Below are 126730 nucleotides of genomic sequence, written 5' to 3'. Positions count from 1 at the left end.
CATAGCCTTGGTGTGTAGTAGGCTATACCATCTAGGTTTGTGTAAGTACACTCTATGATTAGAGTGTTTTTTTGTTAGGCAACAAAATTGCCTAACAATGCCTTTCTCAGAACGTAGTCCAAAAACTCATCAATTCGTGGTTGCAAATGCCTACCTTGCCTTGGCTCCTACCCCTCTTTATGTGAACGCTCTATCAGGTCCAGCTGGCACACTGATGTCCTGCTGACTGGCTTTGTTCTTCCCACCTCCACACATTTTTGCATCTCATTCCCTCCGCCTCACATGCTCTTCGAGAACAACTATCCAGATCCGATCTAAACAACACTTCCTACTTCACCTCCTACCTGTTCTGAAAAAGTTTTGCTGACCACTCTGCTTTTTTTTTGTATTAATCAAGATAATTTTATCTCATAAATGTATATAGTCAGTCATCACTTAAGCTGGAACAACTCTATCCTGAAAGTATAATCATTCACTCCCATTAAGTAGAGTTAAAACAGGGTACAAATCACTAAGACAGATAAGAACTAATTGTTCAAGTTCTTATTTTGATACATAGTGTGAGAAATGAACTTTTAAATCAACTGAATTTTATGGAAAATGAAAGAGCAAATAAATTAGACCCATGTTAAAATAGAAAGTCGATTAAATCTCCAAACTTAAGGATATAACAGCCACAGATAAACTTTGCTTCCACAGTGTTCTTTAAGAGGGCGAAGTCTTTCAAACACGACTTTGCTATGAACTGGTCCAGTGCTCAACAGCGTGTGGAACTGCTTAACAGGGGTGGTGATCAGGGGCGCACTTTCTTAGTGCTGCTTTGCTAACGTTGTCTGCGTTAGAATCACCTCTGCTGCTTCAGCTGCACTCAGAAGTTGTCTCTTCACCTGGAAGCTTTCTGTTCTCTCCAGTACTCCCCTATCTGCAATGGTCCCTTCCTTCGTATCCAGGCCAGCAGCTGTATTGCTTTCCTGCCTCAGTATGTGGGAGTTTATTCTCTTTGTGTCATCTTACTCCAGCTCTTTGCACAGGGTAAATGTTAAAAAGTACTTGTTGATCTAAATATTTCTATCTATACAAGGGTAAAACAAAAAACAAATGGCAGATTTAAATGACCTTATAATCCCTCTTCTGACTCGAGATGCCCTGATTCTATGAGCTTTACAGTGAATGAAAACACATTGCATGGAGGCGTCCCAGTGCTGAACAATAACACTCTTACAGTAGCTGCTGCATTGCCCACATTTCTGTCATTGTCCAGAAGAAGGCTTGATAAGCCCGCTAAATGATTTGGAATTCTTCCAGGCCTTGTGAGCCCATTGTTTGCAGTTTTCTAATTGGCATTTCACAGTCATTGGGCCCAAAGGAGACAGGCTGAAAACTTGTTGGAAGTGATGGAATTTTCCAGTTGTGGAGATGAATGCTAATAATTCAGATATCTCCCTCCCGTCCATGTCCCAACAAAAGGTTAACGTGAATGTAATTGCCTGTCAAAATTTTCTAAGTATAGTTACCTTTTCTTGAAGATAGCTGAAAGCTGTTGTATACAGACTCAAATTAATGTTTAATTTGGATGATCTTTACCAAAAAATGAAGCCCCAAAGTATCAGCTCCCTCGATTTAAATTTGAATGTTCTACCCCTTTGGAGTCTCATTTCCATATATTGGTGTCGTGCATGGGAAATTAATGGCTTTGTGGGACAGTGAAATGGAGAGGTGTCCATGTTGGCAGCACTGGCATGCACAAAGGCTGAGTGACTTCGGGGACACCAAAATCCCTGTTGCTTCCAAATACAACTTCTTCTGGTCTTCACTCAGCCTGAAGTTTCTACTTTCGGAATCATATTTATGGAAAAATCAGTTTTGTATAGTGGTAAAAAGCATGCACACACACATGCACATATACACATGCACACACGCACACACAGGAGTGAAATGCAAAATTTTAAAAAGATACAGAGGTAAAAAAGGTCTATAATGTAGTCCTGAAAAGAGAGAAGAGAGTAAAATTTTACAACCATCTTTGAAAATTTCATTTGGTGTGGCCCCATGTAAAAGCCAAAATGTTTCATGCCCAAAATCTTAAAAGCCAAAAGCATGTATCTATGTTTCAATATGCTTGGGGTTATATTAATAGCTGTAGTTCTTGTGAGCAATTCAGCCCTCACAAACACTCTCCATTCTCTCCTCTGCACTCCTATGCCTGGTGTCTTGGTTCAGCCCAGCATCCCTTGTCAGTATTTTAAAAACAGCTTTCTGATCTCCCAGCCTCTACTTTCTCTCTGTTTCCATCCAGAGCAAAACCAGATACTCTGCTCTGCTTCGCAACCCCCAAAGCTCTGTGTTGCTGCAGTAGGAAGTCTCAGCTCCTTTGAGTGGCCTTCAGGGCCCTTGTGTGGGGTCCTTGCAGACTCACCCTCTGCTCTTCTCCCCAATCACATTGTCCTCCAACCACACCCTTAGTCTTCCCGTTCCCTAAAAACTCCCGAATTCTTAAGCCTTCTGCAAACATGTTTGTGATTCTTCACCTGCTGCCTGAATGTCCTTCCTTTTTATCTGCCTGACCAAACAATCCCAATCCATCCTGACCTCATTCAGCTGCCACACAAACACTATAGGCAGAATCAGGTTGTAACCTACACACGTATGATTTCCGAGTCCCAAGTTCTTCCTCCCGCGATGGTACACTAACTGGATTGTGAAATGCAAATTGGGACTCGGAGGCAAGGGGCAAATAGAAGCCATGTCCCACATGGCTTGCGTTTCTCCTCACCCCACCTCGCCCAGCTAGCACAACAAACTCTGGCCACGAAGTGCCCCTGCTCGTCCCCACCACCTCTGGTATCATCTGTCTAAGTTTCTCAGAAGGACCCAAGGTTGGGAGGTCAGATTCAAATTTTAAATTCTCACATTTCTTGATGTCCACAAAAAAATTTTAAGGAGCCACCCCCCTTCTCCTCCTACACTGGTTCCGTCCAGTACTATTAGGGGCCTCAGGCACAGGTACATGGATATCCCAGCCTGCACGGCCAGACTCCTTCTACATCCGCCCCCAAGTGCCATTGCTTGGAAGATGGGGCTATTTGGACAAAGAATTCCAGGGTCATAGATACCTAGAATAGACCAAAGTCCAATTTCTTAGCATTAAATATCATTCTTGATCTGGAGCCTACCCTATCAATTTCATCTTTCTGTATTCTCTTATGTATCCCAAAGCCTATGTCTATTTTAGAATGCCATGACAAATATTTTAGAATGCCATGTGGCCCTCTGTCATATTTTCCCCATCAATCTTTGGCTCACTCAAACTCATATCCAGTAGTGAATTACGTCCCCAGCTGGGCCTTCTAATGTAAAATGTTCACAAGTCAGAAACAGTCTATACTTAAGCAGAACTACCCAACAGCATGCATCAAGTCTGTTCCAATAACATAATAATGACTAACTCTTAGGGTTGGGAAGATTAAAAAATGATACCATGTATCAATCACTATGAAGACGTTACCATTATGATGTCCCTAGCACATAATAGGTGCTCAAATAAACAGTCCCTGTCTCCCCCTATAATGGAAGAAGCATTCCAGGTAAGAAAATAGCTTTTGCAAATAAATTAGTTAAGGTAAGGCTAATTTGATGTAACAAGAAAAAAGAAAAGAAAAGAAACTTAATGACTTAGCATAATAGAAACTTATTTCTCACTTGTATAAAATCCAAAACAGTTGTTATTGTTCCTGGTTGGGTGACAGGAGTGGAAGGCAGGGTGTAGGAGTGGAGGAAGGTTCTGCTTCACACCATCATTCAGAGCCCTAAGCTGATGGAGTCTCCAGCACCTTCCACTTATGGCTTCCAACGTCATCCTGTTTTGTTAATATCCACTTGGCAGATGAGGAGAGAGAAAGCACATAGAAAGAACTCCCACTTCTTAATCATCTTGGCCAAGAAGTGACACATCATTTCTGCTCATATCCCACCAGCAAGAACTAGTTACATAGTCCTACCTGGATGTAAGGGAAGCTGGGGCCAGGAAATGTGGGCACAGACATGTCAGGGCTTCTCAGCAACAGCCCTAGACTATAGCAAGGGAGCTTGCCATATTTGCCATAGCAAAGCACGAGGGCTGAGAGGAGACGCAGCAGCACGCAGACCAGGGAGCAGGCCTGCCTGGCTAGAACATGAATTGGAGCTTCCTGGCAGATGAGACTAGCTAGGCAAGGGCCGAGAGCCAGAAAGTGTGGGCACTATGACCCCATCATTATGAATTTGATTTTATTATTTTTATTTTTATTATTTTTTTGTGAGGAAGATCAGCCCTGAGCTAACAGCCATGCCGATCCTACTCTGTTTTCCGAGAAAGGCTGGCCCTGAGCTAACATCCGTGCTGATCTTCCTCAACTTTATGTGGGACGGTGCCACAGCACGGCCTGACAAGCGGTGCCTCGGTGCACGCCTGGGATCCGAACCCCGGGCCGCCAGCAGCGGAGCGCGTGCACTTAACCGCTACACCATGGGGCCGGCCCGTGAATTTTATTTTGATTTAAGAGACAGCTGTAAATTAGACCTTGAAGAAGTGTTAATTGATAAACAACCATGTTTAAATCAAATACTGTAGCTTCAGAAAAATGCTGATTTCATTATGAAATGAACCTGGTTTTAATTCAGGCATACCTTCATAATTAAAAAAATGAATCATTGCATCACTAAGGATTCTTTTCACAGAATTTTCACATCCCTTCCAATTATCCATTTCAATCAATGTGCTTTCCCATTGCTTCAATTACTTCCATGGACTTGCAGATTCTGCTGCTGGATTTGTTCATTTGCTGTTCTGATTAATTGCTGCCTCTGCTGTGTTTGGTTGTCTGGGTGACTTTTAGTCACCCAGACTTTTAGTCTTTGGTGTAGTTAAAATGTCATTTATTTCTCTAGACTTGTATGATGTTGTGTCAAACATGAAATTAATCTTAACTATACAAGTTTTGACATTTCAATACCTTTATTAGAATGTTAAAATAGAATTTTCCTTGAAATATGTCAATATACAAGATTTGTTACTTTCCTATGTGATAATTTATTATATCTCCCACATTAACTTTCATTATCTGGAGAAAAACATTTTTGATTTTATAAGTGAAGTCAATGGGAAAAGGAAATTGATTGTATAGAAATTTATTGTCACAGTCAACTTGTTGACTTTTGCATTCATCCAATAACATAAAGTACCTATACCCATATAATCTGCTGTTTTAACTCTATAGATTTCCAAAATGTTATTTTGCCTGCCTGATGCATCAGCATCACTGCTATTAGTGTGCCATCTAGTGGCTTATGTTGCGACATTTTCTATTCTTTGTTGAGGTAGAAGATGCTTTAAATGACATATGGAAAGGTCCAGTGAGATTCTTCCTTTGGTACAATGGAGGGATAATACTGTTATATAAAATAGGCAATGGCAAATGTTGAGTCATCCAAAAATTTACAGGAGATCATGTGTAAATTCTTATTTAGCCAATATAATTAAGAAATGAAGCTTTCAGAATAATTGAATGTATTTATTAACTTATTGTATCATGATACACAAACCATATTCACATTGGCAATATACCAAAAACCAGAATGCTGTGAAATAAACTTGGCCTTAAACTTAAATTAGCATTTGTTTCACTCTTGTTATTCAGATGATACTTTAGGGTTCTATAGGTATGTACTTTGAGTATTAAAAAAATGCATATTTGAGCTTTCTGGTTGATTGAAGTTAAAGTTAAATGTGATTCTGTATCTATAAAGGATAAAACCTATAGGAGTCAATGTGAGTGGTGGCACGTCCACCATTTTGATTGATCTTTTGTAGAATTATAACCACATTATCTTGTATATTGCCTTATTCCTAATGAGTAGTAAATAAAGATTGAGAGATAATGTTAATGGTTTTTATCTTTTAATTATAGAAATGCTTTCAGATGCCTTGTTTTAGAACCGTCTCAAAGTGATAGAAGAGATTCCTTTAATTGCTACAGGCTTTTTCAAAGGTGAGTTATGAGAGAATGAGTGATTTCGCTGTTGAAGATAAAAGGACAGAAAGCAAAATCATATTCTCCAAACACATAAGATAGTATTGGAAAGAAGTATAAGAATTAGTTATTGCATGTTGGCCCTTGGAAACAGCAGTTATTAAAATAAAACACATATTATATTTTTTATTATTAAAGGGACAGTTATAAATAGAATCATTTTAGAAGAAATGTCTTTGAATCAGACACAGGAAACTATGAATCAGACACTTCCACTTATTAAATTCTTAATGTGTGCTAAGCACTTTACTTACTTTGTCTCATTTAATCCTAACAACAACCTAACAAAGTATCGTTTTACAAAGGAAGAAACTGAGTCATTAAGTAAATTTTCCCAAGTCAGGTTGCCAGTAAAGGGTCTTATCTGGATAGAACGGAAGTGTGCCAGATTCTCTGGGTCTTGTGCTTATAAATGTGATGAAAAGTATCTTATAACCATGTTGTGAAAGCCTGTGCTGTCCATGCTTCTCAACAAAGGCCAGCCAAGTGCAGAGCAGCCATGCATTCTCCTTGTTGCCATAAGCAAATCAGTGGGACAGCGAAGCATACACAGTAGTTAACTCAGACTAGTGTATTACTCGAGGTTACATGGCGGCCTACCTGCCATTATTGCAGAAGCAAGGTTACCAATCATTTGAGTAACATGATTTTTAAGTACCAAGGTAGGTAAATGCCACATCAGACTTTTTAAAGGATACATCATCACCACAGAAGAGTTTACTTCTTTTTTCCTGGCTTTCTCAAAATGACCAGCATTAGGCTTTTTATTCAGAAAACAATTATATTATAACATCTGTTGTCTTATATCATCTTCTTTCTCTCTGTTAGACCAAGGTGCCGGGCCACTGATTTTACCTTAAGTCAGGGTTCCTCTTAATCATTTTTTTGTTTAAATCTCACAGTTAAAAGCTGTAAACAAGTCGCTGTGCCACATATAGACCAAAGTATGAAGGCTGAGACTTCAGGAATGAATTTTAATATTGTGATCACATAAACCTTGCCAGACTGATTCCTATTTACTGCATAGTTTTTTGAGCTGCTAATTAGGTACAATGCTAAGCAATCACTGTGGAAGATTATATATCATAGTCTTTTACACATTTACATCCAGAAAAGGAAAATCTTGTCAGCGTTTGTTAAAAACCTGAAGATGTCTGGATTAATAACCAGAAGGAAACTGTGCTAGATACCATTTGTTGTCCTCCCTATATCCACCCCCTCTCTACTTTTCTCACCATTGGAACCTCAGTTTGCTCAGGCGGTGGCTGAGATCTCTTCCTCTCAGAGAGAGGAGGCCCCTACTTTGAGGCCAGGGAGCATGATGATTGGTCTAAATCTGTTTTAGTAATCTCATTCTCCTTTGTCTGGGTGTGACCGTGTGACAGGTTTTAGCCAATGAGATGTAAATAGAAGTTTTTGAATGGGGATCCAGGGAAAACTTTTGTCTTCCTGATTAACACAAATAAACTTGATGAGCATAGCCTTTTGCCTTTCTCTGCTCTTCTGCCTGGGATGCAGGCATGGTGCCTGGGGCCACAGCAGATATGTGTGACCATGAGATGACAAGCATGAGGACAAAAATCAACCTTCTAAGGATGGTAGGGCAGAAATATAGAAAGATCCTTGGTCTCTGAGAGCATCATTGAACAGCTATCTCATCCCAGGGCTACTTTGGATTTTTTGTTACATGAGACAAATTTTATATATCGAAGCCGCTGTTTGTTGTCTTTTTTGTTACTTGCAGCCATGTATACTAGGTTGAACCAGATGCGATGCCATTTTTGTAGGTCAAAATTGTTGAAAATCAGAAGTTTCATTTGATTCAACAAATATTATGAATTGATGTGGAATTCAAGATCATTTCACTTCTTTAGAAGTCAAAACCTCTCCTTTCCCTCTCTCTCAACCACACAGAGAGGGATACCACTCAGTATAGATCTTTAGAATACTTCTGATATTTAATCTGTGGTATGCTGGTAAACCAGTTCGCAGCGATGTGGGCATTAAAGCAGTTTATTATTCCTATTGTCATTTCTCTTTGTGGAGTTGAAACAAAGATAAGAGGGAAAGAATATAATCAGAACTTGAGGAAATTGGACAATGAAAATGTACTTCTTTACCCTTTGACTCATTTAGATCTTATGAGAAAGGTAAAGAAAATATGTAATAGCCACCAGGGAAATGAAAAAATAAACAAGTTTTTTACCAACTAGCACTTCTATTACCTAAGTCTATTAGTCGTCTCTAAAAGAATGGATAAGAAAGGAAAACAAGATATCCATCATTTGGTTATTCATTTTTTTAAAAGCAGTATTTTTGTTGCAGTGAAAGAAGATGAAACACTTGACTTCTATGTAGGGCAGTGACTTTTATAAACCCACAACAAAACTCATCTCCTCTAGCTGTTAAATGCCAAATAACTGTCTAGTTTTCAAACAGTGATTTTTTTCATTAGTTTTAAGTAACTGATCCAAGGAATGATTAACATTCTTCCCAGTTTAAGTGTGAGCACAGTTGAAGGTGGTTGAACAGACCAGCAGCATCAAATGCAAGGTCTCCACACTCCCTGTGCCTTCCTTCTAGACTGAGCGATTATCTCCAAACCACACACAGAATTATTTGTTCCTACTTTGGCCTTCCCTTTAGACTCAAGAAGCCCACCTTTGAGGAGTGGGAGAGCAGAAGCTTTGTTGCTATGTGGGTGCTTGAAACTGAAAAATGACACAACCAAAGATGTCCTCTCAGCTAATTCACACTGGCCCTTCAGATGCTGCAGGTTGAATATTCTACCTGGGCGGAAATCAACGTGCCTTACAGTCCTGAAAAATATTTTAAAAATATATTAACTAATGTTAAAGCGCAGCCCATTTGTGTTGTGTATCTACTTATTGTTTTCTTTAGAAAAATATCTGATACCGATTGATATGAGAAGACGTACTTATAAAAGAAGGAAGATAAATTACAGGAAAGTGAAATTAGCATGAGTTTGAGACAGGGAAGTCTTAGTAGGGAAGGAGGGATTTGCCCAGGGTTTTGAAGGATGGGGAGAAATTTAAAGACTGGTGAAGCAAAAGGGAGTGAGGAGAAGAGCAAAGAAGGTAACAGAGAGCTCACGTTTTCTCCCTAATGGCTTTCTATATCTTATGAGCATCATCGGTTTCAAGCAAGATAGACCAAAGCAACTTCTAAAACCCATCCGTCTTTCCTGTTATTTTTTAGCCGTGATGTAGGATTCTAATCTCTGAAACCAATTTGTTGTGCTGAAGTTCTTGAGAATAAGGAACCATTTGGGTGTGATAGCCTATTCCAGAAATGTCATGGGTATATGGGCCTGTCAGATGTCTTTCTCCAAACTGTCTTTCATATTTTGAGCATCCCCTTTTCTTCTGCTTAAATGCTGTTTAAAAACAGGAACAACCTTTGATTGTCTGTCTTTTAATTTGAGGTAATGTTCAAAGTGTAATAACGTATTTTCTGTTTCAAAAAGAGTTGGCAAAATTCCTAGCTTTTCCATGATGGTAATATCAAGCCTGTGAACCTTAGACAGAGATTGAAGTTCTGAAGTCACTTCCATCCAGACTGTTCTTTGGGCAAGAACATGGATACATCCCTCCCTAATTCTCTTGGGTCAGAGGGTCTCCAGTCCTGGTAAGGCAGTGAAAAAAGCAGAAAGTTATGTGCTCTTTAAGTATTGTTTCATTAAATCCCCACAATAATCCGTGTGTTGTTATTACTCCCATTTCACAGATGAGGAAACTGAGGCACAAAGAAGTTAAGCAGCCTGCCCAAAGTCATGCCACAGCGGCAGAGCCTGCAGAATTTGGCAGTCTGTCTCTAATGCTTACCATCTTTACCGCCACACTCTACCAGGTTGGCAGAATTACAATAGATTCTCTTGCTTAATTACCTCTCAAATACCTTTGTCCCTTCCTTGATATACTTAATGACTTCACACTAATTTAGATCATCATTAGTTCTTGCCTAGATTTACGGTGATAACCTCCTAAATGATCCCCCTGTCTCTGATCTTTTCCCCTCTCTCTTGTACACCCTATACCCAGCTGACAGAGTGCTTTTTCCAAACTGTCCATCTGATCAAGTTCCTCCCTGTTGCTTGCGGGAGAAAGCTAAAACTACATCTTAGTCACCTGGATCTGTGTGTTGTGAGCCCTGCCTTCCTCTGTCTCCACTCCCCTGCACACCCCAACGGTCTGGTCCTACTAAACCACCTGAATGTCCCCAAGCGCGTCATGCTTTTCCGTAGCAGCTCTTGCCCTTGAGCGTACTTTGCCTTGTGCCTGGAAAGGGCTGACTCTGTTCCAGGCGGCTAATTTCTGCTAGTCCTTCCAAACAATAGTCAAGGGGCCTCTCTCAGCCCTCTCTTATCCACTACAGTGTCCTGGCCATCGCCCACATCATAGCTGTCTTCAAGAGCTCCTGCTCAGTTCAGGAGGCAGACAACTAAACCAAGTCATGGCCAGTTCTTGTTCTCAAATCACAGATCTTAATTTCCCATAATGCATAGTCTTATAGGATTCACAAATATTCAAGTAGTCTTACAGAATTCACAAAGAAAAACACCGTTATTTGGATGGCTGTGTTTTAAATGTGAAAAATACTTTGATTAGTCAAGGAGTCTTAGCCATGACGTGTGTTTCCAGATGCACCTGTGTGACTCTCCTCATTTGTCAAGTCTACTGGGAGGAGAACTGTAAGGTGTTTTTACAACAGAACTAATTTTTTAGCTTTATTTCCCTCGGCAGTCATGGCTTTTGGTTTATTTCTTGGTGTTCTTTCTTTAATTTCCTAAAAGGCTGAAGATACAAAAATAACAAAACAAGGAAATAGCAGAAGATGGTTTCTTTTTGAAGTGAACTCAGTACTACCATTGCTCTACTTATAAGTTACTCAGCTTCTACCCTGCACATGAAATGGGGAGAGGGGGTTGGGTAACTGTAGGGGAGGCAAGCGCATTTCATGGGTTGGCAGTGCTGGCCTGAGATTAACCTATAATTAAATGAGGAGTAAGAGAGACCAGCCTGGAAACTGCGAGGTCAATCTATACTCTTGAGCTAGACTCTGGCAGATTACAAGCCTCCCTCCCTCAAATGCCCCCCACACTCTCTGCCCTCAATGGCCATTTTGGTATTTGATCTTTTGTGCAGCTGATCAATGAATGATTCGCTTGTGCAGGGGAGAGGCTGGGAGAAAGAGGTTGCACTATACTAATAACATAGCCTAGTTTGGAGGGCACCTAGATGTAGATTGTCCAAAACATTTTTACATAAAGTACACTAAGAGAGTGTGGAGTGAAAGACATTATAGATGATAAAGGTGCAGGAATTCTTTGGAAGCTAAGCAGTTGAACAAAAGCAGAGGGTAACAAACTGGTAAGAACCGTAGGCCTTCCCCTACTATAGGATGCCAGAAATACAAATATTTATGAAGTAATGTAGAAGTTGCAGTTTTTACAAAATGGTTGTCTTATAACCTTTTCCAAGACTTGCAACATTTTGAACACATTTGGGCTAGATATTAGCTAATCTTACTTGGAATCTGGTCCCACCTTCTTTCGTATGCCCTCTGTATATTAAGGGATAGAAGTCTAAAAACTACATTTTTCAGAATCTCTTGGAGCTAAAGTTTTAAATGTGATTTGTTTCCAGCCAGTGATATATACTCATATAGATACAGAAAGCGGAGTTGCGGGGAAGCCCACATTCGTGGTGTGTAAGCTGGCAAGCAAGTTCCCCCAAACATAAGTGTTTGTGGTAGCTGGACTCTGTGCTCTCGTGTCTAGTTCTCAGCTCCATGGATGTGAGCAGGAGTGGTGGCGGCAGCTGTGATAGCAATAGCCGTAGCAGCAGTGGTGGTTAGACTTTGAAACCAGCGGACTGATGGCAGCCCCATGACCTTCCAATGAGTCTGTAAGGGCCTAATTGCGTATATTAAATTCCCTCCTAATTGAAAAATCTAAACATTTCTATTTCATGCACTGAACTCTGATATAACATCTGAACAGCAACTTAAAGAAGCTTGATTTATTCAAGAAAACACATGTAATTCAACATCTATGAGTAACTCTGTCATACCCCCACTATACTGTGTCAGGAGATAGATCCCAAAACTGGGGTCACAGTTACTGTAGGTCTGTTTATGAGTGTAGTACTTCCATAAAGTATGTGAGGCAGAAACTGAGGAATTGATAGGTATAGGAGAAATCTGTGTCTGTGGAAGGAGTGGCCTCTGAATTAATGAAGGACAATTAATGAAACGGTATTATTACAATCGTTAGTAGTCCTCTCCCTCATCATCTCCTCTGCTGGATTCTCCTTTCCCAGAGCTCTGAATGTTTACCGTATCCCGGGGCTCACACTCTGGACTTCTCTCTGCACCTATGCTCACTCCTTGACTGATCTCATCTAGTCATATGGCTTTAAATGCCATCATTTTGATGATCACTCTAAGTGCAATCAGCCTCTTTGCAACTCTCCATGTGATTAGTTTCTTCATGGATGGGTTGGGGAGAGGACTGGGGGAAGGGGTGAGTAATTGACTAATACTCAGGTGTGTGGGTTCTTTGGAATACATGTGATTGATGAATAGAAATCATCCACAAAGGACCTCTCTGAGACTGGGAGGTACAGACTACTCACATGACGCTGAGGCTCCTGGTATGTTCAAAAACAGAAAAAAAGGACAAAACAATGTCACAAAATTGTGATATATTTTAAGTGTTTACGTTTAATAAATTAATGCCTTTAAAAGGCACACAAATACAATGGCTCTACTGACAACCTGATTTGGCATGGGCCTAATGGCCTCTTGCTCCTCCCGCCACTGGTCCTGCAACCATGCGAACTGCTGACACCAAGCAAGGCTTTGGGAAGGTGGTGGGGGTCGGGGGGCACTGAAGTCAGAGGCTCTCCTTCCTTTAAACAAGGGGAAATGGAGCTGGGTTCAACACATCTCGACTCCCTATGCTCATCCACTCACTCCAGTATTATTTTCTTCAAATATTCCCATCTTTGAAGAGGACTGTCTCCCTGAACAAACTTTAGTCAGGCTCTTCTGAGCACTCTTCTTGAGTAGGACTTGACCTTGGTCTCCCAGGCCAGTTTAACCATATGCCTTCCCCTACTATAGGATGCCAGAAATACAAACATTTATGAAGAGAATCCCCCCATCTTTGATATCTAATCATGTTCCTCTTCCTCCATCTTTGATATCAATCAAGTCTCTCATTAATTTTCCATCCACTGACCCGTTCACTCTGCCCCTTGGCTGTAAATCCCCAGCAGCCCTTGCTGTATCTGGACTTGAGCTCAGTTCTGTACTGAAGTCTCTCTCCTTTACTGCAGCAGCTCGAATAAAATCTGTCTTGTCATTTTTAACAAGTGTCCAGTGCAATTTCTCTTTGACATATTGCACCCTTCCTCTCTCAAAAACACAGCTACTTAAGACTGGAAAAAGCTTGTTAACTTCAGAAATGGGGCTGACAGACTAGAACGGAGTCATCATATGAGATGTCAGGTGGGAGTCCTGCTAGGTCTACCACCTTGTACCTAAGGGAGAGCCCTGAACTCTGGATCAGTGCGAGGAAGAAGGTTAACCCTAAGCAAAACTGGAGTCAATATGTTGTCTCCCAAGTACTGCATCTTTCATAATGTTCTTTAGTACACACAAGACACTGGGTTTGGGAGGCCGTTGTGTTCTGGATGGCAGCCTTATAAACTGAATTGTGGCATCCTAACTACCTGCAAATTTTCTATGCTTAAAATTTTCTCTCTACCTTCTACCATGATCAAAGCTTATCAAAACTGTGTCTGTTCCTTCAGAGAACTGTTTGCATTTAAATATCCTGTTGGGGAGCAATCCTCAAACATAGTCACTCTAAAGAGTTTGATGTGATGATCCTCTCAGTATTTGTACTTTTAACAGAGAATATTGTTTTGACATCATGAGAGTGTCTTAATTGTGGAAGGCCACTAAGAACTGCAAACTGTCTACCTTGATACTCAGCCTGGACACCCAGAGCCAAAACCACGCCTACCGTCTACGTTACTGTGACTTTCTACTCCTCTGTCCTGATCAGCATGGCTTTCTTTTTCCAGGTCTTCTGCCCAGGCAAATGGTTTGATTATTCATTACGGGAACTTCCCAAAAGACCCGTCACTTCTTCAATGGAAAACGTCAACAGAAAGTTTGCACCTAAGATTCTTTGAACCTCTTGCCTTGGTGTTTCCACCAATCCTGGACTGTTGTATCATGATCCTTACACAATTCTAAGCCCTATTTTCAAAGACCCACCTTAAATCATACTTCCAATTGTCAATAATTCTGTCCTTGCCTTCCCACGCTCCAAGACAATACCAAAACGTTGTGAGATGGTGTTCACTCTTATTGGAGTAAACAATAAACTCAGAGTTGTCTTATTAATAGTTCTTATTAATTGTCTAATTAATAGTTGGTGATATTTGGGGAGCCAGGTTTGACAGCTTGGGAATCTTGCATTGAGAGGAGAAGTCAACAGTTACACCTTTAAATCATCAACATCACTTAAATGTGAAGATGGCCCTAGGCTGATTTCTTTCAAATCGGATATTATAGAGAGGCACAAAGGTTGGTGCCAGAATATTGTCTTAGTTGTCAGGATAGATTAAAATTCCATAACCAGTCCACAAGATGCCAGAATTCCGTTATTCTTCAAAAATCCAAGAACTCACATGGGTCATTACCATGTCCACATTTGAATGAGCCTCATAAAAAAGGCAAGATAGTCTTACAAAGTGTTGTTGCACTAGTGGAGTACATTAACTCTAAATCTGAAAACATAGATCTCTATGTTGTAAGATAGTCTTAAGCAAGGAACTGTTTTCATATATAGCTATCATGGGAATGCAAATATGGTAACATATTTCATTTTGGAAGAACAGAAAAGATATATATGAGCTACCACAAGTTTTCCAATATCTGTCTTTAAAGCTTCTAAGAGCTGATGTGAGCAAATTAAAAGAAAATATTTGAGTTTGTTGTTTTTTTTCTTATTCAGCTTAACGATAATTTTTAGTATTTTGTATTCAAGATGCCACTAGAGGGCGCTAAAGCCCACCTTAAATCCAGAAGATAGTTTCAACACACACAGTTATATACAAGCTGCCGAGAAGCAGAAGAAAAAAATCTAGTCATGCGCTCATGAACATAAACTAGAAAAAGATAATTCATACAAAGGCATAAAATCTATCCTGTGTTTACTTAATTGTTTGAAAGAATCAAGTTTTATTCCTCTAACACAGTAGCATTTTTCTTCCTGGGAATGTATAGGTGCATACCATAACAGCCACTTGTCTTCAACGTGAGTGATTTTTGCAGGTACTAATGTGCAAGTAGTTTGTTTTCCCAATTATTAGAGCTTCTAAGCAGGAATTTTATAGTAAAGAAATGCAATTTATAAGAAATAGTGAATTTGAGTGAGGCTGCAACTCAGTTGCGTTGATCAGCATAAGAAACAACGTTGCACAGAATCTTTTACAAACGTGTGTCTGCAGAGTGTACGCAGAGCGTCCCTGGTTCTCTTGGCCCACGGTGTTTGACCACGGCAGCTCCACCCCTCATTGGTGTTCTCGCTGGCCTGGCTGCAGCCCGAGAGGGGCAGGGACTGTGGCTCTCTTGGCCATGGTTATCTCCCCATCACCTACTTTAGTGGGTCATTAAAGTGTCCCTGGCGTGACAGTGCCAGGGATAGAATAGATGCTCAACACGTATTCACGAAAGACGTTTTACTTAGGAGGAAGAAGTCACGTTTATTGCTATAAATTCGGCGGCTTATTCGAAACAGAAATACAAATTAAGTAAAAGTCCTGAGTTCCACAGTTGTCTCGATGCCAAAGTAGAGACAAGGAATTAGCACAAGTACAAGTGGAAAGCACCAATTCATCAGCGGCAGGAAGTAGAAGCCAGAGGCGTCCACAAGACCCGGGTGAGCCTCCAGGGAATTAGCAGCAATCCTGAAGAAGATATTAAACTTCCCACAGGGCAGGAAATGGGTATTCAAGCCGATCTGATTAAAATCTTCCAGGATCAAAAGACCCCAGCAGACTCAAAGTTGTTACATAAGCACTTTAAGGTAGAGACTAGGCAGAGAAGTGGGCAGCTGAAACACAACAAATGACAGACAGGCTCGGAGTGAGTTAGCTTAGGAGCCTCACGATGCTGAAGGAAAAGAAATCAGCCTCAGGCAAAGGAGAAAGCAGCCGGGGAAGATAGAGCCCCGAGAAATAAGCTTTGCAAGCACATCTGCCTCTCAGGCGGTCAGCTGAACGGTCCCTGAATGAGGCTGATAAGGTCGAGAGTGGGCGCTAATCGGTCGTGGCTCCAGAGTCTCTAAAATACAAATGCCTAGATTTTTCTGGCAAGATAAAGGTCCACTTCATGAGTGAGCAGCCATGTTAATAAGGAGAGAAAAATTATGCTGCCTTTTCTCTGTTTTGTTGTTTCTATCATCCAATCACTCCTCCTCCTGTTAAGGTTGATTCTATTTCTGAGGGCATTTGTTTTCATCATCTGGCAAAAATGTCTGAATTTTTACATTTATTAGCATACTTAGTTTTTGTCATAATACATCCAGAAATAAGTGAAACCCCACAAGTTCATGTGATGGCTCACGAGCCTTCATTTCTCTGGAGGTGCCCCTGGTTTCTTTATGGAAGCATCACCCTTCTTCTGGCTGGACCAGATCCCGGAGGAGATCTTTCCATAGCATCCATTCCCGATTTACAAGCTCACTAATCACAATACATCAAATGAAATAGATTCACTCATCAAATGTCTACTGAGTGTCTGCTATATGCTGCAGATAGAGAAATAAATAAGCCCAGAGCCCTATCCTCAAGGAACTCAGGTGTAGTAGAAGAGAAAGAAAACTGGTGATTACAGGATACCGTGGTAAGTATTGAAATTGACGTTCACATGGTCTAAAGCTTTGGGCTGCGCGCTATAATTATTAGTTACGAGTCCATTCAGAGGCAAGAAAACCCAACAAACACTCACCTGAACAAAAAGGAGTTTGTCTCAGACAAGGTAGAGGTGGGCACTCCAGGACTGGTGCAGGAGCTCCATGATGCCACCAGGGACCCAGGCGTTTCTATTTTTCCCTCTACCATCCTTACCTTGGAGGCATTTGCCTCCACGATCATTGCCTTATGGTGGCAAAATGGCTGCTACACTTCAAGACATCACATCTCTCCTTGTTCTAGGCGGGGAGAAGCAGGCAGAATGAAGGGCAAAATGAGTCATGCTAGCCCATTCTGTCTCTCTATCAAGAAAGCAAAAAACTTTTCCAGAGGCCCCAGCATGTATATGTTCTCTTATAGTGCATCCATCAGAGCCGAGTCACAAGTCCACCCTGTTTGGAAGGGGGCTGATGAGAAGAAGGCTTGGGATAGAAATTAGGCTTGCCAACCCGCAGTGTAGGACACACCAGTGCATTTCACAGCTCTGTATTTTCTCTGTCACCCACTCGAGCAGCCACTGTCCTCTCTAGGTAATCTGAACGCTGGCAGGAAAGGCTAGGGGACGATCCCTGGATGTGCCTATGAGTATTGCTCTTCCAAAACAGTCCCCTGGAACAAGATGATGAACAAGGAAGTTCATCTTTTAGAGAATTTCTCCCTGTTCACATTAAGTCTTTAAGTGTTGAACTGGAAATTTAAAGGAGAGTCACTGTGTCTCCCTAAGCAGGTTTACCTTCCCCTCTTTGGAGCTCAGTATCTTTTTTAGACTGCAGGGGACTCCGTAGCCCCAACTCCATTTTCAGGTGAGGTGGCTGAAACTTCACCCCTCACTGGTGTCCCCACCGCCGCTTCACAAGAGGACTGAATATTCCCTCACAAGAGGACCCTCTTCCTCAGCTCTCTGGGGATGCCAACTGTTCCCCTACTTACTGTCAAATAAGGGAATGGCATTCATTAGGCACTCACTGTGTGCCAGGCACTGTCTTAAGCTCTTTCAGTCTTTCAACAACCACCTTATGAGAGGTACTAAGATGCATAAAAATTAAGTCACTTGTCCAAGGCCGCACGGCCAGTAAGTAGTGGAGTGGGGATTCAGACCCAGGCAGCTGACCTCTCACTGGGCCCTGGGCAGGCGCTCTTGGTAGTAAATCACCTCTCTTCATCTAGCGGGAAATTATACTCTCAGAAACTCTTCAGGGTACAGACATGAGGCCCCTGAAGCTAGCTCTGTTGCCTTAGAAAGGTGCATGGTTAATAATAATTCAGGAATATAAGACAGTTTAAGATTTTAATTGCTCATTCGTTCATTCAATAAATATTTATTGAACTCCTATTATGTGCCAGGTTCTACTCCAGGGCCTGGGGATTCAACTGTGAGCAAGACAGCATGGTCCCTCCCATCAGGGTTTATAGTCTCTAGAGAAGACAAGCAAATAAATGAAATTTGATGAGATATAATAGGAAAAAATCAAGGTACTATAAAAGTACATTACAGGAAGCTGGTTCCTATTTTGGAGGAGGAGGTGGGGAGCTTGTCACTTCTGGGAGGAAGTGATATTTAAGCCCTCTGAAGCTTTGAAATTAGCCAGACAAAGAAGCTGTTGATGGGAAAGAGGGTTCCAAGCAGAGAGAGAGAGTGTGTGCGTGTGTGTGTGTGTGTGTGTGTGTTGGTGTACATATAGAGTCATGAAAACCTGGTTTATTGGAGAATTAGAATGAGTTGCAGGGGCCGGCCTGGTGGCGTAGTGGTTAAGTTCACGCGCCCTGCTTCGGTGGCCCAGGGTTTGCAGGTTTGGATCCCAGGCACCGACCGACACACTGCTTGTTGAGCCATGCTGTGGCTGCGTCCCATATAAAGTAGAGGAAAATGGGCACAGATGTTAGCCTAGGGCCAATCTTCCTCAGCAAAAATAAATAAATAAATAAAAAGGAGGAGGATTGGCATCAGATGTTAGCTGAGGGCTAATCTTCCTCACGAAAAAGAAAAAGAAAAAAGAAAAGAAAGAATGAGTTACAAAAGCCCTGGGGTTAAAGTTCAAGGAGAAAAATAGAAGAGTGAGCAGAAGAGTCATGAAGAGCTCTGTAAACTTCTAGGCCAGCTTAAGATCAAATATTTTATTTATGGATTTAGTGTTTTACCATTAGAATCACAATGGCAGCAGTAAAGAAACCATAATATAGCTCATGTCATTCCTGTTCCAAATTAGCTTGTTAACTTCATGGTACATTAATTATTTTAAAATGAGATGTTTTTCCTCATTAACTTTAAAATGTTTGGAAAATAATTGTGTAACATTTGTAAACCTTTCTTAGCTTTATGATGGGGGAATAGGTGAGCATCTATGTTACCTGACAACACTCTTTGGTCTTATTTCTCCTTGTTTCTTGATTCCCATGAAAGACATATGCCTCAGCTCTTCTACTCTATTCAGAGGCCACCTCCAAGGGTGACTTCCACAAACCAGATTAAAGTTCCTCCCAGAATATGGGATTCTAGGCATTATCTTCAGAGTGATACAAAGATTGCTGCACAGTCTCTCCACCTCCTCTCCTGGTCCCTTCTCTGGCCTCTAGGCATCTGTGCCAATTGTGTGAGCTGTGCTGGAGGCCAGTGAGCAAGCGACTCATTGCTCTGCTAAATCCTGGATATGGAATGTAGGGAGTCTCAACATGTAGGAGAGATGGGGAGACAGGTAAGGGGGCAGAGCTGCCTTGGGGAGAAACCAAGAGAGACGGAGGTACAATCCCTGAGTTGTGTGGATATATGCTCTCTAGAAAGTGGGGTGAATGTAGTGCCCAATCCTGGGGACATGAGACCCCTGTGTAGTCAGGAGAAACGGCCCCATCCTAGGTAACCAGGGCCTCAGGGCTGTCTATTCATAGGCAGAGTAGAGGATGTCACAATCCTGAGGGATTCATTCATTCAACAAATATGCCATGGGAACACAGCAGTGAACAAAATAGACAAAAATCCCTGCCTTCATGAAGCTTATATTCTGGTGCTGCTGATAGATTCCAGTAAAATGTGTAAAAAAGAATATTTCATGACCAAATTGGGTTTATTCCAAAATTATGATTTTGAATTTTGATCTTACATGGAAAAATCAGTCATTGTAATTCACTACATTAACAGAATTCAAGAGAAAAATCACATATCATCTCAATATTTACAGAAAAAACACTTGATAAAATTCAACATCCATTCACGATTTTAAAAAACAAACGCTCTGAGCAAACTTGGACTATAAGGAAACTTTCTTAACTCAATAAAGGATATTTACAAAACAACCTTTGATGAATGTCATAATTAACGGTAAAATGTTGAAAGTTTTCTTTTCAAGATCTATAACAAGACAAAGATTTTATTACCACTTTTATTCAACATACACCATTGAAGGATCTGAAGGTCCTAGCTGGTGCAGTATGAAAAGAAAAACAAATAAATTGCATAATTATAGGAAGTGAAGAAATAAACCATCATTATTCACAGATGACATAATTATGTAAGTGGAAAATTGGAAAGAAACTATACCCAAATTAAAAGAATTAATAAATGGGTTTAGCAAAGTTACTGAAAACAATATGTTAAAATCTATTTAAATTTTATATACTGGTAACAAAAAAATCAAATAAAAAGATACCATTTATAATAACTTCAAACATATCGAATATTGGGGCCAGCCCCATGTCATAGTGGTTAAGGTTCGGCGCACTTCACTTCGGCAGCCCAGGTTCGCCAGTTGGGATCCTGGGCGCAGACCTACACCACTCATCAGCCATGCTGTGGCAGCAACCCACATACAAAATAGAGGAAGATTGACACAGATGTTAGCTTAGAGCTAATCTTCCTCAAGCAAAAAAAAGGAGGATTGGCAGCAGATGTTAGCTCAGGGCGAATCTTTCTCAGGAAAAAAAAAATCAAGTATCAAAGAACAAATCTAACAAAGAATATGCAAGACCTCAATGCAAAAAACTATAAAACATTATTAAGACAAGTAAAATAACATCTAAATGACTGATGGGAAATAACATATTCATGGATTAGAGGAATCAAAATTGTGAGGAATAATTCTTCCCAGATGAATCTATATATTTAATGCAAACCCCCTTTGATGGTGCTTTTTTAATATTTTTTTTTTTGGTGAGGAAGATTGGCCCTGAGCTAATATCTGTTGCCAATTTTACTCTTTTTGCTTGAGAGAGATTGTCCCTGAGCTACCACCTGTGCCAGTCTTCCTCTATTTTGTATATGGGACACCGCCACAGCATGGCTTGATGGGCAGTGTGTAGGTCCGCACTCAGGATCCAAACCCATGAACTCCGGGCCACCAAAGCAGAACATGGGAACTTAACCACTGTGTCACCAGGCTGGCCCTCTTTTTTTTTGTAATGAAACTAAACAAGCCGATTCTAAATTTCATTAGAAATCCAAGGGCCAAGAATGGTCAAGAAGATTTTTTAAGAAGAAGAACAAAGCTGGATTTCTGATTATCAAGTCTGTGAAGCTGCAGAAGATAGGACATTGGCACAAGTTCAGACAATGGCACAAGGAGAGACAAATAGGCCAAGGAAATAGAAAGAGAGCCAAATAGACAGTCGCACATGGACACTAGATTTGTGATAAAGATGGTATTATAGAGCAGTGGTGAAAATGAGAATCTCATCGATAAATAATACTGGGACAATAAATATCCATAGAGAAAAAAAAGAAACTTGACCCCTACCTTACACCATAAACAGATATGAATTCCAGATTTTTTTCAGTCATAAAAGTGAAAGAAAAAATGAAAGAACTTCAAGAAGATATAATAGGGGAATATCTTCATGATTTTAGAGTAGGGAAAGGCTTTAAAACGTGGACATAAAAAATGCAAACTATAAAGAAACCATAAAAGCACAAATCACATATTTAATTACATTGAAATTAGTACCTTTTGTTCACCAAAAGACACCTTTAAGAGTGAAAAGGGGGGCTGGCCCAGTGGCATAGTGGTTAAGTTCATGTGCTCTGCTTTGGCAGCCCAGGATTCATAGGTTTGGATCCCAGGTGCAGACCTACACACTGTTCATCAAGCCACGCTGTGGCAGTATCCCATATACAAAACAGATGAAAATTGGCACAGGTGTTAGCTCAGGGACAATCTCCCCCAAGCAAAACAAAGACTGAAAAGGGAAGCCCAGAGTAGAAGAAAATATTTACAATACAAACAAGAGTTAAAAGGTTATCTCAAATATATAACATCTACAAATTAATAAGAAAGATAAACAATCCAGTAGAAAAATGAATAAGAGCAAATCACAAAAGAGGCTATTCCAATAGCCAATAAATTCTTCTATGATATTAAAATTTCTCAAAAACAAAAGCAAAAGACAAGAGAGAAAAGTGGAGGCCTTGTGGCAAACAGAGAGTGAGGGGGGAAAGGAGCAGGTTGGGCCAGCCCTTAGGCTAAAAGATCTTGGGTGATATGCATTGAGCTCCACTATTTTTAACTGAAATTCTTGGGACCAGCCCTCTTGATAGAAAGTTCATCAGTTTTCTGTGGGTCTGTGGATTTTCATTCCATCTTTCCCATTTCTGAACACCAACTCTGCCCTCAGCCATCGAGCCCAATTCCTCTCTGTTGGTTGCTAAGTGTGATCATCCTGAAGGAGGCTGAAGGCTGTTTTTTCCCCATTAGATGTGCCTTTTAGGGCTGAACAGAGATCCGCAGTTGATTTGTTAGCTGGTGGAAAGGAAGTGTGGAAAATGTAAATTGCAAATTGAATTTTTCCTGAAGGGACAGCTATTGGCTTGCATATTCGAGTAATCGGTTATGATGCTGTCAAATAAAATCACTCACATCAGTGGCCATCTAAAAATAGCAAATACACATGACCTCAGACACTCTTAACCTCTTAAAAACACTTGCTACTGGCTTCAGGTAGATCTCCAATGAGAAAAACTTGCAAAAAGATTTGACCTGAAATCAATGAGGAAATCTTCTGCCGCATTTTAAGAGTAACTCTGTAAGAAGAAAGCAATCAGTATAGTTATTCATTTAATCACTTCTCAGAAAGTGAGCTGAATTCTTCATTTGGGGTGAAAGAATCCATTTGAAAATTTTACTCTGCAATAGATTTTACCCCAAATGGCCCCAGAAGCACTATAGGTATGTGGTAGTCTGTACCTAAATATTTTAACTCCAGTTATAACTTTATATACAGGGTCTATCGATGAAGTGGAAGGAAGCATCATGTATATTATAATAATAAATAAGAATGCAACCCAGTGAGTCTTTGGAAGATTCATAATAATGTTGTGGAAGCTCCTACACATTTATATATTTCAAAATATCTTCTTTAAAGTAGATCGGATTTTTTTTTTAATTTATAAAGACTAATTTTGAGTATGGTTCAACTGTACTCCATTCTAGAAAATCAATTTTTATGCATTACCCATTATTCACATTAATATATCATAACCTCTATAACTTTGGATGCTGATTTATTCATTTTATTTGACAGTAAAAAATAAAGCAACCTAAAATAAAATCAGCATTGCCTTGGTGAAATGTTCTATTAATCTTTAAAGTTTGAAAATGAATGCCACAGGAAAATGCCAAATGATAGAAAATTTATTAGAGTAATGGAAGAAAATTTAAAGTACTCTCCTAAATGCTCAGAACTGGGCTATACCCGTGCAATCACCTTTGAGTGGAAACTTTAAATGAGGTATTGAGTTAAAAGTGTGTTTGAGTTAACATAACTGGAGAAAATGTAGAAAATTCTTTGGAGAAAATGTAGAAAATTCTTTGCCCTAATTCCAGAGAATATTGTATATAGTGGTAAGTGAAAACACTGACATGATAGCACTTTTTTCACATTAGTTGACACCCATGAAGTTGATAGCAATGTATATATGATTCATAATAGTCCATTACTCAGACCCCCCTCTGCAGAGAGACCTGTAGGACTGTTCCTTGGTAGGGCTGGCTTCACGGGCATGTGACACGTGCAGTCATGCAGGACCCTGAGCTGAAAAGGGTCTCGCACTTGGTTTAATGTTCCACTGTTGCCGTCTTGAAATTACCAGTAATTTTTGAAGGAGAGGTCCTGCAGTTTCATTTTGTAGTGGGCCCCACAAATTACGTAACTGAGCCTCTTCCTCGATGTGAAATCTGAACTGTGACGTGGGCCACACTTGTTGTCCCCCTATTCCTTAAATATTAAGGAAAATAGTTTGCACCTTGGTCAAACTTGTACAGAAACCAATAATTCTCTCTTTCAACCATTTTCTCTTCCTCTCTCCCTCTTCCTTAACATTGACTGTTGTCTACATATATGTAGGTCTATTATTACTGGGCTCTTTAGTCTGTCCCATTGATCTATCCTTGTGCCATAACACAATGTTTTAACTACTACAGCTGTATGATAAATCTTGATATATGACTGTGCAAGACCCCATCTTCAGAAGTGTCTTGGTCATTCTTGGTCATTTACTCTTCCATATAAATTTTAAAATCAGCTTGTTGTGTCGTTGAGATTTTAGGAGAATTAAAATCATGTGACAGATTTGATGATCTGAGGACAGATTAAAATCAGTCAAGGAGAGAAGCACATAGGGCAGAGTCCAGGATTTACCAAACACAGAGCTTCTGTTGTCCTCTCCCCATGGAGTCATGGATGCCTTACTTTCCCAGTTTCAACGTGTGACAATGTGCACAGAGTATTGTCAAGCAGAGAATCTCACCTGAGTCTGGTGTCCAGTTTTTCCTGGGGCTCCATTACATTGGCATACTGATTGCCTACATGGCTGATTTCAGTGTCCAGTCTCCAGTCCCTTCAGGCATGACCCAAAGCCCCCATCCGAAATCACATTGTTGGTCTTTCTGATGCAGCCAGCCTCCACCCTAAATCTATTGTTAGACTATCCGATCATCCAAAGCTCCCAGGCAAACAAAGACACTCTTACCAGGCATGACATTCCAAAGGCTTAGAGAAGCCAAGAAGCCAAGGATGAAGGCTAGACCTCTTTGAGGGCAAGTTTAAGATCTTTACTACATATGAAGTGAAAAATATAATTTTACTTTCTCATGTCAAATCAGCTTTGTATTCCTGGAATGAATTCAACTTGATCAAAAATTATTTACTTTTTTATAGATTATGGAATTTGGTTTTATAAAATTTTTTTAGGCTTTTTATACCAATGTTCATGAATGAGATTAGACTGTAAATTTTCTATTTAATATTGTTGTAGGGGAGGCAGAACTTTACCTCTACCCTCTTAGGGTTTCTGGCTGGGCCTGAGAATTAAATTGACATAAGACAGATTAACAGAAGAAAAGCATACAGATTTTTACATGTACATGGGAGCCCCCATAGAAAAATGAAGACCCAAAGAAGCGACTAGGCCTAAGTGTTTATATACTAGGTTGAACAAAGAGTAGCCATTGTGGAAAAGTAACTAAAATATATGGAGAGACTAAAGGAAGATGAGAGTTATTAACAAGGTCTATTTGTGCAGATTTCTTACTGCCTTGACTCCCCATCTCTGGTGATAAGAATGTTTCTTCCTCTTGGAACAGGGAGGGCACCTTTCACAAGGGAATTTTTGTCTCCTGCCTTTAGGGATAAAAAGGACAGTCAGAGTGTCTTTTTTGCATCTGCTGTTTTTTTAAGTGTCTTTAGCTCAAAATTATCCTTAAACCAAAGTGGCATGTTTTGCGGTGTTGTATTCTGCCACCTTTCACTGCCCTTGTCTAGTTTTGGTATCAAGATTATGCAAACCTCATAAAATGAATTGGGGAATGTTCCCTCTTTTTCTATAATCTAAAAGAGGTTTTGTAAAATTGGAATTATCATTTATTGGTAGAACTTGTCCTTTGATATTTGTTAGAATGTGTTAACATTTTTCTTAAAACTAAAAAGTGAGTGTTGAATTTCATCTAACACTTTTTTCTTACATCTATTAAGATTAGCATATGATTTTTCTCTTTATAATGTTAATGTTGTAATAGGTTTCTAATGTTGAACATTTATTATTTTTTGTTTTTGTATGTTCCTGGATTTGATTTGCAAACATTTTTTGAAATAACCTTCATAAGTATAATTGGCCTACAATTTTTATCTTGAATTTCTCTCATGTTATTATGAAGATTATACTAAATGTACAAAATAAGATAAAGAAATTTCCCTCTTTTTTTAATAACAGTTTATGTAAAATAAAGATTCTATGTTCCTTAAAGGTTTAGTAAAATTCATTTGAAAAAGCTTCTGGACCTGATACCTTTTTGGGAGGGAAAGGTTTGTCTACCAATCTATTATTAATAGATATTGGTATTTTTGCATTTAAAAACTATGTTTCTTGAGTCAGGTGTTAGTTATTTACATTTTTCTCAAAAAAACCTATTTCATCTGTGTTTTCAAAATTATTGTCATAACTTGCTTATTTTATTCTCCTATAATTTAAAAATCCCTAATAGAGCTTACTCTTGTTCATGCCTAATATTGTTTACTTATACCTTCCGTCTTTTTTCTTGATCAACACTGCCAGAACTTTTAGTCTTTTCAAATAACCCCTTTTGTGTTAATTATCTCTTTAGGTTTTTTAATTTCATTAATTTATTAATTTATCATTATTATTTCCTGTATTTTACCACCTTTGGGATTATTGGGGGTTTTGTTCTAGCTAATTGAGTTGTAATCTTAGGTCATTAATTTTTTATCTTCTTCTTTCTATTATAGATATGTTTAAATCTATTAATACCCAAATACTACTTTCACTATATTCCACAAATTTTGACACCTATTTATCAGCAACAAGTGCAAATCCCCTGACTCACAAACATATGTGTGTGTTTGAGTGTCAGCAAGGAGGGCAGTTGGACTGGACCCCATGCAAGGGAGTCAGGGAGGAAATGGGTCAGATCATGTAGAGCTTGTAGGCTGTTGTAAGGACTTTGGCTGCCATTCTGAGTGAGGTGGGAAAGCATGGAAGGATTTTGAGCAGTGAAAAGACATGATCTGACTCATTTTAACAGGACCATTCTGAACATATTAATTACATATATGAATTTTACAATAGAAACTAATAAAGATAGAAAAAAATTAGATCTGCTATTTTGTCAAATAGATTTATAACAGTGTTTTCAAAATCATGTACTCTATATATGCAATAAACATCTATTGATAGGATGACTATGTAGCTTTCCTTCCAAATGGGACACCTCTGAAAATGAAAAAAGACACTGTTAGTAATTAGGCCAGGAAACCAGGTGCACACAAGGACTGCCCCAGGCACATCTGGATATACGGTCACCCTATCTATTGAAAATTTACTGTCACCTACCATACGCCAGTCCCTCTGCTAGGACACAGAGCTTCATCTGAGAATAAGACAGTGTCCTGGGGGAAGACAAATCATTTCAATACAATGTGATCAGTGCCATGGAGAATAACAGAGAGAACAAGCCAAGCAGTCCTTTTGTCTTCACAGGACTATTTATGAAGAAGGATGTTTTTTAATTAAGGCAATACTAGCAGCAGCATATCTTCAGATCTAGTAACATCTTCCAGCCAACCTTTTCCTTTTTTCAATGTATCTTGTTTGATTAATGCCACATTTATTGATAAACACTTAGGCTTTTTCAGTTTTAAATTATTGTTATATTGCTGTATTGGTTTCCTAGGACTGCCATAACAAAGTACTACAAACTCGGTGGTTTAAAATAACTGAAATCTATTCTCTCGCGTTCTGGAGGCTATAAGTCTGAAATCAAGATGTTAGCAGGGTTGCTTCCTTCTGAAGGCTTTGAGGGAAAAATCATTCTATGCTTCTCTGCTAGCTTCTGGTGATTGCTGGCAATTCTTGGCAACCGTTGGATGTAGACACATACCTCCAATCTCTGCCTCTATCTTCACATCTTCTTCTCTGTGGGTCTCCCTGTGTCCTCTCTTCTTATAAGGACACCAGTCAAGGGATTCAAGGGCCAGTCTGAATCCAGGATGATATCATTCTGAGATCCTTAACCAATTACATCTATAAATTTCCAAAAGAGTCACATTCTGAGGTTCTAGATGGACATGAATTTTTAGGGGACACTATTCAATCCACTACAATTGCCTGAAATATGACAAAAAAATACCTTATATAATTCTAAGGTATAAAAGAAATAAATAGCTTTCCTCGATGAGACTTTTGAATTTCTTCATACTTTGTCCTGGATCTGAGGTAATAAAGTATATTTGAGGTGAAATTGCTTTAAAAAGCACTCAGTTGGAAAAAGAAGATGTGTCAGAGGCTAAAGCCACAGATAAGAGAATGTTACCAGCTGTAGATGGTGGCTTCTGGGGAGAACAATCGCTTAGCAGAGCATCCATCAAGCCTGCTGGATCGTTTAATGTGTAAATGTAAATAAGAATGACAATGTCTCCATAAAGCATTTAGAAATGCTTACTCAACATTTATTCAATCTTGGGTTTCTGCTGAAACTACTAATTTTAATAACTTTGCTAGAGGCATAATAGAAAATAGATTAGCACCAATAAGCATTTCACTAAAGTCGCCCCAAATCCTTTCGGCAGCAGATGATTTAGAGTGACTCATTGGCATGATTTCACCTTACCAGTACTTGAGAAGTGAGTAGCTGTAGTCTAATATTTAACGCTATATTTAAAGATATAACTATACAAACCTCTGATTTTTGCCCCTGGCTCAGCACACTTCTCTGGAAACATTTTTCTTGGATTCCATAAGAGGTCTTTCTAGAAGAAGAGGCAGACTTAAGAGCAGAGGTAGAAGAATGTGTGCCAATTACAAAATGATAGAATAGAGCAACATTTTTAAAACTTCTAATTTCAAGAGAGCTTCCAACAAAGGACGCACTGAAGCAGAAAACAGATGGGCATCTACTGGGGACACTTTAGAATGGAGACTCTTGGGATCATTTCCCCCTCTAAGATTCTGTGATGTTCCTGAGCTGTGGTGAAGTGAGCATTGCTGAGAAGCCAGCATGCACGTGGGAAGGTGACTTAGCAACATGGAGGGTAATGCATCTTGGAAAGCCATACCCCAGGCCAAGAGGTGGCCCAGATAACAATAAGTCAGTGTAGCGTAATAGAAATATACCAGCTTTCTGAGCATGTAGATCTGAATCCCGGATCCTCCTTCTCTAGCTGTGTCTGTCTCTGTTCCTTCACATACCTCAACTAAAATTCAAATGAGATAAAATATGCAAAGTACCTGAATGACATGACAAATAGTAGCTGGTGTTACTCATAACTAGGAAAGAGAAAAGAAATTGTCGCATAAAGACAAAAATTCTAGTCGTAAATTAAAACCATTTACATAGGATGTATAAACTTTTAATACTTATGATGGTATCTTTTCTTTTCTCATACAGAAGAATTGTATCAACATAAACAATTATCATAACATGGGAGTTAATTGCACATATCAGCATGGCAACACACCTCAGCTGTGTACTGTACATGACAATACACGTTGCTCATGCTGCTGCTGAGAAATTCGGTGATCACTGGCCCCTCCTCCTCCATTTCACTTCCCAAACAAGAAAATATTTCACGTGCACTTGTGTGTTAAAGAAAATATTCTTTCTTTCTTTGGAAGAATGAAATACTTGGAAAAAATGCATTCACATAATTTTAAAAAATTATCAGAATGCTCTCATTAGAATTCAGTTATTTTTGCCAGAGTGGGTCAAAAATCAACTTTCTTACTGCAAGGCTTTATTGAAACAATATGAAATTGATGTCTGATTATCAAGTAATTCAGTTACCTTAGGCACTTCAAAAATAGCATAACATTCAGTGACTTGAAAAGGACCAGTTTTCATAGATTGATGCTGTTGGGAGACAATTCTCCATGGATCTTGTCAAGGCTGCTAGATTGTCTCTCAATGACTCTGCACATCTTGCAGACAGAGGCACTGATTTCTTTTTGTTACAGACCATCTTTTCAAGGATGTTTGTATAGAGAACAACCTTGACACACAAAGATAGTGTTTTCCACTGGAGCAAAGGGCAAGCATGTCTGCTGTCCAATATAACAGATATAATGTCTCTCTTTGGAGCAAAGAACCGGACTGTTTACTGCCCATTATAAAAAAATTCAGGTCAGAGTTCCTCTCCAGTAACACAACCTGCTGCACGTGAAGGTGTCATCTAGCCTTTTCCTGTTGCCCTGTGGAAGCTGGGGCTTAGGGGACTGGTGCACAAATGCTAATATTCTGGCTACTACTGTTGCTGTGAATAAGAAACTGTCCTTTGTCTCTGACCCAGGAGACTTGTGTCTTCTCCAGCATCCATGAGACTGCAGCAGGTGAACTGGTTAGCTTGTAAGTGGGTAAAATCCCTTTGCTGTTCTTGACACATACCTGACACTTTCAGTTGATCACTAACAGAAGGAACTAAGGAAAGGCACATAGTCTAATAAAGTGAGTGGGGACCTTGGGAAGTTCTTTTATTCATTTTGCAAAGTTCACATTAACAGAAATGTCTCAATTATTTCTCTCTCTTTAGTAGTGAAGGCCTTGGAAAAGGGCTGAGAAGAAAGAGAAATTCATCGTAAAGGAGAAAAAGCGTTGTTATAAAGAGCTCTTGGAACTTGTGATTTCAGGTCCTTGGATTCAAATTCTAGGTTGGCTAGTGGAGTCTTAGACCAGTCACTGAGCCTCTCAGAGGTTGAGCAAGGTCATCTTTAAGGTCCCTCTTCAAGTTTTAAAGTCTGTGATCATCTGCTCTGAAAGATGTCATGGTTCCCTTAAAAGAAAGTTTGGCTAAGCAATTTCAGCTTTGTGGAAAGCTATGCCTCAATTGGTTGCAGTTATGGTGCCTAAGCTGTTAGAGCTCCTGTACTGCATATCAGACTTTGCAACTTACACATGCTAAGTACTAGGAACCCTTTTAGTGATTTGCAAATAATCCATGCTTTCAACATGAAGCCATGTACAGAGTTAGGTGCAAAACTGCCCCAGTAATCTAGTAATCTAGCAACTATGAGATTTGGAAAAGGCCTTTATTTCTGAAGAGTAGTCTAGTTTAGTGGTTAAGAGTACACACTCTGCAGCCAAACCATAGGGCTTCCTAACTTGGCTCAGCCACTTACTAGGTGGGCAATCTTGGGCAAATTACCTAACCTCTCTGTGCTTAAGTTTCCTGATGTGTAAAGGGGAGATAATTATCATACCTAACTCACATAAAGCAACAAGAACACGACATGGTACAAAGTAATTGCTGAATCAGTGTTATTTTCATAAGATCATGTCACGGGAGATAATTAGTCCTAAAATGTTAAGGGAAACAAAGGCACAAATCAATAATTTTACTATGGTAGACCATTGATCCACTGATTACCTTCTCAAAAGTTTAATAGCCTAAGGGGATGAGGAAATAAACATTTTCTACAGCCCCACCTGTAGCTGGGGGGATAGGGAGAGATGGGTGAGACACCCAAGTCTGACCTCTTCCCTTCCCACTTTCTCAGCCACCTTACCTAAGTAAGGCAAGGTTAAATCTGGGGTATCTTACAGACTATCAAGAACAAAACACTTTTAATGAGCTTTGGATGAGTCAAGAGATTCAGCAAGTGCCTTTCCTTTCTCCATCTAAAACTATCCAAGAGGTTTTCTAGAGCAACAGAGTGGGGTTGCTGCCCTCTCGTGGTTCTGTCGACCATTACACCCTAGGGTCACACAGGATACGGGGCCACCTCCCATACTCCACTATTGCGTGATAAAAATACTAGCGGTGATAACTAGCAGGGCAGTTTGCAAAGCTCTTTCACATGTTTCTCACATGAGCCTCACAACAACACTGTGAGGGCATGAGGGAGGAAGGACACGTGATTTAAAGTCAGAATTCACTTGTTTGGTAATTCACCAAAAATGTACTAAGTACCCACTATGTGTCAGACACTGCCCAGATCTCCCAGTGGCCTCAGCTCTTTGGCTCTGAGTTAAGCCTCATCATCAGCAAGCCCATTCTTGTTTCTAACCAGTTTTTGGCCAAATAGCTTTGACTGAGAGGGGAGTGAGGATTGGGTGTCTACAAGCATGGGTGGGACTGGGGGTTTCTGTAGCATTCTGAAGATGATGCTTTCCTGCTAGACTTTTCTACTAGCTATGTGAGTGGATAAGGATGCATGACTCAGTGACACATTCTAGCATGCTTAGAGCAGACCAGTAAAGAGTAAGTGTGACAATTTGTGAAGTCGTGTGTATGTGTATGTAAAATCAATTACTTATTAAAAAAAAACCAGAGGCGTGCTTAACACTTCCTAGAACGTGGAATTTTTCTAAAACAAGGTTATCAGGTAGGGTGACATTTCATATCAACTCTTATAAATTCAAAGACATCAAAACCGTAGTACATGATATTTAGTCTAACGATAACCAGAATGTTATACCTGAAAACACATGAGAGGCAATAATAGCTATCAGCAAATAAATAATGTGGAGGATTTGCTCTAAAATCAGCTCATAAAGTGAAAATCACCTATAGTAAAAATGTATCTTGAAAATACCTGCAATCACCCATACAGTATACTGATCATCCTGATTTTTTAAACAAAGAATGTATTTCATTTCTTTGTCAATGGTTGAGAAACTTTTAAAATCATTCACATGCTCTTTCCTGGGGTTTCGGAACTCCTGCAGATGGTTTTCTGACTTGACTTCATCCAAGTCATAAGTCCTAAGATGAGTAATAGTGAGGAATGTCCATTTAAGGGTGTTCATTTAATGTAACAAACTTTAAATGTATGCATGACATGATTTCATTGTACCTTTAAATACTTTCATTATTAAACAAGAGAAGATGAAAAATAAGCCAAGGCATGGAATTTAATAAACAGAGGTAAAATAAACTTAAGGAAAGGAGGAACAGAAAAGCAATAAGGCTAAAGAGAGATATTAATGAATTAGAAAACAGAAAATCAGTTGAATTAATAAATGCAAGAGGTGGTTTTTGAAATAATAGAAAAAAATGGAAAAATCCCTAGTGGTCACCAATCGGTAGAAGGTAAGCTCCACGAGAACCCCGTGCCTGGTACATAATGGGCACATAAGTGTTGTTTAAATGAATGATTGGATTAAGAAAGTAGGAGATTGGAAAACAATTTGGCTTTTTTTTCTTTTTTTTTTGTAATATTGACATTTGCTTATTCTTTGCACATTTAGGGGAGAGAAAGAATGGGAACCAGTGAGATATTTAAGGGCCAAGACTAATGGTGGCATGCACTGCTTCTCCCCATATCCCAGGAGCCAGAGCTGTTATTTAACTCTTCCTAGAAGCAGAGGGAGCTGGGAAAGGCAGTCATCCTGCACCCAGGAGGAAAAGGAAATGATTTGGTTTCTCTGCAACAGACCATGCCTGGAGATTATCTTCTCTCCCTCTCCTCTCTCAACATGGTCTGTCCCTCTATTTGGCCTTTACCACTTGATGTTGTGTGCATCCTTTCATGGCTTATCTTTTCCAACCAGACGGTAAGATCCAGGAGAAGAGAAATCACGTCTTTATACCCAGCATGGGGCTCTGCTTGCTCGTAAATTCCTCACTCCTACAGAGTGCATTTCAACGTACAGAGTGTCTTCACAGATTTATCTCATTGTTCATTGCTGATGTGGAGGACCAATATTTCTGACTTTATGATATACAAATGTTTGGATGAGCTGCAGAAGGTTGAGCAAAGTAAATGTTTCCATTCCATCCAGTTCGTTCAGGCCCACACAGACATAACATCTCTCTTTCCCTCCTAAAATAAACTCTACTGGGTCATGCTGTATTTTTTTTTTTTTTTTTGTTACTGCTGGCATTTTATTTAAATGTTTTTATCCATATTCATAAGTGAGATAGTGGTTTCCTTTTTTGTGCTTTCTTTTCTACGTTTTGTGTCAGGGTTAGACTAGTTGGAAACGAATGACCCCAGATGGCAGAGCCACACGTAAGAGTCCTAATGCCTAAGTCTCTGCTTGGAGGACAGCTGCCGAGAGAGCAGCCTGACCCAAATTGGACTGTGGCATGATGGAGAAACAGACTTTTATTTTGGTGAGCCACTGAAATTTTGGGGTTCTTGTTACAGCAGCAAGCATTGCGTTTCCTGACTCATACATCCTTTTCATTTCAGGTCCTGCCGTCATCCTAGGAGACTTCTCTGTCCACATGGATGACCCTTCCAAAGCCTTAGCCTCACAGTTCCCCTTAACTTCATTACCCTTCATAACCTCATTTCCTTTACTGACATTAATGACAATCCTAGAGCTTTTCATTCCCTAAAGCGTCTACTCCTCAACAGCTATAAATTCCAACAGCCACTCTCTTCCACAACCTCCTTTCCCTGCAATGCAGCCATTTCCTTGTTCTTCAACTCCCTTCAAACCCGCTTTTCTGTTATCTCCTTCCTGCCTTCACTTCCTTCCCTTCCCTTCCCATTTGTATTAGTCAACTCGGGCTGCCAAAACAACATACCACAGACTAGGTGGTTTAAACAACAGAATTTTATTTTCTCACACTTTCGAAGGATAGAAGTCAAAGATCAAAGTTTTGGCCAATGCAGTTTCTGGTGAGAGCCCTCTTTCTGGCTTGTGGACAGCCACCTTCTCGCTCTGTCCTCATGTGGCCTTTTCGTAGTGTGTATGCTGGGGAGAGGGAGAGCTCTCTAGATTCTCTTCCTATAAGAACACTAATCTTATCAGATCAGGGCCCCACCCTTATAAGCTCGTTAAACCTTGATTGCTTCCTTAGAGGCTCCATCTCCAAAGGCCACACTGGGGGTTAGGGGGACACAAACATTCAGTCCATAACACCTTCTTCTTCTCAATGATCTGTCAGCTCAGTCACTCTTGGGCTAACTAGAACCCTGACTCCTTTGACTATTTGTCTTTTCATCATACCAGTCTGGAGAAACTAAACTAAAGTGGATCAACCCTAGGATCTGCTTTCTCTGCTCCTACACCTACCCTGCTGGGTATTGCTGGGGGATAAAAATCACACCACTGCGTAGACATGTTGTTGTCTTCAACCTGAAAACCCTTTACATTTCCCTAGTCATCTCTTTCTCTTATTTCCCCTGAAGGGGTCCAGAATATGCCAGTGTGACATAAAAATTATTTTGAGCTGAAGGCATTTGAAAACAAACAGATGCAAAAAAAGAGTTTTTTCTGAACTCTCTTTATCTGCCTGAAAGCAGGGCCTTCCAGAAGAACTCAATTGTATAAATTCCCTTCCTGGGGATAGGACTGACTCGTATCACCAGAGATGGAAAGTCAGCACCAGGATAAGCAATCAGCTAAACAGACATGGTCACAAAGCTACCATATCTTCCATCTGCTCTCCTAAGGACCCATTTGTCTTTCCAAAAAGTCATTTGTTTTCCCATAAGTGCCCTTCTCCCTCTTCTCTTCTCCTATTAAGATGGTATATAAGCCTCCAATTCTAACCATCTCCTTGAGTCACATTTTTCTGTCAACTTTTGTGTGTATTTGTGAATAAAAATCTCTCTTTTCTCTTACTAATCTGTCTTTTTGTCAGTTTAATTCGCAGGACCCAATAGACAGAACCGGAGAGGGTAGAGGAAGTTTTCTCTCCCTGACACCCACAACAACTATTTCACATCTTCTCCACTTTCTTTAAGCTCCTCCCCAATCTATCACTTCCCCTCACTCTCATCAAATGACCTCCTTTTCTATTTACTGAGAACGTGAAATCTTCAGGTAAAGATTCCCTCAACTTCCCACCCAGTACTCCAAATCCTAATTGTGTCCACACCCATCCTTTTCTCCTTCTCTCTTCTCTGAATGGAAGAGATGTTCCTCCTGTCTCCCCCATGCACTCATTTCCTTCCTTCCTTCCTTCTCTCCTGCCTGCCTGCCTTCCTTCCTTCCTTCTTTCCTTCCTCCCTCCCTCCCTCCCTCCCCGCCTCCCTTCCATTGTCTCTTCCTCCTGTCTCATGACTTTGCTTCATTCTTTATGCCCTGACTTAGCTAGATTTTCCTTCTCTCCTCTGCTGGCTTTTCCTCCCCAGCATTTAAATATGCCCAAACCTTCTAAATTTCAACAGCCCTTTCTTGATTCTGCATTCCCCCTGCATAGCTCAGGCTCTGTCTTTTGTTTTCCTTCTCCCACATCCAAATTTCTTGAAAGAGATGTCTGCACTTCCTTATTTCTCATGCATTCCTCATCCCACTGCCATATGTCTTCCTCCTCCACTTAACTACTGTGCCAAGGTCACCTGTTTCTAAATCCAGTGAACCTTTCCAGGCATTCTCTTCCTTGATCTCTCTACCATATCCAGCCCTGCCGGACACTGTCTCCTCTCCCTCATTTGGCATCAGTGATTCTATTCTCCTCTGCTTTGGCTCTTCCCTCTTTTCTGGCTCCTGCTCTTCCAACTACTTAAATATTTGCTGTACCCACTGTTCCACCCTCTTCTCTTCTCTTGCTACATAGTCTCTGATTTCTTTTATTTACTCTCATGGCTTGAACTACTAACTAAATGCTGACTGACCACCAAAATCTAAATCTCTGGCTCAGCCCTTTTTCTGAGCTCAAGGCATCTTCATCCATCTTTGTATTGGACATTCTTCTTGGATGCCCTACAGGCTCCTCAAACTCAACATGTCCAAAACAAAACTCATTTTCTTCTCCATAGAACACATTCCCCATCTTGGAGAATGCACCACTCTTTACTGTACCACCCAAGCTATAAATCAGAAAGTAAGTCTTTTTTTAAATTTTTTGTTTATTGCAGTAACATTGGAGAAAGTAAGTCTTGATGTTCTCTTCTACCTTCCTCCATCTAATGGGGCACCACTCTTGTCAACCCTAGCACCTAACATGTCCCAACTAGATCCCCTTCTCCATCTCTATTACCATATCTCAGTTCTGGCCTTCATCATCCCTTCCTAGGATTACTTTTATAGTACCCTAACTAGTCTGCTACTCGCTTCTCACTGCAGTCAGAAAGCTCTTTCTAAATTATGTAGTGGAAGAAAAATTGTTTTCCCTCTACGCATTTTAGGTTCACTGCCTGGGGCCCTACAAATTAGAGCGACAAAAGACAGATTAACAAGAGAAAAACAAACAAAGGTGTGCATTAACATGTGCATCATGCATATACATGAGAAGACTCAGTGATGAGTAACTCAAAGGAGTGATTAGAATTTGGGATCATACAGCATCTTAACGAAAGAACCATACACTTCTGGAGAAGTAACAAGATAAAGGAAAAGGACTTTGAGTTTCTAGGGCAGCAAATTGTGGGAAGGTAAATATATGGGAGAAAAAATGGAAGATAAGGGCAATTAGTAAAATTTGTTATGTAGATTCCTCTAGTGCTGTCTCTGGGCTGAAAAGGGTTTAGAGTTGTCTCCAGTGACTAACTTCTGTCTTTCCCCATAGGGAGGCAAGAGAGGACACCTTTACAAATTTATGTCTTGCTTTTATACATATAGGAGGAGGGCAGATAGTTTTTCTGTATCTGCTGCTTCTCAATTGCCTTCAGCTTAAAATAATCCTTATGCCAAAGTGGCATTTTTGGGGTGATGTATCTGCTACCCTTCAATTACAGATCTGTTCAGATCACTCAAGACGCTAAAATCATTCACATACTTACTTTGTAGCTTTCAGAATAAGGTTGAAAAGACTTGGGGTGGCACCCAGGACCCTGCATAATCTCACTTCTGCCTACCTTCCAGCTTCCCCTCTGTTGAGTTCCTACCTCCACCCATCCTCAACTCTACTTCTGGCAAAACCAAACTACTTGCAATTTACTGGATGCCCCACATTCTCTCCAGTCTCTCAGCCTTTCCTCATGCTATTCCCTCCACTTGGACTGGAATCCCCTTCCTCCCACTCCGCTTCACCTTACAAACTCATTCCTTGAGGCTTGTCTTAGGGTATCATATCCTTAGGAAAGCTTTTCTGGACACTCAGCACCACCATCCTTCTTTGTTCTATAGTGTTTTGTGTATATCTTTGTTATTACTCTCATGTGAGCCTGAAATGATTTGTCTGTCTGATTGGAATCAATGAAGTCCTAAAAGTTGTGCCTTTTTAATATCTCTAAAAACTTGTCCTACTCTTATACTGGGCCACTGCTTCCATTCCTGCCTTATCTATACCCAACCCATCTCAACATCACCACCAGAAACATCTTTTGCAGATGCAAATTGAATTAATCTCCCTTCCCTGTTTCAAAATGGTCTTTTAGGGAGGGCTTGAATCAGAACTGGTTCAGAAAATGTTGCTTTAACCTATGAATAAATGAATGAGGTCAAAGATGGTTTCATAGAGTGAGATTTTTGCTAGGCCTTTTAGGATTAATAGACTATCAATCAATGGAAAATACTAGGGAGAACATTTTAGTAGCCTCTGAGTAAGCCAGATTGGAATGCATTGTTTAGATGGAAGAATTGTGGGAGCAAACACTGGAAAAATTGCCTGGAGCCAATCTAAGGAGAATTTTGAATGCCGTCCTAAAGAGTTGCACCATTAAATGTGTTTTGTGCAAGACAAAATTGAGTTCTGCATCTAATTTCCCTACTTCAGACTAACACAGTTCAGGAAACTTAGACGGAAAGTGAACAGAATTATTTTTAATTATTCTTATTAGTTGACAGGTCATACACAGGGTCCCAGAAGACTGCCTGAAAACTCAATGTCACAGCAATGCCAGAAGAGAAGCCAAGAGAGACGTTGGGAGGGAAAGAGCCAAAGAGGCAGAGAGAAATAATTTCAAGAGCTGCAATTTTAATATCCTGATATGAAAATTACTGAGATATAGACTGACTTAGGGAAAGTTTTTAGAAAGAGAACTATTCGTTACTCTAATATTTCACCAAAGCCAGTGCCTGTTTAAATGCTTAATGTTTAAATGTATATCAGTACTATGCTAAGATAATCATATTCTCAAAAAATAACTTAATCAATAAGAATAGGAAAACAAATTAGAAAAAAGAGTTCCGTTATTTAAAAAGGAAAAAAATATGCTACAAAAATTTTGTCTCCAGAGAAAGGGATAGGTTGTTTAAGAGGATGCTCTGTTGTATAAAGGCTTGGTTATCAAATTCAAATGCTGCAGAGAAAGACTCTTTTTTCTCTGTGCCACAAAATAAATAGTTCTGCATTAGGGAAATGTTCCTCTTAATGGGATGAATCATCTTTGATGCGCTAATAATTAAACCAGTAATTTTTAAGTTTTAAGGCTACTTGAAGAGTGAGAAGAGTTGAATTAGTGCAGTTTCTCTTATTATTATTAAAGGGTTTCTAAAACAATGGATTGAAAGTGGGAACACCTGGACTAAATTCCCAGGCCTCCAATGATTAAAGAGCTTCATGTCGCTGTACTATGTCAATCAACCAACAAATACGTCTTGCCATTAAAAAAAAAAATCTGAGGGGCCGGCCCGGTGGCGTAGTGGCTGAGTTTGAGCTTCTGTTTCGGCGGCCTGGGGTTTGCAGGTTCAAATCCTGAGTGTGGACTGATGCACCACTCATCAAGCCACGCTGTGGTGGCATCTGACGTACAAAATAGAAGAAGATGGGAATGGATGTTAGCTCAGAGCCAATCTTCCTCACCAAAAAATAAATAAATAAATAATGAGTAACAAGGTGCTAATGATCGACATATTTTGCAAACCTAGTTTAAGGTCATATAATTATTTCTCAGGAGCATATTAAATATTAGTGATCATGATTCTGAATGTGAATTGTGGCAATATTACGGGATATTTTATGACACCTAAAAGAACATTTAATGTTAGGTGAAACAGAGGTCCGGTGAATTGAACGCAATTATCTCCCTCCTCCCTTCCATTAGAATGACATTTACTGAAATGGCAGCAGCCTTAGGAGTAACACAGAAAGGTAATCTCTACTGGTTACATACCATTTAAGAAAGACTGGTGATAGCAATGATTTAAATTTAGTGTTAGAAATTGAGCTGAGTGATGAAACACAATGTGCTTTCAGACTATAGAGGACATATATTAACAGGCTCTAAACTGTGAGATTCTAAAGGATGTATTAATCTAGGAGAGTAGTACTAAAGCTTTTCTCAACTAGAACTAAAATTATTATGAAACAGGTACTGATTTAATAAAAAAGAAAAAAAAAGAAAGAGAGAAAAAAAAGAGACAGAGCGAGGGAGAGAGAGAAAGAAAGGAAGGAAGGAAAAAAGACCTGGAAAAGGGAGAAAGAAAATTAAAAACAACTTACTTAATACTTGGTGCCAGATTCGTGGAGTTTTTTTTCCCATGAGAACAAAACCAAATATAGGACCATAAACATGAATAATATGTATGAACACAAGTTCTGTAATTGCTGTCAAAATGATAACGCCATTCCTATTTTCAGAAATATTTTTATTGGACACATTCGGTTAATTTTATCCAGCTGTCAGTAAATACTTTCTGGAAGTTGCCAGAAAATGAATTGAATGTGAACAATTAAAATGACACATAAATAATCATAAGACATCTCTGAGCGTAAAGAAGAGCACGTGGGCCAAATGGCTTCGCTGTTTACTTTTTGGCATAGATATCAAGGTGCCACTAGACCTGGTATGTGTAAGCTATACTCTCAGAACTGTTTTTCCAACAGAAATGGTAGGTTTATGATGAATACCTTCATTCTTAAAGGGTCTTCCTAGTGGCCAATATAGCATCTTTTCCTGAGAAGGCTGGCCGGGGCCAGAGAACCAGTCTGCTGCCTGTGATAGATTGATTCAGACAAGCTCAGGTAGGACTTTGATCCTTGAGCTCACAATCAAAAGTTCCCCAGGCAGGGCCGGCCCCGTGGCATAGCGGTTAAGTGAGCACGCTCCACTGCTGATGGCCCAGGTTCAGATCCCAGGCGCGCACCGACCCACCGCTTGTCAGGCCATGCTGTGGCACCGTCCCACATAAAGTGGAGGAAGATGGGCATGGATGTTAGCCCAGGGCCAGTCTTCCTCAGCAAAAAAAAAAAAAAGGAGGATTGGCATGGATGTTAGCTCAGGGCTGATCTTTCTCACACACTCTCAAAAAAAGTTCCCCATGCAATGACAAGCATTCTTCATTCTATTACAAAAGAAAAAGAAATGCTGTGGCTCGGTTGTCTAGGTACCAGGAAGCACATGGCCTTTGCACTGACCACTGGGTAGAGAGAGGACTGTGGGCTGAGCACAGGCTTTGGTGTCAAGGGCTGTGGTTGACATCCCATCTCAGCTACCCACGAGCTGTGTTATGTAACCTCAGGCAATGTTTCCCCTTTGAAAATGGGTCTATTGATGCCTACCTCACAGGGATGGCATACCTCTTTGTAATTATCTAACAAGAGCCTGGCACAGTGCCAAGCACACAGACCACAGTCACCAGTGCCTACAGCCATCATTCTTTGCAACTCTAATGTGCTACTGCTCAGATTTTAATGATTGGCTTTTTTTTTTAATGAAGCTAAAAATTATAGGATCTTTTTTTTTTTTTTTGGTGAGGAAGATCAGCCCTGAGCTAACATCCGTGCTAATCCTCCTCTTTTTGCTGAGGAAGACCGGCTCTGAGCTAACATCTATTGCCAATCCTTCTCCTATTTTTTTTCCCCCCAAAGCCCCAGTAGATAGTTGTATGTCATAGTTGCACGTCCTTCCAGTTGCTGAATGTGGGACGCGGCCTCAGCATGGCCGGAGAAGCAGTGCATTGGTGCGCGCCCGGGATCCGAACCCGGGCCGCCAGTGGCGGAGAGCACGCACTTAACCGCTAAGCCACGGGCCGGCCCTAAAAATTATAGGATCTTTACGTAACACCTAATGATATCTGGATGCCTGCTTCCAGCAAAAGTTATGGTAACACCAAATTTAGGGTATTAAGAATGAATCAAAGAGTGGGCTTTGCACAAGAAGCCAATTAAAGCACAGCCAAGTGCTTTGAAACCAGACAAACTTGGGTTCTGATCTTAACTTCCTACTTGATAGCCATGTGGCCTTGGGTGAGTAATTCAATTTTCTCCTATGTAAAATGGAGCAACAGGACTGACTTCAGTGTGCTGTTGTCTAGATTAAATGAAAGTGTGTATGAATTCTGGCTCTGCCATTGACCAGCTGGGTCACCCTGGGCAAGTTTCTAAATCCCTCTGTGCTTCAGTTTGCCTGCAGGTCAGGTGGCTTTCATGGTAATCCCCAACTCAGAGGCTGGTAGGAGGATTACATGGGTTAGCTCATGGAAAGCACTTAAAACAGTGGCTGGCACATGGTACATGCCCAATAAATATTAGCTATCATTTTTTATTGTCACTTCTTATTCATCTTTGATATTGTTAACAGCCAGAAATTATGCTGATAAGATGACAACGGCACAGACCTGAAAAAAATGCTTTAACAATACAGAGTACAATATGGCAAGAGGAGTAACCAACTGAGAACAGTGTGCTGACCCTTGTTCTCTTGGGTTTAGTAACACGTGGACCCTCAATGGAACAGAAAGAGGGGTCCAGGCAGAGGAAAGGAGCAGTAGCTGTTCTGGAAGACATGGATGGAGGTGAGAGGGCCACTCAGCAGGTGTGACCCACCTGTGAGCCACTGAAACTGGCCCAGCTGCCATCTTTAATAACCCCTATCATCCTGCAGTTCACAGTTCACTAAGCACTTCACATCCACTATCACATACTTGACTCTCACTCGGAGTAGGTAGATGTTCTGAGTGGCCAACCCTCACGTGAGGCACCCCACCCCCTTCAGGTTTCTTCTTTTGCCTGGTTTTCTCTGTGGTAATGCAACTTTCTCCTTATACCAGGAACTAAGTCAGAAAATACGTTGCCATGGAAGTTGCTGGAAGTTTCCATGTTTTGACAAGGAGAACAGTTAATTGGCCTGTCAGACTAGGCAACCTCCACAGAGGTCATCTTTGACTGCACTCGGATGTCACTGAGTAAACACAGCATGTCTGCTGTGTATCCACTAGAGCAGTCAGAATTCCTCTTGACAGAACTGGATTCAAAAAAACCTGCTCCCAAGGTAGGACACAGCTTATTAAATTTGTGTCAGGCCTACTGCCTGATACCTTTTAAGCCCAGTCTGATTTCTTTCAGGCCCTTGACACATGCTAATTGGCATTACTCTGTCAGCAGATGCTGAGGGGAGACAGACATCGGCTCCCTGCTTCTCCTGTACTCAGCATGACATCTTTTCATAAATACCAAACAGGATGCCTTAAACAAGTGGGAAATGTATGCAAAATGGGCACTTAGAGGTATTTAGACAGTTTATTCATCACTGAATAAGGCCAAACCCTTCTTGTGCTCTTTTAGGGGATGAAGAAGAGTGTCACAAACTGTGGGTTAAAGTAGCAAATGTGCTGCATGGAAATCCATCATATTGTCAACTGTATGCGCTGGTTGTGGCATTTCCTCACCTCAGAATTTATTACAGTGCGCAGTCTTACAACTCCTTCCTAAGCGTTTCCTTCATTGGATAAATATTTATTTGTTGGGCCAGGTTCTGTTCTGGGCACTGGGAACACAACAGCAAACAAAACTGATCAAAATTCCTGCCCTCATGAAATTTGCATAGTAAGGAAAATACATAGGATGTCAGATGGTGATGAATGGGATGGAGGAAAAGCAAACAGGAAAGGGGGAGAGGGAGAGTGGGCTTGAGGTGGTGGAGGGGCATTCAACTTTAAATAACCTAGTCAAAGGCCTCGCTAAGATGACATTGAGCAAAGACCTGAAGGAGGCAAGGCCAGTCAGGCAGGAATCAGGAAGAGGAGGCAGAAGCACAAAGTGGGAGCATGCGTGTTGTACCCAGAGGTCAACAACGGGCGAGAGCAGTGGGAAGTGAGGCTGGAGAACCGGTAGGGGAGGTGGGAAAGGGCTTGCAGATCATCGTGAGGACTCGTCCATGGCTACACTTTAGAATCACCTGTGGAACTTTTAAAACCAAGTGAATCAAAATCTCCAAGGATGGAGTCCAGACCTAGGAATGCTTTTGAAATCTCCACATGTGCCTCCAGGGAGTGGTCAGGGCTTGAGAGACACTGAGTCCTAAGGTCTGAGCAGAGGAAGGACAGGAGGTGCCTCGCACTTCAGAAGGGTCATGGTGGCTGCAGTTTTAAGAACCTTTTAAGAAAGGTGGAAGCAGGGAGACCTGCGAGGTGACTGCAATAATCCAGTGAGGGATGCTGGTGGCTTGAACAGGCATGGGTTGGAGGTGGTGAGAAGAGGTCAGACTCCAGATATATTTTGAAGGTACAGCCCAGAGAACTTTCCCACAGATCAGATACAGGGTGAGAGCAAAAGAGAAGTCAAAGACGACACCAAGTTTTGGGCCTGAGCAATTGCATGAGTTGCCATTTCACAGAGATCAGAAAGACCATAGGAAGAACCACGTTTATGCAACAACCCAGCAGGCATTTCTAGATCAAATATAAACACATTGCATGGAAATGCCCACGGATAGTAAAGTGCTCAGCACCTGGCACTTACCAGGGGTTAATAATGCCTTTAAGAGAGAGAGTGTGGGGTGGGGCCGGAGGGCGTGTTTCTATAGCTACATATCTAAGGTGGTTTGATAGCAAATAATAAACGCATGTTCCAAGCATTTTCCAGAAATAAATAGAGGAGATGAAGATGTAGCCAAGAAAAACTTCACATAAATGCCTCTGCCTCCATCTCTTCTAAATCTTAGACCCTGTGGGAAGAGGCTTCAATGCCTGGCAGGAATCCTGGCAACCGCCCCTAAATTCAAGAGACGTATGGCATGCTTGACACTGGTAGATGATGCTCCCATCTCCCCACGTGTGCAGTACTTAAAACTGAAACAGAATTAGAGAATACGCTGAGTGACAAACAGCAGGGGCATTAGTCAGCCTCTTCATCATTATAAGTAGAAAAATCCCTAAAGAGCAACGCCTGAGTCCAGTCCTTCAGGAAAATCTCAGACCCTGTACAGGGCTGCATATAATTTCATTTTCAAAACTCTGCCAAATTGAACAAGAAAAAAATATATAATAACACTTTTCTCATTCAAATCACTAAATACTATAGAGCTAATGAAGATCCTTTTAAGGTCCTTATCACAAATAATATATAATAATTAATATATGATTTTTCAATCGAATTCTTATATGAATAAGATTTATTAACACAAATAGTTCCTGACAAACCTGGCCCAGAATCAAGAACTATATTTCCTCTGGGTTTTAGGAAAAAGTCAAAGTTATTATAAATGGTTGCTCAGGGGAGAGATTTGCTGTGTTCTCCACTGATTTGAAGTAGGTCAGGTGGAGAGCTGAAGGCTTCCCTTAGGATATAATTAAGGATGAATATTAAAAAATGGAGAACAAACAAAAAAATAAACAACTTCTTTTAGGTTTTCACACGATAGGTCTTTCATTATGTTTCCACTTCAGGTAAGATGCTTTTCTTTGGAAAAAAGAATACAGTTGAAAAAATAGAGTTTTTTTTTTTTTTTGAAAACTGCAATATCTCTCCAAGTCTAGACTTCAAGAAAGATTGCTCATTCCTGAATGCTTTGGAGAAGTATTTAACTAGGAAGAGCTGAGGCAAAAATGCACACAAATGCTCAATAAGCAGTCTGAACTGTTGTAATTTAATAATTCTGCAGATCAGTCTGATGTTTGTTTTTTCTTTTCCCTTAAAAATCACATCTTTCTGTCTCTTCCCACCCAAATCATTCACTCGTGTAAAACTGGCTTAGTCAAATCAATATCTAGGCTAGCAATGTAAATTTAATTACAGTGAGGCTTGGATAAACATTAGCTCTAAGACATTTCTTGGTCTATAGAGTGATAACTGAATTAAGCAGGATTATTTCATCATTACTGTATTAAGCCCACATCGTTACAGAAGAGAAGCTAACATTTCTAACTCTTTTTAGCCTAGCAAAATATGCTGTAAGCATTTACACGAGCCAGTTTAGTACGTTTCCTCCTTGAAGGGCTATGAAATAGGAATACGTGCAGCTATATGTTGAGTGCAGAGTCGAATGGGACATGAGGAAGGTTCACACTGACCCCATCCAACGGGTCTAGTGATCAAGCTACAGAAGGGCCCCATTATAAGATGGTTACCCAGGCACAGGTGCCCTTGTTCCCATCAGCCACTCTAGCTGAATCCCCACAGACCTAGGGTACAGTCACAATCTCACCTTCCATGTGTCTGCATGTCCAGCTGAGTAAAGCAAACCAGACCTCTAAACATATCAACCCCTTGAAGCCTCCGCTCAGGCATTATTTCTTCCAGGAACCTCTCCCTGACCTCCCTGTCTTTGGGCATGTCTACACCAGCACACTTGCGTCACGATAAAACTCTATTTCTGCCTCTCTTCAAAACCTGGGAGCAGCTGATCATCGTGGATCTCTGGGTAGAGCTTCAGGGACCGGCATATGTTGGGTATTCTATACTGTGTGTTGAACGAATGAATGAATGTAACAGAAGAGCTAAGACATGCAAACACCTACTAGGTGCGGGATAAAGAAATACAGGACATATCCTCTAGCAGCTGAGGATCTGATCAGGAACATGGGGAATATAAAGAGAAGCAGAACAATGAAAGCCAGCATTGGTCAAGGGCCAAAGCAGTGAGCTGCCAGGGTTAGCGGGAACTGCACAGGACAAGGGTACAGAGCAGAATCTTGAAAGCAGAGCCAGACGACGGAAAGAAAGGTCGCCTGAAGCCAGATAAAAGAAAGCAGGAGGGCAAAGGGGACATGAGGAGCAAAGCCCTCTTACGGAGCTGAAAAGTATTACAGTGTAGTATATTACAGTCAGACTTTAAGAGACGGTTCTGGATGGATCCAGACAAAACTAGATTCAAATCCTGACTCCTTTTCTATATGTCCTTTAGGCAAATCACTTAACATTCCTAAGCCTCAGTTCTCCCATCTGTAAAATGGACATAAAAATAATCACTTCCTCATAGGAATGAGAAAAAATATGTAAAGCCCTGAGCGTGGAGCTTACATATAAAAATGTTTTTTGTTATTATCATTATTCTGTTACTGTTATTATTCTCCTTCCTCATGACTCGGCCAGAACACATTCTGAAGCCTTCATCCCAACTGTGACAGAGGTGAGGTTTGGGGCTGTGAGTGTAGATAGAGGACCAGTGTGAAATTTTTAGGTCTCTTTCTCCTCCAGATTTGATCAAAAATGATAATAGATCGGCAATAGAATTTTAAATAGAATCCCTGACATTCATTTCAGAGCACTATTAACCAGCTCGCCCCACTTCCTTACGATACTGGCTTTCTGGAGGTAAGGATCCCTGCCAACATAAGATTCAGGGTATCTGTGGGATGCTATCTAGCGTGCAAGCCTGTGCCTCGTTAGCCCAGGTGGTGAAAACAAGGTCTTGCCAATTATCTTCCTTTCCTTACCTCCTTTTTGCCAGGATAGACACTAATAGACAAATCAACTCTTATTCTCAAATTATTTTAGGTTTATCTCTTTCTACCCTCAATTTTACTGTAATCTCCTTCAAAGGGAGAGAGTAGTTATTATGCATCAGTTATGGCCTCCACAGTATCTAGCAACGCTCAGTAATCTTCTCTCAGTTAGTACTGGCCATTCACCACCAAGGATTTGCCTCTTGATCCTATGATACTCGACTCTACGACACTAAGATCCTATAGAGGCTACAAAATTCTCTGAGACTATGATATTTGATACTCTGCTGACATATTACCTAATAGAGAAGTTTAATCAGGTAAGCTAGCGAGGCTACTTTGTGAAATAATTTTAAAATTATTTTGAGAAATCGAATTTTAAAATTAGCTGGAAAAATCCCCCCTGGGGTCTGAATTGTCCCTACTACTCTTTTAGAAATTTAAAACAAATTCACAGATACCCCCTCCAATATAACTATTTACCCTGTAGATTTGGGTCATTTTTAATTTAAAAAAATATGGAATTTAATCATGTATTCATTTAACTATCTTGAATATATCATTTATAACGATAAAGCAGACATTTGTTTTGCATATTAAGCAATTTCATGTGTGAAAACCAACCAGACTGAAAAGAGCCAGCAGACTAAAGGAGGCCTCATCTATTAAACGTGTATCTTCTTAGGTAGATTTCCAATTTTGCTACTTGTGTCACATGGTGTTTTACATGGAAAAAATAATAATTTCCACCTTTATTGTGTTTGAATGATTTATGGTCCCCTGATCTTCCAATCGTCTTCTCCCAGAGTTGCTGTGAGCACTAATTCATTCACACTCCTGTATTTATAGAAAGTTTACTTGATGACCCATGCTTTACAAAGTCATTATATTGGTAGAACACCTATAAGAGTTCTGTAAAGAGATATTTTTAAAATGACTCTTATGATAAAAATGGCTTATTAGCTGAGTCACCTGCGAAAATTATTTATCCCTTTGAGTGTATTTTTCCCATCTATAACTGGGGGTAGTATTTCCCATTTTTCAGGGCTGCTGTGATGAGGCATGATACTAAATAAACACCACACCTCTCACAGTGTGCCTGGCACTTAGTAGGTACTTAACAAATTAAAGCCAGTATAAATACCATATATATGACATTTTACATTTGCAAAGGGTCTGTTTTCCACACTTGTTTACTCAGGTCCTCGCCATAAAGGGCTCCCCTCCCTGGAATCCAGCCACAAGCAACAATGGTCCTGTAAGCAATCCTCTAAATTGTTCAAGAGGCTATTATAGAGTTTTTAGTTCTACTTTTTATATATTACCATCCAATAATAATTGCAAGGGCAAACTAGGACTAACTTTCATATTATAAAAAAATAAAAGACACGCTTGGATGGCTGGCTCTGGGGCAGGGAGGGGTGAGAAAGCCTTGAAGAGAATCTTAGTGCTCTCGTTAATAAATATTATTCTAATATAGTGAAAAAACACAGGAGTTTGATTCTCTGTAGATGAGATTTGCACTCAACATCCTTAGAACATGCCCTCCCTTTACTACGATCTAGTCAAATTTCAAAGCTCCAAGCTCATTGTTATGAACCAGATCTATTGTGACTGCTTTCAAAAAAAAAACAGTTCGAAAAATGAAAGAATCAGGGGCCAGACTGGTGGCACAAGCGGTTAGGTGCGTGCGTTGCGCTTCGGCGGCCCGGGGTTCGCCGGTTCGGATCCCGGCATGCACCGACGCACCGCTTGTCAAGCGATGCTATGGCGGTGTCCCATATAAAGTAGAGGAAGATGGGCACGGATGTTAGCCCAGGGCCAGTCTTCCTCAGCAAAAAAAAAAGAGGAGGATTGGCATTGGATGTTAGCTCAGGGCTGGTCCTCCTCACAAAAAAAAAAAAAAAGAAAGAATCAGAGATTTAGTAATTATTCTATATTTAACAAAAAAATTCTATATTTCATAATTTAGAAAAATAGAAATCATAACGTACAGCCACCAATTTACTCTAGAGTTCATTTAATATCAGAAAATCAAACTCTTTCGTTTTTCCAACAGTTAGAATTTTTTTAAGAGCACTAAAATTCTTCTTTTTATTAATAAATTTGTTAGCAAGTAATAATAAAGTATTTTGACCTAGCCTCGAACACAAAATTTGCTATGGTCCCATTTTTGGACATGTTTAAACAAAATAGGCAGAATCAGAATACCGTGGAAATTTTTAAAAAATATGATGGGAAGGCTTTACCTCAGACCTCCTGAGTCAGAATCTGTGGTTGGGGAGTGTGTAGAGGGTAGCTGCCAGAAACCCCTGTTTGTCTCACTTTCCCGCGATTCTATTGACCAGCATGATTTCAGACCTATTGCTAGATCACTTGGTTAACCAGAAGATACTAAAAGGTGACAATAATCCAGCAGCAGTTATGGCAAAGGAAAAGCCAGATGTTGGAGGATGTTTAGGCTGTATCCTGTTTCAACAGTGCTTAGAGGATGATCCAAATCAGATGTCTTTGTAGAATTTGGACTGACGGCCCATCTTCTTGTCCCTCTTCTGTTTCCACCCCCAGAAGTCTCACCTACTTCCCTTCTGATTAACATTTTAGAAAAATATTTAGAAAAAGAAAAAAATCATTTTTCTGGGAAAATAATTCAAGCAATTAAAGCTAAAAATAAATATATTCATCTCTCTCCAGGCCAAACAGTGAGGATTAATGCAGAAGTTGACTATACATAAGAAAATGTTTTAGGCCATTCTTTTTTCTTCTCTTTTTTTTTTTTTTTTGAGGCAGATTAGCCCTGAGCTAACATCCAAAGCCAGTCGTCCTCTTTTTTTTTTTTTTTTTTTTTGCTGAGGAAGATTGGCCCTGGGCTAACATCCATGCCCATCTTCCCTCTACTTTATATGGGGACGCTGCCACAGCATGGCTTGACAACCGGTGCGTCAGTGCATGCCTGGGATCCGAACCTGCAAACACCAGGCCGAGGAAGCGGAGCACGCACACTTAACCGTTGCGCCACAGGGCCAGCCCCCCTTAGGCCATTCTTTCAGATTATAAATCTTAAAAGTGTGTGTTTAAGAAATTTAACTCATGAGTAATTATAGAGTATATTATCATAAACTAGTATCTTCTAATTATAGTGAAAAAATACTCTAAGCCCAGGAAAATTTCATGTCTATGATCTTTGCTTGGTTTCTCCACTGAGTAACCACCTCTCTCACAACTGTGTAATAAAAAATAGTTTAAAAGAATAGCCCAGTTACATAAATCCAGATTATTACTTGGAAGGAAAATTATATAAAAGTTTTGAGTGACAGATTTATAAAGCACAAATTAGTTCTGTTCCTATATTTAAAATACATGTGATCAGGCTCCTATCAAAAAAAAAAAAAAAAGATAACACCTAAGAATTTAAAATTCCACATCATAACATTCAGTTCATGCTTTCTCATCACCATGCCTTTCTACTTTTGTTCAAAACGCAGCTTTGCTTTTCAGTATTCAGGATTTTTCTGTTTTCTTGTGTTTAGGTTATGTTAGTCTTGAGTTCAGCTTAGCTTGTCCTCTACCCAAAGCGTATTAGGACCAGCCAAGATCAGGCTCTGCAAACTCCCCACTCTACCACTGTCCACGTTCCCCTGACAAACGCAACACAGGTTTCCTAGGATCGAGGGTTTGAGGGCTGAAGTACTTCAGAGACCCGTCCAGAAAGGGTTCAATTCAGAGATCCTCTTTGCAACTTCCCTGCTCTCTCGCACTCCTAAAGTCAGGGCGATCATGGCCCCTGGAGGCAGCCCTTCCCATTGCTGGAGAGCCTCAGTGGTTCAGGAGTTTTTCCTTGCGTCCAGCCTAGCTTCGTGAGGCTGAACAGATCACAGAGTCTCTGAGTCTGAATTTCACCAAATATGAAGGAGAGACGATTTCAAAAGTCAAACAAATCACAGAATTTTTCTGAATTACTTAAAAGGCAGTAACTGGAAAAAAGTGTCTGCCTGTAACCTCTTTGGGTCTGAAGGATCTTATCTAACCGGTGAAGTCTGTGTTTACAAGACAGAGGCAGTAATTTTTTAACACCATGCAATAAGGAATTTTCGAAGCTACTGAGCAGTGGCTCTGCATCCTATTCCCTAAGGCACGATCCTGGCCACTCACTCACTTCTGAACAGCGTCTGCCACTGGGAGCCTGGCTTGGCACTTAACCATCTGTCACCAAGTGTCCACCATTCCCTCAAAACCACCATTGCCAAAGGCAGTCTTCCCTTCTCATCTACTTCTCTGCACTATTTGTCACTGTTGCCCACTTCCATCTTTTAAAAATTCTTATCTCTCTTTGCCCCAGTGACAACACATCCCTGATGTTCCTTTGCCATTTTCTGACCACTCTTCTATCTCATTCTTTAGCTCCTCCTCCATGCCCACTGTTAAAAACAACCATTCTTTGACTGCCTTATCTTTGCCAGGAAGAATCCAGAATTCAAGCTCTCCTATTCTTGTCACTAATTCACTGTGTGGCCTGAGACAACCCACAACCCTCTCTGGGCTTCGTTTGTCCCTGAGAAAGGGAAGGAGCTGGATTCAATGATCCAAAACATCCCTTTGAGCAATGCAGTGCTATGCTTCTCTATCCTAATCTCATTCCTGTATTCCATTGGTATGTGGTACAGTTTCAGAAAGCCAGTGCAAGTCTGTGATGGAGCTAAGACCACCGGGAAATCATCACTTCCAGTGTGGGAAGGAACCTTAAACATCACCTAGTCTGAAACTTTCACTTTATAGCTGAGGACACCTAGGTCCAGAGTGGGTACTCAATTACCGCTTAGCAGATATGGGGCTAAGAAAGAGGTCTCCTGGGCTCTCATGCGTTGCAAAATTGGAGCTTATGTGTCTTCCAAACCCAGTTGAAGTGCATAATGATATTAGAGTAAAACGTGTAAAACACTTTACAGCCTTTTTCCGCTTAAAAAAAATAAACTCTACACTGTAACTCAAAGAACTCTGGAGAGATGTTTGCCATAGAGGGTACTTTACACAAAATAGAACAATCTGATCACGTAAAACATCTCCAATTTATGTTTTTAAATAGTCAGATAAAACAGAACATCAAGTCACAGAATACATATATTTACATTAATTCAAATGTCTAAAGTACAATACAATGGGATCTATTTAATAGTTCATATAATTTAAGATTTACATACACACGAGCATATTAAACATACATTAGTGTGCTAGAACAAAGGCTTAAGAAGTTACTCAGACATTTTGGTGTTGACACCTACATATTTACGGCAAATAATGATGACTTGAAACTCTCAGTAAGAGCTTTTGTACAAGGATAAGAAATGTACAGAATGGAAAGAAGACAGTCAAACAAGTGTACCTTTATTGCACTATTTCTCCAACAGCATATGGGATGTGGCATTACCCAGTAAATGTTTTCAGTGTAGTCTGTCTGCTCTGGTCTGAAATGACGAAATTAGCTGAATTATCCCCAAATCTAACTTGACTTTGTGCTTTACAAATAATTGCTGCTTGGTTCTTCCTTTTACATCTTTTTAAAGTGAAATGGGACACTAATCCTTTTCTTTAACTCAACTTTGGTCCTAATAAATTAGTAGAGTCTCTTTTTAAAGTACACTAATACGTGAAATTTATTTTTTCTGTCAAGAATCCTGAATGGAAGGACACTGTCAGTCATATCAATCACCTCCAGGCCAGCTTTGAAATTGCCAGTGGTGCTAAAGACTAAGATATTGTTAACTAGAACTTAAACTTTGGAAAACAACTCCATCTTTCTCTGGCACGTTGAGCAACCTAAGTGCTGTTATCACATTTCCTATCAACCATTTAAAGAGACCATTTGGTTGTCTTTCAAAAAACAAAACACAATTTCTGTCCTGCTGTTTATTTTGCAGACCACACACACAGTTAAACATGGAGAGACTGAATTATTACACCATACAAATATAGGCACAAAATTAAGTGGACGCCACAAAGGGTGTGTCTGAAAACACTGAATTGACTGAATCCGAGTCGGATTTCACCCTGGTGGACTTTAAGATGCCCTCAGCTATAACCGTTTCACTGGCAAAGAGCCTGACTTTCCCGTTCTGCCCTGCTGCAGTATCCTTCAGTGGCTCCAAAAACACCACTCTTTTACTGGCACCTGCCTTCCGTTCATCAGCCAGGGCGTCGCTAGCGGGGCCGGGATTGAGTATAGATGAATGGGCACTGCTTTGGTTGAGCATATTTTTTTGCCTCTTGGGTCTACACTTGCAGGGACACGGCGTCAGATAGAGGTACAAAAGTACCAAAACAATACTGGCCACGCAGGCTGCAAGAGTGGTAAAAGCTGTGTTGAATGCCTCGTGGGCATGGGATCTGTTTACAGTGAAATTGCTCACATTAATTGTGACATCCACAGTTTCATTCAACAGGCGTTGCCTATTCATTGCAATACAGGAATACACTCCGGCGTCCTCAAAACGAGGACTTTCTATAACCAGACTTCCATTGGGAAACACGTGAAAGTTTTCCATCTCTCTATCCGGCTGCAGCAGGCTGTTATCTGGACCCACCCATATGAAATCTGTATTTGCATTACCGGTCTTGCTGTCACAGTGGACAATCAGCCTCTCCCCCACTTGAGCCTCATGAATAAGGCCAAGCGCACGGAAGGAACCATTGACGATACTGTCAGAGCAATTCAAAAAGCCATCTTGGAGCAGAAGCATTTGATGGGAGTGCCTAGAGTCAGACCACAGGCGACAGGTATAATCGTTCTTAAAATCCATCACCGAGCTAAAGCGTCTACGATACCAGAAGATCAGCAAGGAGTAAAGGGAACAGTCACAGACAAATGGGTTTCCATGAAGGTAGATGCCTCTCAGCTGTTTGCCTGGCACTAAATTTATATGATGCATTGGCAGGGAGGGGATCCTGTTATAAGAAACATCTAGAAACATCAGTTCTGGTAGCTTGAACCTTCCAACATACAAATCCATGGGAAACTGCGTGAGAAAGTTTCCACTTAAGTAGAGTTTTTGCAATTGGGAGAGCCCTCCAAACGCAGAAGGATCGAGATAGGAAATGCGATTGTTGAAAAGCAGGAGCACTTCCAGAACCTTCAACTCTTGGAATACTGCGCTCTTCACGGTCTTCAGCTTATTGGATGATAAGTCTAGACACTTCAAATTTGGAGTTGTGGAAAAACTGCCCGTGGAAATGCTGGTGATGTTGTTATGACGAATGATTAGGGTGTTCAGCTTGACGAACGACACTGGAATCCACTCAGAATCCAGAAGCCCGATTCTGTTATAACTCAGATCCAGTCTCTTAATCAGTCTGAAAAGATTCCCAGGCACCTTGGAGAGGTTTTTGTTGGTGCAGCTCACGATGTCAGTGGCACAGATGCACGCGGTGGGGCACAGCCCGGAGGCGCCGCGGCTCACAGTCACCGTGATCACCAACAAACACAGCAGTTCCCTGCAGCCCCGTCTGACAACTCCAGGCAGGGCGGGCAGTGTGTGTAAACGTAAAGACATTATGGTCGCCTCTAAGTCTCTTCCAGGCGCCTTTTCCACCAGCTCAGCCTCCCACCAGTGAACCTGGTAAACAATCAATATTTAAAGAGGGGTAAAAAAGCAAAGTTAACTACCACCAGCTAACCCTTAAAGTCATACCTTGCTTTCTTTCCAATAACTTTTGAAATGGAGGTTTTATTTCACACTGGGGAGCCTATGTTGCCTTTTTACTGTTAAACGCAATATTTCCTGGGTTATTCCTGCTTACAGGCATTTACAGTCACATTCTATCAATACAACCGTCTCAACATCAGAAACTCAATATATTTTTGTAAGGTGCATCCTGCGTTGTTTTTTTTAAACTCCCTCCAACAGACACAAAAATACACAAAAGCATCCTATAAACAATTAAACGGAAATACTTAGCAAGCCACTCGTCCAGAAAGCAACTCACTGAGCTGGGAAGCCTCACAGGCTCCGGGAATAGGCCGCCGACGGTGGTGTCTTCTGAAGGTCTGTGCGTCTGTCTGTCTCCGTCTGTCACTCTTGCATCTGCCGAGTTCCTTTCCCTCTTGCTCCCGGCGGGCGGCAGCCTCTCGCTGGCTCTCAACTTCGGAGAGTTTCAAGAAGCCGCGGCGGCAGCAGTAACCCCGGGCGCAGGGAACGTCTCCGCCGGCTCCAGCTGGTTCTCCCGGGCTCTCTTCATTGCCCGGCTGAAGGTACCGCCTCGGCGCTCTGGCCGTCGTGCGCTCGCGCGCGGGGCGCCCCGCTCCCGGAGCCGGGTCCGAGGGGCGGGGGCGCGGGCAGCCGGCCAGCCCCGGCCCCGCCTCTCCGCGCTCCGGAGGCTACAGGACCCGGGGTTCCCGCGCGCCGCCGGCCGGGTTTTATCCCCGCGCGCCCGGGGTCGGCAGCGGGGCCGGGAGACCGGTCCCGCCCCTGCGCGTCCTCCCTGCGGCGGGAACCAGCTCCGAGGCTGCGGGCGGGAGCGGGCTGGGCGCGTGGCGGGGGGCGCGCGGTGCACGGAGCGGGCGGCGGCGCAGCCAATTGGAGCGGCGGCCGGCGCCCCCCTCACTCCCACCCGCGGCGCCGCCGCTGCCTCCCGCCTTCCTCCTCCAGCTCCTCTCGGAACCCGGGAGATCGGTGTTGCGGGCGGGGCGGGGGTCCACACCGAGGCCGGGGCTGGCAGCCCCCGGGATGACGACGCACTCAGAACAGGGGCATGGTGGGGTGGGGGGAGGTTAAAGGGGACACGCCCAGCCGCGGACGCAGAGGTCGCACTCTTGAAGACCCACTTCGTCACGGCCGCTCAGGTCGCGTCTCTCTCCCACCCAGTCCACTGAGCTCCCCGACCTCTTTCAGCTTTCTTTGAGTGAGATCCGAGGGGGCTTCCACGGCGCTAAGTGCACTTGGTTTTAAAGGTTTACAAAATAAACAGAAGCAGCCTTCCGTCTCCGCCTACATTTGGGGGCCGGAGGTCAGGGGAAGGGGAATCGGCCACGTTCCCTCCGCGGCAACAGGCATCTCTCCTGGGGGAAGGAACCGGGAAGGCGCAGCGAGGACACTCCGCACCCCTCTGGGAAAGTTCTATCTCCTTCCTAACTCTGGAGGCGGCATCAGGGATGGTGCCCAGCTCGCGAAGGAGCAGCAGGAAAGGAGGCTTGCAGCCGACCTTCCGCCTGGAAAGCAAAGATAAGGGTATTAAGCTTAAAAAAAAAAAATCCCAGAGCCAGACTTTGTGTGTGTGTGTGTGTGTGTGTGTGTGAGAGAGAGAGAGAGTGAGTGTATGTGTGTGTGTGTGTGGCAAATGTGCTTGCGCCGGACAGGGACTGATCCGAGACGGGAAGGGGTGTCCGCGCCGACATTCTTCAGGAGGTTCTGCATCCCGTCCGTAGAGGCGGGGCGGGCGCCCAACTCAAGCGTGCTTTGGTCCAGCAGGCTGGGAGGTGCAAGCCCGGGCAGACAAGGCCAGGCACAAATGAGATGGAGGGTGTGGGGCTGATGAGCTTTTCGATTAAAAATCCATTTTGTTTAATTCCGAGATCAGTTTTAACGATGGGGTTTGACTGAGCCAAATGACCCATTTGTCCATTATATCCGGATTAAAAGAAATAAATTACTGCCCTGGCATGAGATACTAACCAAAACAGAGGGCATAGGAAGACTGAAAGGCAGGGCAAATTGAGAAAACAGTGGGGGCAGGGCACATAACTTGTAATATTACTTAAAAAATAAAAACAATTTCAGAGACAACCAACTCCGTCCCCCTCATACACACGCCTGAGCATCCTTGGATTTAGTGCTAGTTGGTCTCTGCGTTGTTCCTGAACGGATTCACGTGGTAGCACAGATCTGTTAGGTCAGTGACCAGTTTAAATAGAATTGTGTGCATTGTTAGCCTGTTTGTGGAATAGATCTGGAATAGCACTGGTAAATCAAGATTTTTCAGGTGAGAGCAGCTTGATTCAGATTAGTTTCAGTTTCATGAAAACCCGAATTTTATCATAAGAAGACTACAGCCTGAAATGCTTCGTGAAAGCATTCCTCACTGTGAGCTCCCAAGGGAGAGGCAGAGGTTAAGATTTTCTAAAGTTAGGCCCCTCTTCCTGAGGTTCTCAAAAGAAACTTGGTCTCTAGGCCTTCATTTTTACAGTTAGAATGATTGACACAGAGAAATAGAACTAAAATCACTCAGAGGAACACCCTTTAAGTGGCTAATAAATGACCAGGTATTTGCAGTAACTTACTAAGTAACTAACATCCTTTCCAAAGGAAACCATGAAGGTGGCAGAAGGACCTGTATTTAATACAAAAATAGTCTAAGGAGAGAAGTGACTTTCAAAAATGGAAACAGAAGGTTATGTTATGATAGCTCCAGGCTTATCACAGAAACATTATGCAAAGATTACACAGCATAAATAAACCACATGCACTCAGAAATCCACAGACTAGTTTATTTATCTATTTGAAGACATGATTTTTGGGATTCTGCACACTTGTTAAGGGGAAAAGACTTGTGAAAGGAGTGGGTTTATCTGGCTTGGAGAGGAGAAAGCTAAGAGTTGACCTTAATAATGGTATAAGGTATGGCCTTATTTTGTGGAGGATAACTTTTTATCTTTTTAGCATCCTTTTACCTTCTTCTACCAGGTCTACTCTTCCCACTAGAAGGTAAATTCCACAAGGACAGAAATTTTATGTCTTGCACACTGCTCTCTTCTTCGCTTTTACAACCCTGCTTGACACTTCGCTTGGCATTTAATAAATTTTTGACAAATGAACTGATGAATGGGGAACCTATTCTAGGCTTACCCCCCTGAGTCTGCTGGTTGCCATTCTGCTCTCTGTGTACTTCAAAAAGCTTGCCTGAAAGAAAAGAGGGAGAAAGGGGAGCCCTGCAAACGTTATTTGAGCACTGGATCCAGTAGTGCCTGAAGGCCATTGCACACATGTGCTTCCTTTTAAATTACATTCTCCACCCCATCCTTCTTTTTTTTGCTTCACTTATTTTGAGTTGTGTTTATGCCACTTGTGAGTGAAAGAGTCCTCGTACATATAATGATGGTAATAATAAATATGTATTGGGCTATGATTATGTATGTGCCAGATACTGAACTCTGTGTTTTACACATATTATTTCATTTACTGCTCATCCTAACCCTGTGACATTACATAATCCTATCACCCAGATGGTAAACAACTGTGTTCCAAATTATTTGAAAATGAAGTGAGACGAAATTAGCCTGAGGCTCCATTTGAAGGATTTAGATTAAACAGAAGAGAGTCATTTCTGACAGGGTGGTTCCAGCCTGGAATGGGTTGCCAAGACAGATGGTTGAATTGCCTTCTCAGGCGTTTAAATAGGACAGATAGATATTCCTCCAGTCTTTTCAACATGGCACAATCTATTGGTACTTTTGACCACTCAATAATGACTCCAATGCATAGCAGAAAGTAGATTGACGTGTGACATGGTTCCGAATCCAGTGTGCTGAGGCAGGTGTGGTGGTGTGAGTGTTTGAAAGTGACTCCTGCCTGGGGGCAGGGATTTGAGTAGATGAAATCTCAGGGCTTCCTCTGGCCCTGTGATTTCCAGAATTTCTCAGGTTGTAATCAAAGACTTAAGAAATTAGAGATATGAGACAAGAAATTGTTACAGCACTAATTTGATGATTGGGAGTCATTTTTACTAATAATGAGCACTTGAGTAGCACTTTATATTCCATGTGGAGCTTCCACATTCTGTGTCTCATTTGATTCCAGGATACACATCCTATAATCAGGTGTAGTTGGGACGCCAGCAGATATGTAACGTTGCTTCTTTTTTTCACCTGGGGGCATATGGAGTGTTCTTCAGGGACAGTTCACTGGGATCTCTAAGTCTGATTGTTGCACACAGGAGCTTTTTCTTGAGGTCTCCTCACTCTGGGGTTTTTACAATGTGACTGGAGCCTTGGGAAACATACAGGAAACACACACCTTTGCCCACCAGCCTTGAAAGTGCCCTCCACTGCTGCCACAGCCTGTTCTTTCCACGTTTGTAAATTGCCCAGGACTTGTGGTAGAACCAGATCTCTTCTGGTGGAACCAGATCGCGGTATGGAGACTGGGGCTCAAAGCCCTGTGCTCTCTGAACTCCACGAGCCATGTGTCAATTTGTGGCTTCGTTCTCTGGAAGCTAGCTGCCTTGGCTACAAAGTGGGGGGCAGGCATGCAAGTAAGTACCCACATGTCCTCCTTAGGGAAAGCCCACAATGGGGCAGCTCTTTAAGCAATCCCTGCTCATCCACCTGCTGTGTCTCCTGTCTGCATGGACACAGGCTAGATAAGTTCTTTTGTTTTGTTTTGTTTTTAATTTCATTGAGATAAAATTCTCATAAACAAAATTCACCTTTTTGACCATTTTAAAGTGTACTATTCGATGATTTTAGTATACTCACAATATTGTACAACCATCACCACTGTCTAATTCTGGAATAATTTCATCACCCCCAAAAGAAGCCCTGTACCATTAAGCAGTCACTCCCACTCTCCCTCCTCTCAGCCCTTGGCAACCACTAATCTACTTTCTGTCACCATGGATTTGCTTATTCTGGACATTTCATATAAATGGAATCATACGATATGTGGCTATTTGTGTCTGGCTTCTTTCACTTAGCATAATGTTTTCAAGGTTTGGATGGGCTTTTTGGCTAGGGGTTGTAGAACCAGTTGGGGTCATCCCTTTGAAAGTCTTGCATAGTTGGTTTAGCTGCACTTGAGCTTAGAATGTGGGGTATCTGCCCCCTATCATCAGCCTTGGGACACAAAGTCCCATTTACCCATAGTCTTCAATTATAAAAGTATGAAACCCCTGTGTTTTTAAAGAAATCTAACAGTTTTATGAGCTAAGGAGAGCTAAGTTCTTGTCTTGGCCAAAAACGCTTTAATCTCTCCATAAACCCCAAGAGTCAATTAAGGATATGACAATCAATGATTTCTTAAGTTCTTTTCAACTTCAAAAAAATTAATCTGATTTTTTGATAACAACGTGCCTGCTGTTACCCAGGCTCCAGAACACGGACTGTTAGAACAAAGGTACTAACCGGTTACAGTAGGTCTGGGTCTAATTCCCCCAGCTGGGTCAGTTCTCACGGCATTGAGCAGACACAAGCTTCTCCTCCCTCTCCCCAGTGATGGTGTCAGTCTCACTGCTGCTTCAGGAAAGGTAACTTCGGGCAAGTTCTCTGTAGTTGAGATATTGCTTTGATCTATTAAGTCTTTGATTATGATGGAATATCACACATTCATTGCAGCATCATTTCTAACAGAAAATGAGGGTACATTCTTACTGTGCAACAAGGATGTGGGTGAATAAATTTGTGTACCTCTATCTGGAGTCATACTATATTGTCATTAAAAATAATGTGGCAGAGAAATATCTGGTGACATACCAAAAAATTACAAAATGGTACGATTCCAATTTCTGTAAAAGAAAATAAGTGTTTATGAATTATGTGTATGTATAGATCATCTGAGTGTATAACTGTGTCGTAACAGTGGTTTTTAAAAATTTTCTTCTTTCCTTATCTGCATTTTCTATTTTTCTACAGTGCTTTTGTGATAAGAAAAAGCACAATGAGAACTTATGATTGTTTAAAGTTACCTGTGAACAACTCATGTGCATCAATGTTTCTGCTTTATTGTGATTCCTACTTAATATTCAGTGACTCTAGTTTCAGAGAGCAGAACCCTCTTCTGGCTTCTCAGGCAGGAATTGACTGATTTCCCCTGATTTAAGGTACTGTCCTGTCTTAGCACTACTGTCATTTATTTGGCAAGTGTTTCCTGAGCATCTACTGTCTGCCAGGTACTGTTCTTTAGTCTGAGAATTACAGCAATACATAAATGCTGTGATAGCCACACAGGCCTGACTAGAACGAGATACACACTAGTCACTCACGCATTTCTTCTTGGCCAGTTGTCCGCATTCCCAGGGCTGGGATTCAACATCCTTGGTTGGAGTCAACTCCCAACAGCTGTGAATCCTTCTCTCCCACAGCACATTCTGAGACCAGCCTTTGTGAAGATGGCATGATCCTTTGATCCCACAGAGCCGTGTGTTTTTCAATGAGGAAAAAAAAGCAAAAATAACAACTAAAAACATTTTTTCTCAATCCTAAAAGTACTATGTGCTCATTGTAGAAAAAACAATGGGCAAAAACATTGTAGAAAGAACAAGGGGCAGGCCTGGTGGTGTAATGGTTAAGACCGCGCACTCCGCTTCGGTGGCCCAGGGTTTGTAGGTTCAGATCCCAGGCATGGACCTACACACCGCTTATCAAGCCATGCTGTGGCAGGCGTCCCACTATAAAGTAGAGGAAGATGGGCACAGATGTTAGCCCAGGGCTGACCTTCCTCAGCAAAGAAAAAGGAGGTTTGGCAACAGATGTTAGCTGAGGGCTAATCTTCCTCAAAAAAAAAAAAAAGAAAAGAAAAAGTGGAAGATACAAAAAAAAAAGGAAAGAATCAGAGCATGCCATTCATTCATAATCTTACTGGTAAATTACATTTCTGCTCAAAGAATGACTTCATTGTAGCGAACCTGAGCAGGCTGCAAAAGGATGATTTTCTCTTGTCATAATTATGTAATGAGAGAAACAAATAGACCTGTGTTTCTTTTTTTTTTTAATACTCTGAAATTCTCAGCCTTAGGAAGGAAATAAGCAGATGAAGGTTTGCTTTATAAAATCCAGTGTGTCAAAACCATGCTGCTAGCATTATGGTCCCTTCTTGCAATTTTGGTCATAAATGGTAAGTGCTCTAATTTTCATTTTGCTCATTATCAGTCTGAAGAGAATCATCTAATTGAATTCCTAAATGCTGTTATATCCCTCAAAACTGGGGACTTTTAGCTCTCTGATAAATAGGGATAATGTTTAACAAACCCAGTTTGGAGAACTATAAGAAGTGCTCAGACTCCGGTTTTATGTCCTTAAAAAAATATGACTTCCTGTAGCAGTAATTAGTTTATCATACCTCTGCAAAGGTCATGTCTGATTATTCAAAGAAATATCTGATTTGAAGCAATCATTACTTGCTGGCCAACATTAACACAAAATAAGGTAAAATAAAATTGAGAGAGAACATAATAAACTCTGTCTATTATACAGCCAGCACTATTGCAAAACTTATTCAATTATTTTCAGCATATACAAGGCCCTCTGTTGTCGGTGCTCCATGGACAATTTGCTCTGGAACTCTGACCTTTCTTTTTGTGATAGTCAAAAGAAACATCACATCCATGTAGAGGAAGGCAGAAGGACCTCTGGGAAGATCCAAGACACTGGGCTTGATAATAAGACCCAACATTTATTGCATTCTCACTGTATACCAGGCTTCTTATTTAATTCTTACAAGGGCCCTAAGAGATGGCCATTAACATCCCCATCTTCCAGTGAGGGCAGTGGGGCTTAGTTTGTTTATGTAACTTGCCCAAGATTAGTAGTAGAACCAGATCTCTTACCCAAGTCTGTCTCACTCTGATCTCTCGCTTAACCATTCACTCTAATTCTTCCCATTAGGGAGTAGAAGGGTCAGCCATAATTTAAATTCCATTCAGCAAATATTGTTAGTCCTGGCTGCACTCCCAGAGTCATGATATGGTTTGCTTTCCTCTAGGAATTTGTAGTGTTATTAGAAATAATTATAGGATATAAGACAGTATAAAATTCAGTTTCAAATTGGATATAACCAAGAGCCAAAATATTTGCAACAGAAAGTATGTACTTTGGACATTGAAAATTTGAATACAAGCAGAAATTTAGGTCTTACTCATTTCTTGTTGACTAAGTTTCTGACTCAACAAAGTGAAATGTATGCAAATAAGAATATACTTTGGGAGAAACCATTTGAATGGTCAGTGAGGCAAATTATCTCTTAGAATAAAGCAATGATAACATAAACCCTATGGCTCATTTTATCTATAGCATTCACAATGAAGAATTATAAGCAAGGAAAGTAGCTCTCTCTCCTGGCACATACAAAGAGTCTGAACCATCCTCTAATTATATGCCAAATGGCAATGTGTTACAAAAAAGAAGTAAGATGTGGTAAAATGGAGCATTGAATAAAGTATCAAATCCCTGGATTCTGGAGCCAGAACTTCCATTTATTAACTGTATGATCCTAGATAAGCGATCTGGTCTTTCAGACTCTCAACTTCCCCATTTGGGAAATGGAAATGCAGTACCAATACATGCACTGTTTGATTTCACAAGGTTGACTGAGACGAGGCATGTGAAAAGAGCTTGGGGACCCATAAAGCTGTAAAAGAGCATTACAGTGAGTCCCGATGGTGTGCCATTTATCCTTATTGCCCTTGTGCCTTGGACAGGATCTGACACAGCACAGATGTTTAACAAATGTTTGTTGAACCTAATGGAACCGAAGCTAGGTTTATGTACAGAATAAACAGAGCTGGAGAGGTGTCTCACCCAATCATGTTTGTACTAATTACGTGGCTCCCCCGAGCCCAGCTGTACCTTGTTTGGAGGCCCTGCTGTTGGCTCAGCCCTGCCAGACGGGAATGAGAGACCAGTCTGCATGCCTGGGCTTCTCAAAGCCCCTGGGGACTTGAAGCAGTCATGTTGTGGGGAACATCTTGGGTGGAAGCCTTTAGTTAGGAGTGATGATTGGCAATCTGGACACACACTGGATAGAACCCGGAGAGGTTTTGAACTACAGGGAAAAGCGAAATAAGAAAAAATAATAATAATCACTCTCTCCGGAGAGCAGTTTCGACGTGCTGCTACTTGCCTCTTGCGTTGTGATAGAAATACCTGGTAGGAAACCAAGGAAGGTTTCCTTGGAAGCTGTTGTGTAGAAGAGGTCAGGCACAAACCTGAACAAGTTGCTGGAGGGTGAGTCTACTCATTGACATTCCTACTTTACAGAAACAGCAGGATGATGGAAAACATGCTAGGGTGACAGTTGTCCACATTTATCTCAGAGGAGAATGTTACATTTACATATTTATATTTATTGAAACTGTTGGACATCTGAATTCCTCTTTTCTAAACCCCATTTGTTGGGAAGGCACTGAGAACCTTGGTTCTATTTTCATAAGCAGAATGTGCACCCACCCAATGAGTATCAAAATGTGTTTGTTTGTTTGTTTGTTTGTAGAGTGTGTCTAGGGGAAAGCTGGATGATGGGCTCTCCACACAGGGCCACCTTGATAACATCAACATATCCCAGCTTGGCAAGTCCAGAAACTTGATATTTTGATGTCCCAGAGATAATTTGATGTGTTGAAGAATGATTTGTAATAAAAACCAAAAGAATACCTACCTATAAATTTAAAGCGAAAATCAAGTGGATCAGAACTTGATATCAGCCTAATCATTTTCTCTGCCTGTAAGAAAGCTTTAGGAAGTCAAGTTTATAATCATAAATATGTGTGGTGAGTGTGAAATAAGAGAAGAGTAGTTAGTTTGATGAGTTTAATGTTTAGTGGTATCAAGCTATTGTAGCATGACAAATACATTGCCACAACAGAGTATGTCTGCCAATAAGACCACATATTCAGGTTGGCCGAATATGGCACCATCATCCCTGGGGAGAAGGCATCAAGCAGTTAATCAGTGAAATCTTAAGTTACACAAGAAATGCAATGGCATCATGATTCTGCCCCAATCAGAAAATTACTCTTTCTATTAAATATAATCTCTCCCACTTCCTTCATCAGTACAATAACTGAGTGTGCAAAGGCAGAACAACATCATAAATAAGGTAGAATAATGATCATGTGGAAGAGAGGCAGATGGACAAAGACACAGAACTGTTATCAGAAAGTCGTGCAGCTACCTGGAGAGAAAAGCCAGTCTCCAGAAATAAGTCCTGAGAAACAGGCATTTTGCAGCACCTCAGCAAAACGTAATGATAAATATGTGTATTGAAAGTAGACTGAATAATTGTATAAGCAGAAATTGAGTTCTGTCCAACCATTCTGATGGGGAAAAAAAAAAGTTCCAGCAAAGACAGTCATGAGACAAGAATCATTTAGCATGTACAAAGAGGGTTAGCAGAATGAGGACAACATCTCTCAAATCGAGGAACAGAGCATTTACCAGCACCCAGAGGTCCCGTTTTTCCTTCCAGTCACTAACTTCCCCACTGTAACCATGCTCCTAACTTCTAACAATATAGATTAGCTCTGCCTCTTTTTATACAGTAGTTCCCCCTTATCCTTGAGGGATACATTCCAAGACCTCCCAGCAGATGCCTGAAACCACAGATAGTACTGAACCCTATATATGCTCTGTTTTTTCCTGTATATACACACCTATGATAAAGTTTAATTTATAAATTAGACAAGTAAGAGATTAAGCAACAATAATTAATAATTAAATAGAGCAATTATAACTATATATTTTAACAAAAGTTACATGAATGTGGTCTCTCTCTCTCTCTCAAAATATCTTATTGTATTGTAGTCACCCTTCTTCTTGTAATGATGTGAGATGATACAACGCCTAGTGATGAGATGAAATGAGGTGAATGATGTAGGCATTGTGATGTAGCGTTGACCTTCTGATATGTCAGAAGGAGGATCATCCAGCCATGACGATGTCGCTAGTTGGATCTATGCCAATCCAACAAAGGGATGATTCGTGTCTTGGGTGGGACAGAGCAGGATGACACGAGATTTCATCACACTACTCAGAATGGCTCGTAATTTAAAACTTATGAATTATTTCTGGAATTTTTCACTTAATATTTTTGGACCACAGTTGACCTGCAGTAACTGAAACTTAGGAAAGTGAAAACTTGGATTGGGGGGACTACTGTATTTTTTATAAATGAAATATATACTCTGTGTATCTTGCTTCTATTGTTCAACTGTATGCTTGAGAGATTCATCCATATTTTTGTGTGTAGTTGTAGATCTTTCTCACTGCTATATAGTATTCCATTGTGTAACTATATCACAAGTTATTTAACCATTTTATTGTTGACAGGCATTTGGGTAGTTTCCAGTTTTCGTCTATAACAAGCACTGTTGCCATGAACATTCTAATACATGTCTTTTGATAAGCATATGTACACATTTCCATTGGGTATATACCTAGGAACATATTTGCTGGGGCGCAGGTTACGCACATATTCAACTTTAGTAGTAATTTCCAGTTTACCAAAATAGTTGTACCACTTTATTCTCCCACAAGCAATATATGAGAATTCCTATTTCCCCACATCTTTGTCAGCACTTATTATTTTCCATCTTAACCATTTTGATGGGTAGGTAGTGGTATTTCCTTGTGCCTTTAATTTACGTTTCCCTGATGACTAATGAACTTAGGCAACTTTTCATATGTTTATTGGTCATTTACATATCCTCTTTTATGAGTCTTCTGCCCATTTTGTTGTTAAGCTATCCATCTTTTTCTTATTGATTTGTAGGAGTTCTTTATATATTCTAGATTTTGTGTTTTTTATCATATATATTATGGGTATGTGTAAATATATATTTAATGTAAGCATAAATATATATATTTAATGTAATTATAAATATATATATTTTTAGTATTTTATCCTACCCTGTGGGTTGCTGTTTTATTCATTTTTGGTGACCAGAAGTTCTTAGTTTTAATATAGTCAAGTTTGTCACATTTTTTTCTTTTATGTTTGTTCTTTTTTATTTTTTATTTTAAAAAGTAACAGCTACTCCAAGGTCATAAAGATGTTTTCCTCCAGAAGATTTATTATTTTACCTTTCAAGTTATTTCTCCAATCTATCTTGCTATGGTCTGAATGTTTGTATCTCCCCAAAATTCATATGTTGAAATCCTAACCCCCAAGTTATGGTATTAGGAAATGGGCATTTGGGAGATGATTAGGCTCCAGAGAGATCCCTTATCCCCTTCCGCCATGTGAGAACATGCAGCAAAAAGATGCCATCTGTGAATGAGGAAGTAGGCCCTCACCAGACACTAACGTTTATGGTATTTTTGTTATAGCAGCCCAAATGGACTAAGACATCTGGAATTGATTCTTGAGTGTAGTGTGAGGTAGAAGTCAATGTACATTTTTTTCCATATGGCTATGCAATTGACCCAGCATGATTTATTGAAAAGACCATCCTTTTCCCCACTGCATTGCATGGTGACTTTTGTCATAAATCATGTGATCACATATGTGTGTTTGTTCCATTGGACAGTTATCTGTTCTTGTACTAGTACCACACAGTTTTGGTTATCATGTCTTTATAGTAATAGTTCCTGATGTCTCATAGTGTAAGTCCTCCATATTTGTTCTTCTTCAAGAATGCCTTGGCTATTCTTGGCCTTTTGCATTTCCTTATGAATTTTAGAATTGACTTGTAAATTTCTGGGAAAAAAAACCCCACAGCTTGGATTTTGTTTGAGAGTGCATAGAAGTATGTGTTAATTTGGAGAGAACTGACATCTTTACAATATTGAGTCATCCAATCCATAATAATATGTATACTTCCATTTATTTGGCTCTCCTTTATTTTTCTCAATGATATTTTGTAATTTTCGGTTAGAGGTCTTACACATCTTTAATTAGATTTATTTTTAGGTATTTGAGTTTTTGGATGCTATTTTAAATATGTTTTGCTTTCTATTTGTTTATTGCCAGTATATACAAATATGACTCATGTCATAGTCAGCTCGGGCTGCTATAACAAAATACTGTAAACTGGGTGGCTTACAGGCAATAGAAATTTATATCTCACAGTTCTGGAGGCTGGGAAGTCCAAGATCAAGGTGCTGGCAGATTTGCTGTCCATTGAGGGCCCTCTTCCTCATTCATAGACAGTGGCTTTTGCTGTGTTCTCACATACTGGAAGGGATGAGGGAACTCACTGGAGCCTCTTTTATAAGAGCACTAATCCCATTCATGAGGGCTTTGCCCCATGAATCACCTCCCAAAGACCCCATCTCCTAGAAGCATCACCTTGGGGGTTAGGATTTCAAAATACGAGTTTTGGAAGGGACACAAACATTCAATCTATAGCAACTAATTTTAGTACTTTGACTTTATATCTAGTGTCCTTATATTCTCTTATTAATTCTAAGACTTTGTCTATAGATTCTTTAGAAATTTTCTATGTGCACAACCTTATTGTCTGGAAATGACTGTTTTATTTCTTCCTTTTCAATCTCCGTGACTTTTATTGTTTCTCCTGCCTTTTGCACTGGCTAGACCGCCAGGTACAATGTTGAATAGAAGTGGTTACAGTGGACGTTCTTGACTCAGTCCCAATACGAAGGGGAAGTTTTCAATATTCTACATTGAGAATGATGTTTGCTGTAGTATTTTGTAGATATTCTTCATCACGTTAAGGAAGTTCTATTCTTAGTTGGCTAAAAATTTTCATCACGAATGTTGAATTTATCAAATACTTTTTCTCCATTTGAGATCATGTGATTTTACTTATTTTTCTGTGAATGTGGTAAACTGAGTTTATGATTTGTTTTTTAATTTTTTGTTTATTGCAGTAACATTGGATTATAACATTTTATAAATTTCAGGTCTACATCATTATACTTCTATTTCTGCATGGATTACATCACGTTCTCATGTTCACCACCTATACTAATTATAATCCATCACCACACACATGTGCCTAATTATCCCTTTCGCCCTCCTTCCTCCCGCCTTCTCCTCTGGTAACCACCAAGCCAATCTCTGTCTCTATGTGTTTGTTTGTTGTTATTATCTACTACATAATGAGTGAGATCATATGGTATTTGACCTTCTCTCTCTGACTTATTTCACTTTGCATAATACCCTCAATGTCCATCCATGTTGTCACAAATGGCTGGATTTCATCGTTTCTTATGGCTGAGTAGTATTCCATTGTGTATATATACCACATCTTTATCCATTCGTCCCTTGATGGGCACTTAGTTTGCTTCCAAGTCTTGGTTATTGTGAATAATGCTGCAGTAAACACAGGGGTGCATGTAGCTTTATGCGTTGGTGTTTTAAAGTTCTTTGGATAAATACCCAGCAGTGGCATAGCTAGATCATATGGTAGTTCTACCCTTAATTTTTTGAGGAATCTCCATACTGTTTTCCATAGTGGCTGCACCAGTTTGCACTCCCACCAGCAGTGTATGAGAGTTCCCTTCTCGCCATATCCTCTCCAACACGTGTTTCCTGTCTTGTTAATTATAGCCATTCTGACGGGCATGAGGTGATATCTCATTGTAGTGTTGATTTCCATTTCCTTATAGTTAATGATGTTGAACATCTTTTCATGTGCCTGTTGGCCATCTGTATATCTTCTTTGGAGAAATGTCTGTTCAGGTCTTTTGTCCATTTTTAAATTGGGTTGTTAGTTTTTTTGTTGTTGAGATGCATGAGTTCTTCATATATTTTGGAGATTAACCCCTTATCAGATGTATGGTTTGCAAATATCTTCTCCCAATTGTTAGGTTGTGTTTTCGTTTTGTTGATGGTTTCCTTTGCTGTGCAAAAGCTTTTTAGTTTGATGTAGTCCCATTTGTATATTTCTTCTATCCTTTCCCTTGCCGGGTCAGACATGGTGCTTGAAAATATGTTGCTAAGACCGATGTCAAAGAGTGTACTGCCTATATTTGCTTCTAGAAGTTTCATAGTTTCAGGTCTTACATTCAAGTCTTTAATCCATTTGGAGTTAATTTTTGTGTATGGTGTAAGGTAATGGTTTACTTTCATTTGTTTGCATGTGGCTGTCCAGTTTTCCCAACACCATTTGTTGAAGAGGGTTTTATGATTTTTGACTGTTAAACCATGCTTGCACACCGAGACTAAACTGCACTCAGTTTACTGTACCACTAGATTTGATTTCCTAATATTTTTTTAAGAATTTTTTAATAATGTTTATGAGAAAGGTGGGTTTGCAATTTTCTTTCTCAGAATGCTTCAGAGCTTTTTCTCGTGTTTTTTTTAAATTTTTATTTATTTATTTATTTTTTTCCCCAAAGCCCCAGTAGATAGTTGTATGTCATAGCTGCACATCCTTCTAGTTGCTGTATGTGGGACGCGGCCTCAGCATGGCCGGAGAAGCGGTGCGTCAGTGCGCGCCTGGGATCCGAACCCGGGCTGCCAGCAGTGGAGCGCACGCACTTAACCGCTAAGCCACGGGGCCGGCCCATGCTTCAGAGTTTTTAAATCAAGTTTATGCTGTTTTCACTTTTTAAAAAGTCTAGGAAGCTCTTCTTTTGCTTCTACCTTCTTGAAGAATTATATAAGAAAGAAGTTATTTTTCCTTAAATGTTTGGAAGAATTCATTGATAAGCTGTCTGGTCCTGGGCTTTTTTTGGGGAAAAGATTTTTAAATAATGGGTTCAAATTTTTAATATGTACAGAACTATTCATATTTTCTATTTATTCTTCCATCAGCTTTGGTAAGTGGTGTTTTTCAAAGAATTTGTGCATTTCATCCAAAATGTCAAATATATCGGCATAAAGTTGTTTTTAGAATACTTTTGTTGTGCAATCTATAGTGATATTCTCTCTTTCATTGCTGTTGTTGCTAATTTGTGTCTTTTCTACTTTTTAAAAATCAGTCTTATTAGGATTTTATCAATTTTATAAACTTTTCAAAGAACCAACTTTTGGATGTGTTGATTTTCTCTATTATATGTTCAATTTTTATTTCCTTGATTTCAGCTTTTATCTTTACCATTTATTCTTTAGGTTTGATTGCTACTCTTTTTCTAGCTTCTTGAGATCAACACTTAAATTGTTGATTTTTAGACTTTTTTCTTTACTAACGTGCATTTAAGGCAATATATTGTCTTCTAAGCATCATTTTAGTTTTTTCGCATAAGCTTTGAAATGTATTTTTAGGTTATTTAGTTTAAAATATTTTCTGAATTGTGTTTTTTTTTTTTTCTTTAACCCATGGATTATTTAGAGTGCCTTATTTAATTTCTAGGCAGTTGGGTTTTTTCTATTTTCATTATTGATCTCTATCTCAATCCCATCATGGTCAGAGAAGATATTCTGAAATATTTCAATATTTTGAAATTGTTGAGACTTTCTTTATATTACAATATATTGATTTTAATAAATGTTTCACATACACTTGAAATGAATATGAGTTGGTCCTTAGTGCAATTTTACATGCATGGCAATCAGATCAGGTTTGTTAATTGTGCTGTTAATATCTTCTATGTCCTGACTGACTTTCTTATTTAGGGCTTGTTCTACCAGCTACTAAGAAAGATATGTTAATGCCTCCCTCTGTGATTGTTGACTTGTACATTTATCTTTTTTTTGTTAAATTTATTTTGAAGCAATGCTATTGGGTGCATAGAGATTTAAGACTATAATATCTTCTTACTGGATTGACCCATTTATAATTATGAATTTGTCTCTAATAATATTTCTTGCCTTAAAGTTCACATTGCTTGATATTGTAATAGCTACACAAGCTTTTTCACTGTTATTGGTGTTTGCATGGTATATTTGTCTTTCCTTCCACATTAAACATTTCTTCATCATTATATTTAAAGCATATAGTTGGGTTTATTTTTTATCTAATCTGACAATCATAGTCTTTTACTTCAAATTTAATTCTTTTATATTCAGTGTAATCACTGACATAATTGGGTTTCTAGCTACCATCTTAATTTCCATTTTCTATTAGGCTCTTCTCTTTTATATTCCTTTTTTCTTTTTGTTTTCTGTTCCTTTGTTTCTCCTTTTTTGTTTCTTTCAGATTATTCAAAAGTTTTTTATTATTCAATATTTTTATTCTAATAACTTGCAAATTATACATTATTTTATTATTCTGATAGTAGTGATCCTAGAGATTACAACATATATCCTTGACTTATTACAGAATTAGACAAATAGTTATTTTTACCACTCCTCTGATACTATAAGACCCTTAAACCTTTTAAACTATTTACCCCTCCTGATTTTTGTGTTCTTCTCGCCTTATATTTTAATTCTACATAGGTTGTATACTACAAAGGGCATTACAATTATTGTTTTGTACAGTCAATAGTAATTTTTAAATGCCCATATATTTACCCTTTCCAATGTTTTCTATTCCTTCCTGCATTTTTTGGAAAATAAACTTGGAACACAGCCACCATGTAAGTTAAGTATGCTACCTTAAAATATATTTGAGATGGAATTTTGATTAAATAATCACCAAAAATGGATTGGAACTTTGTGTAAGACAACTTCAGTATTGAGGTCAGGTAATAAATTGATTTTTCAATAAAGCATTGAATATACTCAGTCAAATTCAAACACTTACTGAATGGTAGTTTGCTGTTTTCAAAGAGGATTAACAGTCAGCCTCAGTTGATCCCATTAATAACTTGATGGATAAGCCAAAAAGACAAAGAAGTAGAGATCATAGGAGAAAAAGGACTTGTCCACATTTACTCACCTTACATGGAACTCAAGTCCCCTTATGCCTAGGTCGATCCTCTGACTATCTGTATCTACTAAAATAAGTCATATGTCTACACAGATTAAATGTGCCTAAAGAAAACAGTCCCTCGGAATACGCATTTTAATTACAACTTCTTAAATGATCATCCTCTTGCTTATCACTAGATTTTTAAAAATCAAAACGTGCATAAACATCTGCCTGTAGCAAACATGGTAAGTTTCCTCAGACCTGGAAGCTCACATTAAAGCACACATCAGTGGGAAAGGGAAAGTGAGGCTGGTAATATTCTGTTTATCTTAGTCTTTCTGCTTTGCTTTTCTTTCCAGGCACTGGACTGAACTTAGTTTTCAGAGCCAGAAATAATCGTTTATGTATCTAAATTTATTAATACTCTGCTTTTAGAGATTTTTAGGTACAATAGATTCCAGGAGTATTTTGGAAACTTCTCACCAGTGAAATCTAGCTTGTATTCCATGGAAAGCCAAAAAACACATACCCCAAAGAGCTACTAATAAAATAAACTTTTGGAGTATGTAAGACTCTTCTACTTATCTAGCACAAGGCAGAGTAGCTGCTTACTAAGGTTAATGGAATGAGTGAATGAATAAATGAAAAGTACCTCAGTATCTAGCTCTATCTCATCAGTTTACTCGAAGATTCTCTTAACCCCATTCGCAGTGATGGCTGTGCCCCCATTGGAGCAACAATTTACTTTCTGTTAAATTTGTAGTAGAGGGAGAAAAAGGATGGAGAATCAGAAACCAAATTTTTTTTGTGCTCCAAACACTATCTGACTTGGTTTTGTGCCATAGCAAACAGGGTCTCACCCCCTTCCAAGTAAGGCTTGCCCACGCCACACTGTGGAGAGAAAACATTCGGTTTGGGGTAGTAGTTGATGTGCTTTGGGACATTTGTGCCTCCTTCCCAGTTCCTATCTCTGAGAATTCCTGCTGTTCGGTCTCTGCTGTAAAGGACAGACTGAAGTGGCCCAGACCCCACCTCATGTCCACCTCACCCCATTCTGAATTGACCAGGAACAGACTCCTGGACAACAGCAATAAGACTCTCTCAAGAATTTGAGCCAAATTACAGAAACTACAATCAGTGATTGTGGACTACCCCTGAGAGCTCATGTCCATTCGGGGCTGAGGCTGAGGTTGGCACCATTGCTCGCCAAAGCCACGTACAACCAATGTGATTGACAGCGAAATCATAAGTAATCAGAGGAAGCCAAACTCTATAGGGAGAAAAAATTAGACATGCTTAAAAAAGCAAGGAGAAGAGTCAAAAGAGAAAGAGTCAAAACACAAAAGAAAGAATCAGAGTCAGAGAACAGAGATGGACCGACTTGAGTTTCTGACTTTCTAGTTCCAGCTTTGATCGCATGAAGTCCAGCTGGACTTTGTTTCCTGCTTCTGGATGTCTGTTAAGATTGCTGGGTTTATCTTTACAGTTAATTCCTCTTTTTAATTTGAGCTAATTCCAGTGAGATTTGACTCCTAGCAACCAACAGTCTCTGACGAATGGGTTTCGCCTTCCCCCTCAGGCACCCAGGGCTTTGGTGTGGCCCTTCTCTCTCCTGTGAGGAAAGAAAGTGACCTGAAAAACTTGCACACTAGAAAACACTTGGTGTGCTGACTTTTCCAGAAACATTCTAAAAAAGTACTGCAGTGAGAAGCCAACATTAGACACTAAAGAATAACAATGCAGGATACCATTTTGGCGTCAGTTGGAGTATATTTTAGAATGAGTCTTCCCAGAGCACCTTCCGTTATCTCAGTAGCTGACCACTTACTCTGCCTAAAAGGACTACTTATCATTACGCAGAAACCTTACCCTATCCCCCCACACTCCATACACACACCATAGAAACTCTTCTATCGAATTATAAGTGCCTTGAAAATAGGGATTATTATGCCTCCACCATCTTTGCACACTTAGCACCTTAGTACAGTGTCTGACTACCGATGAGTAGAATGGCTCTGTCAATTTTTTGGTTTTCTGTGCTTCAGTTTCCACTTTAATAAAATGAGATTCTTCCCGTGACTGAAATCTTATTCTAAGACTCATTGACCTTTTTCTTATTATTTATCTTTTGATAAATGGCATTCATTTGAATGTAACATGTAATTTGAACAAATATTCTTTCTCCACCTCGCGTGAATATTTTGAGAATGTTGGGGCCTGATATTCAGATATCATCTTTTCAGAAACCCTCCTTTTCCCTTTACCACTCCTTCTGGACTTCCACTTATCCTCGGACTTCTGTGAGCTCTGCTAGAATTGTTTGAAGAGCATGAGGAAGACAGGAAAGCAGTATTAGCCTTTACTTAGCCCAGGAAAAGAGGATCTAGAGGTAGTCCAGTCACATTCATAAAGTCGTGATTAAAGGAGCCAATACAGGTGATCGAAAGGGACTTTCTGAGCCAGCACAACCTCCCATTCCATCTGGGCATTCCCAGTATCGGCCTGCAAATCCACAGGCTCCCATCCATTCCATGCCAGTCATAAAGCTGACTTTCTGATGAAGACGCAGCAGACATATGGCACATTTGCATCGATGGAGGTATAGGTGTATAAACCTAGGGGCTCCAAAGCACTACACCATGCCAAATTTGACGATTTCCTTGGAAAGAGGGCCATTCTCAGAAATTTAATCTAAGGCCAATAAGGGAATATTAATAGAAAATCTTGAATTCAGGGCTCTTCATAAATACTGTTTTAGAAAAATTATTTTCATGCGTAAAGGACTGCTTTTTCTGACAGACTACCATTAACATTTTATTTCCCTTTTCTATGTTATTAAAGGCAAGAGTAATATTCAGAACACTCAAAAGTCATTGGAAATAAAAGAAAATCATGTTTTGAGCATGTTTGGTTCTCTAGCGTATTATCTACTTGTCTTTTCTGGTACAATAGTACAATTTATTTTCTAAACATTCCAATTTTTACAGAATGAGTCATTGTTAATGTAGAAACCAGCTGAATCATCCATCCATCAATCAATATATTTGTTTTCCTTTTTCTTCTGTATGTTTATCATTATACTGAAAAAGATATCAGGAATTCTTTCATTTAAAGTACTTCTCCCCTTCAGTTGTTTTGTTTGGTTCACAAGTAATACGGTAAAGCTACCATTAACTTTGTGTTCGTTCAGATTCCTGTTCATGATATTGAGTCAGAAACTTGTGTTACATGCAATCCTCCAGTATCTCAAATCTGATGCCATCCATACAGGAGATAAACAGAGAGTCTAGAAAGGGTAGGTTAGAAAGCAAATTCTTTCTGGCCCTGAGAAAGACCAATCAGACTTTGGATTCTGGTGATAAATCTGTAAGAGTTGACTTAAGAAGTTATTTGATCATCTTGTTTCAACAAATCTGAAGAATCTGGTTTATCTCAAGTTAAATATAATCACCCAGGATATTGAGTGCATTTTAATATATTAATTTGTTGGGTACAGCTTTTATTATTTGTTCCAGATGGTTTCAAAGAAAAGAAATGTAGATAGGAAGGAATACAATATTACTTGGAACCAAACTATGATTTCAGCGGGGAAAACACTGGCCCAGGAGTTAAGAGAACTGAATGCTGGTATCACCAATGAGTTCAATGGCCCTGTCCATTTTTTGGCTTTCTTGTGCCTCAATTTCCCCTTCAGTAAAATGAGATTCTTCCTGGGACTGAAATCTTATTCTAAGACTCATTGACCTTTTTCTTATTATTTATCTTTTGAACCAAACTTGTGGCACTAAATCTTCCCAATTATTATGCATTTATGCACCGTTCAGTAGCCATCATGTATCAAATGCAATAATTATTATTAGCTACCTTAATATTTCTCATTCTATATCAATGGAGAAAACTATAAATTAAAAAGAAGACTTGGGTTTATTATGCATTGTTTCTAAGAGAAGAAATCAGAGAAATAATTTGTCGTAGACAATAGCTTCTATTTAAACCACTATGCTCTTGACTCCCAGGTAATTCCCAAGAAACTAAATTCCTCTTACCAAATTATCTTTTTAATGTATTGTGTTATAGATTCATAACCTAGCTGCTCATTAAAACATATGGTCTACCAAAATCATATTTTAACATCATTAGCTTTTAAATATTAGAAATCATTTCCGTGCTTCGAAAAGTCTGGTGAGCATGATTATATGTGGAGATTTTCAAATAGAATATATCAGGAAATGTAAGTGGATTAAAGAGTTTTTGGGGGCCGGCCCCGTGGCTTGGTGGTTGGGTGAGCGCGCTCCACTGCTGGCGACCTGGGTTCGGATCCCGGGCTCACACCGACGCGCTGCTTCTCCGGCCATGCTGAGGCCGCGTCCCACATACAGCAACTAGAGGATGTGCAGCTATGACACACAACTATCTACTGGGGCTTTGGGGGGAAAAATAAATAAAATAAAAATCTTTAAAAAAAAAAAAAAAAAAAAAGAGTTTTTGGCACGCTTTACCATTTTTTATGCACTTTCACATCATGTCTTGGAATAATAATAATAATAATAATCAGCGCAAAGATAATAGATTATTTTATTATTCCCCCAACTCCTCCACCCAGTACTGCTTTATACAATTTTCCAATCAACACACTGCCAGTCTACAAGTAGTCTTTGCGATGTCAGGAGGGGATTCAGAGCCAATGCATTGTAGTAGTATGTTGAACCATAAAATTGCCATCATTGGTCACAAATGATTGACTCCTGGCAGTTTCTATAGCTCAAGCTAAAGAGCCATGAGTTTGAATTCCAGCCCTGAGAGTCACTTGCATGTCAGCTCAGGGCAGTTACTTACCTTCTGAGCCTTGGTTTGTGAAATGATGATACCACCTACTTTGTAGGGGTGATGTGAGGCTTAACAAAGACCTATAGAAGCACTGTGTCTGGCAATAGTAAATGTTCAAGAAATAGTTAATAATCCAATATTATTATCAATATAAGTAACTTAGGGAGTTCCTTCACTTTCTTTTTAGCAATTTCCTTATATATGGCAAAGACGACAGTTGCTCTGGTTGAGAGAAATGGAAAATGTTTGTTAGGCAAGCGTAATTTTTAAAGCCCCAATGGCTTTAAAGGCCTTCCGTTCCTGTCCTGTGTGCTCTGGTATGTCCTAGTAAGGTCACAGATAAAGCTTGACACATACTCTGTGGAGTATCTAAATAGGAAATGTACTGAAGTAAATCAAGAACAGAGTTAAAAAAAAAAAAAATCAAAGCACTGAGCAAACATTCTGAACTTTTGGCAGAGGAATTGGACTGCCTGAATCCCCATGACTCTTCGAGTTATTAATAGTGACTCGTTTTACCGTATTTTGGGCAGTTATATATTTATACATCATGCAGTGTGTGTGAAGCTTTCAAGGCTCGATGGCCTTTTGAAAAATGTGTTGCTCTAGAATAGAGCGGGGCCAGGAGGATGCCATTTTGTCATCTGTGTAGCACCTACCACACTGCAGTCATTAAATGCTAAGGAAAAGATGGGCGCTGTAGCAATGCCTGGAACGCGGCTTCCATCTGCTCTGCCAGAAGCCATGGTGCAGTCACGAGTTGCACAACAGTAGTAATTCGCAGCTATTTATGACCATTTTAATAGGAAAAGTCTAGATTAGAAGGCTGTGTTCACATGCCGTGCAGCAGAATGCTTCCATGAATCATTCTCACAGTAACTTTTGGTCAAACCAATCAACCAAGCAATGAAAAACCAACCCATTGGTTCTGAAGCTGTGATTAACAGGTCTCCAAGTTAGCCTCCACTTTCCCCATGCTCCTCCACATCTGGGACTGAATTGACTCCTACCACTCCCATGCCTCCTCTCTCCTGTCCTCCCTGCATCCACAGCCCTGCAGCCCTCTCTCCACCCGTGTATCAAACCCTAACATCAGGTAAGTCAAATGAGCTTTGGAAACTCCTGAAAAGCACCTGTGGACATAATTAAGAGAACACATTTTTAGCACGTGTTTATTTTCTCATTGTCATCGCTCCATCATGTGACTGCAATTAGTGACCCTGATAGCTCATTTGCATCAAGATCAGTAAAACCCTTTCATTTGTCCATTTAAATTGACTTGAGATTTTAGTTAATTATCACTTGCTGGCAGTCTGAAGGTCAGACTATTTCCTTTTGTTTCACATGGTAGTTAATCCCCTCATTAAGGGTGATGGAAAATGAATTATTAAACTCATGCCATTTTCATATTTCAGGTAATGAGAGGACCAAAGATCCCAAGGGTACCATAGAGGAAGTCAGGAAAGCGCTGAAGACTCTACTTCCTGCAAACGTCAGTTTCTGTCCTCTGGTCTCATGGTAAAGAAGGTTCAGGTAAGGCTCTTGCTCTAAATTAAAAAAAATAAAATGAAAATAAAAACAATAGTTCTTGGGCTCAGCTTTGCCACTCACTAGTTGCATGGCTTGGGGAAAGGCAGCAAACCTTATGACATTAAAGATTTTTTCAATTGCAAAATGGAGATAGTAATAACCAACTTAGAGGTGGTGAGCATTAATGCATAAACGAACAGCAAGTACGTACAAGAGTGCCTGCCACATAGTAAGGGCTTAATACATGTTAGGTAATTATATTATCACTTCCATTGTCACCCTGGGCAAGTCATCTTCTGAATTCTGTGGGTATTAGGCCTACACTTGCAGAGACATTGCTCACGCTTGGGTCAAAAGTTCACTTTGACCTACTGGGGCAAGGATGAAAGTTAAGTTGTGTTAGACCATGGAGAAAAATCCCAGTTAGCCATATCGCTAGGGCCTTAGAGAACTCAACTTTATCCATCCTCTTCTAATTACTCTGAAAAGATTTTTTGGAGGATGGAGTTGGTAGAAGGTAGACACAATAGATGGGATCCAGAAGACCACACTTGGTGAGGGAAGGTGTCTCTGGCCCTTCCTCTGGTTCTCCGTCTCGCTGGAAGCCGGCTCACCCTGGGCCTCCCGGACAAGACTTTGTACTTGGACTTCTGTCTCACCTGACCGTGTTTTAGGGGTACCTTAAGCTCGTGCTGACTACAAGTGAATTCAGCCCTGCTAAGGAAATCCCCACCCCATGAGGGAATACCTCCAAGTTTAATGTGGCCATTTCCTTTTGCTGTACCAAACAGTGGACGGTACAAAGTAGGGGAGTGCCCTGTAAGATGCAGAGTTCAGGGAAAGCTCTATAGGGGAAGGGAGATCTCAGCTGGGTTTTGAGAGACCAGTAGGATTCAGATTGCCAGAGAGAAGGAGGGAAGTCAGTGAGGAGAATGAGCAAAGTGGGAAGGGTCTGGGATGTGCCTAGAACAGGGAATCTTCCCAGAGGCTGGACCATAGACTCTGCAAGGGAGTAGGATAGCTGGGCTGCTCAGATAGGGTTGGAGTAAGGCCTTGGACTTCATCCTGCAGTCGGTACAGACACTAGAGGGTCGAAGCAGTATTTTAGGGGAAAAAAGTGTGGAGTGCTGCTTATGTGGAATCAGTGGTGATAGACTTGGTGGGAGGGGCACAGGGCCTGAGGTAATGGAGACCTGGGATGAAAAAGGAAAATAAGATGCACTGGGGTGGTTTTATGATTATACACATTGTTATATGCAGAAAGGGTAGAAACCGTTGCTCAAAACTGAATTTTAAAATGTATTTTGTGAACGCTTTACCCAAAACTGTCATTCACTAAATCCTGATTGCATTTTCGCAGGGAAAATATTTTACCCCTTTAAGAAAGGTTCTAGTAAGAAGCAGCTTTAAAACTGCTCCTAGAAGAGTAAAAGTCACAGGGGAAAGTGAGTGGGGCGTGAGTGATTGAAAGAGTGACAAAGTGCTGGTGTCTTTCCAAAGACCACGCCCGTGAGTTGATGCTTCGTGTGACAAGTGCGGTCTTGTAGCTCTTTCATTCCCTCATCAATATTGGAAAACACTTTCTATATCTTCCCATAAAGAGGAGAAAAATACCCTACTAATGATGCAGTTAGTAAGTTTTATCATTTTTAATTGAGAAACATATGAAAGTTAGAAAATTAAATCTGGAAGAGAACTTAGATGTCCTTTCATCCTTTTACAGAAAGGGAAACAGGACAAGAGAGTCAACTCCACCGAAAGCCACCTAGCCGGTGTGTGTGCCGGTCCCGTTGCTAGAAGGTAATGGCTTTGACTCCTGGTCTAGTGCTCTTTCTGCTTTACCACAAGAATCCCCAGAGACCATTTTCTTGCTGACACAGAAGACTTGGTGCTTTCCATTTTCTCTTTCTAAAGTCAAGAACTGTTTTATTGGATAAATTCTTCACATTTCTCCTTACTGCATAATTTTTTCCTATTTAAGGAATTAAATAATTAACTGCAAGATAGTACATGTGTTGAAGATACCTTAACACAGAGGGGCGAGTTGCATAGAGGGAGGAAAGTGGGTGCCTATGGGAAAGTGCTCTGGCCAGCCCGCCAACTGGTGTTCAAGGTAAGGCAGACTCACAAACACTCAGCAAACTGCTGGCTCTGAACTCACGTGTTTCTGTGCTGATGGTCATCCCAGGCCCCTGAGCGGAGGCAGGGAGCCGCCTGCCATGGAGTCACAGGGGTCACTTGCTGCCCTCTCCTCTCTATGTGAGTGCCTTCTCTCTTCTCCGAGGGGGCCTAATGGTTCTAGTACCAATTCCAACATGGGGGCAGGATTCCTCACGCCACAAGCAATTCTCCGACACCAGCTGGGTGTCCTACAATTCAACTCAATTCTGACACTATCTACCTGGAGATAGTGTCAGATCTCACAGGTTAAGGGCTCAATCTTACAAGACTGCCCCCCCACACCACACTTCAGATGCCAATCACAAGTCCAGGTTGTCCGCTGAGCTTCTGACCCACCGGCTATACATTGGACGTTCCAACTACCACTTCCTTGGGTTCAATTAATTTGCTAGAGCAGCTCACAGCACTCAGGAAAACATTTCGCTTACTAGATTACCAGTTTATTATAAAAGGATATAACCCAGGAACAGCCAGATGGAAGAGATGCATCGGGCAAGGTATGGAGAAAGGGTGCAGAGCTTCATGCTCTCTCCAAGTGTGCCACACTCCCCAAATCTCCACTTGTTCACCCCCACCTGGAAGCTCTCCAAACCCCCTACTATTGGGACGTTATGGAGGCTTCCTCACATACGCATGATCAATTACAAACTCCATTTCCAGCCCCTCTCCCCTCTCTAGAGAAGTGGGGGCAGGGGCTGAAAATTCCAAGCTTCTAATCATGGCTTTGTCTTTCTGGTAACCAGCCATCATCCAGGACCCATCCAGGAGCTCACCCAGAATTGCCTCATTAGAACAAAAGATGCTCCTACTGCTCTTATCACTTAGGAATTTACAAGGGTTTTAGGAGACCTGTGTCAGAGACTGGGGATGAAGACCAAATATGTATTTCCTATTATAAATCACAATATCACACCACCACCCCCCACCCACCTTGCGGAAGTCTTGGCTTCCTACAGGTCACCCATCAACCTCAATTCCCCAATCTCCCCCTTTCCTAGAAAAAGTTTAAAGAAAAATAAATTCATCCTGTCAGAGCATGCTCCTTTTCTTTTTCCTCCAACCTTTTTCGTGTCTCAGGTCCTGCCTCTCGTCCAGGTGAAATTGCATACACACTTCAGGGCCTGCTTCCTCTGCCTCCAGGACCTGCAGCCTCCTCTCCATGGCACCTTCTCCCCCAAACCTGTTTCTCTCTGCATATTAAGAACCCACACTGGAGAGGGGGTGCCCCAGTAACCTCCGCAGGTAACTGCTGCTGACTGTCTCCCACCGTCTCAGTGATCTGGCCTGGGCTCAGGCACAGGAAGTCTTGGTCATGGGAAGCTGCCAGATTAATTAAGAGAAATTCAAACAGTTGTATTTTCTGAAAGTGTACATAGGGCAAGAACATGTGCAATTGACAGTCATTGAAAGGCCATCATTTTTAGCACAACCCAGTGAAGTACTAAGTGGTGTGTTTTCATTAGGATATTGTTCTGCTAAACACAGGCCAATTAAGAGATCTGTCTGGCTGCTGGCTTGATGATATTTCCATTTTAACGTTGGGTCAAATAGGAATATAATGATAGGTGGTGAGTTTCTTCAGCTCAGTTCTGTCCTTCACATAATATAAACGTCAACTTTTTCTGTAGACTTTTAAATTTTCAGAATTAGTTAGAACTTGGAACCTTTTTCTTTTATGACCAACTTAAGTCTTTGACGTTTAGCTCATCAGACACTTATTCTTTGACGTTACCGTGTCTCTGTTCTGTGGATTCCCTGTCAGGCCATGAATGGTGAGGCTAGATGAATCTTCTAATACTAGGCATCCATCTCATTTCTTCTTTCTTTCTGTCAGTGTTTCTTAACTTATGATTCTTTAACTAACTTGGGAATCATCTGGTGCTGACTTATATTGAATCTAGCATCAAGGTTAAGCTGATTCTTCATTCAATCATTCACAGGATGTGTTGGATGGAAACTCTATGCCAGGAATGTTCCAGGTGCTGAGGAAATCATGGTGAATAAAAATAATTGTGATCCCTGCCCTCATGGAGTTTACATTCCAGTTGAGCAGACAAGCAATAATCAAATGATCATACAATAAATCTATAATTAACACTGTGATAAATAGGATAAAGGAGAAAATATGGGTAACAAGTTAAGACCTAATTTCCAATGGTCACAATTTTATCAGTCGGGATTCTCACTGTGGAAACCTATTTAAACCATTTTAAACAAAAACAAAATTGGGGTCAGCCCATTGGAGTAGTTGTTGAGTTTGGTGTGCTCTGCTTCGGCAAACTGGGGTACACGGGTTTGGATCCCGGACACAGACCTACACCACTCATCAAGCCGTGCTGTGGTGGCAACCCACAAGCAAAATAGAGGATTGGCACAGATGTTAGCTCAGGGCCAATCTTCCTCAGCAAACATAAAAAATAAAAAATAAAAATTGATGAAAATTAAATAAAATAAATGTATGTTTTACAAACACTTAATCATTATGAAGAACTGTAATGGTAATTTTTCATTTTCTGCCCAGCACTGCCTCCCCTTTCTTATGGTAACAAAGCCCATTCCAGTTATCAGAGATGGTCACGTGATCCAAATAGGACTATTGGAATTCTTCTCTGGGATTTTTCTAAGGCGAGCTGCTGGGAAGGCTTTTCCCCTCTTGGTCGTGGAGTGGGGGGCATGTGAGTCTGGACTGCTCTTGTCCATGCCCATCCTCCTCTCCCCAAACTCCCTGCTAGTAGCTCTGAACTCAGAGTGAAGCCAGCTTGCAGAGAGAGGCAGAGATGAGAGACAAAGAAAGAGAATCTCAAAGTGGGAGGTCCTAGCTTCAGACATACCTAAGACCAGTCTTCTGTGGCTTTTTCTATAGTTTGGATACAGGAGACTTTAAACTCTGGTTTCTACCTAATGTGAGTTTGAGTCCATTTCTGTCACTTGCTAATGATGAGTTCACATTAATACAGAAATCAGGCACTTAATGTTGTAAATATTTCTTAGGATGGATTATCACGTGTGGCTGGGCTACCTGAGCATATCTTATAATCAATCCATTGAAATTCTGATTTTCTTGGTTCTGGTTTTTTTGCTTCTCCTTGAAGCAATTTTTCCTTACACCAAGTACCCAAATTCATTGTTCAAAGTTGGTGCGTATGAGAGGGTGGGCATAAATCTTGATATTCTTCATTGTTGATTCATATTCATGAAAGATTCCTAAAGTTCTGTTGGGTGAATGCCTGTGCCAAGTGTCATAAGTCAAAGGAGTCACTCTGCTGCATCTGTATGAAGAGGCTGGGAATCTTGGTGGGATCAGAGCCTCCTCGCCCATCTCCATGGACCATTGTGTTGCTTTCCCGGGACAGGTCTATGGGACAGGGTCAGTATATGCTCTGCGTGCTATAGAAGGACAGAGGCTCTTTTCTCCTCTTTTCCATGGGACGTAGGGATGGAATAGGTAGGTGGCAGCCCTTAGGGCCCAAATTTAAGAGGGTAAGTTGAGGCAAACTTGTTGAGGTTTTGACCATTTTCCCAGAAGAAGCAGAGGGAACAATGTATCAGAGTTAGAGGACTATGGAGGGCTTTGGCATGGCCCCTGACATTAGCTTTGGCAGAGAGACCAGGTTCCAGCAGGTGGCAGCAGTGCAACAGAGGCCTCTTCCTCCAATGAATGTGCAGTGAAGGTGGCACAGGGACCAAAGTGCAGACAGGGCTGGCAGTGACCCTGGCAGGGAGGGAGCCAGTCTCTGCAGTAGATGCAATGCCTCAGGGGTGAAAGGAAGCAGAGTTTAGGAATTAAGACTTAGACACTGGAGTCACCAGCCTGGGGTTAGCATCTCACACATTAGCCGGTCCCATAGGGATTTGTTCAGATACAATGTCCCTTGAAAGAGGAAATTGGTGGGAAAGTATGTTTTCTCTTTTACATTCAAGTGAGACTCCTGAACCAGAAAAATTAGGGACTTTACTGCCAATTACGAACTGGGTATCTTCACAAAAAGACATTTAAACTTTCTAAAGCTCAGTTTTCCCATATGTAAATAGGGATGAAAAATAATAATTACCTTATAGGATTGTTGGAGGACAAAATGACAATATGACAAAGTGGGATGCTATGCCTGATGCCAGGAAGCACTCAGTGAATGGTGGGAGATACACACCCAGCAACTGAGCTAGTGAGAAGGCTACTACCCAGGAGTACAGGGCTTGCAGACTTACTCAGTGATGAGGAATTCAAGATGGAGGGGGTTGGGCAAGCATTGCTTTCTCCAGTTGAGAACACTGAAATCATCGCTGGAGGGGGCTCTGGATGGGAGCAAGAGGCAAGTGGGAGGGAGAGTAGCCCTAACATTGCTGAGCTTCTCAGGAGCTGACTCGGGAACAGCTCATACACACTAAACAAGGACCTGATTATGTGGGTCAACAATCCCAGGGGAAGGTAAAATAATGGGGTTGATGAAGAACAACAGATTTCTCCCAAGAACTTCCTCTCCTAGTGATACCAGACCTCTTAATCTCAAGTTTATGTGCCCAACATGCAATTAACAAAAGAAGAAAGCAGGGATTTTTATAGAGCTAAGAGGCTTGGGATGAGGAGTCTTGGAGAAACAAAGGGGAAATCTATGTTTCTTTCTCTCCAGATAAACCCTTGGGCAACCAGACTTCTGTGCATCTGGGGGCCAGTTATCTGATAACCTCCTTGAAGTTTATCTCATAACTTCCGTGAAGGCATTCTTTTTCTTCTGCAAAACAAGCCCATAAATCCTTTTGACCCTGGAGTCACCCCTCAGGTTAAACAAGAAAACAGCAAATTAACAAGAGTACTTCTTTTCATCTGTGTCTGTGTTGGGAACAAAGTCAAAGAGCAATCATGATTTTATTGAGTATTTACAGGAGCCCTCAGGTACCCACCTTAACTGGGATCTTTGTACTCTGCACATTCCTTTTGTTCAGAGACTGTCTGAAAGCAACAAATTTCCCAAATGTGCATTGGATTGTCCTTTTCCCCACATCTTTGCCAGCCCTAGATGTTATCCATTTTTTACTTTTCCCTAATCTGATAAATCAAACTGTAGTTTAATTTCCATTTTCCTGGCCACTGGTGAGACTGAGCATCTTTTCACATGTTTCTTGGCCATTTGCATTTCCTTTTTGGTTTCCATCACTTGACCTTTACAACAGGATGGAATCATCTTTAGAATCAGTCCTTTTATTTCATTTCTGTTTTCTTCTCTTCTTTAAATTGCATGCCTCTGATTAATCTATTTTACGAATATATAATACCTCAGGGCACACACGGACTTTGTTTGTCTTCCTTTGGCAGATTTCTGATATAGGTAGAATTTTTTCGTCTTTTGGATTCATCATGGTTCAGATATTGAAATGAAAACTAAAATAAACTTTCCAGCGTGCCTTTCATCTCAATTTAAATCATTCTCGGTTAAATAAAAATCACCTACTTGAGAGTACTTTACTTAAGTTTTGGACTTTCTAAAGAACAGAATTGGAGGCAGAATAATGTAAAAAGAAGTTTCAAGAAGTTTAGAGTATTAGATTTGGGATTTAAAATCCCTGTTTGCATCCTTCTACCAATTTCCCTGTCACTTTCAGCAAATCACTTCCCTTTTCGTTCTCTAAGTGGGAGTGAGGCGGGGGGTTAAGCTATATCATTGATTAGTGATTCTTAACCCTGGCTACACATTAGGATTACCTGAAAAACTTTAAAAAAACACTGATGCCCACCTCCAAGCCGGTTAAGTCAGAATCTCTGGAAATGGAATCTACGCATCAGTATTTTTTTAAAGAGCCCCAGGTGATTTTGATGGGCAACCAAGAGTGGGAATCACTAAACCTCATAATCTCTAATATCCCTTCTAACAAACATCTCTATGATTTTAAAACATGTTGAGATTTGGGCAGTGTTTCAAACCCATCAGTGATTTTTAACCTAGTAAAATGGAGATTCTACTTTATTTTTCTACATAATACAGTGGCGTTTAGAACTGGCCTAAATAGATGGCTTGGAGGAATGTTTACTAGTGGCTGAAATCATTCACTAGTCCTCTTACTTTTCCCACTTCTCCTATGGTGTTCCTCTCTCTAAATGAAACATTATTATGAGCTTTTGTTGAGCTAAAATGTAGATGAACATACACTCATGTTCATAGCAGCATTATTCACAATAGCTAAAACATGGAAGCAACCCAGTGTCCATCAACAGATGAATGAATAAGCAAAATGTGGTATACACACACAGTGGAATACTATTCAGTCTTAAAGAAGAAGAAAAGTCTGACATATGCTACAACATGGATGAAACATGGGGATGTTATGCTATGTGATGTAAGTCAGCCACAAAAAGACAGATATATATGATTCCACTTATATGAAGTACATAGAATAGTCAAAATCGTAGAGGTAGAAAGTGGAATTGTGGTTGCTAGGGGCTGGGGGCAGAAGAGCAGGAATGGGGAGTTATTGTTTAATGGGTACACATTTTCAGTTTTCTAAGATGGAAAGAGATCTGTGGATGGATGGTGGTGATGGTTGCACAACATTATGGATGTGTTTCATGCCTCTCAGCTGTACACTTAAAAATGGTTAAGTTGGAAAAACCACAGACATTTGTGGCCTTTCCTGAGTATTTGCTCAAGGCTATGTATTTCTCCATGTCAAAAAAAATGGTTAAGGTGATAAATATTAAGTGTATTTTACCACAATAAAAAATTTTTTTTAATGTACGTGAACAAAGAGGGATAAATGAATGAACGATCTGTCATGTAAATCACTAATCCAGAGGACAGCTAACAATCACTTCTTCTGTCCCCACTTTGAGATTAAAAACCAAAATGTTGGGCTCAGAGTGTGTCAAGTGAGTTTCGCAGACATGGTTGTCAATGAAGAGGAAAGTATAGTGGTTACCATAAGACACACTTCAATACCCATTTTATTCAGTCAATAGCCATTCAACCAATCGATTAATTATGACTTACAAGCATATTTCATCCAGGAAGTGTTTGCTAACAGTTTGTGGTTGACAAAGTTTTGGTCCGGCCCAAATTTACTAACAAAATATGATATCTCTGCTGCACAAGGAGCTTCGAATATTACTGGGAAGACAAAACCCTTAAGACACGAAGTTACTCCATGACACCCTTCTCTATTGCATGGTAGACACCATAAGTGCAAGGGAAGCAGCCTTACCTTGAATGTCAAGTGAGAAATGTTTCGGGAGCCCTCTGTGTCACCATTGGGAGCATAATCAGTGAAAAGGAATGAGGCTCCCTGAGAAGCTGCTTTGATCACGAAAACATGAGCTTCATTTTTAGATCAAACTTGCATTTTCTTTCAAGTAATTATTGATCAGGCCCTTCCTTGCTGAGTCAATAACCAACACATAGCAGACGTTGGTCCAACATGAAGTTCTATCTCCCAGGCTGCAAATGCAGGGAAACAGGAGGTCAGAGCACCAAAGGGTTGAGCTCCTCGGTTCAAAAACCATAAGCAGCATGAAAGAATGTGCTGGTGTTCTTTCAAGTTTGTCTTATATAACTTCAGATTTCAAAGATAAATACATTTATCCTCCCACTGAGTTCAGTTGCTTTAGAAGTAGTCTGATTTTTTTTTAATTAATTTTTGGTAGAACCAAAGGGTCCATTTAACATTTAGCTGGTCTTAATAATATAAGCCCAGGGACACTGTGAACCTCATATTTTGAGCCACAAGGACATAGAGATGAAGATGGCATTACCCTGCCGTGGAAGAGCTCATGCCATCGGGGGAACCCACACCTACGTGAAAGAATCTTGTGGAAGACCACCTTTAAAATGCATCTTCTCTCATTTTATGATGGAAGGAACATCTTCATGGTTTTCACTGACCCTCAGAAGAAATAAGTGCTTATTAGATTTTTATTTACGTGTTTATTTATATATATATATTTTTTAATTGTATTAAATACACATAACGTAAAATTTACTATCTTTCTTTAGAAAACCAAACCAACAAAAATAAATCGCTAGGATACTTTTGTTAAAACACTAACTGCTGAATTGTTGCTATTGTCCATCTTAGTGTGTTAGCCAGAGCTAAGTGGTACATACTGTTTTAATTCACAGCTTTGCGGGGGGCTTAAGTACAATGTATATAGAAAAAAAATTCAGTCTGTTAAACTTGTAACCCTCAATGATGAGGATATGTGCATTACTAATTTAAAAAACATTTACCATCTTAACCATTTTAAATATATAGTTTAATGGCATTAAGTGCATTCACATTTTTGTGCAACCATCACCACCATCCATCCACAGAACTCTTTTCATCTTGCAAAACTGAAACTCTGTCCCCATTAAACAATGACTCCACAGTTCCTCCTTCTCTAGCCCCTGGGAACCACCATTCTCCTTTCTGTCTCTATGAATCTGATTATTCTAGGTACCTCGTATAAGTGGAGTCATCCAGTATTTGCCTTTTTGTGACTGACATTTCACTCAGCATAGTGGCCTCAAGGTAGAGTTTTTTTTAAAAGAGCTAATACTTTCAGGTGTCTCAAAAAAAGCAACTGTACTTATTCTAGCTGGGTTGTCCCAGTTATTTACAGATCTTATTAGAAAGTCACATCTCTCAGTGGTAAAGGGAACTGAGAAGATGTCATTTTGCACATAGTTGAGGGAAATCAGCGTAATTCATGAATTGTCTGGACCTCTCCAAGGCTCTGTGAGCAATCAGAAGCACCAGCACCACTCCTAATAAGTGTTTGTGGAGGTCACGAAGCTCTTCCACAAGAGTAAGAGAGAAGGCAGCAGCCTGAGTCAGCTGCCACGCCAGCCCCCGGCCCACTCGGCTCTGCTCTTGATTATGGGTGTGTATAACCATCTGGTATGTGGGTTTAGCAGTAAGAATGAGAGAATCAGGCTCTCCATGTCACATGTTGCTGTTATTTTATTTGACACTTGTTATATGGCCAACACTGCACCAAGCACAGCATAAACCTGGAATTACTCAATAGTCTCTGTCTATTATACAAAGGACGCTTCTGCCAAACTTGCTTCAGGGAATCAATTCCTCCAGTCCACTGAAATGTAGCCTTATTTCCTAATGCCTTTCAAACACCGAGACTTGATTGTTTAAACTCTAAAAGCTGTGGTATAGAGGTATTTTTTTTTAAGTAAGTGCTATTTCAATAAGAGTCTCTAGGCAAATTTCACCATACTTCATTAGGTTTCTGTTTTGGAGGAAAATATATCCCTCCATATTCCATGGTGTTAGTGCAGAAAACAAAGCAACTGTTTTCACTCACTATAACCCTTACTGTTTCTATTGAACAAAATAGTGATTTGAGCTGAAGGTTTGTTTGTGATTTTAATTACAATCTACATGTTGGACCTTAGCAAGTAGATATTGTGTTTTCTTCATAGGAAAGCCACTTCCAAGGTACATAATTTTACCTTAACGTCTTCCAATGTTGTAATCCTTTAACAAAACTTTGTAAAAGCACATTATTTGCAAATGTTCATAACAGATATGATAGTTGCCTGTTTCTTATGCCCTTTAAAAGACTCCCCATTCTCCCCTGGGCCCCAGGGAGTATTGGGATATTCAAATGCCTCCTCCCTTCAACCAAGAGACTAAAGTTTCGTTTCTGCAGTAAAGGGCCTCAATCTTCAGCGAGCTTCTAGGGCAGGCAAAGGATGGTCATTGATTTGCCCCTGGACATCCTACTGGCCTTCTGGGTGCAAAACCAAATGGAAATTCCTTTCCCTTCCTCAACTAATATTCCCCCACTCTTGGTAGGTTTGTCTTTACAGTCTATTACAAAAAACTGACTAATAGAACTAGCTTTCTTTAAAATTATACAACAGTTCCCTCTCAATTATATGTGATGTTGCCGTCATTCCATAAATAAATTCTGGGTACTGGGGTAGGTCTCTGGGATGTACTAAGATGAATCAGATGGAGTCTTTGTCCTAAAGGAGTAGGAAAAGGATTTACACTCGTTTCCTGTTATACTAGTCAGTCATAATACATGGTATAAGAGAAAGCTATGGGAATGCAGAATATATTAAGCCGCTGACATGTAGTATATAATTCAATCCTCACAACCATGATATAATTAGGCATTTTTACCCCCAATTTAGAAATGAGGGCACTGAGGCTTGGCCCGGTATGATTGTTTGCTCAACTTTTTTGCTTTTTACTGCACTATTCCATGCTGGTAATACTTTCTGCTTCATGTCCATCATCGATTCAGATTCCCACCCCTAAAAAAAGGAGGAGAGATTGGGAGGCTTCAGACAATCAGCTTTTACCAGATTTGAACTGCCTTCTAGTTTGCATCAGAAATATGTGGGACGTGTATGCAGAGAAATATATATGCCCAAAAGGTAGCCAAAATGTGATTTTTTTTTTTTGAAGAATGTGATTTTTGAGAGTCATATATTTTATTTAGAGAAACACACTGGTGAAGCCCTTGGTATGTTTGCATAATTCTCTCTTCCTCCTGTGATTCCAATTAGCAGGGTAAAAACTAAGTTTGGGACTTTGGTAACTTTCTAAAGATTTTCTGGGGATAAGGAGAGATACAAAGCCATCATAAACAGCGGGGCACGCTTATGTAGAGAGAGCAGCTGTCAAAATGCAGATTCAGGGCCGGCCCGGTAGCTTAGCGGTTAAGTGCGCGCGCTGCCCTGCTGGCGGCCCGGGTTCGGATCCCGGGCGCTCACCGAAGCACCGCTTCTCCGGCCATGCTGAGGCCGCGTCCCACATACAGCAACTAGAAGGATGTGCAGCTGTGACATACAACTATCTGCTGGGGCTTTGGTGGAAAAAAAATAAAAATTATAAAAAAAAAAAAATGCAGATTCAGCACACCTTCTTGAGTGAGTGCCCGCTGCACACCACTGCATTAGAGGCTTATCTTTTGCCATCTTATCTTCATAGCAAACCTGGGAGTTGGATGCTAATCTCCCCCAGTTCACACATGAGGAAACTGAGGCCCAGATAGGTAATAAGTGATAGAGCTTAGATTCAAACTCAGGTCCTCTGCCTCCAAGCGCAGCTTATGGCTTAAAAGCAGACATGTTTGAGATCTAGGCAGAGGCTTTTCAGCTAATTACAATCTGGCCTGTGAAAGCTGGGAATGCAGCTTTCTCCGCACTCTGGACAAGAGAAAGAGAACATTGCCCCTGGGAACAGATCTGTGTCTGGCTCATAGCACATACGCAGACACCTCGATTTTAGCTCAAAATTAGATTGCCCTGGGTTAGCGGAGGCTGCCTCTCTGCTACTTCTGCTGTCGCTTCACCTGTAGAGCTATCTCAAAAAAAAGTAAATGTTCCTATCTCAGAAGACTTAAGGTTGCTGCCACTAAGTCCTCCAGCTAGAGCAGGAATGGAGGCTCCTATTACCAGGGGCTGCCACCAAGGGACAGGCCTCAGAGTAAGCTTTCAAGAACTAGATAATGCCAGCATCTGGCTTTCCATCATGATCATCTTACTCCAAGACACACCAGGTTTTAAGAGCTTCTACTTTCCTGGTTCCTGTTGTCTGTTAAGCAAGGGTGAACAACATAGCCTGGAGATATAGGTGGGAAGAAAGTTTGGGAAGTTAGATTATGTGCAAATTAAGATGATAACTTTTGTTTGAATTACTCCAAAGTTGATATCTTTTTCAAAAATAATAAAAAACAAACATAACAAATTGAGTCAATTCTAATCTAAGTCATTAACATAAATAATGAGATGTTGCCAGTCTAAGTGTATAAAGGGGTTTATATCAAAGTCTATCAGGTAGGTTACCAATAAATGTTTGTAAAAAGGAATAAATGGATGGTGGTTTTAGGACCTTACCAAAACCAAGAGTGACACCCTTCTCTGGATTCAGCCTACTTTGGAATCTTTGTAATAATGGTGGAGGGAATTTCAGGCACAAGAATCAGAGCAATTAAAAGCTTCTTCTAGTGCTGCTTTATTCTGTGCCCAAACCACTATTAAACTACTGTCACGTGGTATTCTGGCCTCTGCTGGTGTGGTTTCTTCCCCCTTCACCTCTCTGCCTCCCCAATGTCTGCAACTAGCTGGACCTTCCATTTTGCACTTTTCAGTGCACATACAAGGTTTTGCCTTAAAGCCATAGCCACACTCACAAGGTAGAACTGGAAACTGCTTCAAAAGAGGAAGGTGTTGTGAATGCTGACTTACCTCCTCTTGGGCAGAATGCTCTTACCTCATTGGGGATAGGTTCAATGAGCAGGTCCCTCTCTTGGAAACTAAGAGAGTTTTCGCAGGCATTTTAAGGGCATCACAAGTTCTATCTGTTGCAGTAAGTGTTCAAGTCCTCTGGAAATGTGTTAGTGAAACTTTAATGCAATTACAGTGTTCCCATCTGTTAATCCCACTTGTTTCTCTCAAGAGGAAAGATAATCACTCATTGGGTCATATGTGTTAGGGGAGTCAGGCCCGTAAAGGGGAATTTGACCAAGAGTCTCCCACAACAATTGATAAACGAATAGATTAACAGGTGAACGAATTAAGCAGTTAAGTAAGGTATATAGGATGGCTTTATTGGACTGGCCTGCAGAGTCTTGCACCTCCTTTGACGGATCTTGGCTGGGAATTTAAAATCTTTAATATTTTAAAGAATTTTTCAATGGCTCTTATCTCCCAGAGTTTTGATTATTAAGATTCTTCCTTGGTTTGCATTGGTTCGAATACATTGTTGTAGTTCCAGAAATAACTTCCTTTTTTAAGGTTAAAATTCGTTTTCTTAATCTTGATTAAATTTCTTTAAAAATATTCAATCTTAGGGCTCTTTTGTTTTAACCATGCCTGAGCTCATGTGGGACATTTAGGTTCTCAGCCTAAGTGTGTACATAGCATTCATATTGAGTCAGCCTTCCTATATTGGTATTTAAAAACTGTAATGTACTTTTTAATTTTTTCAAAGGCATAGTCATCTGATGCCTACAAGCAAACAAGAAAAAAAAAAAAGTTATTTGCTTTATTTCCTCCCTTTTTCTTCCTGGTCTCCTCCTTCTCTGCTGTCTCCTCCTCTCCTTCTCCTCTTCCTCTTCTTTTTCTCCTTCTTCTAGAAATGTTTTCAATTAGAAAATATTTTGTTTCTTTGCTGTTAAAAAAATGTGGTACGGGTTGAATCTCCTTATTCATCCTGGAGATCAAGTTTTGTGTTCATCCAATGTGCAACCATTTATTCTCTAAAAGATATGATGATTATATATAGCAGATTGGAGGCACCCTTTCAGATTTATACCTCTTACATCCTCATATAATCCTTTCTGTGTAACTAGAATGGAAAACAATTGCACAGAACAGTGTGAACTGCTATGCTAGCTTCTGATCCTGATAAATTGTATGGATTGGTTTTCGGCATCTAAGAGCATGTATTAGTCAGCTTGGACCTCCATAACAAAGTACCCTAGATTGAGTGGCTCAAACAACAAAAATGTATTTCTGACAATTCAGGAGGCTGGGACGACTATATCTCGTTGCTGGCTGATTCGGTTTCTGGTGAGGACTTTTTTCCTGGCTTGCTGATGGCTACCTTTTTGCTGTGTCCTTATATGGTGGAGAGAGAGAGCTCTTGTGTCCCTCTTCTTGTAAGGACACCAGCTTTGTCGGATTATGGCTCCACCCGAATGACTTCATTTAACCTTTATCACCTCCTCCCAGGCCCTATCTCCAAATATAGTCACACTGGGGGTTCGGGCTACAACATATGAATTATGGGGAGACACAATTCAGTCCTTATCAGAGCACTTGAGTTTTTGTTCCACATCAGCAAAATCATGTTCCTTTAAATTAACACACTAGAAATCTATAGTAATTAGACTAATTTAAAATTTAAATATACAAGTTATACAAAACAAAAAATAATCCTGAACCAATCATTCCCTGATTTCTATTAGTTCATTTCTTTAGTGTTTTGTTTCAGAATATGACAGTTATTTTATCAATATGTTTCTATTTTAAAATGACCTTTATTAATAAGGTTTTTTCTTGGGTCTACGTGGTGCAAAGTATCCAGAAGACAAATACAAAATTCTGTCATTTAAATATTTGCTGACACACCCTCTGTTGATGGGTCTTGATAAGCTCTGTACACACAATAATTGTTTGTTCTCTTTGGAAAGGTACACAGTCTGTCAAAACACCTGAATTATTTCTAGTCTGCAAATAAATTTAATGGAGCAAGTGCTTTTTCGGTCACAGTTTGAGAAAGGTGGCATCTTTATTATGAAAAGAGTCAAGGTCTGCTTTTTAATCTGTAAATTAAAAACAAATAGCTTGGCCTAGATGATGTCTAAATTCTTCTCCAGTTCCAAAATTTCGAATGTGAAACCTGTGGATATGGAGGGCCAACTGTATTCATTGTACTACACCATTTTATATAAGGGACTTGAGCATTCTTGGATTTTGGTATCTTCTGGGGTTCTGGAACCAATCCTCTGGGGATAAAAAGGAGCAACTGTAATTTACTTTATTTTGAGATTTTGATTTTCAAAAAGCACAATCAGATAAGAAAATGTGGCTTATTTTTGTCATATGAATTTCTCCCTAAACATAGTAGATAGCAGGCAACTTTATAACAGTTCACTACTGATATAGTCTAAGGTTTTAATAGGTAGTTGACACATTTGAGCCAAATTTTTTGCCAATCTAAATGCTAGTTAATCATTTATTAAAAATATTGGAGTTGTGAGATCCTGGACTGTGTCAACCATGAATATTTGTAAAATACTATTCAATCCTACAAACAACAGTCCTGGCACTGGCATAAGGATAGACATGGGTCAATGGAATAGAATTGAGAGTCTAGAAATAAACTGATATGTCTATGGTTAACTTATCTTTTACAAGGTTGCCAAGACCATTCAAAGAGAAAGGATGATCTTTTCAACAAATGCTACTGGGACAACTGGATAGCCACATGAAAAAGAACGGGGACAAGCCCCGTGGCTTAGCGGTTAAGAGCGCGCGCTCCGCTACTGGCGGCCCGGGTTCGGATCCCGGGCGCACACCGACGCTCCGCTTCTCCGGCCATGCTGAGGCCACGTCCCACATACAGCAGCTAGAAGGATGTGCAACTATGACACACAACTATCTACTGGGGCTTTGGGGAAAAAAAGGAGGAGGATTGGCAATAGATGTTAGCTCAGGGCTGGTCTTCCTCAGCAAAAAGAGGAGGATTAGCATGGATGTTAGCTCAGGGCTGATCTTCCTCACAAAAAAAAAAAAAAAAACCACTACTTCACACTAGAATGGCTACAGTAAATATGTCAGATAATAAATATTAGCAAGGATGTGGAGAAATCAGAAGACTCATACACTTCTAATGGGAATGTAAAATGGTGCAGCCACTTTAGAAAACAATCTGGTAGTTCCTCAAATTTTTAAACCTAGAGTTACTATATGGCCCAGTAATTCTACTCCTAGGTGTATATCCAAGAAAAATGAAAACATATGTCCACAGAAAATCTTGCATATGAATGCTTATAGCAATATTATTTGTAATAGCCAAAAGGTGGAAACAACCCAAATATCCATCAACTGATGAATGAATAAGTGAAAAGTGGTATCTCCATACAGTGGAATATTATGTGGCCATAAAAAGGAATGGAGTACTAATACATGTTACAACATGGATGAATCTTGAAAACATTATGCTAAGAGAAAGAAGCCAGTCACCAAAGACCACATATTATATGATTCCATTTATACGAAATATCCATATTAGACAAATCTGTAAAGACAGAAAGTAGATTAGTACTTAGGGCTGGAGAAAATGGGGATATGGTTTCTTTTTAATGCTAAAATGTATAAGATTTCTTTCCAAGGTGGTGTAAATGTTCTAATATTGTGGTGATGGTTTCACATATCTGTGAATATACTAAAACCCACTGAGTTGTACATTTTAAATGGATAAATTGTATGTTATATGAATTATATCTCAATAAAGCTATGAAAAAATGAGTGAAAAATCTTATTCTTTATGCACTGGGAAGGAAACTATTGTGGTGTATGTTGTGGGGGATGGTTTATAGATGAGGCTTTCGCCAAAGGCAGCAGCCTCTATCACTGTCTCGCCAGTTTCCTTTCACAGCTACAAAGTTATATCATCAGTGAGTTCTCATTGCCCTGTAAGATAGGATCTGCTCTAAAACCACTGACTCTTTAGGAACCAAACCACTTCCAGATCTTATAAAAATTAAAAGCAAATTGAAGCCCATAGTAAATTGAGTTTTTAATTACTTAAAAATATTGGAGTTTTATTTTCAAGAAACCTTCCTCTGTAATTTTTCCTCAATGTGCAAGAACAAGAATGCATGTTCAACATGTTCTAAAACACTTTCTAATAAAACAATCATTTAATCTAATTAAGTGTCCAAAGAGAATACTTTAAATAAGTTGACCAGCCTGCCTTACGAAGTTCCTGCTAATTGGAGGCAGTAGAGAAGTGGTTAAGAGCACTGTGGACTTAGGCTTTGTCCTGGCTGTCAAAACAAGCTATAAAAAGATGCTCTCGGGGCTGCCTGTGGCATAGTGGTTAAGTTCAGCGTGCTCTGCTTCAGTGGCCCAGGTTCACGGGTTCAGATCCCAGGCACCTACACCGCTTGTCAGCCATGCTGTGGCGGCAACCCACATAGAAAATAGAGGAAGGTTAGTACAGATGTTAGCTCAGGGTGAGTCTTCCTCAGAAAAAAAAAAGATGCTCTCAGCTTCCCTTTCTTGATCTTTAAAATGGGTATAATTATACTTCAATCCTCATGAAGTTATAAAAACATTAATTGGAATAATAACATGGACACATTTCATATATAGTTATCATTTTATATGTTTCTCATCACTATTATTTTTAATTTGGCCTTCATCACTTGGCCTAATAAACCTTCTATTGGAGGAATATGCACAATCTAGTGATTCACTCTGGCCCTCATTTTTTTTAAGCACTGTGGCAGATTTGCCACTGACTTCGGTGTTTACAACCACAGGAAATGTGCTTCACTTGTAATTGAAGGCAACGTGATGTTTCCCTGAAGATGGGCAGAAAGCCAGTCACACACACTTGGTTCCAGAACTTGGTGTTTCACTTTGTCAGGGTGTGACTTACATCGTAATTGCTCAAACCATATTTTGTTAAGTGTGAAAAACAAATGCTTTCCTTGTGTCCTCCGTAAAAGAAAGTCATTAAACACCTTGCAGCTGCTTAATATTGTTGTCAAGGTATATAGCATGGAAAACTAGATTGATGGTTCCTCTCTCCTTCCAGCCTCTCCTGTCAACCTCTACCATTCTTCTTTAGAAAATAAACATTTTCCCCAAGGCATCGAGCAGCTTCTCTGTAGGCTGTCGTTAAGTCCCTCAAATCTGGAAAATGAAAACTTGGAGATGGGTACAGTCCTTGGCGCTTGCAGGCTAAGTGATTGACAAGTTTATCTTGCTCCCATTTGTAGAGCTTGGCTGTACAGTGCAAATCGTGTCAAAAACCTGTTCAATGACTAAAGATTTATTAGGAGCAATGCAATGTCCTGTCCATTTTTGGGAAGTCACAGAAGAATTAGTCACTGACCTCCTGAAGATTATGACCCCTTAAATCAAAAACAAATACCATATGCCCGTTTTTTTTTTTGCTATTTTCTCATCAGAGTGGGGAACATCTGAGTTTCATGGGAATCATATCATCGAATGAGAAGCAGAGCAGAAAATAAGGTTATTAGATTAGAATGAAGAATTTAACATTTGCTGATTGAGAAATCCTACTTTCTAGGATAATTACCCAGTTACATCATAGTCTAAGTTATTTTATCAATACAGAGCTTGTCGGTTTCCCACAAAATAAGATGCTACCTTTGATAGCACTCACGTTAAAGACATCCATAGTTAGTTACAATTAGTGGTCAAAAAAATTTTTCTGTAACTTTTATTAAGTAAAAAAGTGTTTTGATGTTTCTGAACACTAAGAATTATTCCATAGGGTATAACAGCATTGCTTGAACACAGCCTCATATGTATCCAGGTCTGCCCAGGAATAGTTGGATTTTATCCATGCAGAGGTCAAATAAAGACACTTAATTTTTATGACCTCAATTATCTATGGAGAACAGACACTGCAAAAATATTGCTGTTTGAAGATTCTATTTGACCTTAAGATATATACTTTCATTAAAATCAACAAAACAATGTCCCAGAATTCTGTAAGTTCACCAGGATATCAGATAATTTTGGTAACAGTTCCTTTTCTGCTTCCTTAATATGTTTTATATTCAAGTGAAAATTAGGTGGATCTTAGAAAGCAAGAACAAAAGTTAAACATAGATGTTAAGATGCCTGTTCTTAACACAGGTGATACAGCCAGTGCATCACAGATGTTAAACTGACATTGTTCTTCCCATTTTGTTTCTATTGTATTTTAATTAACAAAATCAGATCATGCCAATCTAGAATCTTGAATTCTCGTTTTTATTAACATTTGCATTGTAACATGACCTTTTTCCCACGTTATTGAGTATCGTCTAAAAATATTGTAGTGGCTGTTTGATAATTATATTTTATGAATGCATCATTATTTACTTAGCCATTCCCCTACTGTTAGACATTTTGTTGTTTCCATTTTGGGCTACTATAAATAACAGTGCAATGAACATCTTTATACATACATTTTTAACACTGTTACTGATGTAAAATATATAATATTGATGTATAATCAGTAACAATTTACTGATATATAATGACATACAATAAACTGTACATAAAGTGTATAACTTGATAAGTTTTCCCATATGTATACACCCATAAAGCTATCACTACAGTCAAGATAATGAACATATCCATCACCCCAAAAAGTTCCCGTGTGCTTTAATCCTTTCTTGCTCCTTACCACCAGCCCCAGGAAATCCTTGATCTGCTTTCTGCAACCATATATTAGTTGGTATTTTCTAGAGTTTTGTATAATGGAATCATATAGTATGCACTCTTTTTGTCTGGTTATTTTCACTCAACATGAGTATTTTGAGATTGATGCATGTTGTGTTATGTATTGAAAGTTCATTCTTTTTATTGCTGAATACTGTTCCATTGTATGGATATAACAATGTGATTATCCATTCACCTGTTAATGAACATTTGCATTGTTTCCAATTTTCAGCTATTATAATATAATATAGTATTATAATAATTTATAATTATAATTTATAAATAAAGCTCCTATAAACATTCATGTAAAAATATTTGTGTAGACATATGCTTTTATTTCTGTTGGGTAGAAAACTAGGAGTGGAATGGCTGGGTCACGTGGTAGGTGTATATTTACCCTTTTAAGAAATCAGACAGCAGTGTGTGAGAGTTCCAGTTGTTCTACATGCTTACTGATACTTGTTATGATCAGTCTTTCATTTTAGATATTCTAAATACAGTGTGATATTTAAATATTCTAAATAGGTATTCCAACAGAGTGTGGTGATATTACACTGTGATTTTGATTTGCATTTTGCTAACAGCTAATGATATTAAGCAACTTTTTATGTTCTTATTTGCTACCTGTGTGTCATCTTTGGTGATGTGTCTGTCCAAATCTGTTTCTCGTTTTTTTTACTGCATTGTTTGTTTTCTTATTGAGTTTTGGGAGTTCTTTATATATTCTGGATACAGATCCTTTGTCAGATAGATCATCTTCAAGTATCTTCTCCTAGTCCATGGCTTGACTTTTCAGCCAAACAGAACAAAATAGTGTCTTTTAAATAGCTGATATTCTTGATTTTGGTGATGTCCAACTCATCAGGTTTTATTGTATGGATCATGTTTTTGGTATGATACATGAGAAACCTTTGCCTAACTCAAGATCACAAAGAATTTCTCTTATGTTATCATTTAGAAGTTTTATAATTTTATGTCTTACATTTAGGTCAATGATCCATTTTGTGTTAATTTTTGTATGCTGTGAAAAGTATGGAATGAAGTCCTTTTTTTGTTCTCTTTCTTTGCATGTGGATTGTAAATTGTCCCATTTCCACTTGTTGAAAAGACTATCCTTTCTCTAGTAAATTGCCTGTGTACCTTTGTCAAAAATCAATTGACCATATATGTGTGGGTCTGGACTTTCCGTACTCATTATTCTGTTCCATTGATCTATTTGTCTATCTTGATGGCAATGCCATGCTGTTTTGATTACTGTAGCTTTATAATATGTCTTAATATCAGGAAGTGTTGGCCCTCCACTTTTGTTCCTTTTCTAAGTTGTTTTGGCAATTCTAGGTCCTTTGCATTTCCATGTGAAGTTTAGAATCAGCTTGTAAATTTTGACAAAAAAAGCCTGCTTGGAATTTGATTGAGATTATGTTGACACTGTAGATGAAATTGAGGATAATTGACATCTTACTAATATTGAGTCTTCTGATCCATAAACATGGTATATCTCTTCATCTATTTAGGTCTTTAATTTTTCTCAGAAGTGTTTTGTAGTTTTCAGTGTACAGAGTACAGATCTAACACATCTTTTATCAGATTTATCTCTAGGTAGTTCATATTTTTTGATACTATTATAAATGGAATTGCATCTTTATTTCAATTTCTGATTGCTTATACCTGGTATGTAGAAACACAGTTGACTTTTGCATTTAGTCTTGTATCCCACAACTTTGCTAAACTCACTAAATAGTTATAGTTGCTTTTTAATAGATTCTATAGGATTTTCTATATAGACGATCATGTCATCTGCCAATAAAGACAGTTTTATTTTTCCTTTCCAATCTTTTCCAAAAATGCTTTTCATTTCTTTTTCTTTTCTTATTGCATTTGTTGAACCTCTAGTACAAGGTTGAATAGAAGCAGTGAGAGTTGACATCCTTGCCTTATTTTCAATATTATAGGGAAAGCATTCAGTCAGTCTTTCATCATTAGGTGTGATATCAGCTGTAAGTGTTTGTGTAAAAATCTTTTTTTTAGGTTGAGAATTTTCCCTTCTATTCCTAGTTTACTGTAAGTTTTTATAAGGACTGTATGTTGGATTTTTCCAAATGCTTTCTCTGTATCTATTGAGATGATCACCTATTTTTCACTTTAGTCTATTAATATGGTGAATTATGTTGATTGGTTTTCTAATGTTAGAGCAACTTCTTATTCCTGGGACAAATCCCACTTGTCATGATGTATTATCCTATTTATGTAATGTTGGATTCAATTTGCTAAACTTTTGTTAAGAATTTTTGCACTAAGTTTTATGAAGGATATTGGTGTGTACATTTCTTTTCTTAAAAAGTCTTTGTTTTTGGTATAAGGATAATGCTGGCCTGCTAGACTGAGTTGGGAAGTATTTATTCCCTGCAATTCTCTTGAAGAATTTTTGTATAACTGGTTTTATTTCTTCCTTAAATATTTGATAAGATTCACCAGAGAAGTCTTCTGGGCCCGGAGTTTTCTTTGTGGGTAAGTTTTAACTTCAAATTCAATTTCTTTAATAGATATAAGATTATTTAGGTTATTTGTTTCTTGTAGAACCAGCTTTCATAGTTTGTGTCTTTCAAAAAATTTATCCATTTCACTTAAGTTGTCAAATTTATAGGCATAAATTTTTTCATACCATTCTCTTATTACCATTTTACTATCTGTTGAGTCTGTAGTGTTGTGACCTTTCTCATTCCTGATGTTGGTAACTTGTGTAGTCTCTCTTTCTCTTTTTTTTTCCTGATTGATCTGGCTAGAATTTTTATTAATTTTCTCAAAGAAGCAGTTTTTGGTTTCATTCATTTTCTTTGTTATTTTTCTGTTTCTATTTCACTGATTTTCACTCTGATCTTTATTATTTCATTTCTTCTGCTTGCTTTGGGTTTTATTTCCTCTCTATTTTCTAATACTTAAGATGGAAGCTGAAGTCAAAGATTTCAGAAACTTCTTTTTGAATATAGGCATTTTAGTGCTCGAAACTGTCCTTTAAGAACTGTGTCAGCTGAATCCCCCTGCATCCCACAAATTTTGATACGTTTTGATTGTATTTACATTCAGTGCAAAATACTTTCTAATTTCCCTTTGGTTTACTTTATTACTCATGGGTTATTTAGAAGTGTGTTATTTAGTTTGGAAATATTTGGGGACTTTCTAGTTATCTTTCTGTTATTGATTTCTAATTTAATTCCATTGTGGTAAGAGAAAATACTTTGCATGACTTAAATCCTTTAAAATTTATTTAAACATGTTTTATTGCTCAGCGTATTGTCTGTCTTGGTGAATGTTCCATGTGTACCTAAAAAGAATGTGTATTCTGCTGTTGGTGGGTGAATGTTCTATAAGTGACAATTAGATCAAATTAGTTGTTAGTGATATTCAAGTCATCTATAGTCTTATTGATTTTCTGTCCATTTGATCTATCAGTTATTGATAGAGTGGATGTACATTTTTTGCATCTTGATACCTTTTTATCTTTCATTAATGTTTAGTAAGAGAACAAAGTTGTGAATGCCATATAGAAGATCTTGGCATCATTCACGTATGAAAGCATACTTCATTAATAAAAAACCTGAAAACAGTCTTTAGAAATGTTGTTCTGCAGATTTAGATCTTGAAATGAGAAGTTTAAATAGTTGGCTGATTATGCCAGTTGACAGTTTCAGCCAGATCAATCTATGAAATGATACATTGGTATGAACATTGTGGTTCGCTTGCTGATAATATAATAATTTAGTGATTTCAAATCTTTTTCTTAGTTGCAGAGACTTTTCCTCAAATAAAATTTTGCCGGGAACTTCAAGACACATAGCAGATGAAAGTGAAGCCACTCCACTTTCATCTAGACTCCAATTGCTCAGCCTCACCCTCCTTCCCACAGAGGCAACTTCTGAGGTACCTCAGTTGAAGCCTTCAGACACAATGAGAAATACTGAAAACCATAGACCTACCCAAATACTCTGCTTAACAAGCACGGAAAGATGACCCCATTCGAAATACTCACTGAAGTAGAAGGTAAATAGATTTCAACTCTTGCATCAACAATATGGATTGGTAAATTGCCTAGTGAACTATTTGAAAATGTTTCTGAAATTGATTCCTGTCTCAGCAGGAACATAACGGATCATGCTCAATTACTGATGTCTGCCGAGGGTGCAGGTGTGGGAACTGAAAGAGCACATGCCATGTGTTTGACATTCTTGGTGTTGAGATAGAGACAAATCCGGTGTCTAAACCTGGTTTCACATGATTATCTCCCGAGGAGAATCATATATTTGGTAAAGTAGGAAAACTATGCAATGGGGTTAGTTAGGCTTTTTCAAATTGAAATCAACAGAGAATGCATAGGTAACCTTGTAGGTTACCTTTTCCTTTACACAGGAAAGTGAGGAAGTGCAGGAAGCCATCTCAGAATTTCCTTCGCAGCATGTGGGGAGTCCCAGTGGTCTGGCAAGGGAACTCTGAAGCAGGCATCTGCTGCTTCCTTCTCCAGTGCTCTGCCATCATTAGGACTTACCTCTCTCTCCTTTTCTTTCACTGCTCTGACCATAACAAACTAACTCTAATTCTCTTTGCCTCAAAGCTTCTGCTTTCTGCCTTCTTTCTGTATATCTCCCTGCTACATTCCTTTCTGTATATCTCAGTTTCAAATTCCCACCGAGAGTGGTAGGTTAAAGAGTGACTTTCCAGAATGGAGTGCCCCCTTGGGCAGAATTCTCATGCCAGGTTATTTGAATGTCATTGGACAGCCTATGGATAGCTGTCCTTAGATCAGATGCCCATCCCTAGTCCAATCTCCTGTGGCGGAGGTAGCAGAATCACAAGGTACGAAAGGATGGAGAAGGGACCACGTGTCTCACAGGAACTCTGAAGAATCCCAGCAGGGGGCAAGTATGGAAATTGGCCTGTATGTACCTGGCAAGTATGGAAATTGGTCTATACATTACAGCCATCTCCAACAGTATAGTATACACTGACTGGACTTGCTTGTTATCAAATGAAGAACAAATTTCCTTATGATGGGCTAGCAGTGGTCTTCAAAGTGTGCATGGCAGGAAGTTTTAAGTTCAGTCCACAGGAGAAACTTAGGAGGTAGGACTCTGAGCTCCCAATGCCCTTTTTCAACAGATCAGTTTCATATTATTTACTTTTACATATTGGATTCTCAAATAAAATTTCACTTGAAGATAAGATTCCACTATTGACAAATAGTGAATGGAGACCTACTGAGTTATAGGAGTACAAAAACTTTTGTTTGGATTTTTTTTTTTTAAGTAGTGAGGCTTTCATTTTTAAAGAATAAGAGTTAATAAAATATACAATCAAACGCAAAATGTCACTGAATGTATTTTACACGGTTTTCTGTAAAAAGCTTCTGGGAAGGGTAAACAGGAAAAGAGAATAAGGTTATTTAACAATACTACTTTCTTCATCCCAATTGTTTTTATGTCTTGGATGTTATCATGGGAAACTGTTAATTATGACTGTCAATATATATTTGATGAGTAGGATAAATATTTTGATGCCAATTAGCAAATTAAACATTCATAAGGGTTAAAATAACATAATATTACAGCTGTTTTGTTTGGTTTTGTTTATAAATACAGAACTGCCACATCAGGGTGAAAATTTATATTAATTACTAATTACGTTAACAGTTATTTATGATAAATTGAAACGCATCACAGCAATCACACACATTACTTATATGTTAGATCAATGCATACATTATATTTTATCATAACAATCATATTCATTAGCTCAGGCTTTAGCATAGAATGGTCATCTGCCAAGAAAATTTTTTTTTATTTTTTTATTTATTTAATTTCTTTTTTCACTTTTGCAATTTGTGTGTGTGTGTGTGTGTGTGTGTGTGAGGAAGATCAGCCCTGAGCTAACATCCATGCTAATCCTCCTCTTTTTGCTGAGGAAGACCGGATCTGACCTAACATCTATTGCCAATCCTCCTCCTTTTTTTTTTTTCCCCAAAGCCCCAGTAGATAGTTGTATGCCATAGCTGCACATCCTTCTAGTTGCTATATGTGGGATGCTGCCTCAGCATGGCCGGAGAAGCAGTGCGTCAGTGCGCGCCCAGGATCCGAACCTGGGCCGCCAGTAGCAGAGTGCGAGCGCTTAACCGCTAAGCCACCGGGCCGGCCCACATTTGTTTTTTTAAACTGAAGGCATCTTGATGATATTTATAAATTTGAACTACTTTTATAATTGAGGAACTATATTCTTATTCTGTGACTTGGAACATCCCAGTACCTGTCACTTCAAAGGTGACTCATCCAATAAAAATGTCAAGGTATTGTTACTCGATGACACGGCAGAGAGTCTCTGAGACTCTCTTCTAAGCATTCCACTCCTTAGGTTGAGCATATATATCACTGGATCCTTCTTAGAATGCTCCCCAAATGCCCTTTTTAACCAATGCAAGGCAACAGCCTTCCTTTGCTTCCTCTCAGAATCTTAGTGTATCTCTGGTTTAAGCAAAAAATTATTCAACTAGCCTTATTTCCTAGAAACCTGTTAGAGTGAATGTGTAAAAGGTTGCAGCTCCTCATCTGGCAGAACACCCACATGTGCACACTGTTACTTCTGCCTCATCAGTCCTGGCTGGGATTACACCAGAGAATTCTCACAGTTAACATCACTGAGAGGGAAAGGGAAAGGGAAGGGAGGTTGGAGGGGGCCACACGGGTATGGAAGGTTTTTCTCCATGAGTCATTTCTAGTTTTGTCCAATGTCCCGATTGTCCCGACACTGTTGTCGTGTTCTGCTTCATATTTACATAAAAAATAAGGAGGTTGGGGTGAAAGTAGGTGTCTTGGGCAGTAATGAACTTCACATGGAAAGTCATTTGCATCAAGGACAACTAACAACAGTGGAAGCATGCAATTTTTCCAATGCTTTTTGTTTTTTAATGAAACAATAGCTGGATGCCAGTACTCATATTAATAAATGGTCAACTGCCCCTTCCCTTTTCTTGAACTCTCTTATTTGCATATGAACTTCTTCTAAACATGTCAGCTGAGATGGAGCCTTCATTTATTTAAGTGGATATGCATAAACATAGTTATGGAGAAAAATAACCACGCCATAAAAACATTGCACTGATTAATTTTTATTCCTATGTGAACTTAAGCCTGCAGTCTGGAGCTTTGATCCAGTTTATCCAAATTAAAATAAGGCCCTAATATAATTTTAGTAAAACATTTTCCTCTGAAATAAACGTCCCTGTATAAATGTTCTGATGCTATGGAGGAATTAAATGGCTTGCACTTGGATTTATAGTTCAAAGCTTAAATGCCATCTTTATATTATCAAGAAAACAATCCATCACACCAGCATGGTCTATGTGAAGTTCTTAGGCTAAGGGGCAGGCTTCATCTGACAATGTCAGTTTACTCATTGTATTATGTTGTAAGTCGATTTCCAGATGGCCCTAACTAAACTCTTAACCCTACGCAACTACCTCAGAAACTGTGCTATCAGTTAGCAGGGAGACTGGAGAGGACACTGCACATGACTCAGCCCAAATGCATCACTGTTACTGGAATAAAACCCAAACCATGACCTGAGGCTGGTCAGTAACATCCTCTTCAAGTTGAGTAACACTTCAAGCATCACTACCAAAGGAGAGTCGACACCCAGCTAAGGCACCTTCAACATCTGTGGAATTTACAAGTTAGGAGCTCCTTTTGTTAAAGATTATCATTAAAAATATACATTCAGGGGGAAAAGAATGAAAGAAATAGGACAATATGCTAATCCTGTAACACTGATGGGTAGTTTAGAATTTTTTATATTTAAAGCTTAAAAACACAGTTTAAAAAGCAACTGCCCCCCTTTCTTATAAAGGAACCTCTAGAGGATTATTGTCTTTACACGTAGTTCTGTAAAATAACGCAAAGTTAATTTAAATCACTGAGACAAATATTATTTGCTGACTGTTTTCACATATTTATAAATCTGCACAACACGTTTTGGAATTCAGTCCTTGCTAAGCTAAACTAAATAAGGCAACATGACATCAGCAAACACACTTTCCAAGTACCTCCAGGTCTGTGATTTCTGTAGCAGGTACCGTGCTAAGAGAAGAAAGACTCTATCCCTGTCCTAAAGGACTTTCTCTGATGGGTGCCCTGACGTGGCATCCCTTGTATGGGGCCCTGAAACAACAGAAACAAAATGGTAGGTGACTGGACCAAAAGCAGTTACGTAACTTTCAGTTCAATAAGAATGGCTTAGGTTTAATTATGAGAGTGGACTGGTGGGAGGAGGGGCACGTCATGCCAGTGGGATTTGGAAGAATGACTGTGGGAGTTCTAGGTTCAGGCCTGATAACCTGGTAGTCACTGAGACCTGTTGTTAAACAAAGCCAGATACTAGTTCAAGTGGTGAGGAGAGATTTTATTCACTAATAAACTACTGCAATAATTCAATGAACTGACTCAACTTTGCCAAAACAAGGGGCAGGAGACTTTTCCAAGGCTGGGGTGGGCTAAGGGTAAGGCAGTGGAGGGTGTTAAAGGGGGTTGGTCCATGTGACTGGATCACTGGGTTTGTTAATCGGTGCGTATCTGGAAGAGAAACAAACGTCCCCCATCTTTATGACAGGAGGCAGAGGTGCAAGTTAAAGGAAGGCTCCTACCAAGTTAGGCCCTGATCCTCCCACAGAAGTCGGGGAGAGTTCCCTCCCTGAGTGTTTGCATTTCAAAGATGCTCAGGTCCCCAGGAAAACCATTTTGGGTGGTAGATTTTCATCTCAATGGGCAGAGAAAGGATTTATAATTGCAAGCTGTCTAAAGTCTCTGCTTGAAGAGGGGGTTCAGGGGCCTGTCTGCCTATCACCACGTCTGGGCCTGGAACAAACAGTGAATTCTCCTGGAAGCACTGAGATTTTTCAGGTAGGTACTGGAAGAGGGGCTGGAGTTGTCCCAGGAATGCAGGCTTGAGCTCCTAGAAACTGTGCTGGTATTTCTTCAAGCAGGGTGGGAGTGGATGAAATCATTCGTGCTGAGACTCTGCAGTTTTTATAGGACAAAGGTGAGGTGTCCAGATGAGGGCTCAGAGGAGCCTGACTAGAGTTTGGTCAAGGAAAGAGTCTGTCACAGATCAGCGTTCACACTCAAAATCCTGTTGCATATGAAGTACATCATCACTCCTTGAAGATGATATCACAGTACAAGCATAAGATGCCTCACAGCAGAGAGTATCTCACTTGCCAGGGCAAGAGAGAGAAAGGAAATCCTACTGGTGACTTTTAAGATACGATTTCCAGCGAGCGAGATCCCTGTCTGCTTCAAGATGTGAATAGTCAATCCAGATGTGACAGCATCTTCAGGAGCTCAGGGACATATTCTATAATATGATGGGCACTTTGTGCCACAAAGGAGAATAAAGAGGAGATTTAGAAAATGCAAGAACTTTATTAGATTAAGATAGGATATATTGTGAATTTGCTTTGTAGATAGGACTATGTATGTGTTTGTTTTCCTTATCAATATAGGATCCCTCCCTTATTTTCCTTTTTTTTTTCCCAATTCAGTGAAATGTAGAGAAGACATCCTTTATTAACACTTAAAACAAACAGAAAATACCACGTGTATCTGGTTAGAAAGTAGAAAATTCAAACAGGGAAAAACATACAAAATGGATATTACAAGCCACCTCTCCCCTCCTAAACTGATTCCTTCCTGTCCAATCGTTCACCTCAAAGGTAACTACTATTTAATAGAGTCCTGTGATTCATTCATGACACAAAAGGATACGTATGTGCATGTGTGCATGTATATGTGTTCGTGTGTATTTTTCAATTTATTTTTCTTCTTTTTTAATCTGTAGAATAGAGATCATACTATAAACACCTCTTTACTTGTTTTTTAACTTATGACTAAATATTGAAAATAATTCCATATACAAATTTACATTATCTTTTAGGCACCAGTATTTGCATCTATGGATTTATCTTTCTTTTGTTTCACCAATTCCCTACTGAGAGGAATTGGTTGTTTATGGTTTTTTGCCATTACAAATAATGCTGTAATTGATGGAGTTTCATGTTCGTAGATCTAGGTGAACTTCCATCAATATATCCATATAGTAAGATCCGTCCAATGTTATTGCTCCTTTAAAGGATATATGCAATTAAAATTTTTATAGAAAATGACAAATTGCCCTCCAGAGGGGTATTCAAATTTATACTTCCACCAGTAGAATAAGAGCCTGTTCCCCCTATATCTTTACCAGGATTGAGTACTATCCAACTTTCTTTTTTCCAAGTTGATAGATAGGTGTCTTATTGTTTTGCTACTCATTTCTTTTATTATAAGCATCTTTCATATATTTTTTGGCCATTTGTATTTTTGTACTATAAGATTCATGATCACATCTTTTGTCCATTTTTCTAGTGGTTTTCTCACCTTTTAATTTATTTGAATGAGCTCTTTGTAAATCAGGAAAATTAGCCTGTCCATCTGTCAAAAGTTTCTAATGGCAAAAATAAATTATCTTCCCTTCATTTTAGCAGATGGAATTATTAAGCCCTCTTATAAAAAGGATTTCAGCCAGATTCTGTTTAAAAATGAGATATAGGAGATGACAAAAGCCAAACTATCACTTACTTTAAAGGGTAAGTGAACAGCAAGAAGGCAGCATGATGTACCCAAGGGAAATTTGATCCATCAGAGTTGGGAAAGCTACCAAACATTCACGCCTTTATAATCTGCAGTAAACACACACCGGAACTTCAAAGAGCTGATTTTTTAAATGTAGCTCTTCAACATCTTTCAGAATCCTGAATGGTCCAAGTTTTAAGTGATGCTGCTGACAAATGTTAAGTTCCATTTTGAGCATCTCAGCATCACTGTGAAATAGTATTAAGCAACTCTTTAATATGATATCAGCTTATACTAGAAGACAAGGCATAGTACAGCAAGAGGAGCATATTGTAGCAAGGCCATCACGATTAGGGTCAGGAGATTGGATTCTAAACTTGTACGTGTCACTTCCCTGCCATGTAACCTTGGGTAACTCCCTCAGGTTCTCTGTGTCTCAGTTTTCTCATCTATAAAATGAAAATAATAATTTTTCTATGTATCAAATAGGTTGTTTTGTGAATTGAAAGAACTCGTGGTAAAGCATTTTGCAAATCATATAGCACTCTCAGTTACTGTAATTGTTGGAAAGTAATGTATCTCTAGATTACTTTCATCAATGCCTCATTGGTTTCCTGATTGTTCTCCAACTTGTCAGAAAGATTGTGGTACTAATTACAAAATCTAACATAAAATTTTCCCATGAAGTAGGTATAAACATAGCCTTAATTTTATTTTATTTTCTTTATATTTAAACAATTGATGACATATTTCAATTAAATATGCACATTTTAGCTTCTGATTTATCATGTTCAACATATGTTTTCAAATATAGGAATGATTAGAATTGGAATCATCAATAAATCCAAAGCAGTCCTTTGCAAAAATGAATTCTCTATTACAGGAAATAAGATATTTAAGGTATACAAAGTAAGACCTACAAGAATGCTATTAGATAGCTTTCTATATAAGAATGTTTCTAAAATGTTCCTATTCTAATTTCTAAACATTTAGGCAAAATTTTTTGGTCTTTCAAAAAAGGTATCTTTTTAATGCCTAAAATTACAAGGTTTATCTAGTCCCAAAATCTACATTGTTCGCAGAGATGTTTATGTTGAAGCTGAGAGGTTTGAGCCACTTTAGAGATCTGAAACTTTATTCAGAAACACTCAACCTTGTCACTGAAGAGGGCCTTATTATTTAAATGCATATGGCCTGTTTTGTAGAAATTGCCAGTGAACAGTTCTGATGATCTGAGAAGCAGCCCTCATTCTGGAGGTTCATGTAGCACAATTCCTAAGAAAATTCATTCCTTAAAAAGATAGAGTCGGGTTAATTGTACCAGACATGATAGACCGGACATATCGCTAAACATGTAGGGACTACCCCAAAATATGTCTGCTCTTTCATCTCTTTATACACACACGTACACGCACCCACACACTCAGCGGTTTCCTTTTGGTGGCTGCCTCTTAGATAGAACCTCAAGCATGAGGAGATAAAAAGAGTCTCTGAGCTCTTGTAGGTTATTTTCTCAGGATTCTTTGCCTCTTGGTCTTCCTTTTTTTTTCAGATCTTGGTCTGCCTTTCTTAGTCTTTATATCACATGTCCTCATCTCATGATGGCACCAGTGGACTTTTATTTTTCCAGATTAAGTATAGAATGGGACATTCCTAGATGAGTAGTCTGATTTTGGTCTTGCCTTGTGCATGACCACTGATGACTTCCCAACTTTCAGTAGCCTGGCTCCCACTTTTAGACTGTTGATTATTTTCTCGTAAGATTCTGTGTGTTCCTGGATTTCAAGGCAGCCTTAACCACTATCAGAAGCTGACATTAACAAGAGTATCTAAACTGTACGATGGTTCATTATGTGCAATGTTTTGAATGGATTCAGTCCAGATTTCACCATTATCTTCACTGCAGTTACTGCTACAGTGAAATTCATTATACTGTCTAAGGGTCTTTTATGCTCTCCTTGTCTTGAGCCTAGCTTCAGAAGCTGTGGCTCCTTTTCAAATCCAAAGGAACCCCTTGCTAAACCTTCTGCATTCATAAGTTACTTGGCTGCCATTTGAATGAACAGATGTTTTAACATCTGGAGAACTTCCAACAGACTATATCACCATGTGCCTTTGAGATAGTGTTTCTCAACTATTCCTGGCTCTTTCTTACTTCTGGCTCCTTTTTCCTCTCTGCTTTCCTTTTTTTTTTTTTTTTAATTTAAGCATTAATCGCCACCTAACATTCAACTATATATTTATTTGTTTATTACCCATTTCCCTGAATAGGACCTAAGTTTCTTTGCCCTTTTTGTACCCCTCAGATACCTAGTACCTAGGATAGTGTCTGGCACAAAGAAGCTGACTAAATATTTGCTGAATGGATGAATGAATGATTTGTGTAAACTTGGACAAGTAACTTCTCCTTTTGAGGTTTCCATTTTGTCAGCAAAATGAGAATATGAAACTAGATTAGATGATTTCTAAAGACTGTTCGTATCTTGTGGTTGGGATTCAGGGTATAGATAACTAAGGCCAGTCTGGAGAGCAATGGGGAGAGGCAGACAACACGCAAAGTGAGTGACCTGCATGCTTCCCTGGATTGGGGGTGAGGGAAGGGCTTTCTGAGGAAAGTGGGGTAAGCCATGTGCATATGCAGGGAAAGAGAAATTCAGCAGAGAGAACTGCAAGTGCAAAGACAGGAAAGTGTTTGGCGTGTTCCAGAAATGGCAAGGAGGTTCAGTAAACAAGCTGAAGTACAGTAAACAAGGGAGAGAGGGTTGGAAGTTAGGGTCGGGAGGTAGCCAATGGCCAGAGCGTGTTTGTGGAGGGTGGGGAAGGGGAGTGTACGTGCGCCTGGTGTGAGAAGGAATGTGTGTGTGGTATGGCGTGTGCAAGGCGTGTGTGGTAAAGTCTTGTGTTTGTGTGGTGTGTGTGTGTGATATGTGTATGTGTGTGGTGTGGTGTGATGTGTGTATATGTGTGTGCGTTTGATGTGAGAAGTATATGTGTGAGTGTGCTATGGTGTGTGTGGTGTGGTGTGTATGTAGTGTATTTATTTGTGCTTGGTGGAGAGGGAATGTATGTGTGTGGTATGGTATATGTAGTGAGTGTGTGATATGCTGTGTGTGGTGTACGTGTATGTAGTATGGTGTGTATGTGTGTGGTGTGTGTTTATGGTGTGTAGTGTATGCATATGTGTTTGGGGCAGAAGGGGAATAGATGTGGGGTAGCATATGTGTGTGTGGTATATATGTGTATCGAAGTTACTACTCTTGTTACAACAAAGCTGGTCAAAATTATCCTGCCAAGGTGTTCCAAAACCTCGGCTTGAAAAGAAAAGAAACATCCCATTTCTAATCGTTTCCTTTTGAACAAGCTCACAGGATTAAAAGACCACCTTGCCTATGTTACTGCATACTAATAAGGAATTTTGCTCATGGAATAATCCAGATTTTCAATAATGCATTGATGTTTTCTGAGAAAGAACACCATTTCCTCCTGCTATATCATCATAATCATTGAAATCTAATACCTTACAACATCATAAATGTATAATGCAGCAAAGCACAGATTCCAAAGAAAATCCATAATACATTTTAAATAAGTACAGAGTTTTAAGATTCATTTATTTATAATGCTGGTTAAAACGTAGGTTTGAAAGCCCAAGGACTCTTGACCTATATTATCAAGTCTCTTATGCCCCTGGCCTCTTGGGCTGCCAAGAAATGTGTATCAACTTGTCAGGGACAGCAAAATGTGTTGTCGCTTTCAACTCTGTTTTATGTATTAATATATCTGTACCCAAAACCTCTCTCCTCATTTAATCAGTGAAATGAAATGATATACTGTCTCCATCTTGACCCACATAGAAAACACAACCAAGATTGAAATACTAAAGATATGCTTCACGACTGAGATTTTGGTTATCTCAGAAGACAGTGGAAAATGCTTCACATATTTTTCAGATGCCATAAGAGATTTTTCCCCTAGTCATGATTGTGGCAGTTGTATGCAAAAAAGAAGATCTACCCAAAATACACTAGATAAATGGAGAAAGGGAGCAAGGACCATGAATCTCCCTCCTCTTGTAGTGTTGTTGACTCGTGTGTCTCAAAATGTGCCAAGATATGTTTACTTGCTGAGTATCCTGACCCAAAACAAGAGGAAACAGAATCTTCTCGGGTAACGCTGGTGTATTTCTTTTTTTTGGTGAGGAAGATCAGCCCTGAGCTAACATCCCTTGCCAATCCTCCTCTTTTTGCTGAGGAAGATTGGCCCTGGGCTAACATCTGTGCCCATCTTCCTCTACTTTATATGTGGGATGCCACCCCAGCATGGCTTGATAAGCAGTGCATAGGTCCGTGCCGGGGATCCGAACCCATGAACCCCAGGCCACCAAAGCAGAGTGCATGAACTTAACCACTATACCACCAGGCCAGCCCCTGGTGTATTTCTTAAAGTGGCCTTGATCTAGGGATTGTTTCTAAGACATTCTTGGTACTTTCAGATGACAGACTACACATCTTGAAAGTATTTCATACTTAAGAGACTGAATTTGCTGGAGGTACTTGAAAGGAATTACATTGTAAAATAGTGGATCTCTTGACGCAGCAATCAGAAGACTACAGTTTGAGTCCTGGTTTTGCTCTTTACAGGTTGTAGAGCCTTGGGAAGGTTGTTTAATTTCCTCCTCACAAAGTTTCTTGGTGTTAGATATAGCATGAAGCCAATGATAGCATGGCGATTAAATGAGCCAGTACATGTCAAGTACCTGGCACAAATTCAGCAATGTCAGCTATTAATATTCCACTTTTGCATCAAGTATTAAAAGTATATATAACATGTAATAATTCAAACTCCATACAATTTTCAAAGCGGTAATCACATACATTATCTGATGTGCTCCACACAACAACCCGTTGTAGTCGACAGATCAGATACTATCCCTTTTGGCAAAACAGGACAGATTAGGGAAGACATGTGACTTCCCCAATGCCCCACCACTACCATGCCATAGACAGGATCCAAGTCTTCCATGTCCAGTGCTCTTTCCAGTGGACCAATTAACCAAGTATAATATTGACTTGATATGTGACTCTAGAAAGAATATAAGAGATGCCAACAGAAATTGTAGGTTTCTGTGTAATGGGAGTGTTGGAGACCCCCAAAACCACTCTCAGGTTCAATGATGCTCTAGAAGGACTCACAGAACTCAGAAAAGCTGTTAAACACATAATAATAGTTTATTACAGTGAAAGGATACAAATTAAAATCAATAAAAGCAAAGGTGCATAGGGCAGAGTCCAGGAGAGACCAGACACAAGCTTCCAATTGTCCTCTCCCAGTGTTGTTGTACAGACAGCTCTTAATTCTCCCAGTAAAATGTGTGATAACATGTGCAAAGTATTATTGCCAACCAGGGAGCTCACCTGAGCCTTGGTGTCCAGGGTTGTCCTTGGGGATCAGTCACATAGGCACAGAGCACCTGAGTGACTGACCTTAACTACTCAGTCTCCAGGCCTCCAGAGGTCAAATTGGTAAAGCGTGGCCCAGAGCTCCAGGCAAACAATACAGATGCTCACCATAAATCACATTGTTAGCATAAATTATCTGGCATGGCCCAAGATCTCAGGTATGCAAAGACACTCTCATTGGGAAGGATATTGCAGGGGCTGGTTAAGACCAGTCCTGTCTTTAGAATGTGCAAGGTTTGAGCACCCCAAGTCTGCTGAGCCAATCCTTTACTGTACAGCAGAGGTGTAGTGTCTGGGCATCCTGAAGATATCAGAGCATGGCAAGAGGTAACTCAGAGGCAGACCCAGCCCAAATATGAGCCTAAGAACCAATTTCTAAATTTGGTCCGCGCATCAATCCTCTGAGCCAATGGGCATTTTCAGCTATTGCAGAGGGTTGCCAGAACCTGGAAAGTCTGCCTCTGTTCCTAGCTGTGATGGGAGCTCCATGTCTCTACTTTGGATCTTTGGCAGTCTGAGAGTGTAGCATTCTCCCCACTCTGGGCGAACCCCCACAGAGTGAAAGAGAGAGAGGCCTTACTGTCACTCAATAATCTACTCATCAGTAAGGGTTCTATTGCTGGCAGACTCAAAATTTCATTATAAGAGTAATAAAATGAAACAGGTAGGACTCACACAACAGTAAACTCATAATGGCTGCAACAACTGATGGATTTATTATCTCACATAAAAAGAAGTCGCAAGGTAGTACAGCCCCAGGGCTGTTGAATTCAGTACCTTGACAGCATCATCAAGAACCCAAGTTCTTTCTTCTGCTCTTCCATTCTGAGCATGTTGGTTTACTCCCTCATGGTTAAAAAATGTCTGCAGCAGGTCCAGGCGTGACATCTTCACATTCCATGATATGCACAAAAATAGGACTTTTCTTTGTGTCTCTTTTAAAGAGCTAAGAAACCTTTCCCAGAAGCCTTTCCTAGCAGCCTCCCTTCATGTCCCGCTGGCCAGAACTGCTTCTTTCTAAGCCAATCACTGGCAAAGAATGAAATTTTCTCCATTGGGTTAATATAATCAAACTCCAACATCTGGGACTGAGAATGGGACCAGCATTCTCTAAAGCCCATGGCTTCTTGGAAAGGTATGGATACTAGAACAAATTCAGGGTCGGTTAGAAGAGAGTAAGTAGGGAATTGCTATTGGGTAGGCAACCGAAGGTGTCCACTCAGCAAATTCACAAGTAGGATAGCACAACAGAAGTGTCTCCACAGCTTCTGGAACCCCTAGTCCTCGTGGGGGATTGCAGGGTGCATTTGTGTTGCCTCAGTTTCCTGGAGTTCATTGATTCTTAAGAGAAAAATCAAAGATCTAAAGAGCCATGTTTGATGCTCATATAAGCTTTATTCTCCCACTTTTTGTTCAGATGTTCTCCATAAAGGAAAGCCCTCTACTTTAGGAAGGAAACATACCCTTTGTTGCAGAGATTTCTTCATCATTAATTAAGATGTGCCTACCCACCCCATTGGCCAGATTCTGGTGCTGCTGACTAGAGGCCCTTAAATCGGGGCATCTCTCTGTTACCAGAGGGGCCACGGCTATTTTCAACATTTCTCACCCTTAAATGTCTTTCCCATGAGATTTTACAAAATTAAGACTTTCTGTCCTCTTTTTCTCTTCCCCTCTCCAATTTTATTTTCCATTGTCCACCTACTTTCAGGTTTGGTAACATTTCCTCAGGAAATGGGGTTGCCGAGAATCTTCCCCAGTGAACCTCTATGGAAGATTCCATTAATCTAACCATCCCTTTGGCTATTCCCAGTCTTATCAATTTACAGAACTAAATCTGTGGAACTGGTGGAAACAACTTCCTAGCTAATATTTCTCAGTTGAGACATCACTCAATTGCTTCCATAATTTGGTATTTGGTATCTGGCTTCCAAACATTCTGACCTAGGACTGACAGTACATTTCACTTATGTTAAGTGCTTCCCTTCCAAAGCTACCCCTCTCCCTTCATTGTATTTAAACGCAGGAAGAGACATTGACATCCTCACCCCCTATTAGAGCTGAATTCCCTTTTCTTTGCACTTCTCTCTCCCTTTGTCAAGTTCCCTGAGAACTAGCATAATAGTTACCTCACACTTTCTGCTATCTGTTATTATTTCCCTATTCTGCCTCTCCTGTTAAATGATTTGGGATAACTGTCGTTTTGTAGTCTGGTGTATACAATAGTAGATGGCCTATCTGTAGGGGCAAATGTGCTTCATGGTCATTTTTTCAGACAGATGCTTTAAAAGTTGATTCTGGAGCCTGTCAGAATGAAAGATTCCTCAGAAGAATGAGGAGTGAGGAAGGGGATCACAATAATTCTAGGATGAGGACTTACACTGTCATAGATGAGCTTGTTGTTTTAATAGCTTTTGTGTTTTTTTTTTCTGTTTATAAAAATAATCCATGTTCATTGTAGAGAATTTAGGAGGAAAAAAACATATTTCCTTTATATAAGGCCAGGCAGCTATTAGAAGAGATGTGGAGGAGTATATTGAAGGCAAACATTCTAATGAATAAGACTGAATCACATATGGTTCTTGCACAGGTACTGCAATGTGCATTCGAAGCAGAAATACAGATTGTCAGTCCTTATGCTGGCAATTTGTTATCAGCTGACACTTATTATTGACATCTAAAACATCAAAGATATTTTCTTAATGAAATATGAAGAAGGTTAATTCAACACACATTCAACAACAAATATATATGCACTCCTACTAAGTTCCAGGGACTGTTCTATGTCAGGGAGTACAGCAGGGAACGGAACAAAGTTCTCATGGAACTTACATTCTTGTAAATAAGACAGACAAAGAAACAAACACACAAGGTGCCTCTTGAACAGAAGCCTGAAGCTCACCCATGCTGATATCTGGCAGAGAGCATTGCAAGCAGAGGGACGAGCAAGTACAAAGTCACAAAGGTGGGAGTGTGTGTGGGATGTTAGAGGAACAGTAAGGAGGGCCGTGTGACTGGACTAGGGTGAGCAAGGGGTTGCTTGATAGGGAGAGGAGGTCAGAGAGGCATTAAGAAGGCCAGATCATGCAGGCCTTAGACCATGGAAGGACTTCAATATGACTTAGTGTAAGATGGAAAGTCCTGGAGGGTTTTGTACAGATATGATCTGACAGTTTTTTAAAGTAATATAAATGGTAACAAATGGATAATTACAAATGAACAACATGACCACAATGAAGGGAGTACAGAAGAAAAACATTAACCTAAGTAATTTTGGAAAATAGTATTTTGACTATATACTATGTATTAGTAGTCTTGGTTCTCCAGAGAAACAGAACCAGTGAGAGAGAGATATAGATAAAAATATATATATATAAATATATATATATCATATAGTCTATCTATGATTTATTATAAGGAATGAGCTCACATAGTTATGGAAGCTGAGAAGTCCCAGGATCTGCAGTTGACAAGTTGGATACCCAAGAAAGCCAATCGTATAGTAGTTCTCCTTTATCCACGGTTTTGTTTTCTGTTAACCACAGTCCAAAAATATTATATGGAAAATTCCAGAAATAAACAATTCATAAGTTTTAAATTGCGCATCATTCTGAGTAGCGTGGCATCCCATTCCGTCCCCCCTGGGATATGAATCATCCCTTTGTCCAGCGTATCCACACTGTTTATGCTACCCATCCATTAGTCACTTAGTAGCCATTTAGGTTATCAGATCCACTGTCAGAGTATCGCAGTGCTCGTGCTCAAGTAAGCTTTATTTTACTTATTAATGGCCCCAAAGCACAGGAGTAATGATACTGGCAATTCAGATAGGCCAAAGAAAAGCGTAAGTGCTTCCTTTAAATAAAAAGGTGAAAGTTCTAGGCTTAAGGAAAGAAAAAAAGTTGTATGCTGAGGTTGCTAAGATCTATGGTAAGAAAGAATCTTCTATCCATGAAATTATGAAGAAGGAAAAAGAAATTCGTGCTAGTTTTGCTGTCATACCTCAGATATGCATATATAGGAAAAAACATAGTATATATAGGTTCGGTACTATCCGTGGTTTCAGCCATCCACTGGGGGTCTTGGAACGTATCCCCCACAGATAAGGGAGGACTACTGTAGTTCCAGTCTACGTCCAAAGGCCTAAGAATCAGGAGAGCCAATGGTGTAAGTTCTAGTCTGAATCTAAGTCTGAAGGCAGGAGAAGACCAGTATTTCAGCTTGAAGACAGTCAGACAGAGAGAAAGAATTCTTTCTTACTCAGCCTTTTATTCTATTCAAACCATCAATGGATTCCATTTGGTCTCCACATTGGGGAAGGCAATCTGCTTTACTAGGTCTACTGATTCAAATGTTAATCTCATCCAGAAACATCCTCATAGACACACCTAGAAATAATGTTTAGCCAAATATCTGGGCACCCTATCCCAGTCAAGTTGATACATAAAATTAACCATCACAAACTGCAAGGCTAAAAACAAAATGAACTATACAGAAATGTTTTATTTTGAATTGTTAAATTTGTTTTTCACAGAGGTATAGGTTAGCAACTCTGAAACTACTTTATGTGCATTATAGGATTGTGTAAATAAGTAAATAGATTGTGGCTAATGACAGCCAGATATCTCAATAAAGGAGAAAGAAGTTACAAATAAGGGAAGAGGGGAGACTACAATGGACCACACTGGATTGGAATCAGAGATACCAATGTGAACATGGTTTAGATAGATAGATAGATAGATAGATAGATAGGCAGACAAATAGATAGATATGTGCATGCATGTGTGTGTATACGTACATATATTTCCTAGTTTGCTGAAAAAGCCTGAAAACAATGACACCCCAGTAATGATGAGAACACCTGGCAACCAACAGATCTTGGTTTCTAATCATTCTCCAGTAAAAGGAGCCAGGAATTCTTGGCAAAATGGCTAATTCCAGGGCTGGAGAAGGAAAGCATAAGATGAGCCTGGACGATTTTGTGGTGTCAGAAAATAAGGAAGTGCTAAAAAAATATGATGGAGGTGTGTCAAAAAAATATAGGAGCCAATTTGAAGGAGCTTCCAAGGGCCAAATACGGGACAAGTTGAGCAAGAAAATAACTAAAATAAATATCCATAAGTTTGTACTAATATAAGTAAATAGTTGAATAAATTATTCAGTTCTCCTTTACAGTAGAATTCCAATTAATAAATGTTGAAAGAATGATGGAAATAGAAAAACACTCTTTGATAAACACCAAAATACATAGTAATAACTACAGTAGGCTAGTAAGATTGACAGATACCAAAATTAGTGGGCAAAACTATGATGAGAAGTACAATATTTGCGATATTTGTGTAGTCTCAAAGTATCTTCCCCCAAGACATTTATTAGTTACAATGGGAAAAATCATAACTTTACAGTGGAGAAACCTGGCAGACACCACCTGAACCAACTGATCAAAGTCAACATCACCAACATATTGACACCGTGTACCTCCTGATATGCTGCACTGAGAAGGGCATAATATCACTTCTGCAGTCTTCTTGCCAAGAATACACAATCTCTCTTAATCATGAGATAACATCACACCAACTCAAACTGAAAGACTCTTTAAAATATCAAGGTGATGGAAAATAAAGAAAAACTGAGGAATTGTTCCAGATTGGAGGAGACTCAGGAAACATAAAAACTATACACAATGGACCTGGATTGGATTTTGGACCAGAAAGAGGACAATTGGAGGAATCTGAATAAGGTCTGCAGATTAGTTAATAGTATTATATCAACTTTATCTGCTAAAATAGCATTAGGCTGCCAGTTAGTAAAAGTGATTAAGAAAATGATTATTACATAGAAGACTGTAATCAAATGTACCAGTTCTAGGAAAAGGAAAAATTGCTTAGAATTTAGAAATTGAAGTTAATAGCTGAATTACACACTTTAAAAGTATACATATTTCAATCAATTTGATGTATAAATTCAAAATGATTCAAGTTCCATTCATCTCAAATCTGGTAACTTTCTTTACCTCCCAATTCAAGTCCTTTAATATAAGGACAAGAAACTACTAGATATAGCCAGAAGAAAGAAAAAGCCATCTATGCTGAAAGAGGAAAAAAAATGATCTCTCCATAACTGCACTTTGAACTCTTAGATTGCCTTTAGGCTAAGATTTTTCCAACTACTTTTAAGTAGTTTCCAGTCTTATGCTTCCCTCTGAATTATGAAATACATAATATGTCTGTCTCTGAATAAAGAGGAAAAAGAACTTATCTTTGTGTCCTTTGTCCTATTTCCTTCTCCATGTATAGACCTTTTCATTTGGTTCATTCCCGTGAGGAGACCAGACCTGTGCTGTTCCAGACTAGAGCTGGACCATGTGAACTTCCTAGGCAGTCTAATAATTTGTACCTCTTCACACTGATATTCTTCCAGTATAAGTTTCAATATGTTTGTTTCAATGTGTTGTTCAATGTGTTTGTTGGGTGGGGTGGGAACTCCTACACCATATTCCACTATATCATATTACTATGTCGTTGTTGGAAGACAATTCCCCAAAGTCTCTCCCATTTCTGCACATCTTGTAAGCAAGGCGCTGACTGCTCTCTGTTCCAAACTATCTGACTCTGGAGACTTGTGTCATCTACTAGCATACATGGAATAGCGGCAGGCTTACTTGTTAGCTTGCAAGGAGGACAAAATCTCACATCCTTGGTAGTCCTTGACAGTCGTTTTGACTTAGTGACCACAAGTGTTAATTCTGGCATGGGATATTAGGATTGGTGGTCGATCCCATAACTGCACTATGTGACTTGCTTATGAATGCCACAAAAATACTCATTTGAAACAGGTTTAGCACCTGTAGGGAGTTGGGTTTCTTTTTTTAAACTATTTCTCCTAGAAGTCAGCATCTCCTTTAGTGGGAACAGAACCAACTTGTGTTTCAGCCACCATGTAGAGCTGCTTTCAAAAAACCTGAGTTAGCTGGTGTCATAGTTCTGATTTATGCCAGTGATACTTTAGTGCCCTTGTAGATTGGTTCCCCAGGCAAGGGCCTCCTAACCTGCTTCACAATCTCATTCTATTACCTATAAGAGCAAATGTGTGTGTCTATGTGTGTGTGTGTGTGTGTGTGTGTGCCTCCTGTCCCCAAGCAGGTGACACTAACTACTCTAGGGTCCTAACCACCTACATTCCCTTACAGCTCTGGTTTTGGGGCGTCATGTGAAGATTTAAGGCAGAACTCCATAGTATGAGGCAGAGGGTGTGTGTGTGTGTGTGTGTGTGTGTGTGTGTGTGTTTGTGTGAGCATCTTCCTACTTCCTCCCCCGACAGTAAGCCTTGCTGCTGCGATCAACATGTTTCTACAAGCTTGGAAAATTACATTCATTACATTCTTGCCTGGTTCCATTTTAGAAACAGCTTTGAAAATCTCTGAGTCTTCTTTGTTTTGTTTAGTTTTAGCAGCAGCACATGTGGTGGGGAGAGGGACAGCTGAGGAGAAAGGTGGCACCAGATGGTATGGATCACATAGGAGACTGAGTAGATGGATGATTTTGATGTGTCTTCTCTTAGGAACAGATGTGTTGCCAGGTTGCAGCAGCTCAGAAAGATGAGATAGGTACTTGCCATGAATCTTATCTTTTCTGTCAGAGATTTATTAAATAGGAGCAGGATTTGCTCCTTCTTTTATCTGTTGGCCTGTAATCAAAGTAAAAAGCTCCATATGTTGAAAGGGACTACCCTATTTCATCTAATCTGTTTCCTCCACTGTAAGATGCTCCACTATTTTATGATCTACTAAGAAAGAAAAATCAGTGCCAATTAAACTATGATACATCATGTACTGTAAGACACCTCCCAATTTCAGAGATGTGAAAACGTGAAAAACAGCATGTCTAAGAATTGAGGAAATATGATACATAAATGGGGGGTTGCACACTTTTTGCCTAGGCATTTCACAGTGTTTTATTGTCCGACTTAGCATCTGAGTTTGTGATCCTGAATAAATAATAATAGCTACCAATTGTTGAATGATGTAGTATGTGCCTGTCACATTTACAGTCGTTATCTCCAGTCCTTTCAGTGATACTGCAAAGAAGGGGTATAAATCCCATTTTACAGAGCAGGAAACTGAGATCCTGGAGGTTAGGGAAGGTATGAAGGGGAATTGCTAGAAGGAGTGGGAGCTGAGGTTTGCACCCAGCTGGGTCTCCTCTCCAAGCTGAGAAGCTTTCCATTACTCTAAGGAATTGTCTCTTCGAAGAAGCTGCCTGAGTTGAGAGTGGCTTTGAGAACGGTACCAAATCTAAATATTTGTGGATTGTTTTAGAAACAAGTTCCCACCTATCACACAGCTGTCACACAGCAAAAATTGTGAGACTCTGCTCCTCTTCCAGCTCGAGTTAAAAGCGAAAGGAGGGGGTGAGGGTGGCTATTCACCTCCGCAGAAATCATTATAGACACAATGGGGCTAATGCTTGGTGAAGCTACGTGCAGCGTCATTGGCACCTTCTGTCAAGTCTTTATTCTGAGGAAGGAGAAAGCCCTTTGAGAACTCTCAGCCTTGAGAAGGATTGTGGCCTTTTCAAGGGCCTGAAATGTGAAGGGCTTTGAATCAGCCAAGCATATGCATAAAGCATTTCTAGTACATTATTTAAAATAAACCTTTCTCTTTGTGTGTGTGTGCGGCTGTGATTTGAAGAAGTCTTCACCAGAGCCAAGAACAGAATTTTAACTGATGGCAAAAATATAAAGCCTTGAGGTAATGTTTTATCACTGTTTATTATTGTATCCAAAGAAGAGGCCTTGACAAGTGTTGGCTGCTGCTGGGTTACCATGGCAGTAATCAGTCAAACGGGGATGGGATTTTTAAAGCCTGCTTAACCCTTTTCTTACCCACCAGCACAAAAGCCAAAAGAAAGATTTTCATTTTGCACAATAGTATTGGGTGAGGCAAATACGTCCCTTTGTAACGAGGTCCCAGCCTTGCTCCCTGGGTCATTGTGCGCCCTTGCACCCTTGCTCCAGCCACCTGCATTGCCTGAGTGTGCCACGATCTCTGGGGCCTCTGAGCTTCCCATGGCTTCACACGGCTCTGAGGCAGACATGGCTGCTTCTGCCTGGAACACCGTTTTGCGCTATTCTAGCTCCAACTCCTATTCACATTCTGTGAAGATAACACCTCCTCCAGGAAGCCTTCCCCATCCTTTCCTCCACTCACTTGGGGGCAGAAACGGGTCCCAAGTGCTCCAAGAACACTCTGTATTTACCTCTACCTTAGCATATTTCACTTTGATTACAGTTGTTTGAGACAGTCTTGGTGAAGAACATCTAGAGATGGTCCCCTTGGGTTTGAAGTTCTCCCTCTTTATTACTAGCTGGGATCTTGGGCAACTCAACTGACCTCTCTAAGCCTCAGCTTCTCGCTATGTGAAAGGAAGATAATTACAATATCTACTTCACAGAATTATTGTGGGGATTAAATGAGATAATCTAAGTAAAATGCCTAGCACCAGTGAAAGTTCAATGAACATTAGACTAAGAACTTGTCTCCTCATAGAGTCTAAGCTCGTGAGGGCAGGGACTATGTCTTTTATTGTTGAATACTCAGGACCTGACAAACATCAGGCACAGAGTGGGCATTTCCTAAAAGTCTAACACAGTATGGTCAAGGGATGGGTTTCTCTACATAAACGAATTTTCCGTATAACTAAAGCTCACCCCTGAACACACACACAGATAATCTCTTCTTGTTTCTGATTATAAAATTAGTTCATAACTATGGGTGAAAATATGGAAAAAACAGAATTATAAAAAACAAAATAAAAACTGTGATCCTACCATCCACTGTTAATATGTTAGTGTATATCCTTTCCCATGTACTCTTTTTTATACACATGTATACATTTATATTATAATGAAATATTCTTATTTAACTTTTAAAAATATTTGTTGGACAATATTTCTCTACTGATGGGCAGTTTTTCATAGTGTTAATACTGCAATGAACGTCTTTGTGTTATATGTCTTTGCAAGCATTTTGCCTCATTGTTAAAACATTTTTCTTGAACTGTTCACACCATCCAACCATTTTTAAGCATATTGATTTTACTGTGCGCTTATCAGCACTGGGTTTTATCTTAAGAAAACATCTTTGCCAATTTGATAGTTGAAAAATGGTATCTCATTTTCCCCATCCCTCTGTAAGCTGATCTGCAGCTCCTCATTTAAACCTTCTGATGACTCCATGTGGTCATTCCAAGCATCAAGGACTGCCTCTCTCTGAATCTCTTCCAGTTCCCCAGGGCTGCTGAGGTGTGCGGAGCTCTTTGTC

At 39.8% G+C, this 126730-nt stretch overlaps 2 protein-coding genes across 6 annotated transcripts; one reads left to right on the top strand and one right to left on the bottom strand.

Annotated features, from left to right (window-relative positions):
• Positions 1 to 52501: 52501 nt before the first annotated feature.
• AMIGO2 (adhesion molecule with Ig like domain 2) lies at positions 52502 to 55552 on the bottom strand. 2 transcript variants are annotated; one of them, XM_087442510.1, is made up of 2 exons: positions 55400 to 55552; positions 52502 to 55061 (listed from the first exon to the last, which is right to left on the bottom strand). In XM_087442510.1, the coding sequence occupies exon 2, from the start codon at positions 54996 to 54998 to the stop codon at positions 53433 to 53435; it is 1566 nt and encodes a 521-aa protein (XP_087298636.1). In that variant the 5' UTR covers positions 54999 to 55061; positions 55400 to 55552; the 3' UTR covers positions 52502 to 53432. The 2 variants fall into 2 exon arrangements, with proteins under 2 accessions (XP_087298636.1, XP_004428984.1); XM_004428927.3 differs by having other exon boundaries at positions 55432 to 55552.
• A 21-nt stretch (positions 55553 to 55573) lies between these two features.
• LOC147914749 (uncharacterized) lies at positions 55574 to 105944 on the top strand. Of its 4 annotated transcripts, none has more exons than XR_015554954.1 (4): positions 55574 to 55696; positions 79095 to 79212; positions 80933 to 81009; positions 96252 to 97642. XR_015554954.1 is itself a non-coding variant. In XM_087442511.1 (4 exons), the coding sequence occupies exons 1-4, from the start codon at positions 56597 to 56599 to the stop codon at positions 104310 to 104312; spliced, it is 456 nt and encodes a 151-aa protein (XP_087298637.1). In that variant the 5' UTR covers positions 56279 to 56596; the 3' UTR covers positions 104313 to 105944. The 4 variants fall into 4 exon arrangements, 3 of the variants coding, with proteins under 3 accessions (XP_087298637.1, XP_087298639.1, XP_087298638.1); XM_087442511.1 differs by lacking the exons at positions 55574 to 55696; positions 96252 to 97642 and adding exons at positions 56279 to 56672; positions 104087 to 105944 and having other exon boundaries at positions 79095 to 79171; XM_087442513.1 differs by lacking the exons at positions 55574 to 55696; positions 96252 to 97642 and adding exons at positions 56280 to 56672; positions 82468 to 82951 and having other exon boundaries at positions 79095 to 79171.
• Positions 105945 to 126730: the final 20786 nt, after the last annotated feature.

The sequence above is a fragment of the Ceratotherium simum genome, chromosome 17 (genome assembly GCF_057802395.1).
Source record: "Ceratotherium simum simum isolate JZ-2026a chromosome 17, ASM5780239v1, whole genome shotgun sequence".
NCBI classification, from domain to species: Eukaryota; Metazoa; Chordata; class Mammalia; order Perissodactyla; family Rhinocerotidae; genus Ceratotherium; species Ceratotherium simum.
Note: the sequence above shows the minus strand (reverse complement) of the source record. Positions and strands in the feature narration are given on the sequence as shown.

Bases quoted from the DNA above. Each gene is read 5' to 3' on its own strand.
- AMIGO2 (XM_087442510.1), bottom strand. From the start codon at position 54,998: ATGTCTTTACGTTTACACACACTGCCCGCCCTGCCTGGAGTTGTCAGA.
- LOC147914749 (XM_087442511.1), top strand. From the start codon at position 56,597: ATGGTGCCCAGCTCGCGAAGGAGCAGCAGGAAAGGAGGCTTGCAGCCG. The intron at 79,172-80,932 runs GTCAGTTTCTGT...ATCCTTTTACAG, and splicing joins AGACTCTACTTCCTGCAAAC to AAAGGGAAACAGGACAAGAG. The intron at 81,010-104,086 runs GTAATGGCTTTG...TCTTTTTCTTAG, and splicing joins GCCGGTCCCGTTGCTAGAAG to TTGCAGAGACTTTTCCTCAA.